The 143334-nt window shown below is 52.1% G+C and overlaps 5 protein-coding genes and 1 pseudogene across 11 annotated transcripts in view; 3 read left to right on the top strand and 3 right to left on the bottom strand.

Annotated features, from left to right (window-relative positions):
* The window catches only part of LOC116951599 (uncharacterized), a 23242-nt gene extending 20206 nt beyond the window's left edge, over nucleotides 1-3036 (bottom strand). Inside the window, exon 1 of the mRNA XM_032970357.2 lies at nucleotides 2836-3036. Within this exon, the coding sequence (XP_032826248.2) occupies nucleotides 2836-2878 (43 nt within the window). The 5' untranslated portion in view covers nucleotides 2879-3036. The remainder of the gene's footprint in view (nucleotides 1-2835) is intronic.
* Nucleotides 3037-4762: 1726 nt separating this feature from the next.
* On the top strand, nucleotides 4763-28593 carry THOC1 (THO complex subunit 1). Of its 2 annotated transcripts, none has more exons than XM_076073803.1 (21): nucleotides 4763-5335; nucleotides 7254-7327; nucleotides 7914-7974; nucleotides 8741-8807; nucleotides 10258-10376; nucleotides 11248-11296; nucleotides 12141-12236; nucleotides 13259-13389; nucleotides 14043-14116; nucleotides 14688-14796; nucleotides 15195-15335; nucleotides 18249-18349; nucleotides 18684-18750; nucleotides 19180-19230; nucleotides 19396-19466; nucleotides 20312-20404; nucleotides 22042-22107; nucleotides 23035-23118; nucleotides 23865-24012; nucleotides 25439-25508; nucleotides 26426-28593. In XM_076073803.1, the coding sequence occupies exons 1-21, from the start codon at nucleotides 5285-5287 to the stop codon at nucleotides 26779-26781; spliced, it is 2079 nt and encodes a 692-aa protein (XP_075929918.1). In that variant the 5' UTR covers nucleotides 4763-5284; the 3' UTR covers nucleotides 26782-28593. The 2 variants fall into 2 exon arrangements, with proteins under 2 accessions (XP_075929918.1, XP_032826255.2); XM_032970364.2 differs by having other exon boundaries at nucleotides 4769-5335; nucleotides 13259-13341.
* A 1858-nt stretch (nucleotides 28594-30451) lies between these two features.
* Nucleotides 30452-47997, bottom strand: LOC116951384 (collectin-12-like). Its single transcript, XM_032969921.2, has 6 exons — nucleotides 47006-47997; nucleotides 40237-40290; nucleotides 39013-39138; nucleotides 38014-38112; nucleotides 36507-37553; nucleotides 30452-35899 (listed from the first exon to the last, which is right to left on the bottom strand). Exons 1-6 carry the CDS (start codon nucleotides 47013-47015, stop codon nucleotides 35424-35426), a joined length of 1812 nt encoding a protein of 603 aa, XP_032825812.1. The 5' UTR covers nucleotides 47016-47997; the 3' UTR covers nucleotides 30452-35423.
* Nucleotides 47998-52676: 4679 nt separating this feature from the next.
* On the top strand, nucleotides 52677-61707 carry LOC116951627 (uncharacterized; annotated as a pseudogene). The gene is made up of 6 exons (XR_012946777.1): nucleotides 52677-52853; nucleotides 55369-55526; nucleotides 57302-57393; nucleotides 58254-58426; nucleotides 59100-59123; nucleotides 59305-61707. The product of XR_012946777.1 is annotated as an uncharacterized LOC116951627 (transcript).
* Nucleotides 61708-62949: 1242 nt separating this feature from the next.
* Nucleotides 62950-71946, top strand: NANS (N-acetylneuraminate synthase). The gene is made up of 7 exons (XM_032970392.2): nucleotides 62950-63385; nucleotides 67458-67557; nucleotides 68071-68186; nucleotides 68850-68949; nucleotides 69155-69309; nucleotides 69777-70043; nucleotides 70442-71946. The coding sequence occupies exons 1-7, from the start codon at nucleotides 63254-63256 to the stop codon at nucleotides 70625-70627; spliced, it is 1056 nt and encodes a 351-aa protein (XP_032826283.2). The 5' UTR covers nucleotides 62950-63253; the 3' UTR covers nucleotides 70628-71946.
* A 5892-nt stretch (nucleotides 71947-77838) lies between these two features.
* LOC116951626 (uncharacterized) lies at nucleotides 77839-121157 on the bottom strand. Of its 5 annotated transcripts, none has more exons than XR_012946776.1 (13): nucleotides 119609-121155; nucleotides 114580-114804; nucleotides 113542-113700; nucleotides 95076-95135; nucleotides 92887-94191; nucleotides 90076-90480; nucleotides 89291-89395; nucleotides 87905-88036; nucleotides 87430-87524; nucleotides 86637-87033; nucleotides 84525-85535; nucleotides 80139-82224; nucleotides 77839-80098 (listed from the first exon to the last, which is right to left on the bottom strand). XR_012946776.1 is itself a non-coding variant. In XM_076073801.1 (13 exons), the coding sequence occupies exons 1-12, from the start codon at nucleotides 120299-120301 to the stop codon at nucleotides 83675-83677; spliced, it is 4623 nt and encodes a 1540-aa protein (XP_075929916.1). In that variant the 5' UTR covers nucleotides 120302-121157; the 3' UTR covers nucleotides 77839-82224; nucleotides 83661-83674. The 5 variants fall into 5 exon arrangements, 4 of the variants coding, with proteins under 4 accessions (XP_075929916.1, XP_075929915.1, XP_032826299.2 ...); XM_076073801.1 differs by adding an exon at nucleotides 83661-83710 and having other exon boundaries at nucleotides 77839-82224; nucleotides 119609-121157; XM_076073800.1 differs by having other exon boundaries at nucleotides 77839-82224; nucleotides 113560-113700; nucleotides 119609-121156.
* Nucleotides 121158-143334: the final 22177 nt, after the last annotated feature.

The following is a 143334-nucleotide window of genomic DNA, read 5'->3' as shown; positions in this document are numbered from 1 at the left end:
TTACTTTTGGACGCACAACAATTTTCTGAATTAAAATTGAAAACAGATTTTAACTCAAGACTCCATGCCCCACACAAAGCACAGCTCTTATATAGCAGATGCACGACTTTGGCTGTGTCACAGGCTGTCACACACAAGTCTCAAGCTTTGATATTGTTAAAATTAGTCTATATTTGTCATATATAAAAACATAGTATAAATGACTTACTGTGATTATATATTAAAAAAATATATGTTGGCCGTTCCAGAATGTGTGCTTCTGTTTCTCTCTACACAAGGAACACGAAAGTAAAAACAAATATTGTGCACCTAAAATGTATTTAAAATAATGTCGACTTAAATGTCATATGTAACCCCGGTCGTCCTTGCAAGAGGCAATGTTGTTTCGTGGGTCTCAATTGCTTTATTTAATTTATTGGCGTGGGTCTCAGTTGCTTTATTTTATTTATTGGTTACATAAAACACAGTACTGCGAATGAAATATCAAAAACTATACCGTAAAGTCTACGGCTGGGCATTACATTATTAATAGTCTCTAGTGATGTCAATACACATTCGATTCTATTCTTGCGTATAGTGGAAATATGTTAAGGAGATAAATTCCAAAAATCGAGGTCTGCTCCCCATGACGAGAGGGCTTCAGGAAAGAGGGTCATTTATTGTGCTGTTCCTCCACTTCCCTTGAAGGAGTGCCGACTACAGAGTGGTTTACTATAAGGTCCATAGTTTTGGGTTGCATGGGCACAATCACACGAATGTGGCTCGTCTTAACTGCATTTCCATGCTTATTTACACGGGCCTCTATGTATCATTGAGTCTCATAGTATCCCCTATCGGTCTCATATACAGTCCAAAGTTTGGGTTGCACGGTCAATGCATTCATTGCAATGCGCCAATGTGTGCAAGTGATGGCTTTAGTTACGTCACCAGTTATGAAGGGCCATTGCCCAAAACGTCACCTATTGTATATTTTGTTACCACAATGTTCTTGAAGAATGTGTTGATGTTGTTATCTGTGCCATACGTCTTCATTTTTCCTCGTTCACGAAGAGATTTTGCATAAGAGACCATCATGTCTGACAGATCACGGTACACAAGAACATGACGGAAGAATACATATTGGGCAGAACGGTACGAGACTGGAACAGATTATAAACAAATACAGACGGAACAGACGGGCAGAACAGATAGAACAGAGTCCATGATACGGACAAAACGCACGATTCAGACAGAACACATTCATACTTGTCAACCCCTTATCAGTACCCCTACCTTATTACAGGCCAATTCAGACATTACTGGTCACCCCGTGCCCCTTATAAATCTCAACCTTCACCCTACAAAGTCCCATCACAAGGCAGAAACACAAACAAATATTTATTTTTTAAGTTGCCCGGAGCGAAACGGCTGTACACGCGGGATGGAACCCGAAAACTCAATTTCCCTGAACAAGAACACGGGCTAAACCATCTGGGTTGACAGCGGTGCACAATGATACGGAGCGGACACGAGAGACATCGACCATTTGAATGAATCGTGACACCGCCGAATCGCGGTCGTCAAATCGTTACCGCTTTTGGCATTTGACCCAGAAAGTACAGTGCGATAGTGAGCGGGTGCAGTGCAACAACGTGGCACTGCTGCTGCTGATGATGATGATGCTGATGCACAGCGACACTCAATGTGGGGGCACAGTGACCATACAGTGCGCTCGTGTGCATACAGTGCGGTACTGTCTTCACAGTGCGGTCGTGTCCGTACAGTGCGGTACTGCCTTTACAGTGCGGTCGTGTCCGTACTGTGCGGTACTGTCTTTACAGTGCGGTACTGTCTATAGTGCCGTCGTGTCTGTACAGTGCGGTACTGTCTACGCAGTACCGTCGTGTCTGTACAGTGCGGTACTGTCTACGCAGTACTGTCGTGTCTGTACAGTGCGGTACTGTCTACGCAGTACTGTCGTGTCTGTACAGTGCGGTACTGTCTATAGTGCTGTCGTGTCTGTACAGTGCATGACCGTCTACACAGAACTGTCGTGTCAGTACAGTGCCGTACAGCCTACACAGTACCGTCGTGTCTATACAGTGCGATACTGTCTACACCGCTGTACTGTTCGCACAGTGCGGTCGTCTGACAGTGCGGTACCGTGCACTGTGCGATGGCGCCCATACAGCGAGTGCCAAAAAGTGCGGCACAGTGCAAGCAGGACGCGGTTGCTAATACATTGCATTAGTGTCACTGCACGGGTGCGTCCAGCGCGGTGCGGGTGCCACGCATCGGTGAGGCGAGGAAGACGACGATGAGCAAACGCCGACCACCGTGACGATTACCACGGTCAGGGTTACCGTTTAAACGGCTCGCGGAGATGTTAATGACTGTGTCCTGATGGCGTGACGCCTATGACGATGTTGAAGCTGGTGATGTCGATTATCGATCGTGTCAATGACCATTCGCGATGATCGAAGACGATGCCCGTGCCGAGGACAGAACGGCGATCGCCGCGACGACCACCACGTCCCCGATGACAACCGCGTTGACGGCTACGTGCGTGTGAGTGTGCGAGTGTGTTGAACTTCTTCCGCACCGTACGTAGCCAACCGTGCGATTCCAAGGACAACAAACTAAGCAACTACAGTGCCATGACGGGTATGAGTGCCTACGACGACGATGATAACCACTACAATGCCAGGCCATTGCATATTTCATAGCCGTGAAGATAATTCGAATGACCATGACGAGAACGTCATCGTTATCAGCCTGATGACGATCAGGCTGATAACGATGACGGATCGTCATCATCAACACCACCACCAACAACAACCAACCACTTTCACTAACCATGTTGCGCGGTGTCCAACTTTTTCGGCGTCTTCTTTCCCATGGCCCCTTTGTTCTTGCAGCAGTAGCAGCAGCAGCAGCAGCAACAGTTGGGGTCGTCAACCTCGTTCACCGCAACCTCGTTCACCGCAACCTCCTGCTGCTGCTGCTACCTCGGCTGCAGAAACCGACGGCGTGGGCACTCCCGGTGCGCATGCGCACTCACGCCCCCCACGTGGCCCGAGGGCGGCACGCGTTAGCCCTATGCTTATGTGAACTACGATATGCGCGGCGTTACGTTTATACGCGCTACCATATACAAATTAACGTGCTTATGCCAACTGCGGAATGCGCGTAGTTTCTATGCGGACTGCGAAATGTATAAGCGTATGTCAATGTTAACTACGGATTTTGTAGGTGTGCGTTTATATGAACTACGGAATGTTTAGCGGTATGTTTATGCGAACTACGAAATGCGTAGGTGCATGCATACGTGAACTACATCTTCATGAATTTTTGTATATAAACTGCGAAACGTTAACGCGAAGTCGAACTCCCGTGTGTATTTCCGCAATTAAACAATTACAATGTGATAATTTTATTGTTTTGTATTTTTTATTATTTTATTGTTTCCCTTCTACGTGACTTTACCGAAAGAACCAAGAATATAATTGTAATGCAGTCGGCTTAGCAGATTGCCTTTTCGACGGAAACGTTTATCCCAGCAGCATTTGTCTAAGCAAGCAAAACTCGTGGAGCAGTTTCGACCTTCCTTGGTCTCATCAGCAGCGTCAGGCTTGGTGAAGGAACTCTGCTGACCTACCTAAGGGAGGTTATTTCGTGAAAACTACGGTGGGGGGGGGGGGGGAATCCTGTTACAACACAGTGGATTAAGAAATGTTGAAGGGGGTTGGGGGGGTGGCCTATGTTAATGTGAACTACATTTTAAATAAATTTTGATTTAAAGCTTTCGTGACTTGCAGGGAGTTTAAATACTTGCATTTTTAAGAAACTGCTTGTTTGCCAGTACCAAAATGCAATAATAGGGGTTTTTCCCCTTTTTTCTGGCAACAAAACTGAAACCTTTTTACAAGGATTCATGTCACTGCATTAACCACAATACCTGCAGTAAAAATGCAAACAAAAAACACACACTATGATAATATATGATAATATATGCCTTGTCCTTGAAGCTGATTGGTCCACACCAAGGGACGGCTTTCTTTTGAGCCTCCACCCAATTGGTGCGTCATCTGGTCGAGCACCAATTGGGCCGAGGCTCAAAAGAAAGCCGTCCCTTGGTGTGGACCAATCAGTTTCAAGGACAAGGCATATATTATCATAGTGTGTTTTTTATTTGCATTTTGACTGCAGGTATTGTGGTTAATGCAGACATGAATCCTTGTAAAATGGTTTCAGTTTTGTTGCCAGTAAAAAGGGGAAACACCCCTATTATTTCTTGTATTTATTTTGCTTGGCCCCACGCCGCCGCACCTCCGATTATCGCGGTTGGCTTACGTAGGGTGCGAAAGAAGTTCAACATAGTACATGCATCCACTGCTCGATGAAAGCCCACAAATCCTACGTGCTTTGAGTCTTATGAAACGTAGTTCCGAATCTTGAGAACGACGGGATGCGCATGTTAACTACGGAATTGACACCCTAGTCCGTGTGGACTAGGAAATGTAAAAGGTGCTTATGAAACGCGCAAAAGTCTATACGCGTGCGAACTAAGATTTATGTTTCATTGCCAATATAAATTTGGCACTCGTACAAACTGCACACTTAAATGCTTCTGCTTATGAAACGTGCTCATGTCTTGCACAAACTTTGACAAACATAATTATTGCGCAAGATACACACGACAGACTCCACGCGGTAAGCGCATGTAAACTAGTATATTAGAGTACCCTCACACCTATACGAATTACTAAATCTAGAGCGGACGGCTCAACCGAGATCTCGCGAGACCTCGCGACACCGTCAAGTCTCGCGATACTTTGAGTTGAGGCCTACTCCTGGGCGCCCACGCTGATCACTGGTCACAGCTGTTAGACCCCCGAGGACCCCCCCTGCGCTCTATCCCCTCTCAGGGGTCTGCTGTCATTCCTAGGGGTCCCAGGACCCCCACCGCTTCGCTCTCTGAGCCTACCACGCCTTGATCATCTCAGAACCCGCTGTGCTTCCCTAGACTCCCGAGTGTGATTACTGTGGGGGATCTACCGTCTAAAGTTCCAGGGGGGGGGGGGTCTCAGGATCCCTCTGCACCCCCTCTTACGGGTCTCCACTCATCTCTCGGGGTCCCCTCTGCCTTTCCCAAGAGTTCTGCTCAGGAACCTCCCTTAGGCTCTTTAAGTCTCCTCTCAGGGGGCCTCGGCTCGGCTCCCCCTTCCTCGGGTGTTTCAGCCCCCTGTTAGCCCCTCTTAGCACCCCCGTCCACACGGGGTGGTGGTGGTGGGGGGGTGTCGCCATGTCCACGGCGATGTTGTTCGACTTCACGGAGAGCAGGAAAGCGCTCACGGTGAGTGTGGCCGAGCTAATGAGAGAGACCTCATACCTCTTCTAGATTTGAAGCTTTCGTGACTGCAAGGATCCATATACTCTTCTTTGGTTCTATTCGGTAAAGTCACGTAGGTATTTTTTTTTTACCTACGTGACTTTACCGAATAGAACCTTACCTCATGCAGCGGTGAGCGCTACGAACCCGGCTGTCCCGGGTTGAATTCCCGCTCACGGCCAACGCCGGTGATGGGATTCTCTGAATCTGTCCTGGGCCTCCCCTAGGTCGACTCGGCCTCAAATGAGTACCTGGGTGCGGTTGTGTAAAACATCGCCACTCGGGGAGACAAAGGCGGCCGTGCGTGGTGTTGGCCACCCACCCCCTCTCGTGTGCCGTGCCGGCCTTCATAGGCGCTGCTCGCTATCACAGCACTTGCCCCTACAGTCTTGTTAAAGGCTACACGGGAGAGGTGGAGGAGGGGGGGTGTCTTTGTACACTGTGTGCTGTGATGCACTTCTTTCGCACCGTACGTATCCAACCGTGTGCTAATCGGAACACAAAAAGGCAGCTCTAAAGCAATGAGTTTTCAATCTAGGTTTAAAATACCCTAGCCCATTCATCTTAGGTCGATAACAATGCGTCGCTTTTTTGTTGGAAAGTCAATGCTGGTTATCGTATGTAAATAATGTACTTGCCCCCGCCGTGGGAATGTGGAATTTACACCCACTGGCTCACAGGGCCTGCGGTAGAGAAGAGCGCGACACCGTTGTTTAGCCAACCTGGGGGAGAAAACGAGTTGAGAATCGACGTTTATTTTGTTTTATTCCCAATGTTATGCCATTTTGTAACCTCTGGGCCTGTGGCCAACTCACCCGGAATGACCCAGGATCTAGGAAGCTCATCGAGGTGAGCTTGGTGAGTGCTTGGCTGGGCGACCCCACCACACAGTAATTAACAGGTGCCGTAGGCTGCGAGGCAGAGGACAGTGAAGCATAATACTGTATTGTTATGTATAATGTAGTCGCATATATATTGATGCGGGCCTGGTGTAATGCTTAACACACTGGACTTGAAGTTGCCGATCTCCCTTGCGTGGCAATACAAAAAAAATGACTTGTTTCTTAAACCTCTGGCCTCTTTTCAACCCAGCTGTATCTATTATAAAATCACGGCGTTCCCCTTGTCCGTCAACTAAATTATAAGAGCCTTCCAGAAGACCTGAAAACAAAAATCTCTAGAAAGTGGACACCTCCCCCCCCCTCCTCAACCACCCAGATGTGTGGGTTAAAAGTTGATCCAACCGAGTTCCAAAACAAATGACTTTTATTTCATTTTGTAGGCATATAAGCCGAGACACCCTACATACAATCGAGTCAGTAGTATCTGCACACATTGGCGGGGGTTGGGGGAGGGGGGCATCAGTCGGCACGAGTAGCCCGAGAAGCCCTCTGCAGGAGCTAGAGAAAGTAAGGTGGCCGCTGGAGCGAGAAATTCTGTAAATTAGCCCACCAACAGATCCTCGCTATGTCGCATATGCGGGGTACAGTGTGGGTCCCTCTGAACACATCCAAGACGTCTGGCAAGCGTGGAAGAGGAGGCCAAAATGCTCTCGAGATGAGAGGGGCTTTCTGGATCTCTCTTTAGTAGAGGCCCTTCGCCCAGCAGTGTCTCTGGTGTGGGCCAATCGGTTTCAAGGACAATGCACACATCAAACAATGTTTATCCGCAAGTTTCACCACAAGCACGTGTGCTTAATGCAGACTTGATGTATTGCAGTAGGTGTCTCCTGTATTATTTCCGGAAGTGATAAAGCCTTTAATTTTTGTTTCATCACCATGAGCAATAACATTGCAGGGTTGCACCTTTGTCATTTACAACGTATGTACCACCCCCATCCATGCCTCACCTCCCTCGCCCCCAATCCTCTCTGCCTTCACAGACCTCGGCATGGGAGTCTCTGAAGAACAAGAGCACCGACGTGATCGTGGCGGCATTCGGACAGCTCAACGGCAGGTGAGTGGAGCGTTGGGATCGGTGTAGGATGACACCCAACAACCCAACTGATGCCCTGGGAACGATCCAAGCCACGAAAACCATTCACGATCCATGTGATCCGGGCGGTTAATGCTTGTGACTCTTCGAGCTGGGCTTGTGTGGTTTATTCGTCTCTTCACGAGACCAGCACACCAGCAACTCGCCTTCTTCACTCAACACTGTGACCACGCTCCCATGCCCGGTACCTGAATATGTATCCCATTTAATCTGACCTCAAAAGTTACACATGGTTGAGCTTGGGTTAGTCCTAGGATGGGAGAGCTGTCTGGGGAAATTGGGTTTTGTTGGATTTGGACGCGATTTTGCCAGGAGATAGCTGTACGGCAGTTTATTGTTGAAGCCATCTGTGCGGAGTTTCAAATGTTATCTCATGTGGGGTAGAGTTTTTCTTTTGAGTTCTCCCTTATCCTTCCACATGAAGCCAAACATTCAACGATGTAATTTGTCCAATGCAGGTCCGTCCTGAAAAGTATATATGCAGCAAAGCTTTCTGGGATAAATTAAGAGCTTTATTAATTCGCTCTGTTTTGCAATGTTCCTGTAGTGAGCTGGAAAAACGGAGCGCACTGGACCAGGCTGTCAGAGACGTTCTCAAGGAGTTGATCGTGAGTGCACACGCAGTCGCACACTCTTGCAGCCAAAGACAAAGATCCCCTGTATAGTCTTAACATACTTGCCTTAATATTTTTTAATGATTTTTATTATTTTATTGTTTCCCTTCTATATGACTTTACCGAAAGGACCAAGAATATGAATCCCTGTAGTGACAAAAGCTTTAAATCAATACTTGTCTTAACATACTATTAAGGCAATACCACCACTCCCCAACATATATCGACACACACACAGTCCCAAAGTCGCGCACAGTCACACGCTTATACATTCAAACCTGTCAAACACTGTAGCAAAGTCACATGCAGTTACACACGCGGACACATTCACACGTCGTCACGGTTTTGTATGGTCAGTGTGGTGGTCTGGCATTCCCCAACCACCCATGCTGTTGACACCTGCCCCTGTTCATGTCGAGGCTCAAGGCCTTTTTCTCCCTTCTGTCTTTGTCTCTCTAAAAAATAAACATGACCACTGTTTCTTGAGAGCAACCTGAGATGCGGTCGTATTGAGACATACATTAAAACATTGTATTGTATAGAAACACTCAGCCTCGCATCGAGGACTTCCTATTTTCCTTTGCCTATGACCGACTGCCTCCCTCTCTGTACAACACGTATACCCACGGTTTCTATTCAGTCATCTTGGGATCTGGTCGCATTGGGACGGTACATAGATCCACATAATATCATGCAATTGCGTTGTATTGTATTAAACCATATTAAGTTCTTGCATGTGCTGCCCATATGACCTGTGCAGGTGAGGCAGAGCGACTGCAAGGATGTCCTGGCGGTTATCTCACTCAGCATTGACAGCGTCACGGCAGGCATGTAACCACACAACCATGGTGACATAACAGCGCGATGAACTGTTGGAGGATAATAATCATGATGATGACGACTATGGTGATGGCGATGCAATTGTTGAAGAGTCTTTTCATGGTGTAAAATGCAACTTTACCTTCAAATTACAAGTAATTCCAATGGATATATAGTGCAGTCTTTAATGCTGACTTGTAAGGCATTTGTTGGCTGGAGGATTATATTTTAACTGTGATGTTGCTTTACATGACTGTATGAAAACTTAGTCTTGCAATAATAAAAATAAAAACATAACATCTCGTAGGACGCCTTAAAGTAACAGTTCGTAGGCCGCAATTAAAGTACGCATTATTTTGGGATGCTGCTGCATTGCCAATGGTGCACCAGCTCAAATAGAGAACGAAACAACTCGTCCGTCAACAACACTGGCCTCGAATAACAAAAAGGGAGATAGTAGGCAACGTTTCTGGTAGTGGCCCTTCTTCACGGCACATAGGCCAGAGAGGTTTGTGCTGTGAGGAAGGGCCACTTCCCAAAACGTTGCCTACTATGTACTGTTTCAGGCAGTGCCATTCGTGGACAGAGCTAAAACGGAAGGCCAAGATGATTGAAATAATAAAAAAACATATAACATCTCGTAGAACGCCTTAAAGTAACAGTTCGTAGGCCGCAATTAAAGTACTCATTATTTTGGGATGCTGCTGCATTGCCAATGGTGCACCAGCTCAAATAGAGAACGAAACAACTCGTCCGTCAACAACACTGGCCTCGAATAACAAAAAGGGAGATAGTAGGCAACGTTTCTGGTAGTGGCCCTTCTTCACGGCACATAGGCCAGAGAGGTTTGTGCTGTGAGGAAGGGCCACTTCCCAAAACGTTGCCTACTATGTACTGTTTCAGGCAGTGCCATTCGTGGACAGAGCTAAAACGGAAGGCCAAGATGATTGCCGACGTCTTTGAGAAAGGGACGTGGCCACACAGAGATTCACGAATGTGTTGAGATATTTTCGTTTATTATTTGTTCAAATAAAGTACATTCTCTTGTCCTAAAACGCGGTAGTTCTGTTCGTGAAGAACGCCGCGTTATGTAAAAATCGCGCTATGATATATAATATAGGGTAAAGCACAGTCGGCGAAAACATGTAAGATGCGTATGCAGGCTGAACAAAAACTGAGGCCCGTGGGTAGCATTTAGAAGCATCCAGCAGCAATCCCGCCTTGTGTGATGCTCCGCCGAGACAGTTGTACAACCGCATATTCTTTCTCGCTCGACATAGTTCTGTTCACTCGATCACATATCCAATTCCCATCCCTGTTATAAATATATGTTCCCTGAACAGACTTTGGGGTTAAAATAATAAAAGAATATGATCGTATTCTGACTCGCGGGGATGGGGGGGTGGGTCCGAAGTCCACGGGGTTAAAATACGATGTCGTGCTGTTTCCCCGACGCAGGCGTGTGCTCGGCGTCCACCCCGTTCCTGCTGCTGGGAGATCTTCTGGACGGCCTCCCGCTCGACCAGTGCGACCACATCTTCACTTTCGTGGAGCAAAACGTCGGCACCTGGAAGGCGGTAAGACCGCCACCTCACCTGACCCTGAGATGGCAACAATTCATGCAGCACCTTCAGCACACCACGAAACAAAAAAAATATTTTCATTTTGCCAGGTAAGGCCCACTGAGCTATATAGCCCTTTTGTAGAAGCGACCTGGCCACAAATGATAACTCAACGAAGTGGTTTATCATGTGGACATTTATAGCAGTCAAATACTCTCAACGCACGTTTCTGAATGTGGAGGTAAAAACCGAAGGACCCGGAGACAAATCCACGCAGTCCATGGGAAGAACTTGCAAACTCCAAATATACAGGCAGCAGGGTCGGGATTGAACCAACAACCTCCTGTATACCAGGCATGGTATTTAACATCTCACTGCTGCTCCATCTTCCTCAGTGGACGCCCTCAGATACGTTCCGTTCCTTGGCTCCATCATTATACTTGACCATCATCCATTAACCCCTCTAGCGATGTGACCTACCCAAGCCTAAAAGTTTGGACAGTGTCATTAGCCTGTGAATGTTCTCTAATCCACGTGTTCCTCTTTCGGTTTCTCAATGTAATTCCAAGCAATGCTTCTCACCACGTGCTTTTGCACACTTTTCAGGCTTCAAGAGTGGCTTGGTGAATATCTGAAAGGCTGCCTGCGAATAATCAAAGCAGACAGTGGTGTTACTGTGTGGCCCGTGCTTTAAAGTAAAGTTCTCTACAAGCATCGATTTTTTGACAATAATAAATGGTCAGTCGACCTTGGATTAGGGATTTGAACCATCGACCTTAGGACTGCGATGCTATCGCTCTCGCCACAGCTGCACACTTGGCCAGGTCTTCATTGCGTTTTGTGAAGTCCCGTCGAAATTAACGCGTTGCCTACCCCTGTTTCGCAGAGCACGTTCTACTCTGCCGGCAAAAACTACCTCCTGCGCATGTGCAATGGTGAGCGGGGGCTGTGAAACACACGCACAACAACAACAACCGCCGTTCGCCGCTAAGTGGTGGTGACGTCACCACGGCGCTTGTGCCAGGCACGAGGTGCACTTTGAGGCCACGTGAAGTGTAGAAAGATTGCTGGCATGTTATCATGGCTCACACCCGGGTGTTATGGATTGACCGCCTGAGATAACTGGCAGATACACCACCTGTACTCCCCACTGTGGTAGCCTGCTGCGTTTTAGCTGCAAGGCGCTCCGCTCGTCGTTGTGAGCGTCGCTCCTCCACCCTACATTGTTGTTGGGAAGGCAACTGCTTCCAACTGCCCAGTCACATCCTTCACGAACTTCCTCTACGGAGGCTGATCTTGACATTGCTGGTACCAGACATTGGAAAGTCCAAAAAACTCCACATCCTTTTGTACCAAATCTGTCCATCTATTCCATAGCCCATCCCACGTCCGTTTAACCCCCTCTATCTGGCCAAAGAGAAGCTGCTTGGGAGGCATGCAGTGGCTGAGCATGCGGTGTACACGACCCAGCAAATGCATCCTTGCCCGTCAAAGGAGCTCACCGATAGGACTGTGTCCAGATCTTTGAAGGATCTTTGAGCTCACACAATCCAAGTCTGGTTAAACCCTGGATGAATCGTAGGCATGCCAGCCACACATACCACAAGCACATATACACACACACACGTGTGATCTGTGCTTTTGTGTGTTCCACGCACTAACTCACAGTGTGATTGTCCCGTGCATGTGTCCTGCACGCACATGTGATCATGCCGTGTGTCCCGAACACACAAACACTCATCACCTGACTTTTCCTGTGCACACGTGTCCTTCGCTCAGACCTGCTCCGCCGCCTGTCCAAGTCACAGAACACCGTGTTCTGCGGACGCATCCAGCTCTTCCTCGCGCGGCTCTTTCCTCTCTCGGAAAAGTCAGGTGAGACACACACCCGGGCGGGGGCGTAGCGACGTGTCGATTCGTCGACCGATTCTCGCGCTCGCAACGCTCGCGCCGTTTACTGCACGTGCTTGCGCGCGAAGCGGGCCAACTGTGGTGCTCTCACCGCCCGTTGCAGAGGTTCACAGTTTTAATGTCACGGGCAGCCTTAGTGTTAAACCATAGAATACGCACCATCCGCTTTGGAGCGGATGTTGACTATCACCTGGTTCCATTAGAAACGCGTAGGCCATTGTGCGCCGGCGTCATGGTCTACATTTGGCGAATTTAAAACATTCGCTCGCAATATTAGCCAAATGACGCCATTGGAATTATATACGGCAACATTGTCCCCTTTTGTAAAATTACCATGTGAAACATCGTGCCTTCGTTAAAGCCTTGCACTATAATAATGGTGCCAATAACAAATGTACGCATTTGGGCTTGTAGCTAAATAGGAATGATGCCAAAAGATTTAACAATTATTTTGAATCATCAAATCAATAGTCGTCAGAAACACTTAGGCAATAAAGGCCCATTGCCTTGCTAACCAGAGTGTCCTTGTTGCACCGCGTTGTTGTAGAGGTCTTCTGCGAGGTTAGGCCACTGTCACGACAGATCTGACAAACCCATGAGTCTCCCCAGATGGACGGCCAGGCGGTCATCTGTCCGGAGAGTGAGTTTGATGAACGGGTAGGTAAGTGGCGAAGAGGAATGGAGTTAATGATGGGGAAGGAAGGGGGAAGGGGATTTTGGGTAAGCAAGGTAAAATAAGTGAGTGTTTTAAAGGAAGAACAACAAATAGACAGTGAGGCTAATTTACATGTTTGACTTGGTCTCGCGAATAACGCCGAACCGTCAGACGCCAAGTAGCTGTCGCTGAATCAAATCAACGAATAAAATCGCAGCTGGAAATTGTACCAATTCATCGAATCGCTTGGCTTGTGGACTGATTTTTATTACAAGCCCAGCGACTGGTGATCATGATGGTGGTGATGATGTTGCCCTCCCATTGTGCTCAGGTCTGAACCTGCAGAGTCAGTTCAACCTGGAGAATGTGACTGTGTTCAACACCAACGAGACGGAGAGCACGCTGTGTCTCAAGGTGAAGGGCCGTGGCTGTGGGGCCGACACGCGCTTGGTCAAGGGAGAGGCGCGTACGGGAACGCTCGTGTGTTTGCGTGTGCTTTTTTGTGTGTCTGTGTATAGCGGTTAGTGCCCCAAGCTATGACCTCGACGGCCCGAATTCGATTCCCGCTCACGGCCAACACCAGTGACGATTATCTCAACCGGTCCTGGGCCCTCTTCTCGCGAATACCAAACGTGCTCAATTATTCAGCCTGATGGCGGTGGTGGCGGCGATGCACCCCTGTAATCCAGCGCTGTGGAGCTCGCGATGGTTGGTGGATTACCGCAGAAATGTTGTGAACCTCCCTTCCCAGTGGGTGTCGAGCTGAATAGAGTACCGTACGTAAAAAATGTGGACTCCCATCTGTTCCATCTGCATGCAATAAAGCGTTGCCCCACCTCGCACGTGTGGGTTTCCTCTGGGTGCTTGGGTTTCCTCCCGCTTGTAAACACTCGTGAGCGATGATAACACCTTAATATATAGAGGACCGCAGAGATTTGGAGCGGAGGGAATTTGGTATTGATTGCTGCTGCCCTGCCACGTGTCTCTCTCTCTCTCTCTCTTTGAGAGCGAGCAAATGTTGTGCGGCGGCGCATTGCAAGTTGACACTATTAGTTGCGTTGTGTCCGTGTGTATTGTGTGTCCCGTGTTTTATTTGTCAACGCGTTCCTCTGCAGCTGACGGACGATCGTGATGACACGGTGGACATCGAGGAGGGAGAAATGGGAGAGGACGACATAGTGACCACGAGGTGTGGACGCTCACTGACCCCACGCCTGCACCACCGCCCACGCCCCACTCCCTTCTCTCTGTACCTGATAGAGCACCGGAAGAATGCATAAAAAATACCCAGAGAGGAGAGCTGACTCAGAATTGAGAACGCTGAGCTGACACCTGCCTATGATTAAATTGGGATACTGAATATAGCCAACGAGTTGAGGGTCTCAGCCTGGTCACTCGACGCTCCGCGGTGGCGAGAGGGCGCCATGGTGGCAAGATAATAAGTACCTCGCCTCGTATGAAGGATGTTGTGAGTTCCATCCTGATCCTGACGCCTGTATATTTGGAGTTTGCGTGTCTCCCTGTAATCACGTGGATTTTTCTCCGGGCCTTCCGGTTTTTTCCTCTACGTTTGGAAACATGATTTTCGAGCGTTCGGTTTCTATAATTGTCCAAGTTATTACAAGCCGCTTGGTCGAGTTATCATTTGTAGCCAGGTCGCTTCTGGAAAGGAATTGTATAGCTCAGTGGGCCATACCTGGTAAAATACAAATATTTTTTCTTATACTCAACCAAAAACAAATCATTGTGCCTCCCCACAGCTCCGTGCCCATCGACTACAACCTCTACCGTAAGTTCTGGTCCCTGCAGGACTTCTTCCGCTGTCCCTTGCAGTGCTACGACCGCCTGCAGTGGAGGACCTTCTCCAAGGTGTGCGTCTCTTCTCACGGCCTCTTTAGAGACTCGTAAAATAATTCATTATAACTTTGCAGCGCCGTGTCAGTCCACTGCTCAATGATTTTAAATCTTTGACCGGTGCTTCGTTACACAACTAGCGATTATGATGAAAAAAATGATGATGCGTGTGACCGCTCCCCGTTTCTCTCCTCTCTCTCTTGCCGCCCCCCCCCCCCACTGCCCTCCGCTAGTTCTCCGACAAGGTGCTAACCGAGTCTACATGTGGCGATGATGATGATGATGATGTGTGACAGCTCTTTGTGTCTCTCTCCTCACTAGTGCTCAGATGAAGTGCGTACACGTGGTGATGGCAGCGGCGATGATGATGATAATGATAATGTGTGACCGCTCTCTGTCTCCCTCCCCGCTAGTTCTCGGACGAGGTGCTCACCGTGTTCAAGAGCTTCAAGCTGGACGACGCGCATGCCAGTAGCCGCGTCCACGGCGCCGGCGCCGTCTCCCGTGCGCATGGAGAGCACGCTTATTTCGCCAAGTTCCTCACCAGCGAGAAGGTGGGGGCCCATAATCCCCATGGAGTCGTGGTTACGTGCGGAAACACGTGATTGCGCTATCTGTCTGTGTACGTTTTATACGTCGGGGGCGGTGATGTAGCGGTTAGCATGCTGCGCTAAGTACCCCGCAGCCCAAGTTCGATTCCTGGTCATGGCCAACACCAGTGACGATTATCTTAACTCTGGTCCTGGGCCTCCCCTAGGTTGACTCGGCCTCAAATGAGTACCTAGTGCAATGTGTAAACATCGCCACAAGGGAGACAAAGGCAGCTGTGCATGGTGCTGGCCACCCACCCTCTTATGTGTCATGCCGGCCTTCACAGGTACTCGCCAACAGCACTTGCCCCAACAGTCAGGCTATACAGGGGATATTTTACTTTTTTCTTTATATATCAATGTGCTAGTCCGTGGATGTCATTTTCTGCTTATGGCTAACATTAGTGGCTAGCGATATCCTAACCGATCCTGGCCGACCTCTTTCATCAACCTACGCTGTCCAGCGTGGTGAAGAACGGTCGTACAACCCCCGTAACCGATATGGTGCGGGAAGGCATTCAGTAATCAATTACAAAAGCTCTACAATTTAAATATTTTTTTACAGCGGCTGTTCCAAGATCGTTTTTATGCTACTCTGGTGGATATTTCTGTTCGTCTTGTCAGGCTGTCTGGGTGTTTATGCATAAGCTGTAGAACTAAACTATATTAATGTTTTTATATAACCGGCAAAGGCCCACTGAGCTATATACCTCTTTTTTTAGAAGCAACCCGGCCACAAATGATAGCTCAACAGAGTGGCTTCTGTTGTAGAAATGTGTTGCGCCATAATAAGGCGCTGTGGGCAGCTGACCTGCCACCACGCTCACTGGCCGACAGGGGTGGGGGCCGAGGGGGAGGGGGACCCCCCCCCTTAAGATAAGACCTTCCAAAAGGTTCTGTGGGGGGGGGGGTCATGAGGGGAGGGGTGACCGACCTGGGGATAAAAGGGCAGCCCTCGGGACGATCGGGGCAGTACTCGCCAACTCAAGCTCGAGGACATCTGAAGATCTGAAGGCTGGACCAGCGACCCGGGGACCCTCAACCGTGGCTCCCGTAAAGCCGGTTGTAGCGGAGCCGAGGTCACTCGGACCCCCTGGGACCGTCCCCGAGGCCCTCGCTAAGCCGGGGTTGAAGCGGTCCAGGGCGAGTCCCGTGCCCTGGGTGGGTCGGTCGGTCCAGCCTTCCCCTAGCCGCCGTCGCAAGGGACTGGCGTGTGCGCAGCCCGGAGTGGGTCGAGTACGCTAGAAGGGAGGCTGTGTCTCTCCCTTAGGCCATCGGGTGGAAGGGGTCGTACCTCTCCGTGTTAACAGAGTAGTGGTTAACAGAGTAGCGTTTAACAGAGTATTAAGATTTTGATTTAAAGCTTTCGTGACTGCAGTAATTCATATTCTTAGTTTTTTCGGTAAAGTCACGTTGAAGAGAAACAACAAAATAACAAAATATATATAAAACAATAAAAAATTCTCACGACGTTTCGACCATAACTCAAACGGTCATCATCAGGTGTGTCGGTTTGCATAAATTTATGCTTATCTGAAACTGGATTCCCACCACCATCCATCACAGAAGAATTCTCTCATCAAGACTCTGTATCATAGAGCCCAATGCATATCCGACCAGGAACACATAAGCAGTGAACTCAAGCACGTACACCAAGCTCTTAGGGCTAATGGTTACTCCGACTATACAATCCGCAAAGCTATCACTCAAACCATGAAGAAGAACCCTCTTGAGGAGCCTTTCAAAACCATCACTTTACCCTACATTGCTGGGATCACAAAAAAGATCTCCAAAATCTTGAATAAACACAAGATCCAGGTCCGTTTCAACACATTACATAAAATCCGTGATCTGGTTCCGTCTGTAAAAGATGTGATTCCGGACATACAATACCCTGGTGTCTACAAACTAAGTTGCCTCTGTGGTAGTAGTTACATTGGAGAAACCAAACGCCATGTCTCGGACCGCATTCGTGAACATAAAGCAGACCTTAAACACGGTAGGACCAACACCTCGGCCGTAGCAGATCATTGTTCTAATTCAGTAGGCTCACATGCCATTGACTTTTCCAAGACGGAGGTTCTTTGTAAGCCATCTGGCTTCCATGAGAGATTCGTTCATGAGGCTATCCACATATACAAACACAGAGACAATTTCAACCGAGAAGATGGATTCTATCTTAGCAATCATTGGAAAGATTTGATAAATCATTTCAGTTCTTGATTGATTGTTCACGCTTACAGTGGCTTTCAGACAGCATACATTATAAAAAATTTCGTCTCCCCCCTCCTCTTTTCAAAAAATAGATGGACTAGTCCTGGGCAAACTGCCAATCGCTGCGCGTGACGCCAACGTTTTTTATAAATAAATAAATGTGCCGTTTTTTAAAATAAATTTATGCAAACCGACACACCTGATGATGACCGTTTGAGTTATGGTCGAAACGTCGTGAGAATTTTTTATTGTTTTATATATATTTTGTTATTTTGTTGTTTCTCTTCAACGTGACTTTACCGAAAAAACTAAGAATAAGAGTATTAAGAGTTGTTCAATAAACGCGTTGCCTCCAGCAGACGTCTCCGTGTGGTTAGTTATAGGACACAACAAATGTATAGCAGCCAAATACTCTAAACGCATGTTTCTAAATGTGGAGGGAAAAACCGGAGCACTCGGAGAAAAATCCACGCAGCCATGGGGAGAGACACATGCAAACTCCAAATATACTGGCAGCAGGGTCGGAATTGAACCCACCACCTCCTGTATACCAGGCGAGGGAGTTAACATCTCGCGACCGTGGCGCCCAATCATTATGGGTGTTGCACTGTCGGTGTAACGCGTTGCGTTGAGCAATCGTGTCTTCTCCTGTGTCGCCTGCAGTTGATGGACCTTCAGCTGAGCGACAGCAACTTCCGGCGCCATGTCCTGCTGCAGCATCTGCTGCTGTTTCAGTACCTAAAGGGTCAGGTCAAGTTCAAAAGGTCAGCCCGGCCTCTAGCATAGCTGGCAGATACAGCGTGGCTAACAGCGAATCCACACCTTCCGCACCACGTCACGGCATTTCTCACCACCCGCTCCACAACACACCACCCCACACGGCAGCACACCGCACCACGAACCCACACTACAGCGCAACTTGCCACCAACTCGCACACCACGTGCATGCTAACCCACGGCACACACAGCACATGGTAGAGGTAGCACAGCCTGCGGGTGTGTGATCTGTACCGCCCCTCGTGTGTGCATGCAAGCTGTACCATCCGTCTGTGTGCAGTGCATGCGTGTCCGAGCGCTGTGTACCGGCTGTCGTTTCAGCTCTACGAGTGTGCTTACTGACGAGCAGTCGCTGTGGATCGAGGACACCATCAAGCACGTCTTCCAGGTAGAACAGGCCTGGTGCTTGTCTAGCACTAGCCCGGAGCTGGCCAGGAGCTGGTCTGGAGCTGGTCTGGAGCTGGTCTGGAGCTGGCCTGAAGTTAGCCTGAAGTTGGCCAGGAGTTGGTCAGGAGCTGGCCTGGAGCTGGCCTGGAGCTAGCCTGGAGTTGGCCAGGAGCTGGCCTGGAGCTAGCCTGGAGTTGACCAGGAGCTGGCCTGGAGCTGGTCTGGAGCTGGCCTGAAGCTAGCCTGAAGCTAGCCTGGAGCTGGCTTGGAGTTGGCCAGGAGCTGGCTTGGAGCTGGCCTGGAGCTAGCCCGGAGCTGGCCTGGTGGCACTAGTCTGGTAAAATATTATAACTGTAACTGTTTACCATTCAGGGTCACGATTTTTTCAAGAACGTACGTTTTTTTTTGTCGCTCTTGTTTCTGCCGACAGCTGCTGAAGGAGACGCCTCCCGAGGGTGACAAGTTCTCAAAGGCCATTGAGGTGAGTCCGTCACCGCTGTCTGCCACTTGACGCACCTGCTCACGCGCCCATGTGCACGCATGTGTGGCCCAGAACTGACCTGACGCTGGCCTGACCTGACGTGCAATGCCTGTCGCGTTGGGGCAATCCAGTGGCCAAGCACCAGCTTCTTCGTTCTCGTTGCAGCACATTCTGGCGCGAGAGGAGAACTGGATCACGTGGAAGAACGAGGGCTGCCCCAGCTTCGTGAAGGAGAGGTACGGTGGGACAGAGGCACGGCGCAACACACGCAATCGCCGACGGACAGGGTTCACACGTATTCGGCACGCCCGGCGTTTACGAGTGTGCGCGCACACACACACCAGACACACAAACTACTTTCGGCAGACATTGTTCACACACAGGGGAGCCGACAGTGATTTCTTGTGCCTGGGAAATATTGTGTTCATGTTTTTCATCCGTCTGTCCGAGGACACTTTCATGAGCATAAAAAAAAACCCTCGAATCAAACAACTCAACACATTCGCCAGTAACACTGGTCTTAGAAGGAAAAGTATTATAGGCGACGCTTTAGACAATGACCCTTATTCATAGCTTATAAACATGGACCTTCTTGCATAACCTAAAACCAAGTGCTGCGCACACCCTAAACTTGACGTGCCAACACCCACATTTGTGGGCCATTTGGGAAAGATTTGGCAGCAAAATACTTTTAAAAAACAGTTTTTATTCAAACAAACAACATCGTTTTGCTACATAACGGTGCGATTACCGCACGCAACGTGCATGCGTGCCCACTTGCGTAATGCGTGTGCGCGTGCGTTTGCATGTTTCTGTCCATGAGCACTCCACTTTGTGTGTGCGGTTGCATTCCACAGCAAAACAAAATGGAGGCTCCCTTCTTCTTCACGTGCTGTTTTTTCCAGCCTGCATTTCTCTCCGCGTGTGCCGATGCGAGCTGCTGACGCTGCCGACATGCGGAACTTCAACCCCAAGCTGAACTTTCGTGTGAAATATGAACCCACCGCCTCTATCTCCCCCTTCTCCTTGCTCCTTCACCCCCTCTTCTACCCCCCCTCCGACGCCCCCCCCCCCCGGTCAGACCGGCAGAAACACGGCCCCATCGCCCCCGCAAGAGGGCGGCTCCTGAAGACTTCTTGGGCAAGGGGTCCCACAAGAAGATCCTCATGGGCAGGTACGTGGTGTACTGGGGACTCTGAGGTTGTAGCAGTTTGCCAACGTCGCCTGTGGTTTATCCACTGCTGGATGAAGGCCTTCCAAAATCCGTTGCACGACATCGTATCATCATCGCCATCCTCGTCACACCAAGATTGCTGGTTGTTTGGCTTTAAACTTGAGAAATAGAGCAGCACACGGATGAGCAATGATTATTGCCCTTTTCAAAATTTACCTTCATTTGCAAAAGCGTGACCTGACCTGGGGAGCTTGTTATTGTACGATTGAGACAGCCATTGATGGACAGCTGAATTGCAATATTTTGCAAATCCATCAAGACAATACTGTTGAAGTATTGACATATATTTGCTCTCATCATCATCACCACCATCATCAAGCTACGTCACCATTAGGCTTTTGATGAATTGGAAGATGTGTCCATCCTGCAAATTAAAACGTACCACAAGGATGGTAATTGTGTTTTAAGTTTTCAGGTTTCAAGTTTGTTTTAGTTTTACCGGGTGAGAATTCGGGAGACCAAAATAGTCTCATTTGCAAGAGGGAATGAAAGTGTGCGTGAGTGAGTGGGTGAGTGAGATAGGGGGCTGAGTGGTTCAATTAATGAGTCAGATGAGTGAGTGTGCGATGAGCGTCAGTTTTAATGATTCGCATTTATTTTGTGGAAACCAGGTGAAAATAATTCAAGAGTCCTCGTTATGAGTCTCATTTGCACAAGTGACCTGGGCCACCAATATTACAATTTTGTCACGTGAGAAAGTAAATATATTGCTAAAAAATTTTGATTTAAAGCTTTCGTGACTGCAGTGATTCATATTCTTGGTTCTTTCGGTAAAGTCACGTTGAAGGGAAACAATAAAATAATAAAATATATATAAAACAATAAAATTCTCGCGACGTTTCGACTGCAACACAAGCAGTCATCATCAGGTTTTTGCCATTGGTTTTCACACCTGATGATTGCTTGTGTTGCAGTCGAAACGTCGTGAGAATTTTATTGTTTTATATATATTTTATTGTTTCCCTTCAGCGTGACTTTACCAAAAGAACCAAGAATAAGTCCCCTATAGCGCAAGTTTGTTCGGGCATATTATTTTTCGGTTGATCGTGCCACAGTTACAGTTGCAGCAACATAGCCCCTGTGATGTGTTGAGTACTGCAGGTGCGGCGTGTTCTGTATTTTGTACCTGCTGTGTTGAGTACTGTGCTGCTAAGTGATGAGAGTGTTCTGTTCTGTAGTCTTGTGATGATCATGGGACCTTTTTGCCAGAATAAAGAATGATGAAAAATAGATACTGCTTTACCTTTTGACGTTTTCTGGTCTAACACCGGTGAGACAAGGCCATAAAAAATGATGTCTCTGGTGTCGGCCAATCATTTTCAAGGACAATGCATATATTATCAGAGCATGTTTGTTTGTATGTCTTGCCACAGGTTTTTGTGTCGTTAATGCAGACTTGATGCCTTGCAAAAGATCTATTTGGTGTTTTGGAGATCTTAACACCTGTTTTCTTGCCAGAAATGGTAAACCTATTCTTATTTTCCATTAGTTGCGATGACCGTTGCATTGAGTACTCTGCAGGGTTCACTCTTCTCTACTGCTCTTGCCGAGCGCTGTGCCTCCTTTCTTTGCTGCAGCGAGGAGCTGACCCGGCTGTGGAACTTGTGTCCCGACAACATGGAGGCCTGCAAAGCGGAGAGCAGGTAACGTCCACCGCCCACGCAGACTTGCACCTCGGAGGGGATGGCGGGGGGAGGGCGGGGGGCGGGGGGGGGGTGAGTTAGTGAGCTGTGTGGAGAGTTGGTGAGCCGTTATGTGCGGCGGTGGTGAACTGATGCACTTGGTGTGTTTTACGTGGTGTGCTGGAGAGCTGATTTGTCACACAGCGTCTTGGTGAAAAAAAACTAAAAACTTTTTTTTTTAACCAGGTAAGGCCCACTGAGCTATGAAGCTCTTTTTCAGAAGCGACCTGGCCACAAGTGACAGCTCAACAAAGTGGCTTATTGTAGAAATGTACAGTAGCCAGATACTCTAAACACACGTTTCTAAATGTGGAGGGAAAAACCGGAGGACCCGGAGAAAAATCCACGCAATCACGGGGAGAACATGTAAACTTCAGATATACAGGAATTGGGGTCAAGCTAAAACCCACGACCTCCTGCGTACCAGGCGATGTAGTAAACATTGCCACCGTGGGAACCATTTTGAGGTTATTGGCGAGCCGGTGAGCTAATAGATCATGGAGCGCTGTAGTGAGCGGGTGGGCGGTACTGATGAGGTGTTGACCATTGCTATGTGCTGGTGATCTGTTGTGAGAGCTGCAATGCTGGTGAGCTGTTGCCCATTGCTCTGTCACGGTGAGTCATTCGGTGAGCCGGAATGCTGGTGAGCGGTAGGGGTGTGGAGTACTGGGGAGCTGTTGGTTCTTGCTATATGCTCGTGATTTCTCAGGTGAGCTGGATTGCTGCGAGTTGTAAGGGTGTACTGTGCCGGTGAGCTGTTGCCGATTGCTCTACGCTGGCGTGTCGTCGTGTGAGCCGGAATGCTGTGGCGTGCGCTGTCTGGTGGAGCTTGCCGCGGCGGTGAGCTGGTGGTGACCCGCGTGGTGGTGCTCATGTGTCCGCGTGTAGGGAGTTCCTGCCGTCGCTGGAGGAGTTCTTCGACGAGGCGATCGAGCAGGCGGACCCCGAGAGCATGGTGGACCGCGAGTACAAGTGAGGAGCGGTGGCGGTCGCCCGAGCGAACAACGCGGGTGGCTCCTCGTGTTGTTGGCATTGTTTGATGTTATTTAACGCTTGTTTGCCAGGGAGAAGCCTCCAAAATAAGCCTTGTTTACCAAGTCTCGTGGCTGCCACGTGTTTCTGCAGTGGTGGGCGGGGGGGGGCGTGATGGTTGTTGTGTGCAATCCCAGTTGTGCAATTAGCGGTGACGCCGCCAGATTTGGACCGTGATGCCGGCACACAATGGTCGTGATGTGAATATCGTCACTCGGTCTTGACTGTGTACTGTGAAGTAGACGTCACGTAGTATCTTCAAGGTGAATACACCCGTAGTTGTAACCAGGGTAGGCTGCTCGGTTCAAACCGTGAACCATCTGCAACACACAGTGGACGGCTCTGCCACTAGGCCATATCAACCCCCCATGATCATTTCAGTGCTAGGGTTAGCGGTGGCGATAGTTCCAGTAAGCGTGAGTGCGAGTGTTACGGGGGGGGCGGTCGCGCGGCGGTTAACGCACTTGCGCTCCTGAACCCTTGCGACCCGAGTTCGATTCCCGCTCACGGTCGACATCGGTGAGAAACATCTGAATCGGTACTGGGCCTCCTCCGAGTGCTACTCGTGTGTCGGTGCTGGTGTTGGCGGCAGTGCCGGTATGGGTGCGCCAATGCCCCTGTCCGAGCTGCTGCGCCGATGCCGGTTGTGGTGATGTCGCTCTGTGTCCCCCCCCCCCCCCCACCAGGGTGGTGAATGACTCCAACTACGGGTGGCGCGCCCTGCGTCTGCTCTCCCGCCGGAGCCCTCACTTCTTCCAGCCGACCAATCAGCAGTTCCGCAGCTTGCCCGAGTACCTGGAGAACATCGTGACGCGGCTTGCCAGGGAGATGCCTGTACGTCCCTTCAGGGACTTCCCCTACCCCCCTCCGACCCCTCTGCCCCCCCCCCCTCTCCCTCCTCGTTTCATTCACTTCACCTTCCCCCAGGTCGACCTAGCCGTAAATGATCATCTGATGTGTGTGTGTGTAATGATAGTGGGAGAGCGGTGGTGGTGCAGTGGTTGGCGCATTACACCCTGAACCTTGCGACCCGAGTTCAAATCCCACTCACGGTGGTGAGAGTGGCGAATATATGAACCGGTGCTGGGCCTGCTAGGTCGACTCGGCCTTAAATGAGCAGCTGGTGCAGTGTGCAAACATCAGAACTGGGGAGACAAAGGCGGCCGGGAGTGGTGTTGGCCACCCCACCTCCGCTTATGCCGTTCCAGTCTTCGTACATCCACGCTAATAGCACTTGCCTCAACAGTCTGTTAAAGGCTAATAGAGGTTAGCTTTGTCTTTAGCATTGGTTGCACACTTCACGAGCAACTTAGCAGGTGAAGTGTGATTGCCGGCCAAGGCTCATAACAGTGTAAACTTAAATCTGCACCAGTCACTTGAACGGGTGTTTCTCAGTTTAACACGTAGGCTTTCGCGACCAATATTATTCATGATAAAGGTTTTTGGGTTAGATCGCGTTATTTATAAATGTGTCGTAACCCTCCACCACCCGACACGGCCAATCAGCAAAAAAAGTGTCACGTTGACAAAAGACAAATAGTTCACTACTTTAGCCCACCGGTGTGTTGAAGAGTGAATCCACAACATTTACAGTTTGAGTACGACGTTTCGCTGGTAATTACTTCCAGCATCATCGGGCAATTCGCCAGAATGGTAAAGCCCTCGCTTGCTCCCGGTCTTAAATAGAGCAGCAGGGTGACGTCATCATTTAACTCATTTCAGGTGCAGTGATTTGAGGTGGGGGGGGGGGAGTATTGTAATTATATAATCGATTGGTAATCAGTTAATGGTTATGATTAGTAATGAGTTGTAGATTAGTAATTAGTTGTAATGTGTTATTGTGATTATATGCTACGTTAGTAATCCGTTAATTAGTATGTGTTTCCCCTATAAGGCATTGTAATATGTATTATTTAATAATACGCTTCCAAGCCGCACTAAGCCTGTAGCTGTCAGAGCGATTAAAGTTATTTCTACTCCTCTCAATTTCAATGGATTCTCTAATTAGTCTTTGCCAGTAATAATTAGTTTTACACAACACTTCAACGTTATCAAAATCTCAGTGGTACCTCTGTGATATTCGCGCCTGCTCTGGGAGAGATTCTTCATCTGATGACGCCAAGGGGGGACAATTGGCATAAAATGCGGGGAAAGACGGCAAAATCGTGAACACGTTGCACGCACGTGCGTTATCGTGCCCGTATGAATGTACACATCTGTGAATGTATACCTGCATGTGTGTGCCTGTTTTTGTGTGCAGCCCCCGTCAGAGGAAATCAAGACCGAGGATGAACAAGATAACGATGACGGGCTGCTAAAGGACGGAGACAGTGAGATACGCACGGAGACATGGGGTGGGGGTGGGGGTGGGGGGGGGGGGGCTGGACAGGGTGGAGGACACACGGGGAAGCACGTGGACACGCGGGACATGTAGTTGAGCACAAGGTTAAGTTCAAGGACGCACGGGCACACCGAAATGAGCAGGGACCAATGTACAGCGCACGCAAGGACATACACACAGCGTCACAGAGAGATCAATTCAAGAACAAAGAGACGCGGGGACACGCAGGTTGATCGAGAGACGCATAAGGATGAACACAATTGGGGGAAAGTGCAGTTAGCGAGCAATCCATCCTTTCCCATTCCGAGATGTCTGCAAGTTGCAGGGTGGTGTCCCGTTCACCGCTGAATCTCGGAGCGTGTAAGCGGTTCAGCGTAAATTTTATTTAGAGGCGTAGTAGCGCTGTTTTGAAGACATTGTACTCACCGCAGGGAACTGCAGCGACGCGACACTCGTCTATAATAGCTGGCCCCAAACCGTGCCACACGTCCCTCCCGCGCATGGCCTTGTAGGAGCCTTGGTACCGATAAAGTTTTGTTTTCGTTTTTCTTCTGACTCCATTCAGACGATGTGTATGTACGTCATCAGAGGGTTAAAGCTGGCTTGGCACACACAGAGGGTCGTTATACTGGTAGTAACGAAGTTGTAAACTGAGTGTACCAGCCTGCAATAGATTAATGTGTCCGTCCGTCCGTCCCCTTTCAATACTTTAACGAAGTGAAATCTCGTGCTGTTGGGGTGTAAAATCAGCAATAGACAGCGCAGAGACTTGTCCTACCAGCCCACCCTGCAGGGACCTGTTGTCCAACGCCACGCCCCACAAAACACATTGGCGAGCGCGCAAAGCGCTCCCGCTGCCCGACGATGGGGGTGAACTCCGTGCGATCGTCCGTGCCCCCCCCGCAGGCCCCGAGGGCGCCGCACGCGCCGTGACGTCGCGGCACCTGGAGGCGTGCGCCCTGCTGGTGGGCGCGCGTTGGCGAGCGCTCGTCCAGCACCTGGAGAGCGGCGGCGGCGGCGGCGGCGACGACGACGACGAGGAGGAGGACGACGGAGAGGGCGGGGCGAAGGCCGGCAGCGCGGCCGGACGCGGCGAGGACGAGGACGATGACGAGGAGGGGGCCCTGGAGGCGCTGCTCGCGTGGCAGGAGAGGGAGGGCCCCCGCGCTACCGTGGAGGCCCTCCACACCGCCATCAGCGCCATTGGCCTCTCGCCGCCGTCTGACGGCTCGGAGCCCGACGCAGAGGGGGACAGGGATTGAGGGGGGGTGGCCGGAGCTGCGGGTGGGGGTAGCGCTGCCCGTGACCGGCTTCTCACACCGACCCCTGATCTTTGGCCTGACCAAGGACCTGACCCCCGAGGTGTTCTTGGGAAGGCCGCATGAGAAGCGCAGGTTGTTAATAACGGGGCCTTGTCGCGAGGGTTTAGTTGGTAGCGCCAGCCGGTCGCAACTTTGACCCCCTGCTTTAGCCTGACGCAGAACCTGATGTCTGAGGCTCTGGGGAAAGATGGGGATAAATGGGAACGAATTGAGGGTGGTAGAGAAGATGGAACAGGCTGACCTTAGCCCTTATCTGACCTCGAACCTGACCCTGACGTCATCTAGGAAGGCTGCAGGGAGAGCTGGGATGTGTAGGAGCCATTGGCTCGAGGTGTTGATGGCTGGTCTTTGCCCTAATTGCGATCCTGGAACGTTGTCGTGATGTTGTTGACTCTTGAGCAGGGACAACCGGCTCCTGCGTCGGGGCCATGGCTTGAGGTGTTTCGCTGTAGCAGGGCGCGTATGTGGTAATGCAGCGCCCCCTAGTGTGCAGATGAGAGGAAATGTCACTTGAACAGATCTCGGAAGCAGCTCGCCGATCTCCACTGCGACTGCTGCTTCCACTTCCACTGCTGCTGCTATGAAAGAGTTGTGAATGGGGTTTTTCATCGTTCCATGACGTGACACCGAAAGCGGAGTTTGACTGAAACACAGGGGCCTTGGCCGTGATAGTGACCTTTGAACATGACCCTGACCTCACCCTGGATTGTTGTAGAAATGTTACTCGACCCAAGCAGACACAGGCATGTCCTTGGTGAACCGGACTCAGCCTTTCAAGGCCGTTACTCCTTCCACCATTTTCACAATTCATCAAACAGCCAGAGCTAAAAGCTCGTTGCCATTATTAGTTTTTTTAAAGAAATAAGTCCGTCCTTGGTGAAAATTAGCAAAGGAGCAGCATTCGTATCTGTTGATAGTCCCTTGTAGAAATTCCATGTTCTTGTGGCAGGCACCATTCTAGCCAAGAGAACCAATCGCTGTTGGCTTCCCACAAAGCAGTACATACTTTACAACGGTAGCAATAAGTATGATGAAGGGTTTCAGTGCCTCACTTGACCGTTTACGGTAACACGGTGTAGGCTCTGCCGTCCCGGCCTCGAAGCAAGGGCGCTTTAGCGGGTCATGTAGCGATGTTTTGTTGTTGAAATTAGCAGCTGTCCTGGAAAAAAAAATATTTCCCACAGATCATTTTAACAAAAATATAGCCCATGCCAGAGGCGTGGTTGGAACACTTCTCAATAAACGTTTGGTCAGTTGATTGTTTTGTACCGTCTTTCCACAGATGGCTGCACAATGATAATAAACCGTTCATATTTTGATTTAAGGCTTTCGTGACTGCAGGGATTCATATTGTTGGTTCTTTCGGTTAAGTCACGTAGAAAGGGAAACAACAATATTGTTTTATATTTGTATTTTATTGTTTCCCTTCTACGTGACTTTACCGAAAGAACCAAGAATACCGTTCATATTTGTTCGCTTAGTCCACCCACCACACGTCACTCTCGGCACAAATCCTAATTCGTGTACAGATGAGATTTTGTGACGTTATCAAGTTGGTTTTTTTTCCCCCAAGACCAACCCAACTGGGGGGCACTGCCCCCCCCCCCCCCCAGATTGTTGGCAGAGCAGAGAAGGCGATCTCTGCTGGGGCTTTGCGATTCCGCTATACAGTACAGTGCCCACGTCCCCCTTGGTACGTTTGACATGCAACAATTTAAAGATAATGTTTTAATTAAAAAAAACTTTGTTTTTGTTAAGAGTTTGACTTTAATTTATATGGAATGTTTAAAGATTATACAGGGTGCTTAAAAAATGTTAACGCTTACATGGGACTATCTTTTTTTTAAATGGAAAAAGAACAGATAATATACTGTAACATGGTAACAAATGTTAATGTTATAATAGCTTCAAAAAGTCAAAGTCGCCACTTTGTTCGCCATCGTTGTCAACACGTGCTTAGAATTTTCTCCAGGTTGTCTCCAGAGCCTGGGGTCACGTTTCTCGTGGTTTTGTTGCAAATTCTCAGAAGTGTTCACATTTTCTTTGAAGCACCCTGTATAATCACGTGGTACACTTAAGTGGGCATTAATCCCCTCACCAGCACCAGACGCACTACGGATAGCCCAGGGTAAATCTTTGCCTTTAGTTTCGTGTCCTTCCCCTGCACCATCTGATTTAGCATGATTGTATAAATAACGGTGCGAAGTAAGTTCAACAAACGCAGATGAGAGCAGCACCTCCACTTGTGCATTCTCTGTACTTGTGTGAGTTAGTGTGTGAGTTAGTGTGTGAGTGAGTGTGGGAGTGAGTGTGTGACTGTGTGTGACTGTGTGACTGAGTGTGTGAGAGTTAGTGTGAGTGAGTGTGGGAGTGTGTGACTGAGTGTGAGTGCGTGGGTGAGTGTGTGAGTGAGTGAGTGTGTGGCAAGGAATCCACAGTGCTGCCCCACCTAAGTTGTGGGTGAAAAGGTCTCGTATTAACCCGGGTTCACACTTCGAGCGATCAGTTGCTCAACTGGTTGCGCGCAACTTAATCGCTTATACGTTGATATTTCGCAACCGGAGGCGATCGAGTTGAAACTGACGCATGATTTCGAGCGTTCCTCCGCTCGTCAATGGGTTGGTCGTTAAGATGCTGAACGCGCGGTTGGATATCGGTGTTGCGCAATTCCTCGCTCGGAGGTCCGGACAAAGCAGTTTGCAGGCGATAAGTCTTTCAGTACATCCGCTGATGGCTGACCCAGTTCAGCATGCGTATTCTGGTGGAACCACGCTGGAAGCCCTGGAATGGCTTAAATTCATTAAACTTACAATTGCAGCCCTGCTGCTTTTTTTTTTAAACGCCATACGAAAGAGTTTGAGAGCGATGATTGTGTTGCGAAACCGATTGCTCGGATGTGGCCGCAGGTTTAAGTTGTGGGCCTTTCGAAGGCCCACCGAGCCTGCCCAGACCCACGGACTCAGGAGGCTGCAGCTATTCACCACCGCTGTCAACACAAATTGTAACCATCGTGGGTCGTGATTCGATTATTGAAGGGGTTTGTCTGTTAATGGCCCCCCAATAGTGTAACGTTATTTGCCTATTTAAAAAACTGTCAAAAGCATTACAAGTTGAATTCTCATCAGGCCTCCGAATGCTGTACATCATCCTGTTCAGTCTCCAACTCTTATCCACTCCGTCTCTCTTCTGGCCTCGCTGTTGCTGTGAAGCGGAATTGCCATTGGCAAAAACGTCTCCCATTATATATTAATTCATTTTAAAGCCACAGTGTAACCAATAATAGTGTCAAACTTGTAATGGGCCGCCGTCACGCAGTACTCGCTCACTCAAGAGACGCGAGGAGGAGGTGGAACCACAGACGAGTTAGAGGGCAGCAGTGAGGAACTGGGACTACCAGCAATTGCCCAAGCTCTGTGATCCTCTGTATATTAAACCTATGTATTTATGTTGAACTTAGTTCGAACCGTACGTCGGAGGTGGAGGGGGAAGGACAACAAACCGAAACCTTAAGGTGTTATCGGCCAATTATTGATGCGTGTTTATATTCGTTGAGTCGACGAATGCGAAACGACACCAGAGCGGACGGACACATTTGGGCGCACTCGGCAGGCACTGAACATTATCCGTAGGCTTTATTTTTCGTACCATGAAACAGAAATCACCAGCATCACAAACGTGTGAAGAAGACATCGATATCGTAGCTCTCTGCGTGTACCCACGTGAAACAACGTGCGCGCAACGTTCGGGGGAATACGTGAAGGTGACGTCGTTCACTCACGGAAGGCCTTGAGTCAGGAGGTTTCCTGCCACGATTGGATGTTTGGACAATATCAGAGAGGGTATTGAGTTTCTCGGTAAGGGCGAGAGAGTGGGTAAGGCCTGGGCCATCGAGTAGGTGTGTTCTCGGTCTGGTTTATAGAGTGGTTTATGAGTTGTGTGGCTGGGCTGCAGAGTGGGTTGAGTTCTAGGTCTAGACTCGAGCGTGGGTGTTGTGGTCTAGGTCTGCGCTTTAACTCTTGGTAACTCCTTGGGGGCACAGTTGTGACCTAAACACGCATGCAGACCAACAATATCACCACTTCCTCTCAATATATATATACGATATTGTCACCTGTGAAAAGTGTACCAGAACGTTCACACGTGCGTGTAGATTACACCTCTAGTGCATAGTATATGCATACAAAAATACAGTAATTACATATGTAGTTCCCTACCAATAGTAGCCGATGCATCTTCAGAGAATGCATTTGCAGCGTGTGTACATCCACCTGCCAAACGTGTGATTATGTCTGGCTAGGCCCGTGCAATTTGTCTTGTGTATATGTGCACAGATTGTAGAACATATAATTTGTATATATACACACCCCCGAGTGGTTACATCACTGTGTGGGTGGGTTTCACTTGTATTGTACACATGTACAGAAATATGTATATAGCTACTTGGCAAAACACGCATGTGCATTCGTGTATCAAATTGCTGATGATTGTGCAGCTGAATTGCTGGTAGTGGTGCACAATTAACAACACATTCATCAATAATATATATCATGGGTGACGTTTCGGGAAATAGCCCTTCTTCAGTCATGTGCAATTAAGATGGGCCATAGCCCGAAACGGTCACCTCTTGTATATATTTTTCCTATACGTTTTTGTATTAAGGCCACACGGTGTTTGTTGACGACTGTGTTGAGATTTGTGCATAAGTCGAGCCTGTGCGTGAATGTCCCCTTTTTATCCGTGACTACTGCGGAAAATCCTGGGTTTAATTTCAGCCGGATCTGTCCGAGATCCGAAACCCGGAAAATATTTGCTTACCCGGCACATCACATCCAGTATGCACTTCTCTATATATGTCTGTGGCTACTAGTCACGTGCGTTTCTCTCGTCTACCAGTCACCTGGAAAATATAAAAATGAGAATTTAAGCCCTGGCTACACCAATATAGAGACGTACACATACAAAGTGATGAAGATCGATCGACCTGGAAGGGTATAAAATGCCTTCCGAGTGGGCGCTTGTGGGTCAGAAGCCAACAATGCGGGAGTGGGCCACTTTAGCGGCTCGCTCTCCCACTTCCTCATCCAAGTGCTGTTAGCGAGTCGCACATATGAAGGCCGGCACGGCACACGAGGGGTGGGTGGCCAACACCGCGCCCGGCCACCCAATCGCACACTCACGCATCCAATCACTCACTCACGAATCCTCTCACTCACGCATCCACGCACACTTACGCACTCACTCGCTCACGCACTCACTCACGCACTCACACTCACTCGCTCACGCACTCACGCACTCACACTAACTCACACACTCGCTCACTCACTCACACGCTCACTGACACACTCACACACACTCGCTCACTCACACACTAACTCACACACACACTAACTCACACACTCACTCACACACTCACACACACTAACACTCATACACTCACACACTAACTCACACACACTCACACACTCACACACACTCACTCAGTCACACGTCACCAAGTGGGAGCGAGTCACCTCGAGCGAGTCGAGACCCCACCGTGTGACTGCGGTGAGACTCGGAGCGTGGAGGGTCTCTGGCTCCGTCTCCTCCTGGGAGGGCGCCGTCCGCTATGGTGGGGACCTCGCCAGGGCTACAGGCCGGGCCTCACCACAACTACAACCATCATCATCACAAACCATGGTCTATCAACTGCTAAAGACCTCCAGCCTCTAACCAGCGGTGGCCAATTCATGGATCGCAAAGAGATTTTGTTTGTGGATCTCAGGACAAATCATAACACCGCCATAAGTAGACACAAATTCTTGTTGCGCCTGATGGCAAATGAGAATTCCCGACGAAAGGATACATACGTCAAGTCAGTGGTTCTCAAACCTTTTCTTTTTGGCGACTGTTACCCCTCCTTGTTGAATTTTGTTCCCATCGCGTTTGCCTGACCCAACATGGTCATGATCAATACATGTTTGAATAATGAACATTAAATAGTTTAACCAATTGTCCCTTATTGTGAGGCATCATAACTAGCTCGTAACTGCAAGAGAATATTTTTTTTAAAGATCTTGTGAAACCACAATGAGTTTAGAAAGGTATTTTATATGGTTCTAGGTTCATTCTAGATTTTAAGTTTTCGTGACTGCAATAAAAATAAATATTAAATTTTAATTTTTTCATGTATTTATTTTTACCTACGTGACTTTACCGAAAGAACCAAAGAGTATGGTTCTAGGTTACCATATGGATTTAATTTTTTGTACCGTAGTTATTTTATATTGGCAGATTCATAAGTGATCATTAACCGATGATTCTCACGCACGATGTAATTTCACACGTTTATAAATCACCACACGTACCACCTGGGACATTGCCCCGTAACCCCCCAATGGTCCACGTACACCCACCTACCTCCCCCGGTTGAGAACCACTGCATTAAAAAGTAACTTTTATTACCTACGAGCTTACCCGGCTTCGCCCGGGACTTGGATTCACTACGCCCGGCCGCCTTTGTCTCCCCAGTGGCGATGTTCACACACCACACCAGTTACTCGTTTGAGGCTGAGTCGACCTAGGGGAGGCCCAGGACCGGTAGAAATAATCGTCACCGGTGGTTGGCAGCGGGAATCGAACTCGAATCGCCGGGTTCGTAGCGCAGTGCGCTAACCACTACACTACAATGCGTTACGCTTCCACTGCGCGGGTCACGTGACAGATTTGACGTCACAGCTCACTTGCCGTGCAAAAAAATGCATTATTGAGCTCCCCCCCCCAAAAAAAAACAAAAGTTTTTTTTTTGGGGGGGGGGAGCTCAATAATGCAAAAGTTTTTTTTAATAATTTTTGCATAGTATACAGTCTGGAAAGTACCCACATGGCAAATTTCAAGTTTGTTGCATGTCGGGAAGTACGCTAAACATTTTGAACAGACACATTCACAACTTTGCCTTTTATATATGGATATTAATGGCGTTGGTATGTCTGTAGTACCATGTTAGAGGGTTAAATCCATCGCCGGTGATTGTTTAGCGGTAGCTTTGGGGCCGTCCATAAATGACGTCACGCGATTTTGGACGATTTTTGACCCCCCCCTTTCGTCACACATCACAAAAAGTCAGACCCCCCCTTCAAATATGACGTCACAAAGCTCTGCCCCCCCTCCCAAAAATAAAACATGCTTCAAATCTCTTTAAACTATTGTAGTGCGTATTTAATGTGGCGCTGCACTCTGATGTTGTAGGAGAAAACATTAATTAAAAAGTCGATTTAATTAAGTAGAACGTGTTGTCTATATTTATTTAAAGTTGCGCATTTTGATGTGACGTCACATTTCTCAACCCCCCCCCTCCCTCGTCACACATCGTCACAAATGTCTGACCCCCCCCCCCCCTAGGCGCGTGACGTCATTTATGGACGGCCCCTTTCTGGTGGCGGACAGCCACCTCTGCCGTGTCGGCTGCAAATATAATCTGTACCACAAACGTGTCCAAAAGTGCCAGATAGCCAACGTGCGTGCCTGTATATCCCTCCGTACCTATATAAAGCGACGTGTGTGTGTATATGTACATCACGTGGTCTCAAAGTGCACGTGCCCTGGCACAGACACCTTGGTGAAGTCATCGTCACTTAGTGGCGAATGGCGGGGTAGTGGTGTTGGTATTAAGGGGAGCGGCAGTGCAGTGGGGAGCGCTCCTTACCCGGCCACCGGAGTTCGATTCCCGTTCACGGCCATCGGCAATGACGATTATCTAAACCGCTCCTGGGCACCCCCCCCCCCTTCTAGGTCGACTCGGCCTCAAACGAGTACCCGGTGCGGTGCGTAGTAAACACATCGCCACGCTGGGGGAGACAAAGGCGGCCGAGCGCCTTACTGGTCACCAACTCCCTCTACGTGCCGTGCCGGCCTTCATAGGCGCTACTCGCTCACAGCACTTGCCCCGACGGTCTGTTCAGGCCACGCGGGTGGGGCGATCCCTGTCTTTGTTTTCGTAGCTGCTGACAAATGTATGGGGAAGGGTTCCAGCGGGAATCGAGTGACTCTCCCTCGCGTGAAATGTGCGCAGCAGCTACCCTGCCTGTCTTCATTACGCGCGCGCCCACAACTGGCGACTCGTGTGTGGACCGGTGCATGTCACTTTGCGAGCACCTCTGTTGTTTCTCACCGTGTACCGCACGCTACATGGCGACCTACCGTACGCGTCCGATCGTGGGTCGTAGTCGGAGCATTACCTGCGGGACCTGCATCATGCGCGATGCACGTTGAGCTTCTTTCGCGCCGTACGTAGGCAGCCGTGCTCATCAGAGGTGCGGGGGATAGACATATACACACACACACACGTGTGTGTGTGTGTGTATATGTACCTGTCACTCGGCATGTGTATTACCTGCATGTATCAGCACATGTATGGACCTCTATCTCCATACATGCATGTACCTGTCACACTTCACATGTGCATACCTAATTGTTGCTGTGCATGTATAGGTCAGGGAACAATGGCTGTCTCCCAACTGCCTGATCCGCTGAGCCCGTGTCCCCTGCGCTAGTAATTTGTGAACCTCGCTACCTGGCAGACACGTCCGGAGGCCCCTGTGGAGCTCCTACGAGGGCCCTGCCCTGCTGCCGCCTGGCGGCCCCACAGGCCCCGGTTCACCGGGCGGCCCCGGGGTCCCCGGCAACCCGGTGAGGCCCCTTTCGCCTGGCAGCCCAAAGTTCCCTGGCGGCCCCACTGGGCCGGGAGGCCCCGACACCCCCACGGGCCCAGCCGGCCCCGGTGGCCCCACCGGACCCTCGTCCCCCACGGGGCCCGGCGGACCCTGTTCCCCGGGGTCCCCCTTGATCCCGGGGCTTCCGGGCGGGCCCTGTCGGGCCAGGCTGCCCTTGGAGCCCGTAAGGCCTGGAGCCCCCTTGGGGCCCTGCTTCCCCTTCTCCCCCGGCGGGCCTTGGTTGCCAGGCCTGCCGGGCTCGCCCGGCAGGCCCACCAGCCCGTCCTTGCCTGGGTCGCCCTTGTCACCTTTGATGCCCGGGCTTCCCGGTGGGCCCCTGATGCCTGCATCCCCCTTGGGGCCCGCGGGACCTGCAGGCAACACGTGGCATGGGGGAGGAAGGTGGGGCAGGTATGACAAGTGGAGAGGGATTGAGAGTAGTTGTGTCAGAACTGATGAGATCCTGCGGTCAAGAAAAACCCTATCCTTGAATCTAACACTGATATGACTTGTTGACTGGAACTCGATCTCCAGGACCCACTGAACTCCCAACTCGACCTCCTGATGCACCGCCAGGTGTATAACCTGAACCTTAACCCCACCCAACGAGTCTGTACCCTTTGGATTCTGGGCTCCACAGCCCCGTCTGGGGGTTTCTCAAAGGGGTTCATAATGGCTGTGTCGGAGCACTGATCTAGCACTATTGAGAGCATGCAGTCGAGATGAGTACTGGATGGCTCACCATCACGGCCTGGGACATTATCACCTGATATGGAGGAGGCAATCAGACTCAAGGGTAATGTCCAGGCCAGTCTTCCGTTCCCTCCAATCCGGTCATATCACGCAGTCCGTCCTGGACAGAGTTTCACCCAGTCCAGTCGTCCATGTTAGTCCAGTCCCATGTTCTGTGCAGTCCAGTCCGGCCGTACCTGGCCCGCTGCCACCACAGCTGCCCCCACCCCCCCACCCCCGGCTCACCCTGCAGCAGCGTGAGGTTGCGGTAGAGTCGGTCGTGGTAGGCGTCCACCAGGCGCAGCTCCTCCGTCACCACCGTGAGGTTCGCCACCTCCACGTCGAGGCGGCGCCGCAGGTCTTCGTGCGCCGCTAGCAGCGCCGCCGCGTCGTCGCGAAGCCTCGCCAGCGTCTCGTTCACCAGCGCCAGCTCCTCCGCCCGCGGCTCGGAGCGCCCGCCGCACGCCTCCCGCACCTGCCCCAGGTACGCGGCGACGCCACGCAGGTGCCGATCCGTGCCGTTGACGGCGCCGCGGACGGCGCCCAGCTCGGCCTCGCGGGCGTCCACCCGCCCGTCCAGCGCCTCCTGCCTGGACGCCGCCAGCGCCTCCGCGCGCCGCAGCCGCTCGGCCAGCCCGAGCAGCGCGTCGTCGCGCGCGGCGCACCCCGCGCTGACGTTGGCGAGCTCCCCGCCCAGCTCCGCCGCCCGGGCCCTCGCGTCGCCCGTCGCCTCCTCCGAGCGCCGCAGCAGCAGCGCCGCCTGCGCCGACGCGGCCCGGAGGCCCGCGACGGCGCCCCGCAGCTCGCCCTCGCCGGCGGCGCCGCGCTCCAGCAGGCGGCTGAGGTTGCGCAGCCGGCCCCGCGCGCCGTCCGCGTCCCGGCCGAGGCGGGCCGCCGCCGCCTGCGCCGCCGCGGTCAGCGACGCCTGGCGCCGCAGCTCGGCGTCGAGGCGCCGCAGCTCGGCGTCGTGGGCGGCGTGCGCCGCGGCGGCGCGGGCCGCCGAGCCCTCGAGGGCGCCGACGGCGGCGCGCAGGGCGGCGTCGCCCGAGCGCCGCTCCTCCAGCGTGCGGTTGAGCAGCAGCAGCAGCGAGCGCGCCGAGTCGGCGTCGGAGCGGGCGGCGCCCAGGGCCGCGGCGCTCGAGCGCTGGGAGGAGTCGGCGAGCGCCAGGGCGTGGGCCTGCGCCTCGGTGGCCGCCAGCGCCCGCCGCGCGTCACTCTGCAGCTCCCGCATCTCGAGGCGCAGGGACGCCAGCGCTGACGAGGTGGAGCGGTTGCGCCAGGTGGACTGCTCGTCTGCGCACGGCCGAGAGGGAGGCAGTAGACGCGGGGGAGGGGGTGGGGACGAGCGAGAGAGGCGCGGGGGGTGGGAGATGTCGTCAATCTCAGCCGGGTGGCGCGAGTGCCGAGTCGAGCGACGAGACGGCGCGTGGCAGCATTCACCCTCGGGCACAAAAACCCCGAGGGCCCCTGCTGGGAAAAAAAACCCCAAAGCGAGCCCCCTTCCTAGGGGTCCCTCCTGGAAAAAGCCCCCATGAGAGAGCCCCTTCTATCCCTGAGTTTTGACAGTCACAGTCGATCTGCTGCAGCCATGAGGCCGACCTCTTAACCTGCCTGTATCCCTCTGTCTCATCCCCATCTCAGCTGTGTCTCCCCCTGAATCCCCCATGTGTCTCCCCATGTCTGGCCCCTGTTCTCATCTCTGTCTCATCCCCATCTCAGCTGTGTCTCCCCCTCCCGTCCCGCCGTGTCTCACCTGCGTCTCTCAGGCTGGACTCCACGCTGGACAGTTTGGCCGTGTAGTTTGTTTGCACTGAGAGGATGTCTCTCTCCAGCAGGTCCATCTTGGTCATGGCTGCGGAACGCGAGGCGGGCACGGTATGGACGCGAGACGGACAGACGGACGGACATGGACACAGGAGAATACAGATCGTCAAAACGGATATAAGCATTCGTGGCAGAATCAGTCGGTAGGCCTGACATAAACGGTGTTGACAGGTCTTGTGTTGTTACATGTCGTCCTCCTGTAATAGTTCCTGGAGCAATAGGGTGAGGACTCGTGGTATAAAGTCAACTGTTGCCGCAGCGTTAGGGTTAGGGCAGACATGGGCAAAGTACGGCCCCCGGGCCGTATACGGCCCGTTGGGCTTTTTAATCCGGCCCGCCGAACTTGTCCAAATATTTTTGTTTTAAACCTTTCGTGACTGCAGTAATTCATAATCTTAGCTCTTTCGGTAAAGTCACGTTGAAGAGAAACAATAAAATAATAATATATATAAAACAATAAAAATTCTCACGACGTTTCGACCATAACACAAACGGTCGTCATCAGGTGTGCAACGTGACTTTACCGAAAGAGCTAAGAATTTGTCCAAATATTATTAAATTAAATTTTACCTTTCTCCTGTAATGCCCCCATTTCCCCATTAGATGGCGCAGTTTGACCGGGAGTTAAGACATGTTTTTGTATCGTTCATGTTCGTGCAATTTGTTAAATTGCCTTGCAAATAAATGATTTGCTAACCTGTTAAAGGCCAAATCCTTTCATGTAATGATTTTTACATTTATATTAGTCCACACAAACACTCCATCCATCTGTTCCTGGGCCCGGCCCCGCTGTCAGAATTTTAGAACCCACTGTGGCCCGCGAGTCAAAACATTTGCCCACCCCTGGGTTAGGGGCTGGTGTTGCATGAGTGACGACGGGGTTTGCGGCAGGCCTGTGTTAGTGTTCGGACTGCGGGTGGCGGTGTACCAATGGAGCCGAGCGCGGCGAGCGTGACGGCCAGGGCAGCGCACACCATGTACAGCAGCACCACGGCGCTCTTCAGCACCCAGGGGTCGTGGTGCCGGCCACAGCATCCGCGCGCTTCCTGGATCCCTGCAGCAGCCGAAAAAAATAGCGGCACACAGCTGTGGTTACGGGGGTGTAGATGATGATGATGTTGTTGGTAGTGGTGGAGGGGGGGGGGGGGTGATGTTTATTTAATAATGCATTACGCTTGTTTAGGGTACCGATCTCGCAAGCGTGGGTTCTCGTCCGAGCGCTCCGGTTTCCTCCCGCACGTGAACGCTCAGTAACTGATGGGTGACACCTTTAATATATATGGAGGAGCGCAGAGCTCGGGCAATTTGTTGTTGCTGGCGGTGGCGGCGGCTCATCGCGTGGCTGCTGCCTTTCCCGCTCCTCGTCTGTAGTTTCTCGTCCTGGTGCCTGTCGAGTCGTCCTCTCTCTCTCTCTCGACGAGAGCGAGCGAATGCAATGGTGGCACGTTCGGTACAAGTTGAATTGTCTATTCAAAGGGTGTACGTCGTCTCCTTCTCACGTGACTCTTTTTCAGGAGCGTCCTGACAAGTTTTTGCACTGGGGGAAATGGGGGAGGTGATGGATAGGTCGAATGCAACCGAGTAATCTGCGGGCACGTTTTTGAGATTTTGCCAAATTTGGACCGTGACGTCGGCACACAACGGCCTACTCTTGCGAATGACGTCAGGGGATCTTTAACGTCTGTAGTATATGTACGGTCTATGCACCTGCAGTATTAACCAGGGCGGCTGCTGGATTCGAACTGTGAACCTCTGCAATAAGCAGTGAATGCGTCCCCGCGATGCCATGTGGGATGATGCTGCTATTACTGCTGATGATGATGAAGATGATAAGATGATGGTGATGATGATGATGTGGGTGCTGATGATGAGGTGGATGAAGAGGATCTGATGTTAATGACGATGATGCTGCTACTTATGATGTTCATGAACATGATGATTTCGAGAATGCCCTCTGATGCTGCTGCTGTTGGATGATCACGGAGATGTTTCTGCTGCTCACGACGCTGCTGATGACGATGATAGTGATGGAGCCTCTGATGCTACGAATGATGTTGCCGCTGCCGTGAATGATGATGCTGCTGCTGATAAAGAAGAAGATGAAGATGCTGTTGACGATGATGTCACTGCGTGTCCTCGGTGCCGCTCGTACCAAAACGCTTGTACCCGAAGGATGAGGCCTCCTCCTCGTCGCCCGCGTCTCCGTCTGCACAAGCGGAAGAGCCGACAATGTCACAGCGAGGGGGGGTCAGTGGTTGGAGGGGGGCAGGTGGGGGGGGGGGGGTGGAGCGGGGGACAAGGGGTTAGGGGGTCAGTCAGTTGGGAGAGATCAGGGGCTCGTAAAGAGACATTGTTGCCTGACCTATACATGAGCAGCAACAAGGAGGTTTGCTCATTTAACTGCTTATTGTGTTTGTTGTCCTTCCCCCGCACCACCGATTAGCGCACTTGGCTACGTACGGTGCGAAAGAGGTTCAACATGTTTACATCATGTGTAGTGTGACAGAGGTACATGCATGTAGAAAGATACAGAGGTCTATACGTGTTCAGAGATATGAAAGTATATTACACATGCATTGTGACAGGTATATTACACGCGTAGTGACAGGGTGACACCTGTCGGCCTGTAAGGGTCATTAAAGTTATAGCCTGCGTTACATAATGCCTTATTGTGAAGGGGCGTGTCTGGGGTAAAGGTCAAGGGCGGTGTCAGTCGAGAAGCTCCGGGAACCATCCCGAAGGGTCGAGAAGGTTCTAGAAAGGGGGCGTGGCCAGAGGTGGCGCTTGGCCACGCCCAGGCGGATATCAGGGGCACCGAACGGGGCTGTGAGTGTGGGGGTCTGGGGGCCCTGGTTTGCGTCGCTGCTCGTCGCTATCTCTCTTCGTCTTCGACCACGTCGCTGTTCTTCTGCAAGACCAGCTCCGTCGAGGATCCAGCGTGGCGCATGGCGGAGATGGGCTGCGTGTTTAGAACAGGCCTCGGTGTATCCGCCACGTTACGAAGTGTAATCGCCCTGTGTGCTCTTAATAAATAAGACGCCTTCGACGAGACGTGCGTCGGAAGTCGCTCACTGCACACGTTCAGTGTCATAAGAGGTGGCATGCAGTGACAGATGTATACGCACATCCAGGTCTATTCATGTAGAGTGTAGCTGAATAGATCTACATGTGTGGTAATATTCACGTATATGCACGTAGACTAGCAGGTGAATGTGTGTATGTGTAGGTGTACACAGTGTATACATGTGTAGGTGTGCACGTGTAGGTGTGTGCGTACGTGTACACGTATGTGTAGGTGTATACGTGTATGCATGTACTGTATAAGTGTATGCATGCGTAGGTGTGTGCATGGGTGTACATGTGTGTGCATGTGTAGGTCTATGTATGTATAAGTTCATGCATTAGTAGGTGTACACATGTAGGTGTAGGTGCATGCATGTGTAGCTGTGTGCATGTGTAGGTGTGTGCATGAGGTGTACACGTGTAGGTATGTGCATGGAGTGTACACGTGAAGGTGTACACGTGTAGGTATGTGCATGGAGGGTACACGTGTGTGCATGTGTAGGTGTATGCATGTATAAATGTATGCATTAGGTGTACATGTGTAGGTGTATGCATGGGTGTATACGTGTATGCATGTGTACAAGTCTAGGTGTGTGCATGTGTAGGTGTGTGTAGGTGTACACGTGTAGGTGTGTATACGCGTAAAGGTACACGTCTGTGCATGTGCATTGGGTGTACATGTGTGTGCATGTGTAGGTGTACACGTGTGTGCATGTGTAGGTGTACACGTGTGTGCATGTGTACACGTGTGTAGCTTGCAGCCCTCCTGCCCCTCCCCCACTCTGGTCCGCACAGCTGGCGCGCACGTGTCCCGGCCCCGGCGACCCCGTGACCACGGGGCCCCCACGCGCACCTCGGTGCCGGAATCAATTCCTCACAACGTGACCGCCCACCGTGTCCATTACAGCGAATGCAAACAACGGAATCGATTGACGTTCAATAATCGAGTTTCGATTCCCTATTCGTAGAAACGGGGCTTCGGATTCCCCATTCGGGGGCCGTTATTGTGCCGTAAGCCTAGACATGATGTAACGTTAGGGGCTAGGGTTAGAGCTTAGACCTTTATCCTAGGGTTAGAGTTAGGGATAGAGTCACAGCTAAAGTTAGGTCTAAAATCACAGATAGAGTTAGGGCTAAAGTCACAACTAGAGTTAGGGCTAAAGTCACAGCTAGAGTTAGGGCTAAAGTTATAACTAGAGTTAGGGCTAAAGTCACAACTAGAGTTAGGGCTAAAGTCACAGCTAGAGTTAGGGCTAAAGTCACAACTAGAGTTAGGGCTAAAGTCACAGCTAGAGTTAGGGCTAAAGTCACAGCTAGAGATAGGGCTAAAGTCAAAGCTAGAGTTAGGGCTAAAGTTACAGTTAGGGTTGGGCTAAAGTCACAACTAGAGTTAGGGCTAAAGTCACAGCTAGAGATAGGGCTAAAGTCAAAGCTAGAGTTAGGGCTAAAGTTACAGTTAGGGTTGGGCTAAAGTCACAACTAGAGTTAGGGCTAAAGTCACAGCTAGAGTTAGGGCTAAAGTCAAAGCTAGAGTTAGGGCTAAAGTTACAACTAGAGTTAGGGCTAAAGTCACAACTAGAGTTAGGACTAAAGTCACAACTAGAGTTAGGGCAAAAGTCACAACTAGAGTTAGGGCTAAAGTCACAGAGTTAGGGCTAAAGTCACAACTAGAGTTAGGGCTAAAGTCACAGCTAGAGTTAGGGCTAAAGTTACAACTAGAGTTAGGGCTAAAGTCACAGCTAGAGTTAGGGCTAAAGTTACAACTAGAGTTAGGGCTAAAGTCACAGCTAGAGTTAGGGCTAAAGTCGGAGCTAGAGTTAGTGCTAAAGTCACAGCTAGAGTTAGGGCTAAAGTCACAACTAGACTTAGGGCTAAAGTAATAGCTAGAGTTAGGGCTAAAGTCACAGCTAGAGATAGGGCTAAAGTCACAGGTAGAGTTAGGGCTAAAGTCACAACTAGAGTTAGGGCTAAAGTCACAACTAGTGTTAGGGCTAAAGTCACAACTAGAGTTAGGGCTAAAGTCACAGCTAGAGTTAGGGCAAAAGTCACAACTAGAGTTAGGGCTAAAGTCATAGCTAGAGTTAGGGCTAAAGTTACAACTAGAGTTAGGGCTAAAGTTACAGTTAGGGTTGGGCTAAAGTCACAACTAGAGTTAGGGCTAAAGTCACAACTAGAGTTAGGGCTAAAGTCACAACTAGAGTTAGGGCTAAAGTCACAGCTAGAGTTAGGGCTAAAGTCACAGCTAGAGTTAGGGCTAAAGTCACAGAGTTAGGGCTAAAGTCACAACTAGAGTTAGGGCTAAAGTCGGAGCTAGAGTTAGTGCTAAAGTCACAGCTAGAGTTAGGGCTAAAGTCACAACTAGACTTAGGGCTAAAGTAATAGCTAGAGTTAGGGCTAAAGTCACAGCTAGAGATAGGGCTAAAGTCACAGGTAGAGTTAGGGCTAAAGTCACAACTAGAGTTAGGGCTAAAGTCACAACTAGTGTTAGGGCTAAAGTCACAACTAGAGTTAGGGCTAAAGTCACAGCTAGAGTTAGGGCAAAAGTCACAACTAGAGTTAGGGCTAAAGTCATAGCTAGAGTTAGGGCTAAAGTTACAACTAGAGTTAGGGCTAAAGTTACAGTTAGGGTTGGGCTAAAGTCACAGCTAGAGTTAGGGCTAAAGTCACAACTAGAGTTAGGGCTAAAGTCACAACTAGAGTTAGGGCTAAAGTCACAGCTAGAGTTAGGGCTAAAGTCACAGCTAGAGTTAGGGCTAAAGTCACAGAGTTAGGGCTAAAGTCACAACTAGAGTTAGGGCTAAAGTCACAGCAAGAGATAGGGCTAAAGTCACAGTTAGAGTTAGGGCTAAAGTTACAACTAGAGTTAGGGCTAAAGTCACAGAGTTAGGGCTAAAGTCACAACTAGAGTTAGGGCTAAAGTCACAGCTAGAGTTAGGACTAAAGTCACAACTAGAGTTAGGGCTAAAGTCACAACTTGAGTTAGGGCTAAAGTCACAACTAGTGTTAGGGCTAAAGTCACAACTAGAGTTAGGGCTAAAGTCACAACTAGTGTTAGGGCTAAAGTCACAACTAGAGTTAGGGCTAAAGTCACAGCTAGAGTTAGGGCAAAAGTCACAACTAGAGTTAGGGCTAAAGTCATAGCTAGAGTTAGGGCTAAAGTTACAACTAGAGTTAGGGCTAAAGTTACAGTTAGGGTTGGGCTAAAGTCACAACTAGAGTTAGGGCTAAAGTCACAGCTAGAGTTAGGGCTAAAGTCACAACTAGAGTTAGGGCTAAAGTCACAACTAGAGTTAGGGCTAAAGTCACAGCTAGAGTTAGGGCTAAAGTCACAGCTAGAGTTAGGGCTAAAGTCACAGAGTTAGGGCTAAAGTCACAACTAGAGTTAGGGCTAAAGTCACAGCAAGAGATAGGGCTAAAGTCACAGCTAGAGTTAGGGCTAAAGTTACAACTAGAGTTAGGGCTAAAGTCACAGAGTTAGGGCTAAAGTCACAACTAGAGTTAGGGCTAAAGTCACAGCTAGAGTTAGGACTAAAGTCACAACTAGAGTTAGGGCTAAAGTCACAACTTGAGTTAGGGCTAAAGTCACAACTAGAATTAGGCTAAAGTCACAACTTGAGTTAGGGCTAAAGTCACAGCTAGAGATAGGGCTAAAGTAACAACTAGAGTAGGGCTAAAGTCACAACTAGAGATAGGGCTAAAGTAATAGAGTTAGGGCTAAAGTCACAACTTGAGTTAGGGCTAAAGTCACAACTAGAGTTAGGGCTAAAGTCACAACTAGAGTTAGGGCTAAAGTCACAACTAGAGTTAGGGCTAAAGTTACAACTATAGTTCGGGCTAAAGTCACAACTAGAGTTAGGGCTAAAGTCACAGAGTTAGGGCTAAAGACACAGCTAGAGTTAGGGCTAAAGTTACAACTAGAGTTAGGGCTAAAGTCACAGCTAGAGTTAGGGATAAAGTTACAACTAGAGTTAGGGCTAAAGTTACAACTGGAGTTAGGGCTAAAGTTACAACTAGAGTTAGGGCTAAAGTCACAACTAGAGTTAGGGCTAAAGTTACAACTAAAGTTAGGGCTAAAGTTACAACTAGAGTTAGGGCTAAAGTTACAACTAGAGTTAGGGCTAAAGTCACAGAGTTAGGGCTAAAGTCACAGCTAGAGTAGGGCTAAAGTCAGAGCTAGAGTTACGGCTAAAGTCACAGCTAGAGTTAGGGCTAAAGTCACAACTAGAGTTAGGGCTAAAGTAATAGCTAGAGTTAGGGCTAAAGTCACAGCTAGAGTTAGGGCTAAAGTCACAACTAGAGTTAGGGCTAAAGTCACAGAGTTAGGGCTAAAGTCACAACTAGAGTTAGGGCTAAAGTCAGAGCTAGAGTTAGGGCTAAAGTCACAACTAGAGTTAAGGCTAAAGTCACAACTAGAGTTACGGCTAAAGTCACAGCTAGAGTTAGGGCTAAAGTCACAACTAGAGTTAGGGCTAAAGTAATAGCTAGAGTTAGGGCTAAAGTCACAGCTAGAGTTAGGGCTAAAGTCACAACTAGGGTTAGGGCTAAAGTCACAGAGTTAGGGCTAAAGTCACAACTAGAGTTAGGGCTAAAGTCACAACTAGAGTTAGGGCTAAAGTCACAGCTAGAGTTAGGGCTAAAGTCACAACTAGAGTTAAGGCTAAAGTCACAACTAGAGTTAGGGCTAAAGTCACAGAGTTAGGGCTAAAGTCACAACTAGAGTTAGGGCTAAAGTCACAACTAGAGTTAGGGCTAAAGTCACAGAGTTAGGGCTAAAGTCACAACTAGAGTTAGGGCTAAAGTCACAACTAGAGTTAGGGCTAAAGTAACAACTAGAGTTAGGGCTAAAGTCACAACTAGAGTTAGGGCTAAAGTCACAACTTGAGTTAGGGCTAAAGTCACAGCTAGAGTTAGGGCTAAAGCCACAACTAGAGTTAGGGCTAAAGTCACAACTAGAGTTACGGCTAAGTTATAGGTAGAATTAAAGCTACGGGTAGAGTTAGGGATGAAGTTTCAACTACAGTCAGTTTGGGAGCTTAGGTTAGGGCTAGAGTTAAGATTAAGGCTATTGATAGGGCTAAGAGTTAGGGTTTTGGCTACTTTTAGTTTTAGGGCTAAAGTTAGGGTTAGAGCTAGGGCTCTGGGTTATAACCAGGAATAGAGGTTAGAGTTATGGGTAGAAGCTAGGATTATGCATCGGTGTTACGTTTAGGGATAAGGGTTAACGTCATTGGTTAGGTTTAGCGCTAGGGAGAGTGGTTTGGCTTAGTGCTCGGGTTAGCGGTGTGTTTTAGTGCCGGGGTTAGTGGTTAGGTTTAGTGATAGGCTTCGAGCTATGGTTAGGAATTTGGGTTAGGTGTACTGCTCTTGTTAGAGCTATACTGTAGTTTAACATTTAGCTCCAGGAGTTTAGGCCAGTGCCGGTAATTGTCTTTATAGCTGTGGGTAAAGGGCTACTGCTTAGGCTAGGGTTAATTCTGGGTTCAGGCTTAGCACTAGGGCTAAATGCACATTAAGCCAAACTTGGCTGTGTGGCTCCACATATCAATACGAATATTCGAGTCCATTAGCGCCTATTATTAAATGCCCATAGCAATAGAAACCCGCACCATTCGTTTTAGCAAGCACACACTCTGGACCGCCTTTGACATTCTGTGTTGTCATCAGCGGAGGTCAGGTTGGTTGCACAAATGCTACCACATTACCGGATGTTGTCGGCGAGAACACTCCATCTAATCCACGGGACCCCGTTCAACGAGACAGCGCAACACAGAACACAAATTCATGACGCGTTGCCGTGGAGCTGATGAGGCCCGACCTGGAGTCTAACCCTGACGGTGGCTGCAAGGCAGGTCTCTTACCCCTCATCATGATAGAGGCTCCGCACCGTCACTCGATATCCACCGCCACTCGGGTCCAGACCTCCACTCCCACCTGGAAGTGGGCCTTCTGCTGGATAAGGGGACCTTCTTAGTGGGGATGGATGGACCTTCCGTAGCTGGAGCTTGTTGAGTCGGACCTTCCCCTAGAGTCGATTAGGAGCCTCCCAATCAGGACCTCTTTCTGGATCAAGAGTGTCTGGAGCCGCACCTTCTTTGAAATGAAGATATTCGTCTTGGTGGGATGGGCCTTCTGTAGCTGGAACTTCGCCTTGCAGCCGAACCGAAATTCTTCACAGCACCTTGTCCAAGACCCAGACCTTGCACTGGGGCCAGTCCTCTTCAGCAGGGCCTTCTGTTTGAGTCGGACCTTCTTCTCAATAAAGACTTTCTCTTAGATCTGCATAGACACTCTCTTTGACACGGACCTTGCTATGTGGCCGGATCTTGTTGTGCTTTTGTCGTTTAGTCGAACCTTCCCCCAGAGCCGGAAACTTCTCGATCAGGAACTTCTCGATGAGGACCTCCGGGAGATCGGGTTTTCGTTGCCAGGGACCCGTCCCTGGAATCACAGCAACTATTTATCTGTGTGTGTGTGGAGCAACATTCGCCGAGTGCGCCGTCTGCTCCGTCCTCCTTCTCGGCCGAGCTGTGGCAAGAAGGGGGGGAAATGAGTGGTGGGAGAGCCAGGGGGCAGGGAATAGGGGGAGATGAGGAGGAGGAGGAGGAGGGGGGCTACAGACTCAAACCCAACCCCCAACTCGCATTTTTGCGGGCGAGGGAGTAGAGCCACAGGAAAGGTTGTTTGGGGATGGGGAGAGAGGAGGGAGATGGAGAGATGTGAAGGAGAGAGTGGAAATGGGGGGGGGGGGGTGGTGGCGGATGGAAGAGAGAAAGAGGAGAGGGGAAGACGCGGGAGAAGAGAGGGAAGTTTGTAAAGACGGAGCAGAGGGAGGGGGAAGAGAGAGGGGAGGGAGAAGGGGGTAGAGGTGGGGGAGTGAAACAGAGCAGAGAGAGGAAAGAGAGAGAGAGGATGAGATGTGGGGGGGGGGGGGTGTAGAAGGGGGGGGGGGGGACATGGAGATAGTTTTGTGCAGCCTCCCACTCTCTATAAACATCTAAAACTGCTGATAAGGCAGGGTGACTGAGAGAGGTTCATCAGGGCCACGTCCGACTATGCCAGTGCCATGGAGATCCTGTATTTGTCTAAAGAGCTTTGTTATGGTCGTGTCTGAGATAACCTGGGTCCCATCATCAGCCATGTCATATATCCACTGCTGGATGGAGGCCTCCTCCAGCCCGCCGTCATTCCCCGCAGTCCCGAGATTCAACGATCCATTCAAACTCCTCCTGCACTTGTTCGTCTCTCTGTCTCCACGCTGGGCGCTTTCGACGTTTTACAAAGATGTTCACAATGGCAGTGCCGGTGATACTGCGCCAGATCCTGCCACCGGGACCCTGGACCTGGGACCCCTGGATCCCCTTACCCCCCTCCCCCCCGACCCTGGACACCCCCCTGATAACTCTCGCAGCCCCTCCTGCCCCCCACCGTCCCCCCCAGACCACTCCTAGTCCCGGAACGTCGGGCTCCTGAACTGTGTAGCCCAGCACTGCTGAGATCCTGGGTCCGATCCTTGCTTTTTTTGTTGTCAACAAAGGCCTCCCCAATGATTCCTTCCTTTCCTTAGCTGCCCCTGTCCAGTAGTATAACATCCCAGTAAACATTGAACGCTGAGTCAACGGTTCCAACCGCGTGCCAACTTGGGTCCGACGTTGCATGTTTACTTGGCTCTGTGATGTCGTCCCGTTGCTTGACGTCTCCCCCGCTGTCTTACCCTCGGTCTCTTTGTGCCTTGTCTCGTTTTTCTACTTTGCAGTGAATATTTTGAGGCTGGGCTGTCTGTCTGTCGTTCTCACTCTCTATCTCAGTGGTTTTGTAACGGCCATGTCAGTGCATTCAAACAGCGCTACTAAGGAACTTGGATTTCAAGTTCTGGGCGTGGGTGTCGCTTCAGGGACTCACAGTGGTTGTTGTCTGAAACAGACGGCTCCAATAATAAAAAAGAAATAAAAACTGGGGTTGAGTCCACGTTTGGGCCGCCCCACATTTACATCGAATTTTCCACCACCATGCATGCACACGTGGATGATGCAGTCACGCTGCCGGCCTTCAGCAAATCAGCACTGACGCAAGCGTGGTGAAGTATGGTCAATCAGCACTGACCCAAGTGTGGTGAAGTATGGTCAAATAACCCCATGGCACCATTACAGGCGTTTGAAGGCGCTCGTCGATTGCCAACAATATCTGCACGGCATGTGTAGCGATGTATATATATTTAAAAAAATACATTTAGGATTTGTAAAATGCAATGCAACGGCATGGGAATGGCAATGGAGCGGTGGTGCAGTGGTTGGCGTATTGTTCTCCGTTAAACCCGTCGACCCGAGTTCGATTCCCGACCACGGCTACCACCAGCGACTAGCCGCAGTGTACCTGAACAGTTTCTTAGGTTCCCCAGCGTGGTGAAGTATGGTCGAACATGGAGTGACAAAAGAACCCACATGCCACCGACATAATGATAATAATAATAACAATCGTGCCGTGTGTACCGCGCTGCACGATATTTCACAGACGTGATGAATTACAGCGACTCCGAGGTGCGGAAAAGACAAACTCGGTTGCGGCTCAAAAGCCAAGTGAAAGAGATTACCTTTAAGAAAGAGGTGTTTTTTTTTTAAAGAAGTGACCTTTAAGAAAAAGCTGGTCTTTAAAAAATAAGTGGGGACTTTATGAACGAGGTGTCTTTAAGAAATGTGGGGACATTAAGAAAGAGGTGGTCTTTAAAGAGGTGACTTTAAGAAAGAGGTGTCTTTAAGAAATGTGGGGACTTTAAGAAAGAGGTGGTCTTTAAAGAGGTGACTTTAAGAAAGAGGTTACTTTAAGAAAGAGGTGTCTTTAAGAAAGAGGTGGGGACTTTAAGAAAGAGGTGGTCTTTAAGAAATGTGGGGACTTTAAGAAAGAGGTGGTCTTTAAGAAAGAGGTGGGGACTTTAAGAAAGAGGTGTCTTTAAGAAAGAAGTGGGCACTTTAAGAAAGAGGTGTCTTTAAAAAGAGGTGGGGACTTTAAGAAAGAGGTGTCTTTAAGAAAGAGGTGGGGACTTTAAGAAAGAGGTGTCTTTAAGAAAGAGGTGGGGACTTTAAGAAAGGTGTCTTTAAGAAAGAAGTGGGCACTTTAAGAAAGAGGTGTCTTTAAAAAAGAGGTGGGGACTTTAAGAAAGAGGTGTCTTTAAGAAAGAGGTGGGGACTTTAAGAAAGAAGTGTATTTAAGAAAGAGGTGGGGACTTTAAGAAAGAGGTGTCTTTAAGAAAGAGGTGGGGACTTTAAGAAAGAGGTGTCTTTAAAAAATGTGGGGACTTTAAGAAAGAGGTGGTCTTTAAAGAGGTGACTTTAATAAAGAGGTGGCCTTTAAGAAATAAGTGGGGACTTTAAGAAAGAGGTGTCTTTAAGAAAGAGGTGGGGACTTTAAGAAAGAGGTGGTCTTTAAAGAGGTGACTTTAATAAAGAGGTGGCCTTTAAGAAAGAGGTGGGGACTTTAATAAAGAGGTTATCTTTAAAGAGGTGAGATTTAACAAAGAGGTGACATTTAAGAAAGAGGAAGGATCTTTAAGGAAGAGGTGACCTTTCAGAAAAAGATCACCTTTAAGAAAGAGGTGAACTTTAAGAAAGAGGTGGGGCCTTTAAGGAAGAGGTGGTCTTTAAGAGGTGCCCTTTAAGAAAGAGGTGGCCTTCAAGAAAGTGGTGGGACCTTTAAGGAAGAGGTGATCCTTCAGAAGAGATGACCTTTAAGTAAGAGGTGGTGGCTTTAAGAGGTAGCCTTTCAGAAAAAGGTCAACCTTTAAGAAAAAGGTGATCTTTAAGAGGTGACTCTTGAGAAAGAGGTGAACTTTAAGAAAGAGGTGGCCTTTAAGTGTCCATGTAAGAGTCGGTATGGATTGGACGCTGCTGCGAATGTGCAGCGGGGATCACTGCCGCGTTCCACACGGAGGGGGCATATCACGGAATGGTCATCCAGCAGTGGATTGGCGCCGGCCTATAAATTATTATCAGATACCATGGGGGTGGGGGTGAGCTTAATGTGTTATGTTATGAATGTGCTATGAAGAAGGGACATTGCCCGATACGTCGCCTGTTCTATGTTTCTTTCTATTCAGGCCAAACAGTGTTGTTATTGACACGCTCGAGTGTTGAGTTTCTGTTGTTTATTGTGACTGCACCACACTGCCAACGCAGCAAAAGCAGCAGCAGCGTCGCCAGATGTTGCTGGAGACCAAAATCCAACGCCATCTCGTGTTAGGAGGAGAGAGGCGATTGGCGTGGAATTCTCAGCGTTTTGCAGCATTGCATTGTTCAAAAGCACCGTTCCGTTTTTGAGTCGATATCTTGATAAGTAAGAGTGGTGGAAAAAGGGTCCCATAGATATAAACAACTTAACCCGAGCTTTTCTTGATGATGATTTTTTTTGTTTGCGTTGTCCTTGTACTGCGCTGTTGTGGTCTAGCACTGGTGAGACAAAGTCATTAGCGAGGCTGTTTCTCTTTTAGTGCAGGCCAATGAAAGCACATTTGCATTTTTGTTTTACACACAAATGTGCGATTAATGTTGACTCGATGTCTTAGCATAGGTATTTATTTGGTGTTTGAACGTCTTAACACCTCCTGTATTTATGCCGGATAGGGTAAAAAATAATAATAATGTGTTTATCATTTACTTCAGTGTAAAACTTTACAAGTGAGAGTTAAACACTTAAGCCTGGACTACTGGGCAATCTGTGAAAAAAGAGCTTTATAGCTCTTCGGATTCCTCCAGTATATAAATAAACCCATAGCTGTAAACCACCTTATTGGTCACCCCGTGCCCCTTATAAATCTCAACGTCCATCCTACAAAGTCCCATCACGAGGGAGAAACACAAACAAAGACAAACAAAAATTTTGATTTAAAGCTTTCGTGACTGCAGTAATTCATATTCTTAGCTCTTTCGGTAAAGTCACGTTAAAGGGAAACAATAAAATATATATAAAACAATAAAATTCTCACGACGTTTCGACCATAACACAATGATGATGACCGTTTGTGTTATGGTCGAAACGTCGTGAGAATTTTTATTGTTTTATATATATTTTATTATTTTATTGTTTCCCTTCAACGTGACTTTACCGAAAGAGCTAAGAATACAAACAAAAATGTTGCCCGTATTGAAAACTCGATTTTCCTGTACAAGAATACTGGCTAAACCGTAAGGCAAATAACATGATTCTGATTCTTAATATAGTTATTTGGGGGGTGCGGTGGGGGTGTTATATCGCGTAAACATTAATGTGTCGTTAAACCTCATTGTACGATATTCTGAAGTCACAGTGACGTCACAGCTCTAGTGCTTCTTCCTCGCCACTGAGCAGCAGCAACAGCAGCAAAAAAACATCACGCCTCACGAAATCATTGACGAAGTGACGTCACCCATTCATCGACGTCATCTCGCCACAAGTCACACCGCGGCGCATGACGTCGCGTGCCCGCCCCCCGTTCCCCCCATCGTTGAAGAGCGCGAGCGGCTGTGACGTCACCGACCCCCACCTCCCTCTTTACCGACGGAAGTGACGTTGCAACCCCCCCCCCCTCAGGAGTCTTCCTTTTCCGGCCGCGCTGCCGCCGCCGCTGCCGCCATGGCGCGAGTTTACATCGGCAAGCTGAGCTACCAGGCGCGCGAACGGGACGTGGAGAGATTCTTCAAGGGGCTTTGGCCGTCTCGTCGACATCACCGTCAAGAATGGGTACGGGGCGGTTGGTTTTGTGCGGCGGCTGCTGCGGCGGCGGCTGTGGCGGCTGCTGTGGCCGAGGCGTTCTGAGGCGAGCCACGCGCGTGTGAGGGGGTGGGGGAGGGGGAGGAGAGGGGGTTGGTGATGGGGACGGAGCCCAGAGCGGGAAGGGAGTCGGTGGTGGGGGGGGGTCGGTGTGGGGGGAGACGGGGTGGTGGGGGGGGTCGGGGTGGGGGGGGGGGGTGGTGGGGGGGGGGTCGGGGTGGTGGTGGGGGGAGTCGGGGTGGTGGGGGGGGGTCGGGGTGGTGGGGGGGGGGTCGGGGTGGGGGGGAGACGGGGTGGTGGGGGGGGTCGGGGTGGGGGGAGACGGTGTGGTGGGGGGGAGTCGGGGTGGGGGGGAGACGGTGGTGGGGGAGACGGGGTGGTGGGGGGGAGTCGGGGTGGTGGGGGGGGAGTCGGGGTGGTGGGGGGGGGGTCGGGGTGGGGGGAGACGGGGTGGTGGGGGGAGTCGGGGTGGTGGGGGGGAGTCGGGGTGGTGGGGGAGAGTCGGGGTGGTGGGGGGGAGTCGGGGTGGTGGGGGGGAGTCGGGGTGGTGGGGGGGAGTCGGGGTGGTGGGGGGGAGTCGGGGTGGTGGGGGGGAGTCGGGGTGGTGGGGGGGAGTCGGGGTGGTGGGGGGGAGTCGGGGTGGTGGGGGGGAGTCGGGGTGGTGGGGGGAGTCGGGGTGGTGGGGGGGAGTCGGGGTGGTGGGGGGGAGTCGGGGTGGTGGGGGGGAGTCGGGGTGGTGGGGGGGCGCCGGGGTGGTGGGGGGGCGCCGCGAGGCGCGCGGGAAAGAGGCGCGGGAATGGAGGGGTAGGCCCGAGGGGGGCGGGGTGCGTGGGGGAGGGGAGGAGGCTCACAGCCCCCACCACCACCATGATGGAAGATGTTGTACGTGGGGGGTAGCGGGAGAGATGCTTTTAATTAAGAGATGGATCCGTGAGGTTATAGAGGTGTTTATTGGCGGCGGAGGGGAAAGGTAGGGGGGAGGGAGCGACACAATGGGAGAGATGCACACACGGTTGAAGGAGTAAGAGTCGTGGAGGAAGATGTCTCGAGAAAACGCGGTGGGGTGTGGGGGTTGGGTGGATTCGCAGAGAACGGAGATTCATCGTTTGAGGTGTATGGAGAGCCGGTTTGGGGGAGATGCACGTGGGGAGATGTGTACAAGGGGCAGAGAAGGTTCGATTTTATTTTGTTTGTTCTAGCCGGAATGGCCCACCGAGCCTGTGTGAGGTTATTTTCCATGGGCGTACTGCGACGGTACAGATGTTGTACAGTACGGCGCTTAGTTACGCTCGTGGTTACACGAGTCGAGATTCAAACGGGCAAGAAATCGGCACGCGATTTACGTGTTACAGGGAACCGGTGTTAGTTGATGGAAGGATGGAGAGCTAATGAAATATTAAACAAGCGGATTATTGAGAGGGGGGGATAAGGAATTGGCGACGAGAGAAATGAAAATTACGACGAAATAAATAATTTGGAGATACGGATGGGGGTAGATGAGAGAAATGATAGAGATCGGGAGAGTAAGATAGGTGGGGAGAGATGAGAGGGAGTATATAGAGGAAAAGGCAAGGGATTGTTTGAGGTGATAGAAGGGAGATGAGGGCGACACGACAAATGAAAGATATAAAATGGAATATAGGTAGAGAGATGGATAGATGCGGGTAGACGGGAAAAAAAGAGGAATAGATGGGAGCTGGCACGGCAGAGATACGCGGTGAGAGAATTGGTTAAAAAGCGGGAGATAAGAGGGGAAGCGGAGAGATTGGAGATGGAATAGGGTTAAGTAAGCACGGATTGGTGATGAAACAAACTAAACTATGAACAATTTTTATCTTACCAGGTAAGGCCCACTCCTGAGCCGATGTATCCCTTTTGCATGAGCGACCAGGCCACGAATAAAAGCTCAACGAGAAGTGGCTTATCACGTGCAAAAAAAATGATAGTTGCCAAATTACTTTAAAAAAACAGACTGTGCATGGGGGAGCTGTGGAGCGATCCTGGTATAATTACGGAGAGATTGAAAAGTGAGAGCGAAGATGGAGATTGTAGAAAATACGTTTCATTGCATCTCCCCGCACATCTTTCATTCGCCGCATGGCCCTGAAGAAAGATGTGAATAAGGGAGGAACACATGGCCCTTCGCGAGCGATTTCCTCGGTTCAACATTTTAATAAATAACAAATCCGCCTCCATGTTTGCTTCTCCGTCTCTGGAGAAGTATCCACGCCCATTTTTTTTACATCTACCAGCGAGCCATGAAGGTGTAACTAGCATCTCCTCCGTCTAAACTCTAAAACTGTCTCCCAGTTAACACACTGTTGCCTCTCCCCCCCCCACCACCACCCCACGACTAGCTCGCTAATTTTTCTCTCTGCATTATCTCTCCCCGTTATCTCTCTTTCCCCCGTGCGTCTGTCCCTGCCGGCGTGATGGCCGTGTGCGCGCACGTGTTGTACGCGTGTGTGTGTGTGTATGTGCGTAGCTTTGGCTTTGTGGAGTTTGAGGATGCCCGCGACGCGGATGAAGCCGTCTATGAACTCAACGGGAAGGACATGATGGGCATGCGCGTGATCGTAGAGCGCGCGCGTGACTCCTCCCGCGACGGCCGCTGGGGGGGGCCCCCCCCTCGCGATTCTGCAGGTACAACCCTACACTCCAGCCCAGGTACTGCCCCTCCCCTCGCCCCTACCCACGAATGATATGCTAAGTACACCCCGCCGCCCACCTCGGTAGATTTAACAACACTTAAGAAAAGAGGAGCGCAAGGGGGCATGACTCGTATTATGGTAAAATTAAAATTGTTAGTAGTTGGGTTTATGCCTTGCATGCATGTCATGTGACCGCCGCATTGTATGTTCAATGAATGCCCTTCGCCTCGTGTAAACCACCAGCTGGGCAGAGCTGAACCTTTGGCCGTATTGTTGTTTAAGCCACCAAATGTCGTGATGGGGGTTTCTCATCGTTTACAGAAAATGCTGGACTTGAATCGCGTCCCCAGCCACTCTGTCAACCACCCATAATCACCCGCTAATCGATTAACCCCAACTCCACCCACCACAGTGGCTTGATTAATTTTGTTGTGATTTAACCACGTCAGATTGGTTTTCTGTACAGTTTTGTTCGCTCAAGTTAATGATTTGGGGTCGTGATTCGATTCAAGATAAAATAAAAATCCGTACTGTCTATCTCATTTGTACTGTGTATCACATATGTACTGTCTGTCTTGATCCGGTCCAGTGCGGATCGAACCGCTTGCTCAAGCAGCTTCTGTGGGCCGGATAGACGGGACTAAACGGGCACGGCATGGGCTAGAGAAGAGATGGTCTGATGTGGTACGGGAGGATTTGGAGCTGATTGGACTTGTCGATGACTGGTACCGGCGGTGTCAAGATCGGTCTCTGTGGAGGAGGCTCTTGAAGGTCGCTACTGGGCAGTTGAAGGTAGCCGCCCTCCAACGAGCAGAGCGCCGGGCGGCTAAACACAGCAAGGTGGCACAGTGGGGCGCACAGTTGGTGCATCTCAGTCAGTTAACCCATAAACACCTGTGTCTGTCCCATGACAGCAAGCCTTAACGCTGCATGTGGCCACAGTGTACCTAGTCTGGCACAAGCGCTGTGGTGACTTTACCGTCACTTAGTGGTGAATGGTGGCTGCTGTTTTGTGTGTTATGTTTGCGTGCGCGTGCGAGAGGTGGCGCAGTTCTTTGTGCACTGCGCTACAAACCCAGTGACCCGAGTTTGATTCCCGGCCACAGCTAACGTCGGTGGCGAGTGATATCTGAACCGGTCCTGGGCCTCCCCCTAGATGGACTCCCACTTTAAAATGAGTACCTGGTGCAGTGCGTGCACATTAGCGCTGGGGGAAAAAAAAGCAGTCGGGCTTAGTTTTGCTGACAGCCCTTGCCCCAACAGTCTATGTAGGCTATAAAGGGTATCACACGTGTGTGTGCGCACACGCATTCACAGTTTGTGTATGGCGTGCATGTGTTGTGTACTCAACTGCATGGCACGTGTAGGTGATTGTGTTTCTGATGCGTGTGCGTGATTTGCATGCATTTGTGGTGTGTGTGCTGTATGTGTGATTGAGGTGTGGAATTTTGTGATAAATTTGTACGGGCATGGCGTGAGATTTTGTGGTTGTGTGTGATTGTGATGCGTGTGGTATGTATGTTGATATGGCCTTGGTGCGTTTCATGCGTGTAATTGGTGTACGAGTGGCCGGTAGTTTTGCTTTTTACGTGCTGCTGTATGTCTGTGTGTGTGTGTAATTGGTGTGTATGATGAATGTGTAAAATTGTGGTTTGTGAAATTGCTATGTATGATGAGCGTGTCATTGTTATTAACGTATGCGTGCGTGTCCCCCGCTGTGCGTGCGTGTCCCCCGCTGTGTGTTGATGTAACCGCTGTGCTGCTCAGGCCATGGGCGCCGGTTCGGGCCACCTGTACGCACCGAGTACCGTCTCGTTGTGGAGAATCTATCTAGCCGCTGCAGCTGGCAAGACCTGAAGGTACGAGCGGTGTGACGTGGCGACGTCCCAACCATTTGCCGTAGCGTGATTGGCACGCACCTTGCTGGTGCAAGTAATGATATGAGGCCCCCCCCCCCCCCCCTGTCTTGTCTAAGTTACAAAATTTTCCCCCATCTTCCTAAACCAGCACCAAAAATTTCTGCTGCCCTGTGAACCCTGCTGCAGTTGGACTGCCTTTACTCAACTCGCTTGTACTAACCTCGATACAGACTCCAACCCTATCCTCTAACACTAAACCAATTACAGACTGAAACCCTAACCTCCAATACTAAACCTAGTGCAAACTCCAACCCTAACCTCCTCTAACACTGAACCCAATACAGACTGCAACCCTAACCTCCAATACTAAACCCAGTACAGACTCCAAGCCTAACCTCCAACACTGAACCCAGTACAGACTCCAAGCCTAACCTCCAACACTGAACCCAGTACAGACTGCAACCCTAACCTCCAATACTAAACCCAGTACAGACTCCACGCCTAACCTCCACTAACACTGAACCCAGTACAGACTCCAAGCCTAACCTCCTCTAACACTGAACCCAATACAGACTCCAAGCCTAACCTCCAACACTGAACCCAGTACACTCTCCAGTCCTAACCTTCACTAAATCCAATTCAGACTCCAACTCTTAACTTCCAACACAAAAACCAATGTTGATATCGACCTTCATTAACCTCTAATAAAAAGTCTTTAACATTAACCCCGACCCTAACCCAATAGTATCTTCTTGTTTACTCTTTCGAAAAATGTTAATACTATTGAGCGATCCCCTGATAATGATGATGATGACGACGATGCTGTGCCGTCCCCTCCCCCGGTTATTGCGCGCATGCAGGACCACATGCGGCAGGCGGGCGAGGTGACGTACGCGGACACTAACCGTGGGCGAGCCAACGAGGGCGTCATCGAGTTCCGCACGCTCGCCGACATGCGCCGCGCGCTTGACAAGCTCGACAACTCGGAGCTGTACGGGCGCCGCATTCGCCTGACGCGGCAGCGCGCCTCAAGGTGATGCACGCCTGCCCACACAAAGACAAAAAAAGATGAGACAAATACCCCCCCCCCCCTGTGTAGCCTGTTGTGGCAAGTGCTTTTAGCGAGCACCTATGATGGTTGGCACGGCACACGAGGGGGTGGAGTGGCCCACCACACCCGGGGCCGCCTTAGTCTCCCAACTGGCGATGTTTACACACCGTACCAGGGACTCACTTTAGGCTGAGTCGACTTATGGAAGGCCCAGGACCGGTTCAGATAATCCCTGGTGTTAACCACGAGCGGGAATCGAACTCAGGTTGCCAGGATCGGGAGCAACGCACTAATTGCTACACGACCACTTCCCACACGTCGCGCAGACACACACGGCATGTCTATATATCTTGGAACAGTAGGCCAAATGCTCTCTTGAAGGGCTGTCTAGAACTCCCTCCATTGGAGGCACTTCTGCCAACAGTGGCGTGATACAGAATCAGAATATTTTATACCGGAGGAATCTGAGCTATAAAACGCTTTCTAACAGATGTCCAGTAAGGGCAGGTTCAGAAGGTTACAACAAACACCTTTCTCAGCTTGTGATGTTATTTATATGGATTGTGTTTAATTTTCTTGTGAATGACCATGCGTGTGAATAGTTACACGCCTCGTGGTGATTAATGGTGCCGTTCTGTGTGTGTGTATTTTACAGATCTGGCTCGCGTAGCCGCTCCCGGTGAGTAATGGACATCTGTCTTTGTGCCACGATAGCACGTTAATAATCACGCCAGGCTCGCACAACCACACTCGCAACATGGCGGGGGGGGCGGGGAGGTTGTGTGGCGATGCACGGCAACACAGAATGGGGAAACCCGAGCTGTCTAAGACTCTTCCCCTCCTCCCATTTCCTTCTGCAGCTCGCGAAGCAGGAGCCGCCGTCGCTCGCCCTCCCGTTCGCCACGGAGACGCTCCGGGTCTCGCTCGCCACGGAGACGCTCCGGGTCTCGCTCGCCACGGAGACGCTCCGGGTCTCGGTCTCCACGGAGACGCTCCGGGTCTCGGTCTCCCCGAAGACGCTCTGGCTCTAGGTCTCCGCGGAGACGCTCCGGGTCTCGCTCGCCGCGTAAGCGTTCGGCTTCCCGATCGCCGCGTAAGCGGTCGGCTTCCCCGTCGCCACGGAAACGGTCTGCTTCCCGGTCTCCACGCAAACGCTCCGTTTCCCCATCCCCACGGAAACGCTCGGCTTCTCCGTTGCCGCGAAAGCGATCCGCTTCCCCGTTGCCACGGAAACGATCCCCTTCTCGGTCACCGCGGAAACGATCGGCTTCCCCGTCACTGCGGAAGCGATCCGCTTCCCCGTTGCCAAGGAAGCGGTCCGCTTCTCCGTCACCACGTAAACGGTCCGCTTCCCCGTTGCCACGTAAGCGATCGGCGTCCCCGGTGTCACGGAAACGCTCCACCTCCCCCGCTTTGCGCAAGGGCTCCCGATCTCAGTCGCCACGGAAACGCGCCCGCTCTGCTTCTGGCAGCCGCTCGCGTTCCCCATCCCCCCGCGCGGCCTCACCCACAGCCGCAGCCCCGTGACCTGAGGTCGCAACCTTCCCCCGACCCTGTACCTCCTCTCCCTTCCATTACCCTCTGTGTCACCCATGAACTCCCTGTACCCGCATAACCCCACCCCTGTACCCCTAACCATGCCTTTAGCCCCTTGACTTTTCTGTATCCCCCTTGAACCTTACCGGTACTCCTGGCCATTCACTTTGCTTAACCCTTTACTCCCATTGCTACCCTCTTCCCCCAACCTGCCCCTGTCTCTTGAATCTCCCAGAATCCCTAAGTCATCTCGGTACCCTCATGGTCCTCCCTGTACGTCCCCCATAACCCTTCCTCGACCGCGAGTAACCCTCCCTGTATGTCTCTACCTGTCAGCCATGTACCCAGTTTTTCCTTGTAAGAATTGTACCCTATAGCTATCCCCTCACTCTCCCTGACTCATCCCTCTTTTTCCCCTCCCTGTATCCCCTAATTCTACCATTGTGCCCCCCTCTTTTTACCTTCCCCTGTATTCCCCCTAACTCATCATTCACCGATTTAGAAAAGCAATCACCTGTCAATTACGTTTATTGATAAACAGGTGAGAACTACATTTGTGGCGTTAGTTTAGTGGTGAGACGTGTGGGGCCTTGTACGTTAGGAAAGTGGTTAAACGTAACTCCTTTTAGGCCCTACAAGTGCCCTTGTGACCCCCACCTACCGCCTCGGGGACAGGGTTTCCCAGACGACATTCCTCACGCCGCATGATGACGCGCCTCCCCTTGTTCAACCAACTACTTCCAATGCAGATTAAGCCGCCACAAGCGGCACGCGCCTGATGTTTGGTGAACGAGTCCCCTCCCAGCAAGATGGAGTGTGCTGTTTCAGAGAGAAAATGTGTGACGTTGGACACATCCGCCGCACGCACTAAAGTTACGCGCGACACGTCGATTTTAACCAGCACGCGCACATGTGCGACGCATCGTTATGACTTAGTTTCCACTTGGAACGGAGACCATTGGTAAACGTCATCTTCTGCTACCACCGTTTTTTGGAACTCCCTTTCCCAGGCCATCTTTGCTATCGATCCCTGCGGTATCGTTATGGTTCAGAGCTCAAGACCGTCTGCAGCTTTGACAGTTTCTCTTAACGACCGCTGGCGAAATGCCTAATTTTCCCTCGTCCCTCTTGTTTCTACTCGGCGTCTAGAGATGCAGGCGCTTTCGGACGCGATTATAAATCCCACACTGTTCCGTGTAATGTGGTCACTTGCAAGCTTTGAGACTTTGTGAAACCGGGCTCCCAGTGCCCACTTGCGCATACCCTGCTCCCATGGTACCATCGAAATTCAGTCCTAGAAGGGCCACTTAAGCCCACTTTCATATCGCCGCTTCTGCAATTTGCGTTCACGTTTATCTTTCAGTGCCGTTGTCTTGTGTTTTTATTTTTTAAATTTGAATGTCTGTGAGTACCCCCCCCTCCTCCCACCACCTCTGGAAAACAAATTTTAGTTGGTCCGGATTCTCTGGGGAGGGGGGGTTTGGGAGTCCGTGCAGTGTGTTTTGACTGGGAGAGGGGGGGTGTGTATGTGTGCGCGTGTGTCGCCCGTGGGCTTGGGGGGTAGAGGAGAGGCGGTTGGGGTTAATGGAGTGAGGGATGTGATGGGAGTTATGAATTGTCAGTGCAGCTGGGGGCATGGTGGGGGAGCGGCGATTACAAACGAACGGCGCTGTCAAACCTCGGCGCTTCACCCTCGCAACCGGTCAATAAATTTCTAACAAATCCTGTGTCCGACTGCGCACTTGTCCTCGCGGTTGTGTCCTCGCGGTTGTGTGCGTTGTGCAGCTCCGCGTCTGCTGCTCGGGTTCGACTGCGTGTTGTTTGGCTGGTGAGGCTCGGCGCTGGTCGGCTGCTCGCAGTCGACGGGGTGCGAGTTCGGTGTTGCGTGTCGACTCGCGTTGGAAAGTTTAGCAGTGGTTGTCCGAAGGAGAGAGTCTCACTCTTCCGCCCATAGGAACGTGAAATTTCAACAAGCTCCGAGGTGTTAAACAAATCTCAATATTCATGAGTTGGAAACCACTGACTTGTTTAGCCTGTTTGATATGTTCAATGTTTTATACCACGTGCTGCGAGAATCGTCATTACACGATTCCTGGAGCTTCCCAGCACGTGGTGCTTACGTGGTACAATTTGAAAATAGCTTTTTCTGTTGGGTAGTCGTGGTGCGGGTTTTTATGTGGCACTACGAAACGGGAAACTCCAACTCCAGATAACCACCTTGCCACGTGGTGTCAGAACCTATACTATACACCTGGGTTGCTTCGGCTTCAAATGCGTGCCTGGTGTGTGCAAACGTCACTGGGGAAACGAGGTGGCTGGACTTGGTCCTGAGCACCTAGCTATTAGCATAATTGGCTTCCTTTAACTGTAACGTTCGTGAGGAATCTGTCGATGGCCTGGCTGTCAACTTGCCACTCATTCGTAGCCCTTGGGGGTTTTTTTGGGTAGCGTCTTTTTACAATCGAACCCACCAAAACGAAAACACGTGCTTTTCGTAAAATGAGCTCCAATCACCCCTCACCTCTCCATAAGTAATTCACATTGTTTTACCTGAGGTGTACACGTTACGTGTGATACTTAAATAATAAAAGGTACTGTTTAAATAAAAAAAAACAATTGCGTGACCATTTAATGTCCCCACGTGCGATGTGGTTCCATGCACTTCGTAAGACGTCTGACCCCTAGGGAAGATGGCCGACCCCCTAGGTAAGATGGCCGCCCGCATCATAGGGGGTGGGCATCAACCATTTGCCGCGTGACGTTCAGAACCAGATTATAAGACGCACCTTCCCACCCCCCCCCCAAAACACGACACTATCTTAAGCAACAGTTGTTCAAGGCATCATACTTTCTGGAGCGTATCTTTTGTATTTAAATCCAGTCTCGATGCGTCGTGACGTCGGCAAAACGCATTGGGCGGGGCTGCGTCGTGACGTCAGCTGCGGCGCATGCCCGGGCGTCGTGACGTCATTGTAGGCGTCGTGAGCGCCACGTGTCTCGGCGCCTCCCCCGTGCATCCTCTTCCGGGCTTTGCCGCTGCAGCTGCTGCACCTTTCCACTTCTTTTGCTGTGCCTGTCAATTCTGCTGCTCCCGCTGATTCCTGCTGTTACTGATTATCCGGCTGATTCTGCTGATCCCGCTGATACCATCTCCTGTCTGCTCCTGATTATTGCGCTGCGATATCATCTGCTTAGGGATCCCGCCACATCCGCGTCCGTGCCTCATCGCTCCCACCGCTCCCTCCTCTTCCTCCGTACTCGCAGCTCATCGCGATGCCTCTGGAGTTCGAATTGTGCCCGGGGAGGAAGATCGGCGGGGAGAACCCGTGTTTCATCATCGCCGAGATCGGTCAGAACCACCAGGGAGACCTGGAGATCGCCAAGAAGATGATCAAGATGGCAAAGGTGAGGTCACCGGGAGGAGGAGGTGAAGAGGTGGCGGGGTCTCACTCAACACTGGACATCAGTGAAAAAGAGCTGTATTGCGAATCGGATTCCTCCAGCATAAATATAGATTCGGATTCTGGAACTTGGCTCAGACTCATGTCCCTCTCGTGGAGATGAATTCGGGTCCACCTGGCAGAGCTGACGTTACGTCCCCTCGCCCCCCCCCCCGTGGAGGTCAAATCACGACCCATTGTGAAGTTCATCCTAGGTCCGTCTGGTGGAGCAGACCCGAAGTCCCCCCTTGGTGGACATCAACTCCTCCTGGTGGAGCTAAAATCACGTCCCCCCCCCCCCCCCGTGGAACTGAGATCTCGACCCCCTCTGGCGGAGTTGATTTCACGCCGTCGGACCTCGAATCACGCCCACACCCCCCCCCCCCCCCCGTGGAACTGAGATCTCGACCCCCTCTGGCGGAGTTGATTTCACGCCGTCGGACCTCGAATCACACCTCCCACCCTGGTGAAGTTTAATCACCCCCCCCCCCATCCTCACTCGTGGTGCAGTAAATTCAATGTCCATCCCTCCCAATGCTGGCTTCCTTCCGAATGCCGTGGTCGCCTTAAGCCCTCGAGTTCGACACCGGGGTTCAAAGTTCGTCGTGCAAGGCGCGGCTTCCCGTGACGTCTGTTTGGGCCCCCCCCCCCCCCCTAGGGCACGAAATTTCTCCTCCTCCCCGAGTCCTCGTCTCGGCCTATTTCTTGGCAATAAACCGAGGCGTGCTTCGGTTAAACGTTGATTTTGTTTAACCAGGTGTGTGTGTGAGAGAGATAGCCCGGGATAGAATCTCATTTGTAAGAGTGGCCCTACGGGTGTTAGTCCGTTGGTAGGGGATGGCGGTGCGAAAGTTGGTGCCGTGTGTAGGAGGCCCAATTGAGTGGTGTGGTGGTGGTGGTGTGTGTGTCGTGGGGTTATCGCTGCGGCTACTCGCCAGATGCAAGTCGGCACAGTAAGGGGGGAGTACGCGTGTGTACATGCATGTGCACATGGATCACGCGTGTGTCCGTGTGTGTGTGTGGTGCATCAGCCAGTCATCTCAGTCAGTCGACCCATGGCACCTGGGTTTGCCCCGTGACCTCCTGCCAGCGGGCGTTTGACACTTCACGTGGCCTCAAGGTGCACATAGCCTGGCACAAGCGTCGTGGTGACATCACCGCCACATAGTGGCGAATGTTGTGTGTGTGTATAAATGTTTGTGCGTGTGTCACAAACATTGGTGGGTGCATCTGCCAGTCGTCTCAAGTCGGCCAAACCATGGCACCTGCTGGGTCTGTCCCGAGACCTCCTCCAGTCAGCCGCGAGCCTTCGACACTTCACGTGGTAGCCTCAAAGTGCACGTGGCCTGGCACAGGCGCCGTGGTGATATCACCGTCACTTAGTGTCGAATTGGGGGTATTGGTAATGGTGGGGTGACCATGAGGAGCGGTGGCGCAGTGGTTAGCGTGTTGTGCTACGAGCCCGGCGATTCCCACTCGCTACCGCCAACACCACTGACTATTATATGAACCGGTTCTGGGCTTCCCCTAGGTTGACTTGGCCTCAAATGAGTACCCATGCTTTGTGCGTTGTGTAAACATCGTCACCGGGGAGACAAAGGCGGTCGGGCGAGGTGCTGGGCAAGCCACTGCATCTGGTGCCGTACCGGCCTGCGTAGGTGCTCGTTAACAGCACTTGCTCCAAAGAATTTGTTAAGGCTATTCGGGGGATCTTGGTCTTGGTAGAGTTGCCATCTGTCCCTGGGTTTTCCAGAATTGCCCTTGTTGAGTGCGAGGCAGCTGCTTTGCTTACACATCTGGAAGAAGTCTTCCTGGTCATAATAATAATAATACTAGTTTTGTAATAATAGTAACAACAATTCACCACTAGGCACAATAATTCACACGATCTTCTCCCCTCTTCTGCCACGGTGAGATTATTACCCTTCTCACGGTATGGCCCGGTTTTTTGGATCTCAAAGGTGGTATAAACCCTAGTGTGTATACATATGGGGATGGGTTGTGTGTGCACGTGGGTGTGTCTTTGTGCTCGCCTTGGGTGTGTGTGTGTATACACGTGGGTGTGTGTACCCAGCGCTCCAGATAAGCTGTGTGACATTTTAATATAACCCAGGGCTTAATTTCATACGGGGTCTGTTCAGGTCTGCTATCGGTGCAGCTACAGTAAAACATCGTTGCACTTTCGTTTGGTTAGGGACGAGAGCATCGACGAATGGACGAATGTCAAAGCAGAGCCTTTTATTTAGCCTTGCAAATTTATTTTGACCGGCGAAAAACGTACACGCAAATAACTACAGTAAATATAAAAAAACTACATAGAAATAACTACAGTAAATATATAACACATGCGTGCGAAACCTAAATAAACAGAAATAAAAGAATAATAAACCGAACTAAATAAATAAACAAAGCTAAATAAGTAAACAAAATTTTGCCTTGAAATATGTATATTCTTGCAAACGTAAACACTGTAGTATTATACTGTTATCACAAAAATAACTATGAATTGTTTACAGTATAATTAGAGAAATAAGTACAGTATTAATAATATATGAATAAACACATATAAGAGACTAGTATTTTTTGCCCGTCCAAGGACGGGTGTATATTGTAGTAAATCTGATATATTCAATAGAAAAATTGTTCAGCTTCATGGTTATGAATAAGGGGGGGGGGTTGCCCCATGTGGAGTGACGTCACCCCCTCATGGTTATTGGGGAAGGGTGCGGCATGTGGAGTGACGTCACCCCCTCATGATTATTGTGGAGGGGTGCGGCATGTGGAGTGACGTCACCCCCTCATGGTTATTGGGGAGCGGTGCGGCATGTGGAGTGACGTCACCCGCTCATGATTATTAATGAGGGGAGGGGTGCGGCATGTGGAGCGCGCGACCTTGTGCGTTTGTGTAAATTTCCACGCGGGCATGAATATTAATGAGGGGGGGGGGCCTCTTTTGCAGTGACGTCACGTACACATGTAGCACCGTGCTGCGTATATTTCTTACCGTCACTCTCTGTAAAGAAACGTCATATTTGAAGCGACTTTGCGTAATAAATTATTTAAATCGGCTCGAACTTCCTCTGCGTTCGTGTGTAAAAATCCACCCACTCATGAATATTAATGAGGGGGGGTGGGGTGGGCCTCATGTGGAGTGACATCACGAACGGGGGGTGGGCCTCGTGGAGTGACGTCACGCGCGGGACACACATTCTTGGCTCATTATATTAGTAATGCTCACCGAACAACTTCTATTCAAAGACTGAACGAAAAAGATGGTGCGTGGCGCGAACGTCGGGGAAGGTTTGGGATGAGATCGGACGAAAGAGGAAAGCGCGTGGACGAAATTTTAAAATGTGGTTATAATTGAGAACGTCTTAAAGAGCGAAGTGGACGAAAGTCAAGTGGACGAAAGTCAAGGTGGGCGGGGCCAGGTGGGCGGGGCCAGGATTTCAGGCCGGGGTGACATTCAACAAATGTTAATTTCAAGAATGATTTAGAGAGAGTCAGGCTGTTGAACTTAGACGCCATCGGTTGGCGACACACTGACGATGCAGTTGCACGGAGTCCGCCAGACCGAGTGTCGTACAACTCACACGCAGAATGTCACCCCTGTCACCCCCCCCCCCCCTGGCTCCGCCCCTGGCTGTACTCGTCAGATGCTACCAGGCGCAGGCTACCTCCGACTTGGAAAATATTCAGTTCGATCTCATCATGGTATGGGACGCGGCAGTGCCGTGGTTTGCACACTGCAAACCTGGTGACCGAGTTCGATTCCCGCTCCAGCTTGCGGCCAACTTCAGCGCAGGAATATCTGAACCGGTCCTGTGCCTCCTCTAAGTCGACTCAGCCTTGAAGACGAGTACCTAGGATGGTGTGTAAGCGTCAGCACTGGGGAGACAAAGGCGATCAGTCGTCTGGCTGGTTACATTTACCCTCCTTGTGTACCGTGCCGGCCTTCAGTGTTCCTCGCTTGGAGCACTTTGCCCAACAGCCTGTGTCGGCTACATGGGGGGATCTTTGTCTTTGTGTGTACTCAGGACTGTGGTGCGGACTGCGCCAAGTTCCAGAAGAGTGAACTTGACCACAAGTTCAACCGCGCCGCACTCGAGCGACCATACACCTCCAAGCACTCGTGGGGTGAGTCCCACCGCACTAATCACACCAAGCTACTAACCTTACCACACTAACCACACCACACTAACCTGACTAACCACACCTTTACGACGGGAAAATTTCAACGCACTGCATTAACCTCACCACATGCACTGGCACGACAACACGTACTCCACGGTGCCCCGCAGGGCCGTAGGAAGCTGTGCACCACTGTCCCAGATCCCTACGATTTAGTTGCCACGTTGAGTCGCTTTAATTTTACCCTACGAACCCGCCGACCCGAGTTCGATTCCCGATCACGGCCGACACCTGTGGCCAATATACTTAAAACTTTCCTGGGCCTCCCTGGGGTTGGCTGAGCCTTAAATGAGGAGAACCTGCTGGTGCATCAACACAGGGGAGATAAAGGCGGCCGGGAGTGGTGTTGGCAACAGCACCACTCCTCGTGTTCCGCGTTGGCCTTAATAGGCGCCGCTCGCAAACGGCTCAATTAACGCTGTGCGGCGGTGGGCGGGGGCCTCTCTCTCTTTGGTGTAGGAGCAACGTACGGGGAGCACAAGCGGCACCTGGAGTTCAGCCACGATCAGTACCGTGAGCTGCAGCGCTACGCCAAGGAGGTTGACATCTTCTTCACGGCGTCCGGCATGGATGAGGTGCGTGCCCATGCACAACAACCCGCAAGCAGCAGCCGCCCATTCTCCACAAAGTGGCGGTGACGTCGGCGCAGAGCTTTTGCCGGGCTGTGGGTGCACTTTGAGGCTGTCGTGTGAAGTGTGGCAGGCTCGCGACCGCTGCCACCGCTGCTGGTCGGAGGGGGGTTACGGGAAAGACCCACCAGGTGTTCAGGTTTCGATGACTGAGATAACCGACAGATGCACCGCCTGTGGTGCCCACTGTGGCAGCTTTCTGTGCACAAAATGAAGACAAAGATCCCCCGTATAGCCTTAACGCAAGTGCGGTTAGGGAGCACCTATGAAGGCCGGCACGGCACACAAGGAGGTGGGTGGCCTGCACCATGCCCGACCGCCTTTGTCTCCCTAGTGGCGATGTTTACACACCGCACCAGATGCTCATTTGAGGCTGAGTCTTCCTAGGAGAGGCCTAGGACTGGTTCAGATAATCGTCACCGGTTTTGGCTGTGAGAGGAAATCGAACTCAGGTCGCCGGGTTGTTAGCGTACGACTGCACTGGTGCGAATGCACAAATGCACACACAAGTACACACGCGGACAGGTACACACGCGGACAGGTACACGCGAGTACGTACAAGCTGTCTCCCTCCCCATGTCCCCCTATCCCTATGTCTCCCTGTCCCAGATGGCCGTTGAGTTCCTCCACGAGTTGAACGTTCCGTTCTTCAAGGTCGGCTCAGGGGACACCAACAACCTCCCCTACCTGGAGAGCACCGCCAAGAAGGGTGACGCTCTCAGCTACAACAGCCACCACCGCCACCACCACCCCTACAAATGTCAACCACTGACGTCAATGCAATCACAACCCACAACCACCACGAAGACATTTTGGCGATGCTCGGTGATGACGTTGAACGATGTTGGGCGATGGTTAACGGTGATCTTTTGGTGATGATGATTTTGTTGTCGTTGTCGTGGGCCGCTGGTCAGGCCGGCCAATGGTGATCTCGAGCGGCATGCAGAGCATGGAGACGATGCGCCGTGTCTACGCCACCGTGAAACCGCTCAACCCCAACTTCTGCCTCCTGCAGTGCACGAGCGCCTACCCCCTGGAGCCGCGCGACGTGAATCTGCGTGTGCTCACCGTGAGCCTCGCCACCACCGCTCCTCACCACTACCACCACCGCTTCTCGCCACTACCGCCACCGCTCCTCACCACTACCACCACCGCTTCTCGCCACTACTCATACCGCCACCGCTCCTCACCACTACCACCACCGCTCCTCACCACTACCACCACCGCTCCTCACCACTACCACCACCGCTCCTCGCCACTACTCATACCGCCACCGTCGTTCCTCACTCCCCACAGAGTGCTCGCCTAGCGCCTCCTCAGCGCCACTTGTGCTCACCGCTGCTCCTCTTACTTCGTCGCCGCTCACCACCGACGCTCCTCACTGCCCCTTGCCGCTCACCGAGTGCTTGCCTTAGGCCACCTCACCGCTCACCCCCGTCTCCTCCTCCTCCTCCTCCACCGTGTGCACTATAACCCCCCCTACACCTCCACCCTCTCCCCCCCAACTCTCTCTCCCTTGCCTGCCCCCCCCCCCAGACCTACCAGCAGGAGTTCCCGGACGTGCCGGTGGGCTACTCGGGTCACGAGAGCGGGCTGACGGTGACGCTGGCGGCGGTGGCGCTGGGGGCCAAAGTGGTGGAGCGTCACATCACGCTGGACCGCACGTGGAAGGGCAGCGACCACGCAGCGTCGCTGGAGCCCTCCGAGCTGGCGCAGCTGGTGCGCGAGGTGCGCGCCGTCGAGGCCGCGCTCGGCTCGCCCGTCAAGCGCATGCTGCCCTGCGAGGAGGCCTGCCACACCAAGGTGAGACACGTGGTGGGGGTGGTCGGGGAGGTGTGGGAGAGAGACGGGGCGGCGGGGGGGGGGGCGGTGAGGAGTTCTGCACATCAAGGTGGGCGGGGGGGGGGGGGTGTGTGGAGGTGGAGAGGGGAGACACGGGGGTTGTGAGGAGGCCTGGCACGCCGAGGTGAGATGTGATGATAGCTCAACGAAGTGGCTTGTGTGGACATTTATAGCGGCCGAATACCCTTAAACGCATGTTTCTAAATGGGGGGTTGCGAGACATCTGGACCACCGTGTACACCCGTGTGCACGTGCGCAGTGCGGCGCTTACCACTGCGCTTCCACCACTCGTAATGCCAGCGGTACACCTTGCTCATCCCCTCTCCCACCCCCCCCCCGCCCCGCCCTCTCGCTCGTAGCTGGGAAAGTCGGTGGTAGCGCGCGTGGACATCGCCGCGGGGGCCAAGCTGACCCTCGAGCAGCTGACGGTGAAGGTGGCGGAGCCGCGCGGCGTCGCGCCCGAGCTCATCTACAGCCTCGTGGGCCGCACCGCCACGCGCCCCATGCTCGCCGACGACTCCGTCACCGAGGAAGCCCTGCAGTGACGGCCCCTCCCGCGGGGAGCGGGGGGGGGGCGGCCGGCCGGTGGATGACGTGGGGTGGGGGTGCGGGGCCGAGTGCGGAAGGATGGGGGCATGCGGGGGTGTTGGGAGTGGCCAAGGAAAACGAGGGAGGCGTTGTGAGATAACTTTTGAATCTTATATTGAAAACGAATCTCTTTAGAGGTGCTTTTTTGTTTGTTTAGTTTGTTGTCCTTCCCCCCCCCCCCGCCCGCACCTCCGATGAGCACATTTGGCAACGTGCGGTGCGAAAGGAGTTCAACATACGTACGTCGTGATTGAGGCGTGACCGGGAAGGAGGCATACATGGCTTGAAAAGAAGTGGGGCATCCCTGTGAAGAGGGCGTGCAGCTGTGAGGAGGGGAAGTGACCGGGAGGAGGGGGTGTGGGAGTGGCCAGGCCAGTGTGGCTACCTGCGTAAGCCACCATTCGGGATTTAGCCCCTCGACTCTTATTTACAGCATCGCGAACCGACGGGGTTACTTGAAATCCGGTGGAGGGGGACGTCTCTATAGAGCACCGACTAGGGATTTGAAATACCTTCGCCAGGCCATCCATAGATGAACGCAGGCGCCTCCACGTCATCCACTAATAACACTAAACTTATTGCGGCTTGCTGCGTTTATAACAGGGTGCTGTTGCCAGATCGGAAATATGCCCCTCTAGTACCCTATTAGTGCTGCTCAGATGCTTGCCCTGCTTCAGTGCCTTGGCGACCGCTGACAGACCCACTCCCGGAAAATCTCCAGCCGTCGTGGTTTCTGGCCAAACCCGTCCCTTTTTTCAGTAACGTGGGGCCCCAGTTCCAAGCAATGCTACTTGAAGTTGTCAAATCATTTTTTTTTTAATATATATTTGGGCAACCTGCTTGCGGTGATGGATTAATATCGATTGTTTTGGGATGTTTTGAATTGGCGGGGCTTTTACGTGGCCGCGGGCTGTGTGAAATGAGGTAGCAGGGCCCTCGTCCTGGCTCATGGGCTGTGGAATTTTCTTAACCCGGCTTTTAAACCAGCCGGCTTTGAAGTGGGGAAAACTGTGAAAGAACACTTAGTGCCGCTATGTGTGGTTTGCGGTTGTTAATAATTTTAATTAGGAGGTAATTGTGGTGATTGTGGTGTTGGTGAAGGTGGGTGGGGGGGGTAAAGGACGTCGCATACTGGCGCTATGCAATCAATCGACGTTAGTAACGGAGTCACTTATACCCCTGCCTCCTCCGTGGTGTCGGTGTTGAATCTGCTGTCAGGTCCTGTGTGCGACTTGGGTACAATAAAACGAGCCTGCAAGGCCACGCTTTGACAGCGGCGGTCGCCTTGGGTGGATTTTGTTTTGTTTTGGGACGCGCGAGCCCGTCGGCTGATCGTGGCCGGGCCTGTTGGGGCCGTGGTTATGGGGCCCAACTGTACCGGGATCCCAAGCTCGGTAGGGCCCCAAAAATGTACAAGATTTTTTTGTTACTGATTTATTTGCATGGGATTTAGGATTAGTTTTTTTTTGTATTTAACACATTTAACTTTCGTGCTGTATAGTATCCTTAAAACATCTCGCCACTAGAGGGCGGTGCTGCGTAAAAAAAGGCCGTTTCCAATGCTAAAATATGGGGTTAAGCCGGTTTAAAGCACAATGTGGATTTAAACCCCAATAAACGGGAAAACAGACTTAAATCTCACCAATGAGGTTCTAATCTCCCACAAAATGCACCTCGTGATTACCCGGGGCGCTGTTTCCATAGACAAACCCCACCAACACGGATTTTTATGTCACAAAAAACTTTTAAACTTTGATTTACATACAGCAAAATCACGCTAAAACATGTAGTTTGAGGTAACACGAAGCTCAATACAATGCTCTGATTAAAAAAAATAACACGCAATAAAAACGTTAGGGAACACAAAAATGCTTTTGGCACAAAAAAAACATGTGAAATTGCGGGTTTAAAATGTAAACGCTGAGGCGAAAGCGCGAGGAAATATAAACTAAATTTTGATTTAAAGCTTTCGTGACTGCAGGGATTAATATTCTTGGTTCTTTCGGTAAAGTCACGTAGAATGCAAATAATCAAGAATATGAATATAAACTAGTTTCCCTCAGCACATGCAGTAATTTTGTAATTGTAGTAAACACTCTCGTCCGGCAAACACCTCGTGTGTGTGTATGAGATAGACAGAGTCGGAGTTGTAGCTTCATCACACACGCGGAGTGAGTTTGTGTGGTCCCCGTGTGGATGAATTAAAGAGTCAGGGCCACGTGGCTGGGTGAGTGAAGTTTAAATCGCGAGACATCTGGAACCGTCACAGCACAAACATCGCCCCCCATCGCTAACAACCACCCCCATCACCCCCATCACTCCCATCACCCCCATCACTCACATCACCCCCATCACCCCCACAGCCATCCCATCAACTCGACTCACCTCATATCCAACCCCCTTTAGCATCCTCATCTCTCCTCTTACCACCAAACCACCACCACGACCTACATCACCACCACAACCTACATCACCACCACCACCACGACCTACACCACCACCACAACCTACATCACCACCACCACGACCTACATCACAACCTACACCACCACGACCTACATCACCACCACCACGACCTACACCACCACGACCTACATCACCACCACCACGACCTACACCACGACCTACATCACCACCACCACGACCTACACCACCACCCTAGACCCCCATCACATCACACCGCTCTCCTCACCACCCACCACGGGCCTGTGACGTCTCACGCTCACCGTACCCCTCGGCCCCACCGCCTCCTCCTCCCTCTCTCCACGAGAGACTCTCCCCATCAGCGTGGCCGCCTCCTCCTCCTCCCACTAAGCCACCACCACCATCGTCACATCACTCCCTCCACCCATCACCCTCTCCCCTCACCACCCATCACCCTCTCACCACCCATCATCCCTCCACCCGCCACGCCATCACCACAATCAACAACTCTCCCTCTACCCTCCTCCACCCATCGCCTCACGCCATCATCCTCTCCACTCATCACATGTCTCCCTACTCCACCCTCCTTCACCACCCATCACCTCCCCCATCACCTCACACCATCACTCCCTTCCCTCAACACCCCATCACATATCTTCCTCCTCCACTCTCCTTCACCACCCACCACTTCACGCCATCACATCCCTCCCTTCCTCCACCCATCACCATCACCCCCACCATCACCAGGGGTCGTGGCCCAGGGCTACGTCACCCCAACTCACGATTGAGACGCGGACCTCCAGGGGTTGGGTTCGACTCCAGATGCGGCCCGAGGCGTCAGGAACCGAGTCCGGGACCTGGGATTCAGATCCAAGTGCTGGGCCACAGCTCCGAATTCTGGGCCACAGCTCCGAGTGCTGGGCCACAGCTCCGAGTTCTGGGCCACAGCTGGTGAGTGAGTGGTGAGTGAGTGGTGAGTGTGTGGCGAGTGAGTGGCGAGTGAGTGGCGAGTGAGTGGAGAGTATGTGGTGAGTGAGTGGTGAGTGGGTGGCGAGTGGCGAGTGAGTGGAGAGTATGTGGCGAGTGAGTGGCGAGTGTGTGGTGTGTGGCGAGTGAGTGGAGAGTATGTGGCGAGTGAGTGGCGAGTGTGTGGCGAGTGAGTGGAGAGTGAGTGGCGAGTGTGTGGTGTGTGGCGAGTGTGTGGTGAGTGTGTGGCGAGTGAGTGGAGAGTGAGTGGTGAGTGTGTGGCGAGTGAGTGGAGAGTGAGTGGCGAGTGAGTGGCGAGTGTGTGGTGAGTGGTCAGTGTGTGGTGAGTGTGTGGCGAGTGAGTGGCGAGTGAGTGGTGAGTGGCGAGTGAGTGGCGAGTGAGTGGAGAGTATGTGGTGAGTGAGTGGTGAGTGAGTGGCGAGTGGGTGGCGAGTGGCGAGTGAGTGGAGAGTATGTGGCGAGTGTGTGGCGAGTGTGTGGTGTGTGGCGAGTGAGTGGCGAGTGTGTGGCGAGTGAGTGGCGAGTGTGTGGTGAGTGAGTGGTGAGTGGCGAGTGAGTGGTGAGTGTGTGGCGAGTGAGTGGTGAGTGAGTGCCGAGTGTGTGGCGAGTGAGTGGCGAGTGAGTGGTGAGTGAGTGGCGAGTGAGTGGTGAGTGGCGAGTGAGTGGTGAGTGTGTGGCGAGTGAGTGGTGAGTGAGTGGTGAGTATGTGGTGAGTGAGTGGTGAGTGAGTTGCCACCCGTCCTGGGTTTCCCCGGGATCGTCCTCTCTCTGAGGGATCTCTCCGAGTGAATCTCTCTGCCTCCTGCCGGCTCATGAGAAGTCCTGGCGCATTCACGAGAGGCCTCCACTCCTCGCTCGACATCTTCGGGAACGCTGCTGCTATTAAACCGGCTTGGAGTCGGGATTAGCGGCGTAAGGCACTACCACGAGAGTGCAAGGTATCCCCACCCATAATCACGTGATACATCGTCATACCCTGTATCCCTACACAGTACAGACGAGGAACCCGTCTACATGAAGATGAAATGCCATGAGCCGAGAAGCATGCGGCGTGGTGCATCTATAATGCCCCGGAACATCCCGGCTGAAATCAAACACCGATAACAATAATAACAATGTTGATATTTGTTTCATTTTAAGGCCACGGTGTTAATGACGAATGTGTTGAGTTGTTGAGCGTGCACCACTGCCAACGCAGCAGGTATAGTTTGTACAACAACAGTAGTAACAACAACAACAATGATTGTACTCCGCCACTGAACACCACGGATTCGCACGCAGCTCTCCGTGTTCCGACACAACGAGAAGAAGTTCCACTTCTTCCTCTTCTTCCTCCTCCTGGGGCGCGTCCCGGTTCGTACCTCACAGGTGGCAACCCGAGTCGCAGGTCCCTCGGCTCCAGGCGGTTGAGTTCGACTCCAGCCCTCGGCTTTGGAGGGAGCTGCGGGCTCCACGTGGTGCCGGGAGACTGGGGGGGGGGAGCCGAGGAGGAGTCCACGGCCCCAAGTCCAACCCTGGCTCGGGCAGCTGCTGGGGGGCGAACTCGTGCCGCGTGGTACCCACGCATAAATCTGTCAAAACTTCACCATTCCCCCCTCCCTGTAGGCACGCCGACTTTTTAACCCCCCCCCACCCACCCACCACCAATCCTATAGAACGGCCAATATTTAATCCACGCAGAAACCATCAAGGATGAACAATATTAACGTGTTCACACAAACAGATAGTCCACCGCCGGCTGCATTACAGAATGAAGTTGCGTACCTTGGCCACTTTATTTTGCTGAGCTGCGTGATAGCTGCAGTCAGGGGGGGCACGGTGGCACACAAGTGACACCTCTCCCACAATCCCACTTCTCCCGCTGGTACTTGTTGTCTGACAGCTGAAGAAATTGCACTGTGGCTTATTTGAAGGCCTATGCGTGAGTACATTGTCAGTAGACCCCCCCCCCCCCACACGCAAGCGAACGCATTTGTTACCCCCCCCTCTCCCCTCCATGCGTACGTACTGAATGGATGGCCCCCTACCCACGCACTGAGGCTCACCTGGGCGACCCCCCCCCCCAACGCTACCGTAATTACAGGGGCGGTGCGCAGCTGGGCGCGTTACCATGACGACCAGGTGATGCTGATCTGGACTGAACCATGATCATCTGGCTCCGTGAGTCCTCGGCTCCGTATTCTTAGTCACGGCTCTGGCTCAGGCTCAGGCGAGTCGGCTCAAACGCCACGCCGACTTAACTTGAGCCGGCTCGGAGCATGGTTTCCATGCACACACTGCCTCACTGCAAGTCCACGCCTCATCCCGTCTCCATTGGAGACCCATCCCCGCGGTATAATGGTTCAGTCCGAATTGAGATATTAGAGCAGTGTGGCATACGCAGTGGAAACTTCCATATCCGTGGAAACGCCGCAACACCCCCCGCCCCCCGCTAACCCCGTCTCCCCACGTGATAATGGTTCAGTCCAGATCTAAACTGAAGCTCTACGGGGGGGGGGGGGGGGGGGGGATGAGTGGAGGCTCCCGTCTGCATCGACGACGCGTGCAATGGTACAGTCCGTGCTACGCGTGGAAGGCGACAATATGGGGTGAAGTGGGAATTCCCGTCTCCACGGAAGCGCATCGCCAATCCACTAATGGTTTGGTCTGGAAGAGGGGGTGGAGAAACGGCGGTTCGCGTCTCCATGGAGACGCCACCCCCCCCCCCCCCCACACGTGAATGGTTTGCGCTGGAACTGGGGAAGTGAGATGAGAGTGGGGGGCTCCCGTCTCCGTGGAGACGCCTCCCCCGAGGGGTAGTGGTCCAGGCTGGAGCCTCTGGTTTCTATGGCAACAACCCGCTTCGTATACGGTAATGCTGTTGCACATCACCACATTAATAATGAACGAACGTAATTTAAACGCATGATATTGTGGGTGGGTATGACTCGGCTCATCGTCATCCCTTTGGGATCGATAGTTTTTGCATCCCTTTGTGAAAACCCGACAGTACATGCCCTATGGATGAACTGCAGCTCGCCATAAGAATGATTAATTTCCAGTACTGGCCCAGATGAGATAAGCGTCACGCTATGCCCACGACACAGATTCTCTTAGCATTTTGGCTTAAGAATACAAAACGGTCCACGGAAGCAGATACCGCAGAAATGATTCTGAGATCCCTTCAAGTGACCTATTATAGCGACCCTAGGGGGGGGGCAGCACTTTCCCATTGCACTGCAATGGAATTGGCCAAACACGCCGATGCAAGGACCCTCCTGAATATCGGTCTTGAGACTCCAGCGACAGCCATCACCGATAACTCCATCGCCACCGCCTTCACGAACATCACAAATACCATCAGCAGCATCTTTCACCACCACCAATCGCATCAAAGCCTTCGACAGACTGTTGGGCAAGCGCTGTTAGCGAGCACCTATGAAGGCAAGCACGCGTGCACAAAGGGGTGGGTGGTCATCACCACGTCCGGCCGCCTTTGTCTCCCCAGTGCTGATGCTCACACACCGCACCAGGTGCTCAAGACGGAGTCGACCTCGGGGGAGTCGCCGTTTGCTGTGCGTGGGAATCGAACTTGGGTCACTGGGTTCATAACAGTGCGCTAACCACTGCGCCACCGTTCCCCGCACCAAGCACATCACCAACTCCATCGCCCACATCACCACCACGACCGCCTGCAGCCTTTTCTACCATCACCACTCGCTCGTATAAATAGTCGGCAGCGTCAGTTGCGTTAAATGAACACGGGCAGAGATTCGGCCTCGGCATAGTAACGTGCAGGCGGCGGCGGCTTCTGCCAAAGTTTATTTCTGATTAAAGCACAATCACGTGACACGAATACAGGGCACAGCAGTAGCGGGAGGGGGCGGGATGGGATGATGGGGAGATGCGTGGATGATCAATCGGAGATATAAGAGGGATCAGCAGCTCAGAGGGGATAGGTGATAAAGAGAATAGAGGGGGAATGAGATGGGGGGGGGGGTCAACAGTAAGACAATGGAACCAGAGGGGGTCCTGGCTCAATATGAGATAGGGGGGTCAATAGGAAATGGGATCAGGATGATACAAAATGATCAGGAGACTGAGTTCAAGAGAACACAAGGGGATCAACAAGATACAGTGGGTGGGGGGGGGGTGAATCAACCGAATATATAGGGGGATTCAGAGGAGATTGGGATATCAAGAATTGCGGGAACCAGCAGAGGTTGAAAGGGATGAAAAGGAATAAAGGGGAGATTTGGGGATCGAGATGGCAGGGGATCAATAGAAGACGGAGGTTCAAAGAAGACAGGGGGATGAACAGGCATCCACACATGAGGATGAAATCAAACCGGTCACCTCGGCCATGAAGGGGGAGCACCCAGCCCCCTCCCTCCCATTCTCCATCCCGACACCCCAGTCCGAGAGGGTCCGGGTGTCAGTGGCGCGCGGTGAATAAATTAAATAAATAGGAGCCTGCGACTCCCACCTCCCACCGAATGACCAATTCTCAAGGCTCCCCTCCCTCGCAATTTAATTTATAATTGCCATCATCTCCCGCTCTCATTCCTATCTGCACTCATCTTCCTGTTTTAATTCCTATCTGGACTCATCTCCCACCTGCTACCACATACAGTACTTGTCTTCCGCGACCACTCGTCTTTTTCCACACTGACATTTCCTCTCGGCACCGTCCCACATCCTAATCTCGTCTCCCTCCCATGCATCTTGCGCCTGCTCCTATCGCCTCCCACCTTACCGAGTATCGGACACCTCGTTTCCATGGACCGCTAACTCGGGGGGACTCAAAAGTGCGCTTGAGATAGCCCTCAATGATGGACAACTCGTGAGAGTTACAACAGATAAAAAGTGGCGTTTCCCATGACCTTCCAAGTTATTAAGAGTTTCCGCGCGAGTTGGATGGGGCAGGTCTACTCCCACAAATGTCCGCGGTGTTCACGTTCGCCCAGAATTCTGACGGTGGGCCCGTCGGTCCACCTGCTCGACAATTGAAATTTAGAGCGGAAACATTCGGACTCTGGCCCAAACTGGAAACCCAGCAAAGTTGTTCGTACACATAAATACAAAATAACGGCACCATCGCATTGCATTTAATACCGCATCTCGGTCTAAATTCCGGCCGTGAGAATTAAAACAACAGGTTTGACTAGTGGAAAAGAGACGAACCTCACTCTCATATGGCAGAGCGGGAGTGCAGCCCCTCTCCTGCGCGTTTGTACCGGACATTTGAAAAAGAGCTTCATAGCTCATCGGGTTTCTCCAGTCTCTATAAAGATTCTGATGTGTGAACCAGGGGTCACCTAAAGACAACGGGATCCCGGAGACGAGATCTATGATATCCTGCTTCCCGTGGACGCTTCGTTAACACCACAGGAGAGGTTGCGTTGCTCTCCCAAGATCTCCCAAAGGATTCTCGGTCCCGTGACGCGACACCAACACCACTATCGGGATAAAATTGGAAACGGTGTGCGGGGGACGGCGTGGGTAGGAATTGGGAGTGGCGTGGTTCATGGAAACGCTGTACAATTCTCATCTCTTTTCGAGGCTTCACGTGGAGCTCTCATGCTGGGATCTGAAACACTGGACCCTCTTGATATGCGCGTGTGCAAGTGTGGTTCACGTGCGCGTGTACACGTTCCCGCGCGTCTTCCTGCGTGCACGCATGTTCGTTCGCGTGTGCACGTTTGTACACATTCGTACGCGTGTGTACATGCATGTGCGCATGTTCGCACGCGTATAAATGTTTGTACGTGTTGGCACAGTAGAGGGCACAGGTGGTGAATCGGTCAGCCATCTCAGTCAGTCGACCCATGGCACCACCTGGGTCTGTCCCGTGACCTCCTGCCAGCGGGCGTTCGACACTTCACGTGGCCTTAACGTGCACATGGCCTGGCACCAGCGCCGTGGTGATGTCACCGCCACTTAGTGACGAATGGCGGTTGTTGTACGTGTGTACATGTCTTCATGTGTGTACGTTTGTATGTGTGTGTACTTGTTTACGAGTCTGTTCATGTGTACACCTGTGGGTGGACGAGTACACCTGTGGGTGGACGAGTACACCTGTGGGTGGACGAGTACATCTTCACACGTGTGCGATGTTTGCATGTCTGTGTGTCCATGCGTACATGTGCATGTTCTCATAAGGGTGTGTGTGTGTACACTTGTGTATATACATATATGCACACACTTATGAGTTGCGTAGGTATGTATGCATGTGTGTTTATGTGTGGGTGTATGTCTGTGTATGGCTGTATAGCACGTGTGTGTGTGTGTAAACATACACACACGTGGATACAGAACACGTGTGTGTAAGTGGGGAGGGGTGGTGCAGTGATTCGCGCAGTGTGCGACAAACCCGGCGACCCAAATTCGTTTCCCCGCTCATGACCAATAAGTAGCGAATGTTTTAACTGGTCCTGGGCCTCACCTAGGTCGACTCGGCCTTAAACAAGTACCTGGTGCCACGTGTAAACATCCGAATTGGGGGAGGCAAATTTGGACGGGCGTGGTGCTGGCTACCCACCCCCTTGCACGCTGTGACGGCCTTGATAGGTGCTCGCTAACAGCACTTGCCCCAAAAGTGTATTTTAAGGCTACACGGGGGATCTTTCTATTTGTAGTGTCTGTATACATCGCGTGTGTTTAAAATTGAATAGTCGTGCAAATACGCAACCACATCCCCTTCTGGGGTCGATAAAATCAGTACCACTTTGTGGGGAAGTAAACAGTGGTTGCCCCAGATACACACGCCCCTCCACCACCCCCGCCATAGGAACGTGGAATTCCCCCACTGGCTCTGCAGGGCTATAAACAGGAGTATAAGCACTGGCCAGGCTGTGTTAAGAAGACTCATGGATCGTCACGACCCCCGGGTTGGGGGGGGGGGAGGTCTGGATTCAACTCAACAATCGAGATCTGTTGTCTCATTCCAGTAGTCGAGTGAGATAATAAAAAAAGTTATCGTTTTTTTCCCCATCTCATTCGTATCGCTTTGTTCGCCCCGTAAAGTCAGCCTATCACGTGTTCACAGCGGCATCGCGATTGCACGTATTCATCCGTAAAACATTGGGTTCTGCTGCCAGCGATTCGATGCTTGTATCTATCATGAGTGTAAGAATGTATTTCACTTGACGAATTTTTGCATTGCCACATGCAGAGCGCATGTATACAATGTGTGTGTGTGTATATGTAGTTCGTATATGCACCACGTGTGTGTGCACTTGTGTATACAGTCGCTGTGTTTACACGTGTGCGAATAGTGTGTACGTTTTACACCACGTGTGTGTGTGTATATAGTATCATAGTTTATGGTTCTTTCGGTAAAGTCACATTAAGTGTATAGTATCAGTTGTGTATAATACTTGTTTGTATAAACATTGCGTTGGCGTTCATTGAGTGTGTGTGTATATATATATGCGTGTGTGAATAATTGTGTATATAACTGTACCAATAGCACCCGTGTGTATGTGTGTGTGTGGAGCAGTGGTAAAGTGGTTAGCACACTGCGCTACAAACCCAGCACCCTGAGCTCCATTCCCAGCCACTGCTAACCCCAGCGGCGAGCAATATATGTACCGGTCCTGGGCTCCTCCCTTCTAGGTCCGCTCAACCTTAAACGAGTACCCAATGCAGTGTTGTAAACCTCAGCACTGGAGAGACAAAGGTGGCGAGGCGTGGTTCTGGCCACACCAACCGCTAAGAGCGCTTGCCCAATATGGGACAAGTGCCGAGTCTAGTGTGTGTGTGTGTGTACACTTTATGTAGCGCGCACGTGTGTATATATTGTTTACGTGTTTGTGTATGTACATTTGTATATAGTACCTGCGTACGTGTGTACCTGTGAGGTGTGTGTGTGTGCGTAGTTGCACCGATATCTCACATCACACACCCCCTTCTCCGAGACTCCATCGGGGGGACCCAGGGGTCGCTTTACACACTCACTGACTCAGGGTGCCCAAGCAGGGCCAGACACCCCCCCCACCACCCATCCCGCTTGATACACGTTCAGGGGTGGCTATGGGGACCCACGTAGTCCGATGGGGTTCCTCTCGTCAGGGTCCCATCAGGTCCCCTACGTTGTCGCCACTGGGGCCGTGTTACAGGGGACCGCGGGGTTCAGGGACGAACAGCAGCCCTCGCTGTGATCCTGTGTGCACACACGCACGCACCACGCACAGCTGCGCTTTATAGAGTGCAGGGTAGAGCACAGTCAGGGTGACTGATGATCCAGCACTCACTGATTCACTGTAGTCAGTCACTCGCTCGCTGGCGGCCAGGTCGCCTACGTATTACTCTTTTATCGCTACTACCCTGATGGTGGTGGTGGTTACTGTTCCCGTGATCTTTACTCATTAATCCTCCCTCCGCACGCGTTGAGGACTCGTCGGTCCTCATCCACTCACACACTCTCACACACGCTCACCCACTTGCTCACCCACTCGCTCACCCCACCCACTCACCACCCCATAAGTTACAACACTTCTTCTCCGTTTCTTCCCTTGCACTGCTCCCTTTTAGAATTGCCGCCTCTTCCCACGTCATCCCTTTATCCCCAAGCTCTGACAACAGCAATGTGCTTTCTGAATTCAAGCAACACGTTACGCTCTCATCTATTACAGCTTTAGCAGTGCTGGTTTGTAGCTGGCCGCTTGGTGTTTTTGACCCTTTGGGGCACTGCGCTCAGCAACTGTTTAAAAATAAAACAACACATGCACACATACATCCTGCATGCATGGGCACACCCAGCGTATACACACACACATGTACAGTATACACATGATGCATGCTATTTGCGTGTGTGTGCGTGGTGTACATTGAGGACACATGGAGGCCAGTGTGTGTGGTGTGGGGGGGGGCGGCGTGTGGGTGCATGCGTCATGCATCGCTTATGAAGAGTAATGCCTCATTGAGTTAGAAAAATAGAGCAAAAACAGAGAAGGCAGCAGTCGCTGATGGGCAGAGATGGAATCAAACAGAGAGAACGACACGCAGCCAGGCGGTCAGTCAGCGAGGCGGTCAAACGACAGGCAGAGAGCCAGTTAGCCAGGCAGAATGAATAGCAGGCAGAGAGCCAGACAGACAGACTTACTGACTGACAGCCAGGGAGGTAGAGAGAATGACTGACAGGCAGACAGGATGACTGACTGAAATCCAGACAGGCAGACAGGGTGACTGACTGAGAGCCAGACAGGCGGCCGGGATGACAGACAGACAGACAGGCAAAGCTGGTCTTGCACTCAAGCCAAACACTGTTTCCGATGCTAATGGCGGGCAGGCCCTGTGGGATTTTAAATTTCGTGAGGTTGTCGGGGGGGGGGAGGGTGCGGGGCGGGGGCACCGTGTCAGACAAGCAGTGGGGGGGGGGCGGGGGAGGGGGCACCGTGTCAGACAAGCAGTGGGGGGGCGGGGGAGGGGGCACCGTGTCAGACAAGCAGTGGGGGTGTCAGGTGAGCAACAATAAAGCAGGGGTCAAGTCGGCGGCGGGTGGAGCCAGACAGCGATGGGAAGTGGGGGCTCGTGGTGGGGGCAGGCATGGGGGGGGGGGTTGGGGGAGGCGGGGGGAGTCGCAGGGCTTGAACTCACGGGGCGGCCGGGGTCTACGGGGTCCAGGGGCCGCGGGGGCCACCGCGCCTCTGAGGGCGTGGGGTTAGGGGTTAGAGGTGGCGCAGGGTTAGAACCGCACTCCCTCGACCTGGACCGAGCCGCCTCCCGCGCCCGAGGTCGGCTCGGCCCTGAATGAGTAGCGACTGCGTTGCGTGACCATGAGTCGGTGCTCCCTGGTGGTGGAAAATTGTCTGCGGGTGCCTGGGCGTGCGCGTGCACGTGGATAACTGTTGTTTTTGCGTGTGTGTGTCTGTGTATAGTGGTTAGCGACCCGAGTTCGAGTCCCACTCACGGCCTCCCCTAGGTCGACTCAGCCTCAAATGAGTACCTGGTGCGGTGTGTAGTACACATCGCCACTGGGGAGACAAAAGGAAGTCGGGCGTGGTGCTGGCCACCCGTCCCCCCGTGTGCCGTGCCGGCCTTCATAGGTGCACGCTAACAGCACTTGCCGCAACAAGTCTGTTAAGGCTATACGGGTGATCTTTGTCTTTGGCGTTTGAGTGCACCCCTGTGCATCCATGTGTACCTGTGTGCTTGCATGTGTGTGCACCTGTTTGTGTGCATGTGCACCTGTGCCTGTAATAGTTGTTTTTGTTCTGATTTCTGTATTGATCTACTTGATTTAATTTGTTTGGCTTTATCCACTTTGAGTGACCCAGACTCATCCTGGTCTCTGAGTTCTCATTTAGTGAAACAAAATTAACTCGTCTGTGTGTCTCTAAAAGTGTCTGTGTGTACCTGTGTACATCTAGGAGTGTACTTATGAGTGTCTCCCTGTTTGCTTGTGTTCTCATGAGTGTCATTCCATGTACCGCCACCGCCACCACCACCACCACCACGCACCTCATTTCCTCCAGCTGCCCGCTCCTGTTCCCCGCTCTCTGCTCCCTTCCTCGCAGCGTCTCCGTTCCCCTCCGCTCCGCACTCCGCGTCCAGCGAATCGCAGCTCCTGCGAAGCTCCGTGCTCTGGGGCCCGACACTCAGCCTGGCGCCCGCGCGGTGCTCACCGCCACCGCGAGCTGTGGCGGCCTTGACAGCGGCGGCGGCAGGCGGCACCGGCACCACCCCATCCATGCCGGGCCTGGGGCTCGGTGACCGCTCCCTGGCGGTGGCGGCCACCGCCATCGCTGCCGTTGGTACGGCGAGCGTGAGCATGGCCGCTCGGGGCGGCGGCACCGGCGGCGGCACTGGCGGCGGCGGCGGCGGCACCGGCGGCGGCGGCGGGGACGTAGCCACGGAGAAACCGAGGATGCTGAAGAGGCTGCTGGGCCGATCGTCCCCGGCAACGCGCGTGACGGGCGAGTCGCGTGTCGTGGTGGAGCGGGCCCACGGCGAGAGGCTGCCGACGCCGGGCGCGCCGCCGCCTGCAGTCCCCGGCCTCGCGTCGAGCCTCCCGGACGATCCCCCGCCGCCCGGCGAGCGGCGCAGCGAGCGCGGGGAGGCGCCGGCCAGGCCGCGGGCGGCGGCGCTGGCAGTCCCCGACGACGGGCGATCGGCGCGGGACGAGGAGAACGAGGCGGAGGAGGCGGTGGAGAGCGGGCGAGCGTGCAGGGCTCCGCGCGATGGAGACGCTGCCGGGGTCGAGCCGGCGCTGCCCCGGGGGGTCGTGGTGGCCGGGCCGCGCCGGGGTGCCCAGGCCGAGCCGGAGGTTTGCGTGGACACGGAGTGGCGGGCAGGAGGGCCGCCACCGGGATTCACGATGGTGCCGTTGGTGCCGTCGGCGTCGCCGTCCACCTGCGTGGCGACGGAGGAGGAGGAGGAGAGGCGAGCGGTGGCGCGGGACGCGACGCGGCGCTTCATGTCGTCCGAGAGGTTGGTGGCGCCGGCGGGGTCCACTCTTGGCCCCACGGGTGCCTGCACAAAGCCGAGCGTCGTCCGGGGGTGGGGGGGGGCCATGATGGTATCATCATCGTCAGCAGGCCTGGTATTATCGCTGCATCGCACGGCCCAGCGATGCAGCAATCTATCCCTGCTCGTGCACACAAAAAGTCGACTTTATCGTTCCATCTCTGTGATGGCTGTCCACTCAGTTTTGCTTGGCTGCTATTCCATTGTTGGTCTCGACCACCACTGAATCATCCCTTCGAGCCAATCATCCCTTCTGCTTACTTTTCTTCACAGTCAAATGTCGTCTGTAAATTGTTGAGGTTTAAAAAAAATGTAAATGTGTCTCCTCTTTGTCTCGGCGTAATTCCACGCGTGCACCATCTCCACGCTTCTAAGCGCAACTTCCAGCTTTGGCTTCCATTCTCGGCTTCGGCACCCCGTTTTGGGGTTTGTTACAGACATGCCCGTGCCGGTCTGATGCAAGTCTGTCGTCTGTGAGCGCGCATACGTACGTCACAGACACACGCTCTGCATCCCGAGCCACGCACGTACGGTCGAGCAGCAGCTCACCGGCATTCGTCTAAGCAAGCCCGACGGCGGCTGATGAGACACGCAAATGTTAAAACCGGTTAAGGAGTTTCGGCTAAGTTAAGCACTTTCTCAGAAGGCCTTGACGCGGCTGATGGGATGTGTAAATAACAAACATTTTTTGTTGGTAATTTTGCACGTGCACTAACTAACATGTGAAGGATGCATAATAAGTCTGCGTGTTTATTGTGTTGCTTATATTCCTCCACGACCACACTGAACGGTTATCACGCATCACGCAGCGAAGCGTACGAGTCGATGGCCGGTGCCTTAGCTGCATCGGACTCATTGGTTCAAATCCATTCTTAAAAGTTCAAGACTGCGCGTGCAACAGCATCGAACGCTTAGACGGGCGACGACCCCCGCTTAGACGGGCGACAGGTGCTGCAGGCTGCCGTGAGACCAGTCTGACCGTCGTGGTGAAGTATGGTCAAATATTGCCCCCCGTTCACCCCGGCCAATGACCCGCAACGCTGTGGCGAAGTCCTCACCCAGCAGTGAACGGACCACGTGCACGTGCGACAGAGACACCACACCCACCTCGTTTCTACGTCCCCTCCACACCTCCCTCCTCTCCTCGCCTTCCTCCTCCGCCTGCCTCTCCCCCCCCACCACCTCGTCGTCCTCTTCCTTCTCCGTGTTCGAGGCTCTCCACCCCCTCCCCCTGCGCCTGCGAGGCTCGCCCGGGGCCCCCGCCTCCTCGGGGGGCTCCCTCCACCCCCGCGGGGGGCACCCCTCCCCCCAGGGCGACGAGAACTCGCGCACGAAGCGCACGTCGTCCGGGGAGAGGGGGGGCGGCGGCGACGGGGGAGGGGAAGGGCTGGGGGGCTCGCCGTGGAGGGGGTCGTGGGGGGTCTCCACCATGCCCCCCGTGGGGAGGAATGGGGAGCTCTCCATGAGGCGGCGGAACTCGGACATGGAGGAGACGGAGCGGGCCCTGTCAAAGCCGGGTGGGGGGGCAGGGAGGTCAAGAGGTCATGGACAGAGGTCATGAGGGGGGCGGGGGTCAGGGTTAGGTCATGAGCACAGAGGTCAGGTTGGAGAGTCTGGGAATCGGTACTGATTCTGGTTGGGGCTAAGGTCAGATTCAAGGTTATGGTCAGACGTGGTTAGGATTAGAGTTGGGATTTGGGACAGGGTTACAGCTATGGCTGCGGGTTGCAGTTTTATGGTCACGGATAAGGTTTTGGTAGGAGCCAGGGTTAAGGATAGCGTGTGTGTGTGCGTGTATATGTGTGCGTGTTTGTGTGTGCGTGTATGTGTGTGCATGTAGGTGTGTGTGTGTGTTTGCGTGCGTATGTGTGTGCATGCGATGGCAGTGGGCATGCCCCACCGTCTCAGCCCGCTGCCCTGCTCCTCCGCCTCCTCCAGGTCTCGCCGTACCACATCCCCAACCTCGGGCCACAGGGACGCACAGCCACACTCACACTGCAGCGGGAGGGAGAAGCACATACAAAGGACAAAGATCACCAGCACAGCCTTCGTCTGACTGCTGGGGAAAATGTGCTGTTGGGCGAGCACCTAATGAAGGCTGGCGTGGTGCGCGAGGGGGTGGGTAGCCAGCTCCACACCCGGCCACCTTTGTTTCCCCACCCCCCCCCCCCCAATACTAATGTTTACACATCGCACCAGGTATTCATTTGAGGTTGTGTTGACCTCGGTTAGGAGCCCTGCACCAGTTCTGATAATCGTCACTGGTGTTGGCTGTGAGCTACCAATAAGAACTGAAATCCCACCACACAACACCGACGAGTCCAAGGGGTGGCCAGTATTTGCACGCGTGCGTGTGCGTGTGCGCGTGGCGGCACCTGCGCGAGGCAGGACAGGAGGCGTCTGCGCTCCGTCTCCCAGGACGTCCTGCGCTCGTGAGCAGTGGCGGTGCGGCGCTCGCGACTCCTCAGCTCTGCCAGCAGTGACTCGACCAGCGCGTGACACGCGGCCTGCGGCGCACGCACGCACGCACGCACAGACAACGGTCATCCATGTAGTCAGACTGTTGGGGCAAGTGCTGTTAGCGAGCACGTGAAGGCCCAGCACGGCGCACTAGGGGGTGGGGTGGTCTGCACCACGCCCGGTCACCTTTGTCTCCCTAGTGGCGATGCTTACACATCGCACCAGGGGCTTGCATACACAGGCACACGAGAAAAAGACAGATCCCCCGTGGAGCCTACACAGGCCGTTGGGGCGAGTACTGGTAGCGGGCAAATCTACGAAGACCAGTACGGTGCCTGAGGGGTTGGTGAGGCCAGGACCACGTCCGGGCCACCTTTGTCTCCCCAGTGCTGATGTTCACCACATCGCGCCAGCAACTCATTTAAAGTCCATTGCCGGTTCAGATGTTCGCCATTGATGTTGGCTGTGAGCGGGAATCGAACTTGAGTAGGGGCCTGGCTCGTAGCGCAGTGTGCTAACCGTTGTGCCACCGCTCCTCATTCCCACTCAGTAGCGGCGACGTCACCACGGCGCACGTACACACACACACATACACATACGGCTGCAGACAACCACCAGTGTGGGGCACGCGGCCTGTGGCACACTTGAGCAGTAGCACGAGCCAGAAATGTTCAGGGTTACACCTTGACCTTGCACACAATGTGAGAGTTGGGCGAGAGCCTGGATACCGGTGGGTGTGCGCGTGAGTTCATGAGTGTGTGTGTGGACACTTCAAAATGGGACCTTTCTGCTAGTATAAAAAGTGTGACAAAATAAGAATAGGCATTACCCTTTCTGGAAATAAAAGTGTGAACGCTTTGTAGGTGAGTGAGTATGTGTGTGTGTGTGTGAGAGTGGGCGGTGGTGCCGTGGTTAGCACGCGCCACGAACCCGGCGACCAGATTCCCGCTCACGGCCAACACCGGTGACGATTATCTGAACCGGTGCTGGGCCTCACTTAGGTCGACTCAGTCTTAAATGAGTACCTGGTACGGTGTGTAAATATCGCCACTGGGGAGCCAATGGCGGCCGGGCGTGGTGCTGGCCACCCACCCCCTCGTGTGCCGTGCCGGCCTTCACAGGTGCTCGCTAACGGCACTTGCCCCCTACAGCCTGTTCAGGCTATACGGGGGGATCTTTGTCTTTGTTTGCATGTGGATATCTGTGAGTGAGTGTGAGGGACTACGTAAGTGAGTGTGCATGTACACACCCGTGAGTGAGTGAGTGTGTGGACACCTGCGAGTGAGTGTGCATGCAGACACCTGTGAGCTCTCGCTCAGGGAGTGAACTCCGCTGTCCTCCGTGCCAGGGGAGTCGTCCGATCGGTCCTCGACGCCCTCCCCGTCCCCCCGGCTCAGCTCCACCTGCTCATGGTGGAGTGAGACGAAAAACACGGATGTCCCTGTTACCCGCAGACCGCACTCTCACGGGGCCTCCACACAACGGCACTCAGACCGGTCCCCCTCTCTATGTGGTAGTGTCCTTCACTCGTTTTCAGAGGGCCGCCGCTTCCGCCGATAAGACATCATCAGGGTGTGTGACAGCACGATGATGACGGGGGGGGGGGGGGGGGTGTTTTCACATTTGTGAATTATCGGGGGGGTGCACGTCAGGGGTTGCACTAAAGGTGACCAGAGGCCACCATTGGCCAACGGGGCCCTGTCTATGATGGGGTTCTCTCGACAATGACAGACAGAAGACCGGTCTCTATAGGGGTCTCTAAACAATGACAGACAGAAGACCGGTTTCTGATGAGGTCTCTAGCACAGTGTGGTTCCGAAACTGTGAGCCGTGGGCCACGGATGGTCCAGAAGGCCGTGGGGGAAGCGGTCCGTGAAACTGTCGTAAAGTTCTACATATTAACAGTCATTTAAAAATTATGACAACATTTTTTAGTCGGTGCTTGGTGGCCTGCAAACATTCTTTGAGGGTCGACAGTTGCCCCACGGGTCCGGAAACGTTACTACTACTACTCTAGACAACGGTAGATGAGATGGAGCAGTCTCCAAGGGGCCTGTTGGGGAGGTGGGTGTCTCTTAAAGGGTACCTGGGCCCTGGGGCCCTGCCCGTTGGCGACGGTGCCTCTGCGTGGGCCCAGCAGCTGCTTGAGCTGCAGGAGCAGCTCTCGGGCCCCGAGTTCCCGGCTGGAGTGGTCCCCCTCCTCCTCCCCCTCGTCGTCGTTGTCGTCGTCGCCGCTGTCGTCGCCGCCGCCGTCGCGGCCCCGTCCCTCCGGACGTCGCTGCCGCCTCTCCGCCCACGCCACCCCATCCCCGCTATTGTCCGAGTGCGTGCGTCTCCGTGTCGTGTCCGTGTCTCTCCACGTGGTGTCCGAGTGTCTCCTCGCCGAGTCCGAGTCTCTCCGTGTCGCGTCCGAGTCTGTTTCACTTTGGTCCCAAGAATCCCAAACGCCGTTCTCCTGCTGCTGCTGCTGCTGCTGCTGCTTTTCCTGGTGCTGCTCACCGGCCCAGAATCGAGGAGTTGAACCCGGTGTGGGTGGGTGGGAGGGTGTGTGTGGGTGAGGTACAGGGTTTGGGGTTGGGGGGGGAAGGGTTTAGGGTCAGGGTTACGGGTTAGGGGACAGCAGTGCAGGGTATGGGTTCAAGGGCCAGGGAAGGGGGTCAAGGGTCAGGAGTCCACGTTTGTGGTTAGGGGTCAAGGGTTTATGTTTTGGGGGTTAATGGGGTGAAGGTCAGGGATGCGAGGTTTAGGGCCAGAGGGTCCAGAATTTGGGGTCAGGTTTAAGGCTCACAATTATGAGTCCATAATTTAAGGTCAAGGTTGGGGTTAAATTTTGGGGGGTTATTGGTACAAAGTTGAGACATGGGGTTTAAAGGTCAGGGTCAAGGGTTAATGGACATGAGTGGGGGATTCAGGGTCAAAATTGGCATCCAGGGTTTGGGGTTCAGGCCAGAATGTGGGTGGGGGAAGCGGGGAGGGGGAGGGAGCAGAGGGGAGGGGTGCAAGGGTCAGGGGAGAGGGGGGGGGCAGATAAACAAACCAAAGGAAATAAACAAAAATGGGCAAAATCAACGGCAATTTAAAAAAAACAAAAATGAAACCTACAGGACAAAGAAAAGGGTGAAAATGAAAACTAATTTGAAGATGGTGGAGTAGGAGAGGGAAGAGAAGAGAACAAGGATGAGGATGAGGAGGATGATGGGCTGGAACATCTGTGGGTCAGGTCGGGGTCAGGAGAGGCAGGAGGGGGGGGACATAAGGAAGCCCCAAGTTATGTCGGACATGCAGATGGGAGGCTGACGTGAGTGAGCACGCCACTCGCTCGCTCCCGACACCCAGGTGAGGAGTCACGGTGAGGGTGGCGAGTGAGTCACTGTGAGAAGCCATGGGTTTGGGTTAAAGGTCTGGTGACGACCGAGATTAGAGGTCTCATTGATTTGTTTGGTGAGTGGCCAGGTGAACGGTCTGATGAGAGGTTGAGTGAGGACCCAAGTGAAGAAAGGCCTGGTGATGACCCAGATAAGGGATCTCATGATTTGTCTGGTGAGTGGCCAGGTGAGGCGTCTGATGAGAGGTCCGGTGATTACCCGGATTAGGAGAATTATTAATTTGTCTGGTGAGTGGCCAGGTGAGACATCTGGTGAGTGGTCTGGTGATAACCCGGATTAGGATAATTATTTATCTGTCTTGTCAGTGGCCAGGTGAGCGGTCTGGTGAGAAGGTCAAGTGAGGACCCAATTGATGGGTTTGGTGAGTGTCCAGGTAAAAATTCTGGTGAGGAGCGGCAGTCCAGGTGAATGGACAAGGTGAGCAGTCAGGGTGAGTACCCATGTGAAGTGCAGTGAGGAGTGGGCGGAGGAGTGAGGGGAAGAGTGAGATGATGGGTCAAGTGTCAAGTCAGAGTGCAGAGTGAGGTGAGGCATCAGCCCGAGTGAGTGAGCAGTGAGGTGAGGAGTGGAGTGGGGAGAGAGGGGTGAGTGGCTGAGATGTCATCGGTGCTTAAGTCAAAAAGTCAAAGTGGTTTCCCACTCAAGTGAGCGTGGGGCAGCGTTCATCTCCCATTTACAACCCTGGCAATTCCACGTTCCTATGGCGGGAACAAATTATTCAACGGGACAACCACTGTTGACTTTCAACAAAGTGGAACTCATTGTATCGACCATTGTGAGCGTCTATGTACGCGCTCCAGGGAGACACACATACACGTATCCATATGCACGCAAACACCCATGTATACTTACACAAAATCAAAGATCCCCCCCGTATAGCCTTTAACAGCCTGTCAGGGCAAGTGCTGTTAAAGGGTAGCACCTATTAAGGCCAAAAGAGCACAAGAGGGGGTGGGTGGCCAGAATCACGATTCCCGGCCGCCTTTGTCTCCCTAGTGACAATGTTTACACATCGCAGCAGATACTCATATTGAGGCCAAATGTCCATAGGGAATGGTCAAGGTCTGGTTGACATAATCGTCAATGGTTATAACCTTGAGTGGGAATCGAACTCGGATCACTGGGTTCGTAGCGCAGCGTGCCAACCACGACACTACCTCTCCCCACACCCACACAAGACAAAGATCCACCGTATAGCCTTAACAGATTGTTGGGGCAAGTGCTCTCAGTGTGCACATATGAAGGCCGGCACGGCACACGAGGGGGTGGGTGGCCAGCACCACCACACTTGGCCAAGTTTGTCTCCCTCGTGACGATGTTGACACACCGCATCAGGCACTCATTTGAGGCCGAGTCGACCTAGGGGAGGCCCAGAACCGCGAGTGGGAATCGAACTCGAGTCGCCGGGTTTATAGCGCAGCACGCTAACCACTACGGGGTACTGCTCCCCACACACACAGCCACACACACAGCCACGTGGACAAACACAGACCACTCGACACTCCCCGCACCTGGTTGATGGCGGAGGGCGGCGTCTGCTCGTCGTCCCTCCACATGGAGGAGGAGGAGGAGGAGGCAGCGGCGCCGTCGCCCCCCCCTCCGGCCGCCCCTCCCAGCGCCGTCGCGAACGTGCGCAGCTCCCTGCGGAAGTCGCGCATCACGGCGCTCAGCAGCTGCGCCTCGCGGCACGGCCCAGGCCCCGCTCCGGTCACGACCCCGACGGCTCCCGGCGTCGCCAGCCGCTCGGCCTCCCCGATGACGCGGTCCACCGTGCGCGCCAGCCGCTCCGCCTCGCGCCGCATCCCGGCCACGCGCGCGTATGCCGCCAGCACGTCGAGCCCAGCGCCGGGGGACAGGCGGCAGCACGTGACCTCCGAGCCCGCCGCCTCCCCGTCTCCTCCTCCTCCTCCGCCGCCGGAGGCGGCCGTCGTCGCCGTCGACGTCGCGGCGGCCGCGCCGTCGCCGCCGCCGCCGCAGCTGCCGGGCCCGGCGCCGCCCACCGACGCCGGCGGTTTCTCTCCTCCGGCCGTGGCGGCATCGCTTTCCCCTCCGATGGGGCCTTCGCGAGCGCGGCGCGGGGGGCGGCCTTCGTCGCCGTCCATCTCCGCGATCGTGGCGTCCCGCGATTGCCCGCCCGGCACCGCGGCCGCCGCCGCCGCCGCCGCCGCCGCCTCCTCTTCGCGCCGCTGCAGGCTGGTCGTGAGCAGCCGGTTCTCCTGCTGGAGGCGCAGCACGGCACCGCTCAGCTCGCCCAGCTGCTGACGCGCGGCGCGCAGCTCCTCCCGCACGGCCGGGTCCCCGTGCGGCCGCCGGTCTTCGCCCGCCGCCGGTGCCGTCCCCCGGCCCTGCTGCTGCTGCTGCTCGTCGGGGTCGGAGGTCGCCGTTCGCGGGGTGGGCGGCACCACGTCGGTCGCGACCGTCTCATCCTGGGAGGCCCCGGCGGCGCCGTCCCGCTCGCCAGGTGGACCAGCGAGGCCGCCGCCGCCGCCGCAGCCGACGCCGGCGCGCGCGTCCTCCAGCTCGGCCTTGAGGCCCCGGTTCTCGATCTCCAGCTCCACGATCTTACGGCCCAGGATGTTGGCCTCCTCCTCCAGCAGCTTGAGGCGCAGCTTGAGCTCGGCCTGGCGCGAGCTGGGCGGCCCGCCGGCCTCGCCGAGCGCCGGCTGGCCGTCGAGTTCACCGTAGAGCGCGCGGTAGCGCTGCAGCTCCCCCTCGGAGCGGTCGCGCTCCTTCCCCACGCGCGCCAGCTTGCGCCGCATCAGCACCGCCTCCTCCTTGGCGAACTGCAGCTGACACCGCAGGTCGGCGCTGTCCTCCTGCGTGCGTGCGGGAGGGAGGGGTTGGAGGTTGGAAGAGGGGATTTGGTGGGGGGGCAGAGGGCAGGATCGGTGGGCGGTGGCGTGGTGTGTGGGGAGGGAGGGGATGAAGAAACACTCCGGGCATGCATTGAAATGTATATCCCAAGGGTAAAAGGTCATCAACAATGAGCAATCGAATGCAGGGCTGCACATTTGACTTTTTACTAACAGCTGTGCTGGCGAATGTAGATAGATTTGGGCGGGGTAAAATCACCATTGCCGTATCTCAGTCTACGTAAATGTGAGTGTTTTTACTCAGTTACGCGATTTATCATCAAGCCACTGCTGGATGAGGGCCTACCCAAGGCGTTGCCATCTCATAAAGTACTGCGATGCGACAGTCCACCTACTACCACCTGCACCACGAGCTGATTTCACCGCTCCATCTCCTTGGTGGAGGCCCTCTCGTTTCTTCGAGCACGAGAGGATGACCTCCACCGCTGTGGAGCTGGAGCGATGAATTCAGCTCACGTGCAGCAGCGAGGTGGTCGACGTGCATATCCCCGTGTCTCTGTGTCTCCGTGGGCTTTCGCGGCGTCTCCACAACATGCGTCTCTGTTGCTGTGTGCATCCATCTCGGATTGTCGCCATAAATATTCACGAATCTCCACTTTGTCTCCATTATGTATTCATATGTAATCTCGTTTCCGTGTCTTGCTATGAGCTCATATGTTTTCTCTGCATGGCGCCGTGTGTCGCTGCACATCTGCCAGTGTCTCCACATGTGCCTGCATGTCAGCATACATCTCCCATGCGTCTCCCTGTCTACGCTTCATCTCTATGTCTCCGTGTGTCTCCACGTGTCTCTAAGAGCCTCTCTCCGTGCGTGTCCCCGTGCATACCTGTGCTGGGGACTTCTTGTCTGCTTTCTGCGGCTCCCGGCTCCGTCTTCGCAGGGAATTCTGGAGGACAAAACATAAATCAACAGCACAATTCCTACGGACGTCCTATGCTGTCTCACCACCACAACTCTGCACCCATGGCCCTCATCCCCGTGCTGTTTGGGCCTTCACATTTGTTGGTATTGTGAAGGCCTAAGAAGGTTGGCAGGATGTCCACAGTGTGGCTTTCCTCCCCATATCTAAAATTAACCCGAAATTCCATCTGGTATTGGCCAAATGTCTACAGTGCTGAAAAACGACCTGCAAATTGCACAGTTCGGGGGTCGCACACACAGCGGCAGCATCGCCCCCCCCCCCAAAAAAAAAACTTAGAAGAACCCTCCTGCAAAAGGGTCTTGAGGGGACGCGGACACGTGGGCGAAGCTATGAAACAGGATGGTGGGGGTAGGGTGGGGAAAGGGGGGAGGGGATGCGGTGGCTTAACAGGGCACACGCAGGCTGTGGCGGGTGCCGTCATCTCTGTTGTCAAACTTGGCACCGTCGTCGCTGGGAACGGCCCCTCTCGGCCGTTACCCACACGGTCACATGTGTGGCCACTCAGCCAAGAACAAAGACAAAGAACACCCCGTAAGGCTTTGAGTGGCGGTAGCGGGCACCGATTAATACCGACCGGTCGATAGATTGGCCAATACCATGCCCGGCCACCTCTCTCTCTCTCTCTACCTCTGCCACTGCCGATGTTTGCACACTGCGCTAGGTACACATTTAAGGCCGAGTCGATCTCGAGGAGCCCCAGAACCGCTTGCGATGTTTTTTTTTCACGGATGTCGCCGGGTTCATGGCACAGTGGGCTAAGTATTGCGCCACTGCTCCCCACACTTGCTATCGAGACACAATACACACAGACATGAATCTACAATCCCAGCCAGCCACACACATACACTACCCCCAACCTCAATGCTGCAAACACAGGCACAGACACCAAAGACAGAGATCCCCCATAAAGCCTTAACCGACTTTAGGGGTAAGTGCTGTTAGCGAGCACCTATGAAGGTCGGCACGGCACACGATGGGTTGTGTTGCAAAGACCACGCCTGGCCGCCTTTGTCTCCCTAATAGCGATGTTTACACATCGCACCAGGTACTAATTTCAGGCCGAGTCAACTTTGTAGAGGCCCAGAACCGGTCCAGATAATCGTCACTTGGTGTTGGCAGTGAGCGGGAATCGAACTCGGGCTCGCCGGGTCCACAGCGCAGCGTAGCGCTAACCGCTGTGCCACTACTCATGCACTACCGCTAACCTCTCTGCTATAGACACACACTGCCCCACACTATGGACACACATACACACACAGCCACACGCACAAACCCTTAACCCTGCCAGCCACACACGCCCTAACCGCTCTTTGAGCACTGTATTTGGTCAGTAGGGATGGATGAAGGAGTGTAGATGATTACTTGTGTGCACAAGTGTACGAGTGTGCATAGGGTTTGTACAATCAGTGTGTGTGTGTGGTGGGTGGTGGTCGGGGGGGTGGCGGCGAGCGGTGGTGCAGTGGTTAGCGCGCTGTGCTAGGAACCCCGGCGGCCCCAGTTTTATTTGATTCCCACCGATCAGGAACGCATATATATGAACCGGTCCTGGGCCTCCCCTATATTTACTCAGCCTTAAATGATGCAATGACGCGGTGTGTAATGATCAGCACTGGTGGGGTGACACAAAAGGCGGCCCTGGCCGTGATGTTGGGCCACTCCCCCCTCGCGTGCTCTGCCGGCCTTCACAGCCGTTCACAAATATCACTTGCCCCAAACACTGTTAAAGACTATACAATGCAGCTTTGTGTGTATATGGGAGAGGATGAATGAGCGTGTGTGGAAATATATGAGCATGTGTATATGAGCGTTGGTGCATTCTGTACGCACTGTGTGAATATGAATGTTAGCGAGTTGTCTCTGTGTATGTTGCGTGTATATGCAAATGTGTATATGAGTGTTAATGAATTCTGCACGCACTGTGTGAATATGAATGAGTGTTAGCGAGTTGTCTCTGTGTATGTTGCGTGTATAAGCAAATGTATGGGGAGCGGTGGTGCAGTGGTTAGCGCGCTGCGCTACGAACCCGGCGACCCGAGTTCGATCGCCGCTCACGGCCAAACACCCAGCGAAGATTATTTGAACCGGTCCTGGGCCTCCCCTAGGTCGACTCAGCCTCAAATGAGTACCTGGTGCGGTGTGTAGTAAACATTGCCACTGGGGAGACAAAGGCGGCCGGGCGTGGTGCTGGCCACCCACCCAATATTCGTGTGCCGTGCCGGCCTTCACAGGGTGCTGCTCGCTATCACAGCAGGAATCAGTAGTGTACGATATGAGCAATATTGAATGTTAGTGCAATCTGCACTAACATGTACTGTATACACGAGCACGTGTCTACGACTGTTATGGACCGTGCGAGTGTGAATGAGCGGGTGTCATTGTGTTGGCCGCTGCGTGTCCGGTAAATCTGCTTAGCAGCAGCTGGCTCCGTCCCATTTGCAGACGAAGCCTTAAAACCCCCGACAACAGACGCAGATTCCCATGGCGTCACGTTACAGTCATCCACACACACACACACGCATTCACACACACACGTGCATTCACACACACGTGCATTCACACACACACGTGCATTCACACACACACGTGCATTCACACACAAACACGCATTCACACACACACGTGCAGTCACACACATACAAAACAAAGATCCCCCGTATAGCCTTAACAGACTGTAGGGGCAAGTGCTGTTAGCGAGCACCTATGAAGGCCGGTAACGGTACACGAGGGGGTGGGTGGCCAGCACCACGCCCGACCGCCTTCGTCTCCCTAGTCACACAACAACAACCGCCATTTGCCACTAAGTGGCGGTGACGTCACCACGACGCTTGTGCCAGGCTATGTGCACCCTGAGGCCACGTGAAGTGTCGAACGCCCGCTGGCAGGAGGTCACGGGTCAGACCCAGGTGCCACGGGTCGACTGAGATCTTGACACCGCTGGTACCAGTCATCGGCAAGTCCACTCAGCTCCACGTCCTCCTGTACCACATCACTCCATCTCTTCTCTAGCCCGTGCCGCGCCTGCTTAGCCCCCTCAATCCGGCCAAACAAAAGCTGTTTCGGCATGCGGTGGCTGGGCATGCGGGCTACATGACCCAGCCATCGCAGCCTTCCCCGCCGGAGGAGCTCACCGATGGGACCTTGCCCAGATCTTTCAAGGATTTGTGAGCTCCTCACACAATCCAGTCTGGTTAAACCCAGGATGGATCGTAGGCAGGCCAGCCTAAATGTTTCTAACCGGCGAAGATTTCCATTAGGGGGGTCCACGTTTCGCAAGCGTAGAGAAGGGAGGGAATGACCGTGGCCGAGAAGACCTGAAGCTTAGTGCGGAGCGACAGACCAGGTAGCTTCCACACAGCGTTACGCAACCGATGAAAAGATATTGCCGCTCGACTGATTCGGAGTGAGACCTCTGCTGTTAAACTGGAGCCAGTCATAAGCACACTGCCCAGGTATGGGAAACTCTCCACTCTCTCCACAACTGCCCCATCACCGATTGGGAGTTGTGGGGGTGGAGTGTCCGATGGTACAAAATACCCAGGCAGGTGCTTAGTTTTGGTGGGGCTGATGGTAAGGCCCCACCTCTTAGTGGCATGCTCCAGTCTCAGCAGCAGCGTCTCCAACTCCTCCTCTGAATGAGCAGCTATTACCAAATCATCAGCATACATAACGTGGTTGAGCAATAGGGAGTCATCCCTTGACCGCACCCGGGCATCGATCAGCCTCCCATTATATCTGTACCATATGGAGATTCCCCCGGTACAGCTATTGAAGGCTTCACGAACTACGTGGTCAAAATAGATGTTAAATAATGTGGGAGCCAGAGGACATCCCTGTCGCACCCCAAGGTGTACAGGGAATGGCTCTGACTCCCGGCCACGTAGTTTTACCCGGCCCCGCTCACCATCATGAAGGTCCTTAATGATTGTGAGCAGAGGGTCAGGTACTCCAAAAGCACGAAGAACAACCCAGAGCCCAGGCCTACTGATGGTATCATAGGCCTTGACCAGGTCAATAAAGCAGAGATGTAGGTCTTGTTGGAATTCCCTACACCTCTGCTGTAGCAGACGGACAGAAAATATGGCATCTGTGCAGGACCGCCCTTTCCACACACACACAGTCACACACGTGCTGTCACACACACACAGTCACACACACACACGTGCATTCACACAACAACCGCCATTCGCTACTAAGTGGCGGTGACGTCACCACGACGCTTGTGCCAGGCCATGTGCACCTTGAGGCCATGTGAAGTGTCGAACGCCCGCGGGCAGGAGGTCACGGGGCAGACCCAGGTGCCACGCGTCGACTGACTGAGATGACTGGCTGATGCACCACCTGTGCCCCCTACTGTGCCAACCTGCTGTGCTTTAGCCACCCGGCGCTCTGCTCGTTGTTGTGAGCGTCGCTCCTCCGCCCTCCGTTGTTGTTGGAGGGCGACTGCCTCCAACTGCCCAGTAGCGTCCTTCACGAGCCTCCTCCACAGAGACCGATCTTGACACCGCTGGTACCAGTCATCGGCAAGTCCACTCAGCTCCACGTCCTCCTGTACCACATCACTCCATCTCTTCTCTAGCCCGTGCCGCGCCCGTTTAGCTCCCTCGATCCGGCCGAACAAAAGCTGTTTTGGCATGCGGTGGCTGGGCATGCGGGCTACATGACCCAGCCAACGCAGCCTTGCCTGCCGGAGGAGCTCACCGATGGGACCTTGCCCAGATCTTTCAAGGATTTTGAGCTCCTCACACAATCCAGCCTGGTTAAACCCAGGATCGATCGTAGACAGGCCAGCCTAAATGTTTCCAACCGGCGAAGATGCTCCATTAAGGGGGTCCACGTTTCACACAAAGAAAAAAGATCCCCCATATAGACTTTACAGACTGTAGGGGCAAGTGCTGTTAGCGAGCACCTATGAAGGCCGGAACGGTACACGAGGGGGTGGGTGGCCAGCACCACGCCCGACCGCCTTCGTCTCCCTAGTGGCAATGTTTACACACCGCACCAGGTACTCATTTGAGGCTGTCGACCTAGGGGAGGCCCGGGACCGGTTCAGATAATCGTCACTGGTGTTGGCCGTGAGCGGGAATCGAACCCGGGTCGCCAGGTTCATAGCGCAGCGCGCTAACCGCTACACTATCGCTCCCCACACACACAGTCACACACACAGTCACACACACACACACACGTGCAGTCACACACAGTCACACACACACACGTGCATTCACACACGTGCATTCACACACACACGTGGATTCACACAGTCACACACACGTGCATTCACACACACAGTCACACACACACACGTGCATTCACACACACAGTCACACACACACACGTGCATTCACACACACAGTCACACACACACACGTGCATTCACACACACAGTCACACACACACACGTGCATTCACACACACAGTCACACAAACACACGTGCATTCACACACACACACGTGCATTCACACACACACGTGCAGTCACACACACACACAGTCACACACACACGGAGACACGGTCACACACACACAGTCACACACAGTCACACACACGGAGATACGGTCACACACATACACAGGCAAAAAAAGACAAAGATCCGCTGTATAACCTTAACATACTGTTAGGGCAAGTGCTGTTAGCGAGTAGGAACCCATGAAGGCCGGCACTATGGCACACGATGGGGGTGGGTGGCTGGCACCACGCCTGGCCAACACCACGCACTCACAGTCAGTCACACACACATACAGGCAGTCAGTCAGTCACACACACATAAGTCAGTCAGTCAGTCACACACATACAGGCAGTCAGTCAGTCACACACACATACAGGCAGTCAGTCAGTCACACACACATACAGGCAGTCAGTCAGTCACACACACATACAGGCAGTCAGTCAGTCACACACACATACAGGCAGTCAGTCAGTCACACACATACAGGCAGTCAGTCAGTCACACACACATACAGGCAGTCAGTCAGTCACACACACATACAGGCAGTCAGTCAGTCACACATACAGGCAGTCAGTCACACATACAGGCAGTCAGTCAGTCAGTCACACTCATACGGGCAGTCAGTCACACACACATACAGGCAGTCAGTCAGTCACACACATACAGGCAGTCAGTCACACACACATACAGGCAGTCAGTCACATACAGGCAGTCAGTCACATACAGGCAGTCAGTCACATACAGGCAGTCAGTCACATACAGGCAGTCAGTCAGTCACACACATACAGGCAGTCAGTCAGTCACATACAGGCAGTCAGTCACACACACACAGGCACTCGGTCACACACATACAGGCAGTCAGTCACACACATACAGGCAGGCAGTCAGACAAACACAGGCAGTCAGTCACACACACACAGGCACTCAGTCACACACACAGGCAGTCAGTCACACACAGAGACGCAAACACACAACGGAATCACACACAGCAGCAGCAAACCGTCAAACTCAATTGAACAAAGGAACGTACACACATACATTTGCGCATTCATATACAGAGAGTCACATGAACATTCATGCACACATCTGCACAGTCGTTCATAGACTCGCACGTTCATAGCAACTCACACGTTCATATATACACACACTCACACATTCATATACACACTCACACATTCATATACACACATGCACACATTCATGCAGAGTGACGCGTTTCATACACAAAGGGTCACGCACACAAAGACAAAGGTCCCCCGTGTAGCCTTCCACATCGCGCTAACCACCGTGCCACCACTCCACCCCACACACAAAGCCCCCCCCCCTCTCCACCCCCATTCATCTTCGCTCCCTCCCCCAGCCCATGCAGCTCTACACAGACGTTACAGACTGGTGGGGCGAGTGATGTTCGTGACCACACCACACGTGTCCCGGTATTTCAAACGCACCACCGCCACCACCACCACCACGTCCGCTACTTATTTTTAGGCCGAGCCGACCGAGGTGAGAAGGTGCAGGGCCGGTTCAGACGCACAGTGCGTTGTACGGCTGAACGATTCATTGATTTGAAATCGAAATCGCAATCTGAAACAATGCGATTGGCAAACCGCAAAGGCTGCGATTTTTTGCGATTTGAAAAGTCCCTATTGCTTTCTTATTGTTATTTTAAAATTATTATAACTTTTTTTTATTTAACCTAACAATTGTTCTACGTTTGATTGTTCTATTTCAATTTATTTTATTTAATAAATACATGTTGGAAGCAATTCATATCTTTTAAGTTATCAGCCTTGCATAAGAGTATATAGAGCAGTTCATATGTTGATGGTATCACGTGGTAATGCTCCGTCACATGTTTTAAAACCATTACACAGTGAATATTGAACTGCAGCTTGACTTAAACAAATGTAATATTAAAAAAAAATGTTTTAACACGCTTTATTAAAATGTACCGTACTTGTAATGTCAGAACTCCACGACTCCAGGAAGTGGCCCCGAAGCTTGCCACAACGTAAGGGGACCGTGGCCAATTACAGCCAACGTCAGTTGAGCGTGGACAATTAGACCCAAGCCGAAACATAACATGTACGAAAATAATGTAAAAAAATATATTTTTTACTTTTCAATGATAGAATATCGTAGTGTGATCAGTATGACATAAGTATACCAAGTTTTCAGGCGATACCACATTGGGCAGTGGGTTAAAATGTAAGTTACAAGATTTGAAGATACAACAGACAGAGTGAGTTAATAAAAAGCATGCAAAAATGTAATCGCAAATCGCAATATCTGAAAAATCGCAATTAGATATTCTCCCCAAAATCGTACACCACGCGCAACCTTTACGGAACACGAATCGAACCCCGGTGGACCACGCCGTGCCGAGTTCTCTCCGTCGAACCGCGACACCGCTGCTTGCCACGGACGGTGGACCGCAAGGCCACCTCCTCTCCCCTCCTCCCAGACCCTGCATCCTGGGCAACGAATCTTTCGAATGTCTGCCCGATGAACGTAAATCAGTTACGGTTCATTTGATCGCTCCCGGCCGTTGCTGGGACACGGTGGTAATTCCAGAGCCGATAAATGCCTACAAGCCGGCTACACAATCCTACGCAAACAAAAGAAGACAATGAACAAACCCGTGTAGCCTCGGCGGACTGTTGGGGCAAGTGCTGTTATAGCGAGCAGGCTAAAGGGTGGGTGGCCTGAACCACGCACGGCCGCCTTTGTCTCCCCAATGGCGATGTTTACACATCGCACCAGTCACTGGTTTGAGACCGAGTCGACCGACCGAGGGGAGGCCCAGGACCAGTTCAGATACAATCGTCGCTGGCGTTGTTGGCTGTGAGTGAGAATCAAACTCGGGTCGTCGGGTTTGTAGCGCAATGCGACAACCGCTACGCTACTGCTCCCCTTTGATTCACACATGCACACACACACACACTTACACAAGGTCACACACATGCACGCGTTGGTCAACACACACACGAACGCACACGTTCACACGTTCATGCATATCGCACATTCACACGCACAAGACAAAGATCCCCCGTATAGCCTTGAACAGACTTGGGGCAAGTGCTGTTATCGAGCACCTATGAAGCCCGGAACGGTACACGAGGGGGTGGGTGGCCAGCACCACGCCCGGCCACCTTTGTCTCCCTAGTGGCGATATTTACACACCGCACCAGGTGTTAATTTGATGCCGAGTCGAACTCGAGGAGGCCCAGGACCGGTTCAGATATTCGTCACTGGTATTGGCCGCGAGTTGGAATCTAACCCGGGTCGCCGGGTTTGTAGTGCAGTGCGCTAACCGCTACGCCACCACTCCCCACACACACACACATAGGGTCACACACTCAGACAATCGCTACACATTCATACGCAGGCACACACTCGCGCGACGAGGACTTTCATTCGGAGACAGACTAAATGCGCACACATTGAGGATGACGTCCGGCAAAGATCAAGAGATGCGGAATACATTTTTTTTAAACCCTACGAACGAATAAACAGACCCACCGTACAAACACAATTATTACAATTAAACGATAAACAGGTGAGATACTCTGTCCCCGCACCCCGACCCAAACCAATCACGACAAACTAACATTGACCTCCAAAGAGCAGCTGTCCTAGGGGCAGTCAACCCAAGGATTTGGTCAGCAGCCCCCATGCGAGTCCCAACAACACTCTCGGTCGGCAATCCATTTTGAATCGTCTATATGATGCACATGCAGGCGATCGATTCATGAGATGAAACTCAGTTCTTATGCTCACAATGACACTCTCGCCCGTCGACCCAGAGTTCCAATTCCCAGACGTGGTGAACACGCGGCGAGCGGTGTCCAAAACTGGTCCTTGGATGGCCCGCCCACTCCTTTAAAATTCACCGACCTGCACTGACCAGCCGGGTGAAGTATGGACGCTTTCACCCACCAATGGATTGACAAAGACAAATCGCACCTCCGCTTTGCGCGGTTGGCTACATACGGTGCGAAAGAAGTTCAACGCACGTACAAAGGGGCTGAAACGCCTAAACAATTGCTCGTAAAGTAGAGCAACCATAGGTCAATGGATTTTTTTTGTGAATGTGAAAATTGCAAGAGGGAGAGAGCGTTCCAGACATTTGGGACAGCAGAGGGGAATGAGCGACCCCCCCCCCCCCGTTCCCCGCACGCCGTGGAGGGTTTGAATGGAGGGTGACGTGGGGGGGGGGTGACGTGGGGGGGGGGGGTGATGTGGGGGGGGGGGCAGAGGGGGTGTGATTTGAAGGATTTGAAGGATTTGAAGGACTTGGCTGCTGGAATGCTGGGCACGACAAGGACAGTATTGGTGAGATAAGCAGACGAAGGGTGGGTGAGGGGGGGGGATATGCGTAAGGTGGGGGCTGGTGGGCAGGCGGTGGAGGGCCGAGGCATGTGAGAGACCACGTGGGATTTCAGGAACCAGCGATGCCAATCTTGCAGTTGTTCCTAGAATGAGCGGGGAGCCAATGGGGAAGGGGACTTGCGGACTGGAGCGACGTGGACAAGTGCACGAGGCGGAGAGAGAGAGAGCGAGATTTGGCAACAGCGTTCTACATCATCGTCCGAGTGGGCGATTTAGATCGGCCACGTTGAAGACCGTCACAAGGCGTGGTTGTTGCTCAGTGACAGCAACGGAAACGCTCTCAAGTGCTGGCACGGAAGGTGGCTCTGGTGGCACAGTGGGTCAGAAGAACACTGGAGCCATCGAACGGAGACAGCCGCCCGCTGCATCGCGCGCTTTCAGATGCGCTCCTACGGCCGTCTGGAATGCTCTTCCTTCCGATATTCGGAAACCACTGGAGCTATGCAATTTTAAATCTGGGATTGAAAACTAATTTGGTTTAAATGCGTTTTTGTTTGTGTTTAGCTTGTCCTTTCCCGGCACCTCTGATTAGCACGGTTGGCCAAGTACGGTGCGAAAGACGTTCAACATACGAGTTTTAATCCAGGAGTCAGCCGCCCGCAGTCAAACCCTCAGGTGCAGTGGGGGGTTGATGGTGCTCAACCCATTCACCAGTTATTAAAAAAAGAGGTCGTAAGCTAACACCGAGACCTGTTGAATTACGCAGATGCCCACATACTGTACTTACAAACCTGCAGTCTCGTTACAGGGACCGAGAGACTTGCAAATAGATGCCCATAAACCTACATAAAGACCTCAGGGGAATTCTAGGCCCCGCAGACTGTAGTAAGTTGATGGTCTCAACCCCAGTCACTGCACACACACGCACACACAAAAAAAACCTAATGACATTCAAATTGGATTTTCCACTTTGGATAAATTCCAGCTCCGAGAAGCGGGGGGGGGGGGAGAGGGGGGGGAAGGAATCGCTTTGATTGACATGCAATGAACACTGTTGGCTGGGCATAAAAGTTGTGCCCCGAGGTGCAGACGGAGAAGAGAGAAATACAGTGGCTTGCGTAACATTCCGGGTTAGATTTCCGGCGCCGTCCCTCTGCCACAGGGAGGTGCACTGCCTGCCGCGCGGAGCTCCGGACGAAATTTCCTTCTCGTCTCGTGCCACGATGCCCAACAGAGCATTTGGCATAGCAATTAGGGAGGGGTGGGAATGGTCCGAACGGGAAAAAGAGAATTGTAATATGGGGGGGGCTACATTCTCATCTAATAATCAGCCAGTGTCTGCATGAGCGACTGATGTGTGTTCGATTAGAATGATTTAATAGAAGGACTAAGAGGGCTCAACTGTAGGCTAGGCATAGAGATGCAGTTTAACACGTAGGCTTTCGCGACCAATATTATTCATAATAAAGGTTTTTGGGTTAGATCGCGTTTATTTATAAATGTGTCGTAACCCTCCACCACCCGACACGGCCAATCAGCAAAGAAAAGTGTCACGTTGAGATGCACACTGTAATCTTTATCAAACTAGAAATATCCCAAGACCAACATTGTCAAATTTGGTTCCCCAAAAAAGACAGTGCGAAGACGGTTGCCCGGGTTTCACTTACAGCAGGCTCAGCCGAACCGTTGAACATCGTTACAAGTCTCATGCTGAACATGTGAAAATCTATGATTCCCAAAATTGGTGAACAAAGTAGGTTGCCTTCCCATGCAGTGTGACGCTAAAGCCTGTAAGATGTGGGAAAAAAATCTTCTACGATTGCCAATGTATTCATCTACGCGACGCAATGCACATTAATACAAAAGACAAAGATCCCCCGTGTAGCCCAAGTACGATGTTGGGGCAAGTGCTCTTAAGCAAGCACTTATGAAGGCCGGCACAGCATGGTGCACGAGATGGTGGTTGTGGCTATAACTGTCACACTCGGCCGCATTTGTCCCTCCGATGTCGATGTTTTACACACTGAAAATGGTACACACTCATTTTAGGCTGAGTCGACCTAGTGGAGGGCCCAGGAACCGGTTCAGATATCACTTGCTACTGATATTTATCTGCGGTCGAGAATGAAATCCGGCGTCGCCGGGTTCGTGAGCGCAGTGCGCTAACCACTGCACCAACGCACACCACAGAGACTCACAAACACACACGCACACCACAGACTCACAAACACACACGCACACCACAGACTCACAAACACACACCACAGACTCACAAACACACACGCACACCACAGACTCACAAACAGAAACGCACACCAGACTCACATACACAAACACACACCACAGAGACTCACAAACACACACGCACACCAAAGACTCACATACACACACGCACACCACAAAGACTCACAAACACACACGCACACCACATAGACTCACAAACACACACGCACACCACAGAGACTCACAAACACACACGCACACCACAGACTCACAATCACACACGCACACCACAGAGACACACAAACACACACGCACACCACAGAGACTCACAAACACACACGCACACCACAGAGACTCACAAACACACACGCACATCACAGACTCACAATCACACACGCACATCACAGAGACTCACAAACACACACGCACACCACAGAGACTCACAAACACACACGCACACCACAGACTCACAAACGCACACCACAGAGACTCACAAACACACACGCACCCCACACAGACTCACAAACACACACGCACACCAAAGAGACTCACAAACACACACGCACACCACAGAGACTCACAAACACACACGCACACCACAGACTCACACACGCACACCACAGACTCACAAACACACGCACACCACAGACTCACAAACACACACGCACACCACAGACTCACAAACACACATCACAGAGACTCACAAACACACACGCACACCACAGACTCACAAACACACACGCACACCACAGAGACTCACAAACACACACGCACACCACAGAGACTCACAAACACACACGCACAACACAGAGACTCACAAACACACACGCACACCACAGACTCACAAACACACACGCACACCACAGAGACTCACAAACACACACGCACACCACAGAGACTCACAAACACACACCACAGAGACTCACAAACACACACGCACACCACAGAGACTCACAAACGCACACCACAGAGACTCACAAACACACACCACAAAGACTCACAAACACACACGCACACCACAGAGACTCACAAACACACACGCACACCACAGACTCACAAACGCACACCACAGAGACTCACAAACACACACGCACCCCACACAGACTCACAAACACACACGCACACCAAAGAGACTCACAAACACACACGCACACCACAGAGACTCACAAACACACACGCACACCACAGACTCACACACGCACACCACAGACTCACAAACACACGCACACCACAGACTCACAAACACACACGCACACCACAGACTCACAAACACACATCACAGAGACTCACAAACACACACGCACACCACAGACTCACAAACACACACGCACACCACAGAGACTCACAAACACACACGCACACCACAGAGACTCACAAACACACACGCACAACACAGAGACTCACAAACACACACGCACACCACAGACTCACAAACACACACGCACACCACAGAGACTCACAAACACACACGCACACCACAGAGACTCACAAACACACACCACAGAGACTCACAAACACACACGCACACCACAGAGACTCACAAACGCACACCACAGAGACTCACAAACACACACCACAAAGACTCACAAACACACACGCACACCACAGAGACTCACAAACACACACCACAGAGACTCACAAACACACACCACAAAGACTCACAAACACACACGCACACCACAGAGACACACAAACACACACGCACACCACAGAGACTCACAAACACACACGCACACCACAGAGACTCACAAACACACACGCACACCACAGAGACTCACAAACACACACGCACACCACAGAGACTCACAAACACACACGCACACCACACAGACTCACAAACACACACGCACACCAATGCAAACACAGCCACATGGCAAACGCTCCCTTCTGTCACACAGTGCACCGTACATTGATACACGTAATACATTGCTCACTGTCACTCATTCCCTCGCACTCCCATAACTGTCAAACACCAGCCTCTCACACACACACACCATCCTTTCAAACACACCCTCAAACACTCCATCGCACCGTGCACTCGCACGAAGATCACTCTTGTCCTACAGCTCACTGACACACACACACGACACCGACACACACAAACAACACTATCTCAGCCCACACTGCCACACACAACACACCACTGACAGACACACACACACCACACACACTCTGAATCATAAGTCTCATCGACACCACACTCCACACATCCTACTCTGACACACACACCGACACACACACACCACACTCTACACTGACACCACACTATCACACACCACACTCTACACTGACACCACACACACACCCCACACCGACACGATACTATCATAAACCGCACACTTTGACACAAATAGCGGACCCCACGCTGAGGCACGCACGACTCTGAAGCCCTGCGAGTGGCCATAGCGGGGAGTCCGTGGTGGTGATGGTGGTGGTGATGGTGGTGATGGTGCTGGTGATGGTGGTGGTGATGGTGGTGATGATGGTGGTGATGATGGTGATGGTGGTGATGGTGATGATGGTGGTGGTGATGGTGGTGGTGGTGATGATGGTGGTGGTGGTGGTGGCGATGATGGTGGTGGCCATGATGGTGGTGGCGATGGTGATGGTGGTGATGATGGTGGTGGTGATGGTGGTGATGATGGTGGTGGTGGTGATGATGGTGGTGATGGTGGTGATGATGGTGGTGGTGATGATGGTGGTGGTGATGATGATGATTGTGGTGGTGATGATTGTGGTGGTGATGATGGTGGTGGTGGTGATGATGATTGTGGTGGGGCACGGTGGCGAAGCCTGGTTTTGATTGTCCGATTTGAAATTGTGAAGTCACTCACGCCACCCACATCTCCACTCCACACACTCGTGCGCGTAGGGAGTGTGCGTAGGGAGTGTGTGTAGGGGGCACGTGTGTGTGCGTAGGGGGGGGGGCACGTGTTTTCGGAAGTGTGTGCAGGGAAGGTGTGTACAGAGTGTGTGTGTGTAGGGAATGTGTGTGTGTAGAGTGTGTGTGTGTAGGGAATGTGTGTGTGTAGAGTGTGTGTGCGTGTAGGGAATGTGTGTGTGTAGAGTGTGTGTGTGTAGGGAATGTGTGTGTGTAGAGTGTGTGTGTGTAGGGAATGTGTGTGTGTAGAGTGTGTGTGTGTGTAGGGAATGTGTGTGTGTAGAGTGTGTGTGTGTGTAGAGTGTGTGTGTGTAGGGAATGTGTGTGTGTAGAGTGTGTGTGTGTAGAGTGTGTGTGTAGGGAATGTGTGTGTGTAGGGAATGAGGGAATGTGTGTGTGTAGAGTGTGTGTGTGTAGGGAATGTGTGTGTGTAGAGTGTGTGTGTGTGTAGGGAATGTGTGTGTGTAGAGTGTGTGTGTGTGTAGAGTGTGTGTGTGTAGGGAATGTGTGTGTGTAGAGTGTGTGTGTGTAGAGTGTGTGTGTGTGTAGGGAATGTGTGTGTGTAGAGTGTGTGTGTGTGTAGGGAATGTGTGTGTGTAGAGTGTGTGTGTGTGTAGGGAATGTGTGTGTGTAGAGTGTGTGTGTGTAGAGTGTGTGTGTGTGTAGGGAATGTGTGTGTGTAGAGTGTGTGTGTGTGTAGGGAATGTGTGTGTGTAGGGAATGTGTGTGTGTAGAGTGTGTGTGTGTGTAGGGAATGTGTGTGTGTAGGGAATGTGTGTGTGTAGAGTATGTGGGGAGCAGTGGCAGTGCTTTAAGGGCTGCCCATAAATGACGTCACGCAATTTTGGACGATTTTTGACCCCCCCCCCTTTCGTCACACGACGTCACAGAAAGTCAGACCCCCCTCAAATATGACGTCACAAAGCTCTGCCCCCCCCCCACAAAATATATAAAACATGCTTCAAACCGCTTTAAACTATTGTCATTGTAGTGCGTATTTAATGTGGCGCTGCACTCTGATGTTGTAGGAAAAAAACATTTATTACAAAGTCTATTTAATTAAGTAGAACGTGTTGTCTGTATTTAAAGTTGCGCATTTTGATGTGACGTCACATTTCTCAAACCCCCCCCCTCGTCACACATCGTCACAAATCTCTGACCCCACCCCCCTAGGCGCGTGACGTCATTTATGGACGGCCCCTTACACACGACACTACAAAAACGGCTATAGCTAGGTGGCATTAGTGGTGCGCGATATTTGAATCTGTCCTGGGTACACCCACCCATTCACCAACCCCGCACGACCCTGCGTACTTAAGTATGGTAAAAACAACCTTAATCAATAATCGTATGGGGGGAGGGGAGGCATTCATCCAGCAGTGGATTGACAACGGGCTGTAAATCGATTACAATTCATTCAGTCGTTCTTGACGCTGTCGCCACCTCTGCCCTACGCCAGGGGAGGAAAATCTGTTCCTGACACTCTGAGGGGCCAAACAGGATTCGTGACGAAAACAGTGGGTGGCCAAAACGACAACAACATCCACAACGTTAACAACATCCACAACGTCCACAACGTTAACAACATCCACAACGTCCACAACGTTAACAACATCCACAACGTCCACAACGTTAACAACATCCACAACGTCCACAACGTTAACAACATCCACAACATCCACAACGTTAACAACATCCACAACATCCACAACGTTAACAACAATCACAACATCCACAACGTTAACAACATCCACAACGTTAACAACATCCACAACGTTAACAACATCCACAACGTTAATAACATCCACAACGTCCACAACGTTAACAACATCCACAACGTTCACAACATCCACAACATCCACAACGTCCACAACGTTCACAACATCCACAACGTTAACAACATCCACAACGTCCACAACGTCAACAACGTCCACAACGTCCACAACGTTAACAACGATCACAACGTCCACAACATCCACAACGTTAACAACATCCACAACGTTAACAACGTTAACAACAATCACAACGTCCACAACGTCCACAATGTTAACAACATCCACAACGTTAACAACGTTAACAACAATCACAACGTCCACAACGTCCACAACGTTAACAACATCCACAACGTTAACAACGTTAACAACAATCACAACGTCCACAAAGTCCACAACGTTAACAACATCCACAAACGTTAACAACGTTAACAACGATCACAACATCCACAACGTTAACAACATCCACAACGTCCACAACGTTAACAACATCCACAACGTTAACAACATCCACAACGTTAACAACATCCACAACATCCACAACATCCACAACGTCCACAACGACCACAACATCCACAACGTTAACAACATCCACAACGTCCACAACGTTAACAACATCCACAAACGTTAACAACGTTCACAACGATCACAACATCCACAACAATCACAACGTCCACATCGTTAACAACGTTAACAACATCCACAACGTTAACAACATCCATAACGTCCACAACGATCACAACGACCACAACATCCACAACGACAACGTCCACAACGACAATGATCACAACATCCACAACTACAGCGTCCACAACGATTACAACGTCCACAACGATCACAACATCCACAACGTCCACAACGACCACAACGTCCACAACGTCCACAACGACAACGTCCACAACTTCCACACCGTGTGCGGTGCACCTCGGCCACTTCCTGCAAGGAGCCCCTTGGCGGTGGCAGAAGCGGCGGCGACGGCGGCGGCGGCGGCGCGAGAGCGAGAACCGTGCGGCCGAGATGCTCGCGATGTCAACTACCTCGTCTGGTATGCAGGAGGTCGTCGGTTCGACCCTGACGCCTGCTGCATATTTGGAGTGTGCGTGCCTATCTCTCTCTCTCTCTCTCCTCGGGGTGGCGTGGATTTTCCTCCGGGTCCTCCGGTTTTCCCCTCCGCGTTTAGAATCAACATCACCACGCATATCGAGTATTTGGATTGCTATAATTGTCCACGTGGTAAACCGATTCCGTTGCGCAATCATTTGTGGCAAGGTCGCTTCTGCAAAAAGAGCTATATAGCTCAGTGGGCCTTACCTGGTAAAAAAAAATATATAGTAAGCAGTTTAGTTTAGAGGAGGTCACTTCCCGGAACCGTAGGTTTCCCATATCTGCCATTTACCCCTAACCACTATCCCGTACCCCTATCCCCTTACCACGGCCCATAATGCAACCCCTATCCCTCACGCCTATCCCTGCCGTTCCCCCTAGCCCTATCCATGACCGTACTCCTATCTGCACCCCTTTCCTTTATGCCTAAACTCCAACCCCCAACTCTGACCATTAACTTTGACCCTAACCACTAATTCAATGTGTATGTGGCAGTTCCCCCGACTTCACAGGCACGGCCCACCTCATTAGCGAGTGCGCGTCTCTCCGTGTCGACCCCCCTTTCCCTCACCCCTAACCACGACCCGTAACGGTGACACCCGCCCGCCCCTGACCTCGCGAGTGCGCTCCACCTCGTTAGCGAGCGCCTGCCTGGCCGTGTCCAACTCGACGAGGCGCTCGCGCAGCGCGTCGTTCTCCTCGTCCAGGCGCGCGCGACGCTCCTCCACGCTCTCCAGCTCGCGGTGCAGACGCACGGACACGTCCTTGGCCACCTACAAAGACAAAGATCGCCCCCGTATGACCTTAACGGGCCGTTGGGGCAAGTGCTGTTAGCGAGTGGCACCCATCGAGGCCGGCGCGGTACACGGGGGGGGAGGGGGAGGGGTGGGTGGCCAACACCACGACCGATCGGCTTCGTCTCCCCGAGTGGGGATGTTTACGCACAGCACCAGGTAGCCATTTGAGGCTGAGTTGACCTAGGGGGAGTCTCAGGACTGGTTCGTAGCGCGGTGCTCTAACCGCTACACTTCCGCTCCCCGCCGATGCACAGAACGCACTCAAAGGTCCCCTCCATATGGTCTTAATGGACTGTTGGGGCAAGCGCCATTAGCGAGCACCTTAGAAGGCCGGCACGGTACGTGCGGAGGTGTGTGGCCCACTACGTCCGCAGTGTTATTGGCGAATGTGCCGAGTGTCCCCAGTTCGGGTCGGGTCAACATCAGGACAACGGTTGGAGTCATTGAAGTTGTTGGCGTCTGCATAAACGTGGGGCACTGCAATAAAATTAAATCGGACACCCGACAAAATAATCGATCTGTTCATATATGGAAGAATGTAGGTGTAGTGTTTCCTGTAGGTGCATGTCTCTGCCCACATTTGGTCTTGCGGAACCTGAATCGAGGTGTCTATTGTAACGATTCTGCTCGCAGTCCATACATGAGGCACGCGAGAGTATCGACTCACGGAGGGTTAACCGCTGCGTCGTTTCATTGGCAAGCCGATCGACGGGTCAAGTAATCTCATCGGTCGGTTCAGCGTCGCGCGAGTCCCTCGAGGTTCCGTTTCTATCGCACGCTCCGGGCACCGGGTGTACCGCCAGGGGCCGCCACCGGCGCCGTCGTCAGCCTCCCGCCGGTTCACGCCATGCCCACCTTGAGGTCCTGCTCCATGGCCCGCACCAGCTCGCCGTCCAGCTGGCCGCCCTGCGCCGCCTTCATGCCCTTGCGCTCGGCCTTGCGCAGGCGGTACTGCAGGATGCGCACGCTCTTGTTGGTGCGGTCGAGTTCGCGCCGCAGCTCCTGCAGGGCCTGCACGTCCTCCTCCAGGTACGAGTCGCGCATCTCCTCCATCTCCGCCTTCATCTCCTCCATCTCGTCCTGCCGCACAGCGCAGGGGGGAGGAGGAGGAGGAGGAGGCGGAGACGGGAGCACTCGGAGTCATTTGGTCGCATGCACTCTCCGAAGCTGCTGCAATGCTGGGAGGCTCAACCGAGACACGTGGTAAGGCTGGCAGCCCCACTCCCTCCCCTAAGCCCAACCCACTTTTTCATAACCACGCCCACCTAACCACTAGCCGTCCACCGCTCACAGGCCCCGCCCACTCCGCTGTCAGCCCCGCCCACCTTCTCAGGTAGCCTCACCCTTTGCCAGAGCACGAGGCCAAAAATGTTAAAGCCGGAGACGAAATCTCAGTTTTCACACGAGGAAGGGGGGGGGGGGCACCGACACTTTCTGAAACCACAGGAAAACCAGGGCACTTGATAGCTGGAGAGGTGGGGGGGGAGTGTGGTTAGGAAGGTGAGTCGAGAATTTGGGGAAAAGGTAACCTGGGCGGCTCAGAGGTCAGAGCCGACGCTGCTGAGATTCAGGGTTCTAATTCAGGTTTCAGCTGCCCACTTGAAATTGGGGAAGTTGAGCGGGGCGATGGGAGGATGTGGGGAGGTTGAGGAAGTGATGGGTGAGCAGGCGAGTGATAAGATGGATAAGTGAATAGGCGAAGGGCAATCCATGGAGGGAAAGCGGTACATGGGTTGAGGAGAGGGTGAGGGGAGAGCGAGTAGGTGTCTGTGGGTGAGGGGAGAATTATGGAAAAAAGGATTCGGGGAGTGAATGGAGGGTGAGGTTAGAGGAAGGGTGAGAATAGCGGTGGAGATGTGGATTAGGAGGGATTGAGGCTGTAATGACCGGTCTTAAAAGCCAGACAATCGTCTACCAAGATGCCAGACACATGAATGACTGGAGACATGCGCCTGGTATCAGCCAGTTTTTTTTTATTGCGAGCGGTACCTCATTGTTAACTCTCTGCACGTCAATCTGCCTGTGCGTCTGTACGTGTCTTGTTATGTCTACGTGGTTATACTCAAGGTTAATTCAATTCATGGCTGTCTCGCTGTGAAGCTATGTGCTCCTCGCGATTTGTATCGTTTAATTTGAGCAGCTATTTCGCTTGGTGAAGGTCTGCGTGTCTGTCTGTAATCCCGCTTGTGAGCGTGTGTGGCTATCATTCGGTCTGTTGTAGCTATCCGTCTACCCGAGTGTCTTGTCTACATTCATTGGCTTTGTGTCTGTAAAGCTGTAGTGGGGAGCGGTAGTGTAGTGGTTAGCGCGCTGCACTACTAACCCAGCGGCCCATGTTCGATTCCTACTCACGGCCAACACCAGCGACGATTATCTGAACCGGTGATGGGTTTCCCCCAGGTCGACTCAGTCTGGTGCGATGTGTAAACGTCACCACTACGGATACAAAGGCGACCGAGCGTGTTGCTGGTCACCAACCCCCCATGCTCGCTCACAGCCCTTGCCTCAAAAATCCGTTCAGGCTATACAGGGGATATTAGTCTTTTATGTGCGTGGCTAACTGCATGGTTCACTGAATGCATGCGCGTCCTATCTGTGAGGCCCTGTCTGTGTGGCTATCAGGATTGTTAATTGAATAAATGTCTACAACGCTGCGCGTGGTTGTCTTTTGTTAATTGTCTGTAAAGCTGCGTGTGTCTGTATGGCTGCGAGTCGTATTCATTACAGGTTTCTGTGTTGGGCTGTGTATCTGTCCGGCTATTTGACTCTGGCGATATGCATTGTTGACTTGCTGTATGTCTGCAACGCTGTGTTTGTGTGGTCAGCTCTTTTTTGTTGTTAATGGACTTCATGAATTGGTGGCGGCAGCGCAGTGATAACGCTTATGCCTCACAGCAAGAAGGCCCTGGGTTCCATTCCCGACTCGGGCAAAACTTGTAATTTTTAAAATTTATTTTACGGGGCAAGTCCCACCGAGCTGTATAACTCCGTTTCAGAAGCGACCTGGCCACAAATTATGGCTCAACGAAAGGGGGGCTTATCACGTAGAAATGTATAGCAGCCACATACTCGAGAAGCCGCGTGATGTGCATTCTAAATGTGGAGGGGGAAAAAACCGGAGGACCCAAAGAAAAATCCACGCGGCCACGGTGAGAACACGCAAACTCCAAAAATACAGGCGTCAGGGTTGAGATCAAACCCACAACCTCCTGTATACCGGACGAGGTAGTTATCATCTCGCCACCGTGGCACCTTCATTTCTGTCTAGTTTGTATGTGCCCCCCCCCCCACCGTGTTCTGCATGGGTTTTCCTCTGGGTTCTCCTATGGGTTCATTGATTTTCTCCCATAGTTAAACACACACAAAAAAAAACATACGTGACTGGTTTTGGCCAGACATACAGAGTGTTGAAAAATTACCCTACAATTTACTCGAATTGGGGTTTCACACAGCAGCACCATTGACCCCCATTGCGAAAAATAGGCAGGACCTTCCTCTGAAAAAAAATTGGCTCGAGGCTTTCCCAGGAATATTACAAAAAAAATGTCTCTAAGCCTGTGTGCGTGGCTATCAGTGTGTGCATATGGACTCTTGCTCCATACTCTTACCCTTTGGTTATATTCGGTAAAGTCACGTAGGTAAAACAAATTAAAATAAATTGAAATAAAATAAAAGGAACAATTAAAACACGACGTTTCGGAGGCAAAGCAAGCGTCCGTCTTCAGGTGGGACCAGTCACAGCAAAATCGCTGCACCAAGTGGTCCCACCTGAAGACGGAAGCTTGCTTTGCCTCCGAAACGTCGTGTTTTAATTGTTTATTTTATTTTATTTCAATTTATTTTAATTTGTTTTACCTACGTGACTTTACCGAATAGAACCAAAGAGTATGAATCCTTGCAGTCACGAAAGCTTCAAATCTAGAATCTTGCTGCATAGTTGGTTGTGATGATGATGATGATTACGTACAACCAATGAAAAGCAAGCTATGAGAGATTCAAAGTGATGTAGCCCAATCAGTTGCTTTGTCTGAGAATTGACGAATTGCAGATAACGCTCACCCACCCATTCCGTCAGTCATCCACACACTCACTCAACCCATCCACCCACTCATCCACCCACCCGATTACTCAACTCACCCAACCACTGAGCTCACCCACGGCATTAATTCATTCATATTTGTGGCAACGTGAAGTTCTGCGGTCGATGGTTCGGTGTGTTCATAGCCGCAGTCACTCAAAGAAGAGAGAGTGTTTTATTTTGGCATGCACTGCATATGCTGGGTTGCACTATTATGCTAATGGGCTGCTCGCTCGGCTGTCTGTCTGCACGGCCCGCGGGCTGCAGTGATAATATCCGTTGACGTGGCTGTGCGCGCACGGATATGCGTCTAGCTGTAGGGCTTTGTGTGTGTGTGGGGGGGGGGATTTATCCGTGTGGTGTGCCGGCCTTCATAGGTGCTCGCAAACAGCACTTGCCACCAACAGTCTGGTAAAGGCTATACGGGGAAACGTTGTCTTTGTATGGCTGGGGAAATCTATACGGTTGCCCATCTGGTCGTATAACCATTCGTCCATCTCGTCAACCACCTATCTGTTTAATTGTCCACATTATTGCCTCGTCCATCTGGGCATATATAGGCTCCTATATCAAATCTTCCATCTGGTTATTGATCGCTACCTCTGTGGGCTATGTGCGGTGAAGGGTCATTGCCCGAAACGTCGTCTATTACAGAATATATCCTTTTAAGCCCCCCCGCCCCCCGGTGTTATTGACGAATGTGTTGAGGTTTCGCTTTTATTATACAGTACGTGCTTGTGAACTGCATTACTGTCAACGCAGCAGCAGTAGCATCGCCAAATCATTTATCTGCTCGTATGTCCGGTCGGTCATCCAATTACTCTCTGGTCGTCTTCTATAATGCCCATCCAATCGCCCACGTGTACATCTCGTTATCTGTAGATCATTATATATGCTTATCTATCTGATCATACACATGGTCATCTCTCTCGAGGATCACATATCCGGTCATTCACCTGCTTATCTGTTCGTCTCTGCGGTCGCCCGTGTATATTTGCTTATCTGTACGATATTGTATATCCGATTGCACATATCGATCCGATCTCATATCTGGTCCGTTATATGGTTCTACATTTGGTCGGCGAGATGACTATACATCTGGTCGACGTCTATAGGTTACAAATAGGTTCTTGTAGCAGTTATCTCGCTCGTCTATCCTATAAACTATTAAACGAAGCATTTCATTTTATTTTACCAGGTAAGGCCCACTCAGCTATATCACTCTTTTTCAGAAGCGACCTGGCCACAAATGATAGCTCAATGATGTTCATTCTAAGATGTGGAGGGAAACCCCAGAGGACCCGGAGAAAATCCACGCGACCACAGTGGAGAGAGAGAGACACGCAAACTCCAAATACACAGCAGCAGGCGTCAGGGTCGGGATCGAACCCACGACCTCCTTGCATACCGGGCGAGAGGAGATAACATCTAGCCACTGCGGCGTCCACCTCCGGTCAACCATCTGTTTGCCCATCATCTGGTTTGGCTGCCCGTCATCTCGTTTGGTTGCCCGTCATCTGGTTTGGTTGCCTGTCATCTGGTTTGGCTGCCCGTCATCTGGTTTGGCTGCCCGTCATCTCGTTTGGTTGCCCGTCATCTGGTTTGGCTGCCCGTCATCTGGTTTGCCTGCCCGTCATCTGGTTTGGCTGCCCGTCATCTGGTTTGGCTGCCCGTCATCTGCTTTGGTTGCCCGTCATCTCGTTTGGCTGCCCGTCATCTGGTTTGGCTGCCCGTCATCTGCTTTGGTTGCCCGTCATCTGGTTTGGCTGCCCGTCATCCGGTTTGGCTGCCCCCCGCCCCGCGCACCTTGAGGTAGGCATTCTCTGAGCGCAGCTCCTCCGCCTCCCTCATCAGGTCCTGCCGCTCCATCGTCTCCACGGACACGAGGCCCTGAGGGCTCTCTCCTCGCGCGGCCCCCCGGGCAACGCACCCCGCCGTGCTCACGGGGACCTTGCGCCCCCCGACGGGCAGGGCGGGCAGGGGTCCCCGCACGTGGCTGCCCCCTCTCGGGGGTCCCATCCCGCCGCCGCCGCCGCCGTCATCGCTGGAGTTGCCCCCCGCGTCGTCCTCGTCGTCCTCCTCCTCGGGGCCCGACAGGGGCTCAGACGCGCAGTCGGACAGATCCGAATTGCTGCTGTCCGTGTGCGAGGGGATGCGAGGGGGTGCACCGGACCCCCTCGCGGCCACGCCTGACTGCACCCCGACCCCCGGACCCCCTCGCGATCCCGCCGCCGCCGCCGCCGCCGTCCTAGGCTTGGAGAGAATGACCAGTCCCGGGGAAGCCCGCGCAGCTCGGCGGGACGAATTCTCTCCCGAGCCGGCCAGGCGTAGCGATGGCTTAGGGGGCAGGGACGGCTTCTGGTTCGGCTGCCTGGAGCCCGGCGCCTCGCGGGGTCTCGCCGGGGATGGCGCCCGGGGTTGACCTCTTCTCCTCTCGCCCTGGGTCGCCGCACCTCCTCCTCCACCTCCTCCTCCTCCTGCACCACCTCCAGGTTCCATGGCGCCGAGCCGCGCTTCTCAATGGCGCGGGAGGGGGCTGGAGGAGGATGGGGTGATGGTGATGATGATGGCGGTGGTGGTGGTGGTGATGCTCTTGCTGGTGATAGCGGTGGTGGTGGTGACGGGGGATGTGGAGGATGTTTGTGATGGTGGTGATGGCGGCAGCAGCAGCGGCGGCATCCCTGATGGGGCGCGGCCGCGCCGCGAGTCGCCGATGTCGCCTTTGTTTCGGGCGCGGAGCCGCTGCTGCGGGGAGGGGGGAGGGAGACGGGGGAGGGGGCCGAGTGTGGGTGGGGTGGGAGATGCAAGGGGGTGGTGGGGGGAGATGGGAGATCGAGAGGAGGTGGGAGACGCAGGAAAGGATGAGGAGGGAGATAGGAGGCAGAGCCGTAGCGGCTGCTGATGGCCGGGAGGGATGGTGGAAGGGAGGGGGAGGGGGTGTGTGTGACGAAGAGGGTGGGGAGATGCAAGGAGGGAGAAAGGGAGATTGAGAGAGGGGAGGAAGAGGTGGGAGATCAAGAGGAGATTGGAGATAGAGAGAGGCGGTGGGAGATACTGAGGCGCTGCGGCGGCTGCTGTGAGGAAGGAGGGGAGTGGGAGATGAGGGATGAGAGATTGGAGGAGGAGGGGGGTAAGACGGAGGAGGTTGGCGAAGCAAGGGGGAGGGGTGATGGAGAGGGGAGCAGGAGGATTGTGGTGCTTCTGCTGCTCGTAGAGACGGGGGAAGGGAGGGAGGCGATGGGGAGGATCCGGGGGATGGAGAGCGAGGTGAGTGATACAGGGGGAGGATGAGATGAAGCTGCTGCTGCTGCTGATATGGGGGAGGCAGAGGACCGGTGGGGTGGGTGGAGGAGAGGGAGATTCATGAAGGAGGAGGTGCGATCTACAGAGGGGAGGCGGAGGAAAGGGGATGGAAGGGGGGTAAGAGATTCACGACTGTTAGGAGGGGAGAGGGGGGGTTGAGGGTTGGAGGGATAAGAGATGCATGGGGAGGTGGGAGATAATGTGGAAGATTATTCAGGGCGGGGTAGGGAGGGGGAGATAGACTTGGGGTAGGGGAGGGAGTGTTAGATAACAGAGAGGCGGAAGACATGTGTGTAGGTATACACACGCGTGTATACATTTGAGATGAGGGGTGAAAAGGTGAGTACAGACATGTGGAGGGAGATGGATGAGGGCTGGTAGACTTGGAGGGAGATGAGATGTGTATGTATGTTAAACTTCTTTTGCACCCTACGTACTCAACCGTGCTCATCAGAGGTGCGGGGAAAGTGGAGAGACAGTGAAGGAGATGACGGTTATGGAAATGAGGGAGATGAGTGGAGGGATCTACGTGGGAAGATAACGAGAAAGATGAAATTGAGAGCGATAAAGAGGGGGCTGAGGGGAATGGAGATAAGGGAAATTTGGCGGAGATAAACATTACAATTACACCTCATCTACTTCTGCGAATGATCTCACCCTTTCAAGACTTTGTACCTCGTCTAGAACCTCCTCAGGCCCCCCCTTCAAACCATCTTCGGTACCGACGGCTGTGAGCAAAAAAAAATCACTTAGGAGACATAAATCTGGCCTTGAAACCCACGACCAAATTTGGAAGGCTCGCATCAAAGGTTGTCAGTCAGCTCGAGTGAGCTCTCCATATGAGACTGGAAAACTCATTTCTTTAAAACAGCTTTTTGTGTTTTTTAAACATTTTATTTTATTTTACCAGATAAGGCCCAATGAACTGCTGTATATAGCTCTTTTTGAGAAGCGAACTCGCCACGAAGTGGCTTATGTGGACGTTTATAGCAGCCAATTACTCTTAAACGCATGTGTCTAAATGTGACGGGATAACCGGAAGGCACCGGGAAACATTGGGAGAGCACGCAAACTCCAAATATACAGCGGGCGCCAGGATCGAATCCACGACCTCCTGCATACCAGGCGAGGTAGTTAACATCTCGCCACCGTGGCATCCCATTTGTTGTCCTCCCTCCGCAACTACGATCTGCACGGGTTGGCGACGTAGGGTGCGAAAGAAGTTCAACATACAGTACATGCATACGGCACCACTAGCAAGCTGTGCTGGAAACTCGAAATCCCCTTCGGCGCTGTCAGCTGCCTCCATCCCCAGGACGCTAGGAGCACGGCTTCCTTCCACCAACTTCCGTCGGTCGTAAAGCGTGAACGGCTCGCGGTCCTATTTATTATCTATTCATGAAAAGGTCAAGAAAACCAGGAATGGCATTCTGCTGCGTCTGTGCCTGCTGCTCATTATATTGCATGCGTCCGTGTCTGTCCCACCATCAACCCCCGACATTCCTCAGCCTGTCACCATACACATCACCACCACCACTGCCGTGATCATCTCCCACCGAACAAAAACAAGTCTTGTTTCATCCCAGATTCACCGCACCATCACCTGCCCACCCGCTTACCCACCGTGGCCCCCCCCCCCCTACAGAAATTACCCAGTTTCATCAACGTCGCCAGTAACATTTCGTTTTGATGTATGTACGGTACGTTGAGACTTCTTTCGCATCATACCTAGCCAACCGTGCTAATCGAAGGTGCGGGGGACATCAACAAACTAAACACAACAAGAAGCAGTCCTAAATAAGCGAGTTTTACATCTAGAATACTCCAGGCCACTCCGTCTTCCTGGAGCGTCTTCCGTCACTAGGTAGGCATCGCTTGCCACTTGGTCTGTCATCCTCCCCCCAGGAAAGCCCCATGCTGTTCCATCCCTGACCCTCACTGCCGATTCTCAAAACATCTCTCCTGCCAAAGCTATCTCCAGTTTAACATGTCGACCCTCCTTCCCCAGGCTATTTATCTTCATCGCCGTTGACTCCTATGAACACAACCTCTCACCGTCTCCTCTCACATCCTGCCTCCTCCTAGGCGGATTCTCATATTCGATGGGTTCCAGTTGAACGTTTCGACGTCCTCGCCACACATCTCCACCCTCCACCGCTCCCTCGCCACGCACCCACGCACTGGAGATTGTTATAGAATCAAGATGTGTGCACGTGTTATTTCACCTGTTTGCTACGCGTGTGTGCCAGTCGACATCACGGACATTTCTGGAAAACGAGACGTTTTCATCTCGAGGGATGTTCCAGGTGACATTGCAAACAATACAATAGCAACAACAAAAACCAGCACACCCCGCATCACCACACACAAAGGCTTCATACCCCCCGTATAGCCTCAACAGACTGTTGGGGCAAGTGCTGTTAGCGAGCACCTGTGAAGGCCGGTACGGCACACGAGGGGGTGGGTGGCCAGCACCACGCACGTCCGCCTTTGTCTCCCTAGTGGTTACACACCACACCAGGTACTCATGAGAGACTAAGTCAACCTAGGGGAGGCCCAGGATTCGTCACTCGTGTTGGCCGATAGCGGGAATCGAACCCGGGTCGCCGGGTTTGTAGAGCAGCACGTTAACCGCTACACCACCGCACTCCACACAGCCACCATACTACGCACCACCTCACACTCCTTAACCACCCCACTGAACACACACACACCGTAATGTACCCCTTGACAAGCACACTCCACATTTCACATCAACACCACCCTGCACACATCGCTCACGACACAACCACCAATCCACTCACCACACACCCTCCCACACTCCTCAGCAACGGCTACACTCCACGTTCCACCCCACTCACGAAACAATCACCTTACCCACTCACCACACCACAGATCCGAGCACACCACTTAACAACCACGCTCCACTCCACATCCCACTCACTAGACAACCACCTTACCCACTCACTACACACCCTAACACACCCTTTAACAACTACACTCCACATCCCACTCACTAGACAACCACCTTACCCAACTCACCACACACTCTAGCACACCCTTTAACAACTACACACCACATCCCACTCACTAGACAACCACCTTACCCACCCAACTCACCGCACCACACACCCCTCAACAACCACACTCCACATCCCATCCCACTCGCTGGACAACCGCCTTACCCACCCACCACACCATAAACCCTCCCGCAACACCACTGAACAAGCACGCTCCACACCACGCAGGTTCATTTTCTCCCGTCGCCACCGCCAGCGGCGCTCCTCAAATGGCTTCGGCCGTGGCGTCATCGCCCCCTGCAGGCGACACGGAGTCGCCGACACGGGAGCTTACGGGACACGAAGCGGTGACACGGACGAAGACGATTTAACTTCGGGGAATTAGGAAGGAGACGAGCGCAATATTATCAAGTCTCTCCGCATGCAAAGTCGCCGCGGAAGAGCTTCGCAGAGAGGGCCGCGAAGATAAACACGAGGCAATGCTCGTAAAATGTCTTAACACAATTATCGTTGGAACGGAAACTGCCGGACGACATCCCAAGGATACCAAGTGGCGGATTTATATTTACCAGAGAAAATACATTGAATGTTTCCTTTCACTATTAACGTAGGGCCTTATATTTTTTGTTAATTTTTTTTACTTCGGGATGGTCCAATCCTCGCGGGAAGTGCCCACACACCCACCTGGAGAGGATGCCCTGAGGCAATCATTGAAGTCGGACCGGGTTCAGAAATGTAAGAATAAATTCGCTAAGGAAAACTTGATGAAGGAAAATCAACACACTGTGGCAGTGTTCCTCAAGAAGAAAAAAATTACAAAAGGAATATATTTCACCCGCTATGATATTTGGACCAGGATTGTGAATATTCGCAAATGCAAACCTGTCAACCCCTTATCAGTGCCGACCATATCGATACCAAGTCAGACCTTATTTTTCACTCTGTGCCCTTATAAATCTCAACATTCATCCTAAAAAGTCGCATCAAAAGGGAAAACCACAAGCAAATAGACAAAACATGTTTTTGACCGTATTGATAACGGCTGTACGCCGTATGGACCTGAAAACTCAATTTCCCTGTACAAGAATACGGGATAAACCTTATGGGTTGAAAGCAGGGGCGGAGCTACAGGGGGGGGGGGGGGGCTGGGGGGGGCTCAGCCCCCCCCTGAAATTTCGGGATAGTCGGTAATCGGGATAACCGGATATCCGGCTGCTGCAAAATGCTGCAGGCTGCCACCTTGTGCACTGCCCTGCAGGCTGCCACCTTGTGCACTGCCCTGCAGGCTGCCACCTTGTGCACTGCCCTGCAGGCTGCCACCTTGTGCTGCCCTGCAGGCTGCCATCTTGTGCTGCCACCTTGTGTGCTGCCCTGCAGGCTGCCACCTCGTGCTGCCCTGCAGGCTGCCACCTTGTGCACTGCCCTGCAGGCTGCCACCTTGTGCTGCCCTGCAGGCTGCCATCTTGTGCTGCCACCTTGTGTGCTGCCCTGCAGGCTGCCACCTCGTGCTGCCCTGCAGGCTGCCACCTCGTGCTGCCACCTTGTGTGCTGCCCTGCAGGCTGCCACCTTGTGTGCTGCCCTGCAGGCTGCCACCTCGTGCTGCCCTGCAGGCTGCCACCTTGTGCTGCCCTGCAGGCTGCCATCTTGTGCTGCCACCTTGTGTGCTGCCCTGCAGGCTGCCACCTCGTGCTGCCCTGCAGGCTGCCACCTCGTGCTGCCACCTTGTGTGCTGCCCTGCAGGCTGCCACCTTGTGTGCTGCCCTGCAGGCTGCCACCTCGTGCTGCCCTGCAGGTTGCCACCTTGTGCTGCCACCTCGTGCTGCCCTGCAGGCTGCCACCTTGTGCTGTCACCTTGTGCTGCCCTGCAGGCTGCTACCTCGTGCTGCCCTGCAGGCTGCCACCTTGTGCTGCCCTGCAGGCTGCCACCTTGTGCTGCCCTGCAGGCTGCTTGAGCGGCAGCCTTTCGAACTTATCGAACTTATGAGTCACATCAGCGGCTTCGACCTATTAATAAACTCCGCGTTCAAATCCAATAAATTTTGTTTTATATATTTGTGGCGTCCATTGGAAAACATTACACTGGATATCTCAGAATACTGAAGTCAGCCCCCCCCAAAGTCAAAATCCTTGCTCCGCCCCTGGTTGACGCGCGAGTTATGATGTATGGCTGTGATTGGCTGGGGTTGTTGTAAAGGGCGGAGTGGCACCGGAATGTCTGGGAATAGAGGGGGGCAAGTAACAGGTGCGGGGGGGGGGGCGCGGGGCGTCGGTGGCACGCGGCCTAATTAATTGGTTGGTAATGAGAACGGGGATTTATTCGGGAGACGGTAAGAACGAGTTGAGTTGTCGCTGGGACTGGAACGAAGCAGGTCGGGGAGAACCGGAGCGAAGACATAGGAGACAGAACAGGCTAGCAGTAGAGTAGAGACAAGTAGAGACGAGCAGAGACAGGCAGAGACGGAGTGGGACAGAGACAGAGAGAAATAGACAGCGGGAGAGAGACAGATACAGCGTGAGACAGAGACAGAGAGAGACAGAGATACAGCGTGAGACAGAGAGAGACAGAGACAGCGGGAGAGAGAGACAGAGATACAGCGAGAGACAGACATCAAGTGACAGAGAGAGACGAAGAGAGACAGGGACGAATGACGGAGTCACAGACGTGATGTGAAGAGTCACAGACATGACGTGAAGAGTCACAGACGTGATGTGAAGAGTCACAGACGTGATGTGAAGAGTCACAGACGTGATGTGAAGAGTCACAGACGTGATGTGAAGAGTCACAGACGTGATGTGAAGAGTCACAGACGTGACGTGAAGAGTCACAGACGTAATGTGAAGAGTCACAGACGTGATGTGAAGAGTCACAGACGTGATGTGAAGAGTCACAGACGTGACGTGAAGAGTCACAGACGTAATGTGAAGAGTCACAGACGTGACGTGAAGAGTCACAGATGTGATGTGAAGAGTCACAGACGTGATGTGAAGAGTCACAGACGTGACGTGAAGAGTCACAGACGTGATGTGAAGTCACAGACGTCACGTGAAGAGTCACAGATGTGACGTGAAGAGTCACAGACGTGACGGGAAGAGTCACAGACGTGATGTGAAGAGTCACAGACGTGACGTGAAAAGTCACAGACGTGATGTGAAGAGTCCCAGACGTGATGTGAAGAGTCCCAGACGTGATGTGAAGAGTCACAGACGTGACGTGAAGAGTCACAGACGTGATGTGAAGAGTCACAGACGTGATGTGAAGAGTCACAGACGTAATGTGAAGAGTCACAGACGTAGTGTGAAGAGTCACAGACGTGATGTGAAGAGTCACAGACGTGATGTGAAGAGTCACAGACGTGATGTGAAGAGTCACAGGCGTGATGTGAAGAGTCACAGACGTGATGTGAAGAGTCACAGACGTGATGTGAAGAGTCACAGACGTGATGTGAAGAGTCGCAGACGTGACGTGAAGAGTCGCAGACGTGACGTGAAGAGTGACAGACGTGATGTGAAGAGTCACAGACGTAGTGTTAAGAGTCACAGACGCGATGTGAAGAGTCACAGACGTGATGTGAAGAGTCACAGACGTAGTGTGAAGAGTCACAGACGTGATGTGAAGTCACAGACGTGATGTGAAGAGTCACAGACGTGATGTGAAGAGTCACATACGTGATGTGAAGAGTCACAGACGTAGTCTGAAGAGTCACAGACGTGATGTGAAGAGTCACAGACGTGACGTGAAGAGTCACAGACGTGATGTGAAGAGTCACAGACGTAGTGTGAAGAGTCACAGACGTGATGTGAAGAGTCACAGACGTGACGTGAAGAGTCCCAGACGTGATGTGAAGAGTCACAGACGTGATGTGAAGAGTCACAGACGTGATGTGAAGAGTCACAGACGTAATGTGAAGAGTCACAGACGTGATGTGAAGTGACAGACGTGATGTGAAGAGTCACAGACGTGATGTGAAGAGTCACAGACGTGATGTGAAGTCACAGACGTGATGTGAAGAGTCACAGACGTGATGTGAAGAGTCACAGACGTGACGTGAAGAGTCACAGACGTGATGTGAAGAGTCACAGACGTGATGTGAAGAGTCCCAGACGTGATGTGAAGTCACAGACGTGACGTGAAGAGTCACAGACGTGACGTGAAGAGTCACAGACGTGATGTGAAGAGTCACAGACATGATGTGAAGAGTCACAGACGTGAAGAGTCACAGACGTGATGTGAAGAGTCACCGACGTGATGTGAAGAGTCACAGACGTGATGTGAAGAGTCACAGACGTCACGTGAAGAGTCACAGATGTGACGTGAAGAGTCACAGACGTGACGTGAAGAGTCACAGACGTGACGTGAAGAGTCACAGACGTAGTGTGAAGAGTCACAGACGTGATGTGAAGAGTCACAGACAGTGTGAAGAGTCACAGACGTGATGTGAAGAGTCACAGACGTGACGTGAAGAGTCACAGACGTGATGTGAAGTCACAGACGTGATGTGAAGAGTCACAGACGTGATGTGAAGAGTCACAGACGTAATGTGAAGAGTCACAGACGTCACGTGAAGAGTCACAGATGTGACGTGAAGAGTCACAGACGTAGTGTGAAGAGTCACAGACGTGATGTGAAGAGTCACAGACGTGATGTGAAGAGTCACAGACGTGATGTGAAGAGTCACAGACGTGATGTGAAGAGTCACAGACGTGACGTGAAGAGTCACAGACATGATGTGAAGAGTCACAGACGTGATGTGAAGAGTCACAGACGTAATGTGAAGAGTCACAGACGTCACGTGAAGAGTCACAGACGTGACGTGAAGAGTCACAGACGTAGTGTGAAGAGTCACAGACGTAGTGTGAAGAGTCACAGACGTGATGTGAAGAGTCACAGACGTGATGTGAAGAGTCACAGACGAGATGTGAAGAGTCACAGAGGTAACATGAAGAGTCACAGACGTGATGTGAAGAGTCACAGACGTGATGTGAAGAGTCACAGACGTGATGTGAAGAGTCACAGACGTGATGTGAAGAGTCACAGACGTCACGTGAAGAGTCACAGATGTGACGTGAAGAGTCACAGACGTAGTGTGAAGAGTCACAGACGTGATGTGAAGAGTCACAGACGTGATGTGAAGAGTCACAGACGTGATGTGAAGAGTCACAGACGTCACGTGAAGAGTCACAGATGTGACGTGAAGAGTCACAGACGTGACGTGAAGAGTCACAGACGTGACGTGAAGAGTCACAGACGTAGTGTGAAGAGTCACAGACGTGATGTGAAGAGTCACAGACAGTGTGAAGAGTCACAGACGTGATGTGAAGAGTCACAGACGTGACGTGAAGAGTCACAGACGTGATGTGAAGTCACAGACGTGATGTGAAGAGTCACAGACGTGATGTGAAGAGTCACAGACGTAATGTGAAGAGTCACAGACGTCACGTGAAGAGTCACAGATGTGACGTGAAGAGTCACAGACGTAGTGTGAAGAGTCACAGACGTGATGTGAAGAGTCACAGACGTGATGTGAAGAGTCACAGACGTGATGTGAAGAGTCACAGACGTGACGTGAAGAGTCACAGACATGATGTGAAGAGTCACAGACGTGATGTGAAGAGTCACAGACGTGATGTGAAGAGTCACAGACGTAATGTGAAGAGTCACAGACGTCACGTGAAGAGTCACAGACGTGACGTGAAGAGTCACAGACGTAGTGTGAAGAGTCACAGACGTGATGTGAAGAGTCACAGACGTGATGTGAAGAGTCACAGACGTGATGTGAAGAGTCACAGACGTGACGTGAAGAGTCACAGACGTGATGTGAAGAGTCACAGACGTGATGTGAAGAGTCACAGACGTGATGTGAAGAATCACAGACGTCACGTGAAGAGTCACAGATGTGACGTGAAGAGTCACAGACGTGACGTGAAGAGTCACAGACGTGACGTGAAGAGTCACAGACGTAGTGTGAAGAGTCACAGACGTGATGTGAAGAGTCACAGACATAGTGTGAAGAGTCACAGACGTGATGTGAAGAGTCACAGACGTGACGTGAAGAGTCACAGACGTGATGTGAAGTCACAGACGTGATGTGAAGAGTCACAGACGTGATGTGAAGAGTCACAGACGTAATGTGAAGAGTCACAGACGTCACGTGAAGAGTCACAGACGTGACGTGAAGAGTCACAGACGTAGTGTGAAGAGTCACAGACGTGATGTGAAGAGTCACAGACGTGATGTGAAGAGTCACAGACGTGATGTGAAGAGTCACAGACGTGACGTGAAGAGTCACAGACGTGATGTGAAGAGTCACAGACGTGATGTGAAGAGTCACAGACGTAATGTGAAGAGTCACAGACGTCACGTGAAGAGTCACAGACGTGATGTGAAGAGTCACAGACGTGATGTGAAGAGTCACAGACAGTGTGAAGAGTCACAGACGTGATGTGAAGAGTCACAGACGTGACGTGAAGAGTCACAGACGTGATGTGAAGTCACAGACGTGATGTGAAGAGTCACAGACGTGATGTGAAGAGTCACAGACGTAATGTGAAGAGTCACAGACGTCACGTGAAGAGTCACAGATGTGACGTGAAGAGTCACAGACGTAGTGTGAAGAGTCACAGACGTGATGTGAAGAGTCACAGACGTGATGTGAAGAGTCACAGACGTGATGTGAAGAGTCACAGACGTGACGTGAAGAGTCACAGACATGATGTGAAGAGTCACAGACGTGATGTGAAGAGTCACAGACGTGATGTGAAGAGTCACAGACGTAATGTGAAGAGTCACAGACGTCACGTGAAGAGTCACAGACGTGACGTGAAGAGTCACAGACGTAGTGTGAAGAGTCACAGACGTGATGTGAAGAGTCACAGACGTGATGTGAAGAGTCACAGACGTGATGTGAAGAGTCACAGACGTGACGTGAAGAGTCACAGACGTGATGTGAAGAGTCACAGACGTGATGTGAAGAGTCACAGACGTGAAGAGTCACAGACGTGATGTGAAGAGTCACAGACGTGATGTGAAGAGTCACAGACGTGATGTGAAGAATCACAGACGTCACGTGAAGAGTCACAGATGTGACGTGAAGAGTCACAGACGTGACGTGAAGAGTCACAGACGTGACGTGAAGAGTCACAGACGTAGTGTGAAGAGTCACAGACGTGATGTGAAGAGTCACAGACATAGTGTGAAGAGTCACAGACGTGATGTGAAGAGTCACAGACGTGATGTGAAGAGTCACAGACGTGATGTGAAGTCACAGACGTGATGTGAAGAGTCACAGACGTGATGTGAAGAGTCACAGACGTAATGTGAAGAGTCACAGACGTCACGTGAAGAGTCACAGACGTGACGTGAAGAGTCACAGACGTAGTGTGAAGAGTCACAGACGTGATGTGAAGAGTCACAGACGTGATGTGAAGAGTCACAGACGTGATGTGAAGAGTCACAGACGTGACGTGAAGAGTCACAGACGTGATGTGAAGAGTCACAGACGTGATGTGAAGAGTCACAGACGTCACGTGAAGAGTCACAGACGTGATGTGAAGAGTCACAGACGTGACGTGAAGAGTCACAGACGTGATGTGAAGAGTCACAGACGTAGTGTGAAGAGTCACAGACGTAGTGTGAAGAGTCACAGACGTAGTGTGAAGAGTCACAGACGTGATGTGAAGAGTCACAGACGTGATGTGAAGAGTCACAGACGTGATGTGAAGAGTCACAGACGTGACGTGAAGAGTCACAGACGTGATGTGAAGAGTCACAGACGTGATGTGAAGAGTCACAGACGTAATGTGAAGAGTCACAGACGTCACGTGAAGAGTCACAGACGTGATGTGAAGAGTCACAGACGTGACGTGAAGAGTCACAGACGTGATGTGAAGAGTCACAGACGTAGTGTGAAGAGTCACAGACGTGATGTGAAGAGTCACAGACGTAGTGTGAAGAGTCACAGACGTGATGTGAAGAGTCACAGACGTGATGTGAAGAGTCACAGACGTGATGTGAAGAGTCACAGACGTAATGTGAAGAGTCACAGACGTGACGTGAAGAGTCACAGACGTGATGTGAAGTCACAGACGTAGTGTGAAGAGTCACAGACGTCACGTGAAGAGTCACAGACGTGATGTGAAGAGTCACAGACGTGATGTGAAGAGTCACAGACGTGACGTGAAGAGTCACAGACGTGACGTGAAGAGTCACAGACGTAGTGTGAAGAGTCACAGACGTAGTGTGAAGAGTCACAGACGTGACGTGAAGAGTCACAGACGTGATGTGAAGAGTCACAGACGTGATGTGAAGAGTCACAGACGTGATGTGAAGAGTCACAGACGTGATGTGAAGAGTCACAGACGTGATGTGAAGAGTCACAGACGTGATGTGAAGAGTCACAGACGTGATGTGAAGAGTCACAGACGTGATGTGAAGAGTCACAGACGTAGTGTGAAGAGTCACAGACGTCACGTGAAGAGTCACAGACGTCACGTGAAGAGTCACAGACGTGACGTGAAGAGTCACAGACGTAGTGTGAAGAGTCACAGACGTGATGTGAAGAGTCACAGACGTGATGTGAAGAGTCACAGACGTGACGTGAAGAGTCACAGACGTGATGTGAAGAGTCACAGACGTGATGTGAAGAGTCACAGACGTGACGTGAAGAGTCACAGACGTCACGTGAAGAGTCACAGACGTGACGTGAAGAGTCACAGACGTAGTGTGAAGAGTCACAGACGTGATGTGAAGAGTCACAGACGTGATGTGAATAGTCACCGACGTGACGTGAAGAGTCACAGACGTGACGTGAAGAGTCACAGACGTAATGTGAAGAGTCACAGACGTGACGTGAAGAGTCACAGACGTGATGTGAAGAGTCACAGACGTGATGTGAAGAGTCACAGACGTGATGTGAAGAGTCACAGACGTGAAGAGTCACAGACGTGATGTGAAGAGTCACAGACGTGAAGAGTCACAGACGTGATGTGAAGAGTCACAGACGTGATGTGAAGAGTCACAGACGTGACGTGAAGAGTCACAGACGTGACGTGAAGAGTCACAGACGTGACGTAAAGAGTCACAGACGTAGTGTGAAGAGTCACAGACGTGATGTGAAGAGTCACAGACGTGATGTGAAGAGTCACAGACGAGATGTGAAGAGTCACAGAGGTAACGTGAAGAGTCACAGACGTGATGTGAAGAGTCACAGACGTGATGTGAAGAGTCACAGACGTGAAGAGTCACAGACGTGATGTGAAGAGTCACAGACGTGATGTGAAGAGTCACAGACGTGACGTGAAGAGTCACAGACGTGACGTGAAGAGTCACAGACATGATGTGAAGAGTCACAGACGTGATGTGAAGAGTCACAGACGTAATGTGAAGAGTCACAGACGTCACGTGAAGAGTCACAGACGTGACGTGAAGAGTCACAGACGTAGTGTGAAGAGTCACAGACGTGATGTGAAGAGTCACAGACGTGATGTGAAGAGTCACAGACGTGACGTGAAGAGTCACAGACGTGATGTGAAGAGTCACAGACGTGATGTGAAGAGTCACAGACGTGAAGAGTCACAGACGTGATGTGAAGAGTCACAGACGTGATGTGAAGAGTCACAGACGTGATGTGAAGAGTCACAGACGTCACGTGAAGAGTCACAGATGTGACGTGAAGAGTCACAGACGTGACGTGAAGAGTCACAGACGTGACGTGAAGAGTCACAGACGTAGTGTGAAGAGTCACAGACGTGATGTGAAGAGTCACAGACATAGTGTGAAGAGTCACAGACGTGATGTGAAGAGTCACAGACGTGACGTGAAGAGTCACAGACGTGATGTGAAGTCACAGACGTGATGTGAAGAGTCACAGACGTGATGTGAAGAGTCACAGACGTAATGTGAAGAGTCACAGACGTGACGTGAAGAGTCACAGACGTAGTGTGAAGAGTCACAGACGTGATGTGAAGAGTCACAGACGTGATGTGAAGAGTCACAGACGTGATGTGAAGAGTCACAGACGTGACGTGAAGAGTCACAGACGTGATGTGAAGAGTCACAGACGTGATGTGAAGAGTCACAGACGTAATGTGAAGAGTCACAGACGTGACGTGAAGAGTCACAGACGTGATGTGAAGAGTCACAGACGTGACGTGAAGAGTCACAGACGTGATGTGAAGAGTCACAGACGTAGTGTGAAGAGTCACAGACGTGATGTGAAGAGTCACAGACGTAGTGTGAAGAGTCACAGACGTGACGTGAAGAGTCACAGACGTGATGTGAAGAGTCACAGACGTGATGTGAAGAGTCACAGACGTAATGTGAAGAGTCACAGACGTGACGTGAAGAGTCACAGACGTGATGTGAAGTCACAGACGTAGTGTGAAGAGTCACAGACGTCACGTGAAGAGTCACAGACGTGATGTGAGGAGTCACAGACGTGATGTGAAGAGTCACAGACGTGACGTGAAGAGTCACAGACGTGACGTGAAGAGTCACAGACGTAGTGTGAAGAGTCACAGACGTAGTGTGAAGAGTCACAGACGTGACGTGAAGAGTCACAGACGTGATTTGAAGAGTCACAGACGTGATGTGAAGAGTCACAGACGTAGTGTGAAGAGTCACAGACGTCACGTGAAGAGTCACAGACGTGACGTGAAGAGTCACAGACGTGATGTGAATAGTCACAGACGTGATGTGAAGAGTCACAGACGTGATGTGAAGAGTCACAGACGTGATGTGAAGAGTCACAGACGTGATGTGAAGAGTCACAGACGTAGTGTGAAGAGTCACAGACGTCACGTGAAGAGTCACAGACGTGACGTGAAGAGTCACAGACGTAGTGTGAAGAGTCACAGACGTGATGTGAAGAGTCACAGACGTGATGTGAAGAGTCACAGACGTGACGTGAAGAGTCACAGACGTGATGTGAAGAGTCACAGACGTGATGTGAAGAGTCACAGACGTGACGAGAAGAGTCACAGACGTCACGTGAAGAGTCACAGACGTGACGTGAAGAGTCACAGACGTAGTGTGAAGAGTCACAGACGTGATGTGAAGAGTCACAGACGTGATGTGAATAGTCACCGACGTGACGTGAAGAGTCACAGACGTGACGTGAAGAGTCACAGACATGATGTGAAGAGTCACAGACGTGATGTGAAGAGTCACAGACGTAATGTGAAGAGTCACAGACGTCACGTGAAGAGTCACAGACGTGACGTGAAGAGTCACAGACGTAGTGTGAAGAGTCACAGACGTGATGTGAAGAGTCACAGACGTGATGTGAAGAGTCACAGACGTGACGTGAAGAGTCACAGACGTGATGTGAAGAGTCACAGACGTGATGTGAAGAGTCACAGACGTGAAGAGTCACAGACGTGATGTGAAGAGTCACAGACGTGATGTGAAGAGTCACAGACGTGATGTGAAGAGTCACAGGCGTCACGTGAAGAGTCACAGATGTGACGTGAAGAGTCACAGACGTGACGTGAAGAGTCACAGACGTGACGTGAAGAGTCACAGACGTAGTGTGAAGAGTCACAGACGTGATGTGAAGAGTCACAGACATAGTGTGAAGAGTCACAGACGTGATGTGAAGAGTCACAGACGTGACGTGAAGAGTCACAGACGTGATGTGAAGTCACAGACGTGATGTGAAGAGTCACAGACGTGATGTGAAGAGTCACAGACGTAATGTGAAGAGTCACAGACGTGACGTGAAGAGTCACAGACGTAGTGTGAAGAGTCACAGACGTGATGTGAAGAGTCACAGACGTGATGTGAAGAGTCACAGACGTGATGTGAAGAGTCACAGACGTGACGTGAAGAGTCACAGACGTGATGTGAAGAGTCACAGACGTGATGTGAAGAGTCACAGACGTAATGTGAAGAGTCACAGACGTCACGTGAAGAGCCACAGACGTGATGTGAAGAGTCACAGACGTGACGTGAAGAGTCACAGACGTGATGTGAAGAGTCACAGACGTAGTGTGAAGAGTCACAGACGTGATGTGAAGAGTCACAGACGTAGTGTGAAGAGTCACAGACGTGACGTGAAGAGTCACAGACGTGATGTGAAGAGTCACAGACGTGATGTGAAGAGTCACAGACGTAATGTGAAGAGTCACAGACGTGACGTGAAGAGTCACAGACGTGATGTGAAGTCACAGACGTAGTGTGAAGAGTCACAGACGTCACGTGAAGAGTCACAGACGTGATGTGAGGAGTCACAGACGTGATGTGAAGAGTCACAGACGTGACGTGAAGAGTCACAGACGTGACGTGAAGAGTCACAGACGTAGTGTGAAGAGTCACAGACGTAGTGTGAAGAGTCACAGACGTAGTGTGAAGAGTCACAGACGTGACGTGAAGAGTCACAGACGTGATTTGAAGAGTCACAGACGTGATGTGAAGAGTCACAGACGTAGTGTGAAGAGTCACAGACGTCACGTGAAGAGTCACAGACGTGACGTGAAGAGTCACAGACGTGATGTGAATAGTCACAGACGTGATGTGAAGAGTCACAGACGTGATGTGAAGAGTCACAGACGTGATGTGAAGAGTCACAGACGTGATGTGAAGAGTCACAGACGTGATGTGAAGAGTCACAGACGTAGTGTGAAGAGTCACAGACGTCACGTGAAGAGTCACAGACGTGACGTGAAGAGTCACAGACGTAGTGTGAAGAGTCACAGACGTGATGTGAAGAGTCACAGACGTGATGTGAAGAGTCACAGACGTGACGTGAAGAGTCACAGACGTGATGTGAAGAGTCACAGACGTGATGTGAAGAGTCACAGACGTGACGAGAAGAGTCACAGACGTCACGTGAAGAGTCACAGACGTGACGTGAAGAGTCACAGACGTAGTGTGAAGAGTCACAGACGTGATGTGAAGAGTCACAGACGTGATGTGAATAGTCACCGATGTGACGTGAAGAGTCACAGACGTGACGTGAAGAGTCACAGACGTAATGTGAAGAGTCACAGACGTGACGTGAAGAGTCACAGACGTGATGTGAAGAGTCACAGACGTGATGTGAAGAGTCACAGACGTGATGTGAAGAGTCACAGACGTGAAGAGTCACAGACGTGATGTGAAGAGTCACAGACGTGAAGAGTCTCGTACGTGATGTGAAGAGTCACAGACGTGACGTGAAGAGTCACAGACGTGACGTGAAGAGTCACAGACGTGACGTGAAGAGTCACAGACGTAGTGTGAAGAGTCACAGACGTAGTGTGAAGAGTCACAGACGTGACGTGAAGAGTCACAGACGTGATTTGAAGAGTCACAGACGTGATGTGAAGAGTCACAGACGTAGTGTGAAGAGTCACAGACGTCACGTGAAGAGTCACAGACGTGACGTGAAGAGTCACAGACGTGATGTGAATAGTCACAGACGTGATGTGAAGAGTCACAGACGTGATGTGAAGAGTCACAGACGTGATGTGAAGAGTCACAGACGTGATGTGAAGAGTCACAGACGTGATGTGAAGAGTCACAGACGTAGTGTGAAGAGTCACAGACGTCACGTGAAGAGTCACAGACGTGACGTGAAGAGTCACAGACGTAGTGTGAAGAGTCACAGACGTGATGTGAAGAGTCACAGACGTGATGTGAAGAGTCACAGACGTGACGTGAAGAGTCACAGACGTGATGTGAAGAGTCACAGACGTGATGTGAAGAGTCACAGACGTGACGAGAAGAGTCACAGACGTCACGTGAAGAGTCACAGACGTGACGTGAAGAGTCACAGACGTAGTGTGAAGAGTCACAGACGTGATGTGAAGAGTCACAGACGTGATGTGAATAGTCACCGATGTGACGTGAAGAGTCACAGACGTGACGTGAAGAGTCACAGACGTAATGTGAAGAGTCACAGACGTGACGTGAAGAGTCACAGACGTGATGTGAAGAGTCACAGACGTGATGTGAAGAGTCACAGACGTGATGTGAAGAGTCACAGACGTGAAGAGTCACAGACGTGATGTGAAGAGTCACAGACGTGAAGAGTCTCGTACGTGATGTGAAGAGTCACAGACGTGACGTGAAGAGTCACAGACGTGACGTGAAGAGTCACAGACGTGACGTGAAGAGTCACAGACGTAGTGTGAAGAGTCACAGACGTGATGTGAAGAGTCACAGACGTGATGTGAAGAGTCACAGACGAGATGTGAAGAGTTACAGAGGTAACGTGAAGAGTCACAGACGTGATGTGAAGAGTCACAGACGTGACGTGAAGAGTCACAGACGTGACGTGAAGAGTCACAGACGTGATGTGAAGAGTCACAGACGTGATGTGAAGAGTCACAGACGTGATGTGAAGAGTCACAGACGTGATGTGAAGAGTCACAGACGAGATGTGAAGAGTCACAGAGGTAACGTGAAGAGTCACAGACGTGATGTGAAGAGTCACAGACGTGATGTGAAGAGTCACAGACGTGAAGAGTCACAGACGTGATGTGAAGAGTCACAGACGTGATGTGAAGAGTCACAGATGTGACGTGAAGAGTCACAGACGTGACGTGAAGAGTCAAAGACGTGACGTGAAGAGTCACAGACGTAGTGTGAAGAGTCACAGACGTGATGTGAAGAGTCACAGACATAGTGTGAAGAGTCACAGACGTGATGTGAAGAGTCACAGACGTGACGTGAAGAGTCACAGACGTGATGTGAAGTCACAGACGTGATGTGAAGAGTCACAGACGTGATGTGAAGAGTCACAGACGTAATGTGAAGAGTCACAGACGTCACGTGAAGAGTCACAGACGTGACGTGAAGAGTCACAGACGTAGTGTGAAGAGTCACAGACGTGATGTGAAGAGTCACAGACGTGATGTGAAGAGTCACAGACGTGATGTGAAGAGTCACAGACGTGACGTGAAGAGTCATAGACATGATGTGAAGAGTCACAGACGTGATGTGAAGAGTTACAGACGTAATGTGAAGAGTCACAGACGTCACGTGAAGAGTCACAGACGTGACGTGAAGAGTCACAGACATAGTGTGAAGAGTCACAGACGTGATGTGAAGAGTCACAGACGTGATGTGAAGAGTCACAGACGTGATGTGAAGAGTCACAGACGTGACGTGAAGAGTCACAGACGTGATGTAAAGAGTCACAGACGTGATGTGAAGAGTCACAGACGTGAAGAGTCACAGACGTGATGTGAAGAGTCACAGACGTGATGTGAAGAGTCACAGACGTGATGTGAAGAGTCACAGACGTCACGTGAAGAGTCACAGATGTGACGTGAAGAGTCACAGACGTGACGTGAAGAGTCACAGACGTGATGTGAAGAGTCACAGACGTAGTGTGAAGAGTCACAGACGTGATGTGAAGAGTCACAGACATAGTGTGAAGAGTCACAGACGTGATGTGAAGAGTCACAGACGTGACGTGAAGAGTCACAGACGTGATGTGAAGTCACAGACGTGATGTGAAGAGTCACAGACGTGATGTGAAGAGTCACAGACGTAATGTGAAGAGTCACAGACGTCACGTGAAGAGTCACAGACGTGACGTGAAGAGTCACAGACGTAGTGTGAAGAGTCACAGACGTGATGTGAAGAGTCACAGACGTGATGTGAAGAGTCACAGACGTGACGTGAAGAGTCACAGACGTGATGTGAAGAGTCACAGACGTGATGTGAAGAGTCACAGACGTAATGTGAAGAGTCACAGACGTCACGTGAAGAGTCACAGACGTGACGTGAAGAGTCACAGACGTAGTGTGAAGAGTCACAGACGTGATGTGAAGAGTCACAGACGTGATGTGAAGAGTCACAGACGTAATGTGAAGAGTCACAGACGTGACGTGAAGAGTCACAGACGTGATGTGAAGTCACAGACGTAGTGTGAAGAGTCACAGACGTCACGTGAAGAGTCACAGATGTGATGTGAGGAGTCACAGACGTGATGTGAAGAGTCACAGACGTGATGTGAAGAGTCACAGACGTGATGTGAAGAGTCACAGACGTAGTGTGAAGAGTCACAGACGTCACGTGAAGAGTCACAGACGTGATGTGAAGAGTCAAAGACGTGATGTGAAGAGTCACAGACGTGATGTGAAGAGTCACAGACGTAGTGTGAAGAGTCACAGACGTCACGTGAAGAGTCACAGACGTGACGTGAAGAGTCACAGACGTGATGTGAAGAGTCACAGACGTGATATGAAGAGTCACAGACGTGATGTGAAGAGTCACAGACGTCACGTGAAGAGTCACAGACGTGACGTGAAGAGTCACAGACGTAGTGTGAAGAGTCACAGACGTGGTGTGAAGAGTCACAGACGTGATGTGAAGAGTCACAGACGTGACGTGAAGAGTCACAGACGTGATGTGAAGAGTCACAGACGTGATGTGAAGAGTCACAGACGTGACTTGAAGAGTCACAGACGTCACGTGAAGAGTCACAGACGTGACGTGAAGAGTCACAGACGTAGTGTGAAGAGTCACAGACGTGATGTGAAGAGTCACAGACGTGATGTGAATAGTCACCGACGTGATGTGAAGAGTCACAGACGTGACGTGAAGAGTCACAGACGTGATGTGAAGAGTCACAGACGTGATGTGAAGAGTCACAGACGTGATGTGAAGAGTCACAGACGTGAAGAGTCACAGACGTGATGTGAAGAGTCACAGACGTGAAGAGTCACAGACGTGATGTGAAGAGTCACAGACGTGATGTGAAGAGTCACAGACGTGACGTGAAGAGTCACAGACGTGACGTGAAGAGTCACAGACGTGACGTGAAGAGTCACAGACGTAGTGTGAAGAGTCACAGACGTGATGTGAAGAGTCACAGACGTGATGTGAAGAGTCACAGAGGTAACGTGAAGAGTCACAGACGTGATGTGAAGAGTCACAGACGTGATGTGAAGAGTCACAGACGTGATGTGAAGAGTCACAGACGTGACGTGAAGAGTCACAGACGTGACGTGAAGAGTCACAGACGTGATGTGAAGAGTCACAGACGTGATGTGAAGAGTCACAGACGTGATGTGAAGAGTCACAGACGTGATGTGAAGAGTCACAGACGTGATGTGAAGAGTCACAGACGAGATGTGAAGAGTCACAGAGGTAACGTGAAGAGTCACAGACGTGATGTGAAGAGTCACAGACGTGATGTGAAGAGTCACAGACGTGAAGAGTCACAGACGTGATGTGAAGAGTCACAGACGTGATGTGAAGAGACACAGACGTGATGTGAAGAGTCACAGACGTCACGTGAAGAGTCACAGATGTGACGTGAAGAGTCACAGACGTGACGTGAATAGTCACAGAAGTGACGTGAAGAGTCACAGACGTGATGTGAAGAGTCACAGACGTAGTGTGAAGAGTCACAGACGTGATGTGAAGAGTCACAGACATAGTGTGAAGAGTCACAGACGTGATGTGAAGAGTCACAGACGTGACGTGAAGAGTCACAGACGTGATGTGAAGAGTCCCAAACGTGATGTGAAGAGTCACAGACGTAGTGTGAAGAGTCACAGACGTCACGTGAAGAGTCACAGACGTGATGTGAGGAGTCACAGACGTGATGTGAAGAGTCACAGACGTGACGTGAAGAGTCACAGACGTGATGTGAAGAGTCACAGACGTGATGTGAAGTCACAGACGTAGTGTGAAGAGTCACAGACGTCACGTGAAGAGTCACAGACGTGATGTGAGGAGTCACAGACGTGATGTGAAGAGTCACAGACGTGACGTGAAGAGTCACAGACGTGATGTGAAGAGTCACAGACGTGATGTGAAGAGTCACAGACGTGATGTGAAGAGTCACAGACGTCACGTGAAGAGTCACAGACGTGACGTGAAGAGTCACAGACGTAGTGTGAAGAGTCACAGACGTGATGTGAAGAGTCACAGACGTGATGTGAAGAGTCACAGACGTGATGTGAAGAGTCACAGACGTGACGTGAAGAGTCACAGACGTCACGTGAAGAGTCACAGACGTGACGTGAAGAGTCACAGACGTAGTGTGAAGAGTCACCGACGTGACGTGAAGAGTCACAGACGTGACGTGAAGAGTCACAGACGTGAAGAGTCACAGACGTAATGTGAAGAGTCACAGACGTAGTGTGAAGAGTCACAGACGTAACGTGAAGAGTCCCAGACGTGATGTGAAGAGTCACAGACGTAATGTGAAGAGTCACAGACGTGATGTGAAGAGTCACAGACGTGATGTGAAGAGTCACAGACGTGACGTGAAGAGTCCCAGACGTAGTGTGAAGAGTCACAGACGTGATGTGAAGAGTCACAGACGTGACGTGAAGAGTCACAGACGTGACGTGAAGAGTCACAGACGTGATGTAAAGAGTCACAGACGTAGTGTGAAGAGTCACAGACGTGATGTGAAGAGTCACAGACGTGATGTGAAGAGTCACAGACGTGACGTGAAGAGTCACAGACGTGATGTGAAGAGTCACAGACGTGATGTGAAGAGTCACAGACGTGATGTGAAGAGTCACAGACGTGATGTGAAGAGTCACAGACGTGACGTGAAGAGTCACAGACGTAGTGTGAAGAGTCACAGACGTGATGTGAAGAGTCACAGACGTGACGTGAAGAGTCACAGACGTGATGTGAAGAGTCACAGACGTGACGTGAAGAGTCACAGACGTGACGTGAAGAGTCACAGACGTGACGTGAAGAGTCACAGACGTGATGTGAAGAGTCACAGACGTGATGTGAAGAGTCACAGATGTGATGTGAAGAGTCACAGACGTGACGTGAAGAGTCACAGACGTGATGTGAAGAGTCACAGACGTGACGTGAAGAGTCACAGACGTGACGTGAAGAGTCACAGACGTGATGTGAAGAGTCACAGACGTAGTGTGAAGAGTCACAGACGTGACGTGAAGAGTCACAGACGTGATGTGAAGAGTCACAGACGTGATGTGAAGAGTCACAGACGTGATGTGAAGAGTCACAGACGTGATGTGAAGAGTCACAGACGTGACGTGAAGAGTCACAGACGTGATGTGAAGAGTCACAGACGTGATGTGAAGAGTCACAGACGTAGTGTGAAGAGTCACAGACGTAGTGTGAAGAGTCACAGACGTGATGTGAAGAGTCACAGACGTGATGTGAAGAGTCACAGACGTAGTGTGAAGAGTCACAGACGTGATGTGAAGAGTCACAGACGTGATGTGAAGAGTCACAGACGTGATGTGAAGAGTCACAGACGTGATGTGAAGAGTCACAGACG

The sequence above is a fragment of the Petromyzon marinus genome, chromosome 43, assembly GCF_048934315.1.
Source record: "Petromyzon marinus isolate PM22_M1 ecotype Great Lakes invasive population chromosome 43, UKy_Petmar_22M1.pri1.0, whole genome shotgun sequence".
Classification (NCBI taxonomy): Eukaryota; Metazoa; Chordata; class Hyperoartia; order Petromyzontiformes; family Petromyzontidae; genus Petromyzon; species Petromyzon marinus.
This window is presented reverse-complemented; position numbering and strand designations above follow the sequence as displayed.

Bases quoted from the DNA above. Each gene is read 5' to 3' on its own strand.
- LOC116951626 (XM_032970408.2), bottom strand. From the start codon at position 120,301: ATGGAACCTGGAGGTGGTGCAGGAGGAGGAGGAGGTGGAGGAGGAGGT. The intron at 90,481-92,886 runs GTGCGGGGAGTG...GCCGGTGAGCAG, and splicing joins CGCCCTCCGCCATCAACCAG to CACCAGGAAAAGCAGCAGCA. The intron at 87,525-87,904 runs GTGCCGCCACGC...CTCCCGCTGCAG, and splicing joins TCCTGTCCTGCCTCGCGCAG to TGTGAGTGTGGCTGTGCGTC.
- THOC1 (XM_076073803.1), top strand. From the start codon at position 5,285: ATGTCCACGGCGATGTTGTTCGACTTCACGGAGAGCAGGAAAGCGCTC. The intron at 11,297-12,140 runs GTGAGCGGGGGC...TCCTTCGCTCAG, and splicing joins CCTCCTGCGCATGTGCAATG to ACCTGCTCCGCCGCCTGTCC. The intron at 22,108-23,034 runs GTAACGTCCACC...GTCCGCGTGTAG, and splicing joins GCCTGCAAAGCGGAGAGCAG to GGAGTTCCTGCCGTCGCTGG.
- LOC116951384 (XM_032969921.2), bottom strand. The intron at 38,113-39,012 runs GTACACCGCCAC...CGCGTTCCGCAG, and splicing joins CGCCGCGCTCGGCTCCATTG to CCATGACCAAGATGGACCTG. The intron at 35,900-36,506 runs GTGAGCCGGGGG...TGTTGCCTGCAG, and splicing joins CAACCTCACGCTGCTGCAGG to GTCCCGCGGGCCCCAAGGGG.
- NANS (XM_032970392.2), top strand. From the start codon at position 63,254: ATGCCTCTGGAGTTCGAATTGTGCCCGGGGAGGAAGATCGGCGGGGAG. The intron at 63,386-67,457 runs GTGAGGTCACCG...GTGTGTACTCAG, and splicing joins AGATGATCAAGATGGCAAAG to GACTGTGGTGCGGACTGCGC. The intron at 68,950-69,154 runs GTGACGCTCTCA...GCCGCTGGTCAG, and splicing joins GGAGAGCACCGCCAAGAAGG to GCCGGCCAATGGTGATCTCG.